Source organism: Labeo rohita, chromosome 6 (genome assembly GCF_022985175.1).
Source record: "Labeo rohita strain BAU-BD-2019 chromosome 6, IGBB_LRoh.1.0, whole genome shotgun sequence".
In the NCBI taxonomy this organism is placed as follows: Eukaryota; Metazoa; Chordata; class Actinopteri; order Cypriniformes; family Cyprinidae; genus Labeo; species Labeo rohita.
The window spans coordinates 7634343-7737035 of NC_066874.1; the positions used below are offsets into that span (position 1 = coordinate 7634343).

Consider the following 102693-nt stretch of genomic DNA (forward strand, 5'->3'; position numbering starts at 1 on the left):
GATCTTTATCTATATATTATAAAGTAGGCTACAGTGATGTTGTGCCCATTCGCAGAACCTGATTTTACCAAGTACAACATGTTCCTGGATCAACATCTTTGTTGACCCTGGAACAACATTGTGATTAACCAATCAGATTTGAAAAATCAGTTTATAGTTTTTGTGAAGTTTAGGCTTACAATGAGTGTTTGGTGCTTGTACATTAGTGTCATTCATCTATTATTTCCTCTGATTTTAGGGGTTACTCATGGGTAAGGTTAGGTTTAGGTGTAGGCATAGGCGGATTGACCATATGGGCAATTGGGCAAGTGCCCAGGGGCACCACGTCCAGGGGGGGGCACCACAAAAATAAATATTCTCTGGTAAGACAAGCGATGTATTTTCAAACCATGACCTATATATACCTGTTCATCAGAAAAGTCCCCTGAATATTTTGTTGACAGTTTTTTTTCTCCTGTGTGAACCCGTGCGCTTTTGTTTCGACGCCTATATATTACTCAACCTGATTCATATAGGAGCATGCTGTGCGGTGCGTTGCGCAACTCTAGTCTACAACTGAAATTAAAATGCCTCATTTATATATGTGTGAATTCGCTACAGAGCGTCAGCCTTGCGCTTTCACGTTGTACTTTGCAGCCGTTGGCAATCAAGATAGGGGCAGAGTGTAAACAAGTGAGTTTGTGAGTTTTATTTTCGGTTCAAATCCTGATAAAACTATGTAGCTATATACAGTGTAGCTTATCAAACTTATTAGACCACCCGTCAAAAACCTGTTTAGAACTAAACATTGTATTGTCATTTATTGGGCAAATAACAAACGACTAAATTGTCTTTGTTCACACATAATAACCAAAAACTAATAATCCAAATATATACATATTTTATTTTTATTTTGTATGCCTCCTTTGGCCGTGATAAAAGCTTGCATTCTTGCTGACATTGTTTTAATGCACTGACATCCAAATAGTTTCTACACTGTAAAAAATAAAAAAAAACAATTTGTTGAGTTAGCTTAAAATAATGTGTTACCCTGCTGTCTTAAAATTTTAAGTTCAGTCAACTAAAATAAGTTTAGTCAACTTGACATGTTAAGTTGTGTTTGCTAAACTTAACAGATGGGTAAGTACCCTAGCTGCCTTCAAATTTTAAGTTGATTCAACTCAAATATCTAAGTTGTCACTTAGTATAATTTAACATTTCAAGTTGAATAAACTTTTTTTCCAGTTGACTGAACTTAAAATTTTAAGGCAGCCATGTTACAAATTATTTTAAGTTGACTCAACAATTTGTTTTTTACAGTGTAGTTGCTCCCAAATACTTGCTTTTGATTAACCTTTTGTGCAGTCTATCTCTGAATCCATTCAATCCCAACAATAATTCTATTTTAGCATTAGAAAAACTACCCTGACTAAAGATCTTACACATACTGGTGGATTAACCATTACAGAAACATTAAAAATTATTTTGGTAATCACCAGTACTTAGTTTAGGGCAGCTGTGGCACAAACCGTACACTGGGTGGTGGGCCAATAAATTTGTTAAGCGCAGTCAGGGATGGGCAGTATTTCAAAAACATTTATTTGAAATACAAAATACTGTTTTGTATGTTGTTATTAAATGCATTTAATCTTAGTATTTTTGTATTTTCAATTTTTGTATTTTGCTGATTTCCTGTATCAACAAGTGTACTAAATAAATACAAAAATACTAAATATATTTAAATCCAAAATACATTTGTCTTTTTCCAAAGGTGTTTAAATATAAAGATTCAAAATAGTATTTTAAATACATGTATTTGAAATACTGCCCATCTGCAACAAGACTACGCACTCATTGTCACATTCTGAAAACACCCATTTTACACCTTTCTGAAGTGAGTAAAACACTTGAAAATTATTTTGTAAATTAAATATAAATTAATGAAAAATGGGGCACTTTAGGTGTCGTTGCCCAGGGGCACCAAAGAGTCTTAATCCGCCACTGGGTGTAGGGATGTGGTCAAGATTCAATTTTTGGATTAAAATGTTGTTCCAGGGTCAACAAAATATGTTGACCCAGGAACACATCTAAAATTGTGTGCCATGTTGTTCATTCACTGCCCCTTTAAAAACCATTCTGACTAATTCTACGTTAGCAACTGGTGCAGCCCGACATTTTTTCAGACAGGCTTTCGCTGGCTACTTTTCTAATGTAACCGTGAATACAAGTTGACACTTTTTCTTCTAAAGAAGTAAATGCTGTGGATTAAACTATATATATGTCTCCACATATTCCCATATGACCACAGTGTAGATCAAGGTAAATATCTCATTTATGTACAGTGTTTTCATGACGCATCATCAATCAGCCATATTGGCGGCACAGGATGTAAACAATGGCACTGAACTGAACTGAACTCGCAAATTTAGCTGATTATTGTTGCTGAAAATGGCCAATTATTATCATGTTTTTGGCTGTACTAATTGGTCGGACCGGGAAAAACATTTAGAGTACTATAGACTGCCAAATTTATAACAAAACTGAAGGAGAGTAGTCTGAGGAAAGAAGGTGTTTGTGGTTTGCCAAACTGAACCAGGATTTCCAGGGCAAGAATCTTGACAACATTCTTGTTGTTCTTATCATTTCTGGTCAGGTAGGTGAAATATTAGGCTAGTATCTTAATTAATACTGCTTGTACGTATCTTTAACTTCTATTAACTTTAGATTGTCAAAATATTGCGCCCTTTCCCGCTTACTAAGTCCTTCTCTATATGATTTAACAGCTTCCACACATTTTTACTGTGGTTTAGACAGCATAAAATAGCAGAACTACATACTGTATTCAGTAGTACATTAACCATGCAATCCATGCTGTTGTTTACATCCGAGTATCCCCAGTATGGCGACAAATCCAAGTAACTGACCAAATCGTGATGGAACTTTAAACCCTCTATCCACCTTACTTTTGCTGTAAGAGTAAATTATATGGGTCTGGCTTTTGGTCTCATCTGCGTCCAGCTATTTTTAGCTGTACAAAACGGCTTGTTTTGATCCTTGATACTGCAAATTGGTGTGTCTTACCATATTATTTTAAAGGGGTCATCGAATGCTAAGTTCACTTTTTCATGTTGTTTGAACATTAATGTGTGTTGGCAGTGTATGTACAAATCTACCCTATAATGATAAAAATCCATGCAGTGGTTTTTAATTAATCTGTAAAAATAATATCCCCTTTTTCAAATCAAGCCATTCTCAGATGCCTGTCGGTGTGCCGTCACACCCACAGAGGCCACTCCCACGATAGTTGATTGACATGAGCGTTTTACCTCAGATCAGCTGTAACAGTCCGCCCTCGTTGTTTCGATGCCGGAGCAGGGATGTGAGTTAGACAAGAATATCTCAGATTGAGCGATTGAAGTATTGTGTTGCTGGATGTAATAATGAACATAGTGGTCGTCATTTACTCCCGACATCTGAGCCGCTGAAGATGCAGTAGATTAGTTTGTTAGTGAAGGGAATGCACCTCCCGATCTACATATATCCGTATATGTTCGCGCGAATCATTCATGATCCAGCTTCACTTACAGCAGAAGTGAGTATAAGGTTTTTTTTTATGAATCTTTGCGATCGCTTTTCCTAATAATGTGCTAGTTAGCAAGTTTAGCGGCTAAAGTAAACAGACTCGTCTCTCCACAGACAGAAGAAAGGGGCGGGGCGAGCAGAGCTCATTAACATTTAAAGCAGCCTCGACCAGAATAAGATTATTTTTGCAGAGCTGATTTTGGCAAGGTTAAAAGGGTGTTGTTTTACACAACCATTGAGAATTTTTAACCCAAGTATATTATAGACCTTTCATTAAGACCCTAAAGAATCATATCAACTTGTGGAAAATGGGCATCCGGTGACCCCTTTAATGTATTATCTTCATTATGAGCAAACGCTTTTGTTGTGCAAACAGTTTTACTGTTTACTGCACGTTGTCATTTCCTTATAGTGGCTAATGAACAGAAGGTTTACTTACGCATTTAAGAATAAGGTGGATTGATTGAGGTCAGCGTAGTCGTGTTGATAGTAACTAAAGAGTTCACAATAACACAGTGGCTTTATTGCTGTAAGTTTTTTGATCAACTTATGAGACATTTGTCTTCATTCTGATTTGCATTCTCTGCCATTTTTAAAACATAAGTAGGACGAGTAATTGTTACTAATCACAAATGTATTGGAGTAAAGAGTACATAGTAGTCAAGTAGAGAGTAAATCTTTTGTATCTTTCGTAGCCAAAAAGCTACTTAAATTTAATAACTAATTACATTTATTCAAATACTTTAAACCACTGAAAGCTTGCATTGGTAACCAATGAGGGTTGATTATAAAGTGTTATCTTAAAAATTAGCTTCAGCATTTAATTTTATTGACTACTTAATTATGGGTAGGTTTTCAACTCATTACTCATTTACAAATGAACTTCTGATAATGTTTTTGGCAATAAATGGATTATATATTATGAAAAATATAGAACATGACTCTGATGAAACACAAAAGATGGTATTGATAATTCCAGAAACATGTTTTTATTAATTGTCAATGCAGTAGCAGTATAACAGAAACAATTATTTCTAACCACCTTAAGACAGACAACCTGTCGAGAATTCTATCAAACAAAAGCAGAAATCATAACCCCCTACGAATGTTCTATAAAGAAAGTAAAAGAATATCTGCAAACTTGCAGGCATGGAAAACAGACACAGGTATAGATATGTGAATTCTGATTTAAATGTTTACAGCAAAAAACAAAACACTATTATCATATTTCCCCAATTTATCTTTGCACACCAGGTGCTTTAAATAAAGCTTTTTAAAAGAAGGTTCAGACTGTGGTTAAATGTGCTGTCTGCTGCGAGCTGAGTATAAAATACAATACGAGCATGCTAACATTCATCTCTCCATGAACAGAGCTTTGATACTGTTCTAAAGGATGTTAACAGAAGCTTTGATTGTGTATAAATGAGCGTATGGCAGATTAAACAGTGTTAATTGTTACTTTTTCATCAGTCATCATCATAATATCGGTTCTGTTTAATTTGATCCTCTACGGACAAGAAGTCATTTTCGTCCTGCCAGGGACTGCTGGCTTCACTCAGCAGCCCAGCATCTTTGGTGTCATTTTTATCGAACGGATTCTTCCTCATTTCCGCCTCCGTGTGTTGGCCCGTCTCCCCTTTTGAATCTATTCCAAAATCCAGAAGGTCATCCAGCTGAGATGAAGCTGATTCCTTGCTACAAATGTCATCCTTAAAGTCAGGAAGCAAACTAGAACTGTCATCAAAACCTGCAAATATGTCATCTAGAAAACTTGAGGCACTAAACTTTGGGTTGTCATCTGTCTCAGTGCAAACCAATGTATTGGTTTTGGGCTGTTCTTGTTCTGCCTTCATGTCATGTGAGTATTTGGCACAGGATGAGAAAAAGCTGTCCTCTTCAAATTGCTGGAAAATGTCAGAAGCCCTCATCTCACTGTTGACCTCTTCTTTAAATGATTCCTGAGCAGGAAGTGGCCCTGAGGAGGAAAAGTCCAGCAGCTCTGGTTCTTCTTTAATTTCATCTATTCCTGCCCAACTGGCCTCGTTGTCCAATATTAGGTTACTGTTGTTATTATTATTGTTGTTTGCATTGCCATTGGCTGTTTGGCCATTTGCTACTTCACCATCTATCACTGTCACTCTTACCTCTTCTCCCTCATTTACTTCACTTTGCACTTTCTTTTCACTTTCTTCAGTACCATTTTCATCCGTGTTATTTGCATTGTCACTTTCTCCATCATTCTTAGATCCTTCTACATCTCCATTCTCTAACTTCTCAACTTTCTGACCATTCATCTCACTTTCTTGTTTTGTCTCAGTTGCTTGAGTTGTCTCATTATTTCTCTGCTCTGTGGTCTGCTCACTTTCGTTGGAGGGCTTAATGGCTTTGCCTGTTTCACTGGCATCCTCTCCCCCCTCAGCAGTTTCAGGTTTTGGTGTTGGCTGCTCTGTCTCTTGAGTTATTTTAGCATCTGTAGTTTTTTCTGGCATGTTTATGGGTGACATAAGCCCTCCCCCATTTTCTTTAGGGACATTTTCTGCTGAGTTTCTACTAGTAATTGCAGTTTGCCTCTTATTTACTGCTGGTTCATTATTCTCTTTACCCGAGAGTTCTGATTCAACTTGAGGGGGCCAGACAGGTTTGACTACCTTTATGTCATCCTCCAAATTAAAGGACTTTTTTGGGGAATCGCTGAGGGGTGGCCACACAACTGCCATTTTATTTGCAGGCTTCTTAATGTCATCATTCATCTTTTCTTGAGTCATTCTCTCTGCGGTGTTGGGGTAAATTTCTTGTGGGCTGTGAGTTACTTTGACATTTAAATTGACGGGAGGGTTGTTTTTCGTGTCAGTCGTCTCTGATGAGATGCTCTGATTCTTTGTACTCCAAAGTTCTTTGTGGGGCCTTTCTCCAAACCCTTCATCATAGTTGCCTTTAGACTTGAAAAGTTGTTTGTAGTGTGGCTTACAGTACATTCGTCCATGGAGAGAAGCATAATTTCCAAGACTGAATTAGAGGGATAAACACAAATATCAGTCATACACAAATATCATATTTGAATTTGGTATAAACAAGATGGCTGTATATTCCGTCATTACAACAAGAACAGCTCACATATTATAACTCTCCACTCAAATAAACTTCTGAACCTGCATGGGATCATGGTGCATATAAACTTTTCAGCTGTTTCAGCTTCCTATTCCACACTGTAACACATTAAAATGTTGAAAACATCTAGGATTAGTGTAAAAAGAATCTTCTACCTTAGCTGGCTGCTGCAGTGGGCACATCTAAAACAGCTTTTATGGAAGTTTTGCTTGTCTGCTATGAGGGACTCCATGGGATACACCCTCTTCCGACATACCCGACACAGTTCGGACTCTGGCACCCGTATTTTCTGTCAGAGAGAGAGAGAGACTAGCATCAGAAAATGCTTTTAAAACAGTCAGCACACATACACAGACTTGCATGGACAGACAGTTTTATTACACTTTCAAGAGCAGAGGTTGGTGAATTATAAAATGTTAAAAAGAAACAAGAAGCTGTTAGTATAGTTGTTAGAAAGAAAATATTTAAGCACTACATGCATTCAGGGTGGTGCAATATAAATGCAAACATCACATTAATGGGCAGTACTTCAAATAGTCAGCCAATAATCAAAAAATAATAATCTTATTCACTTCGACTATGATATCCAGTTTAGCAACACTCCATTATGAACACGAACTAGGAGTACAGACAAAAGGAATGCCTAAAGCATCACTATTTGTCAAATGCAAACACACCATCGCTGTTTTAGTCATCACTCTGCACTCTCGTTAACCTTTCCATGCTCGCCACGTAGGTTTACCGGTGACGACAGTCTGGTGCTGGTGGGAAACAGTCTGTGATCTGTGCTGCTCAGACACAGTGAAGCCCAGATTTTTGAAGACATTTTCACTCTCAGCCCATGTCTGCTGGAAGCTCTTTAGTAATTCTTCTGCAGAGGCCTCTGGTGGAACATCCAGGACAGGAACATTCCCTCTTACAACATCTGCATAAGTTGGGGGATCACCACGGGTTGTCACACTGCGAGAGTGGGAGCTTGTTTCAGACTTTGAGCCTGTTACAGTGTTTCCAAACTCATCTACCGTGGAGAAGTGCTCAGTCACAGATTTAGTTTGAGAGAATCCTTCAGGCGCTTCCTCTTGTTTCTCAAGATTCTTTCTCTCCTCCCTTAAATACTGGTGGGCTTGGTCACCCATTTCAAAGACGTTCTTGAGGGCTTTAATATCAAAGCTTGGTATGTCCTCCACCAAAGATGACTTCTTCTCAGATTCAAAATCCTCTGTGTCACTTCCAAGTCTCTCAGTTATCACAATGGGCTCCTTCCGAACATAAACCTTAGGCTGGGGAGACTCAAATTTGTTAACAAGCTTGGACAGGTCAACCTTGGGCAAGTCCTCTAACATTCTCTCATGGGTGTCGATCGATTTCGGCATCTCTGGCTCATTATCTTCTGTATCTGCTCCAAGACGCTCTGGGATGTCAATAGGATCTTTGCGTACATATGTACGACAGACCTCTGCTTTCTGAGCCTCTTCGAAGAACTCACGCTTGTCTTTTACGGTCATCATAGAGTCTCCATGGATATCTGTGGCGTCTGTCAGGGATGATTCCATCATGTGAGTCTCGAGGGTAATCTCTGAACAGCTGGATGAGCGAGACCCTTCCAAATCTGTTTGGGCCTTTATCATGTACTCTGGTAAGGGCATGGGTGGTGGAGTCATGCCTTGTGAGAGTTTGGCTGTGGTATCTCTCAGTTTAGCTAGCTTCTCAGAGCGACTCATTGTAGGGGAAGGTGTAGATTGGTTCAGACGTGTCGGTGTTTCAGACCAGCGAGGGGGAGGTGTTGGTGTGGCACCTGATCGGTAAGAGAGAGGAGGTGATGGAGTCACTCTTAAGGGAGAGTCTGTCCTCTTGGCAGACTCAATGCAGATGAATGTAGGTGACGGTGTCCGCATTCTTAGCTCAGATGCCATTTTGAGCTCTGCTATCCTTGAGTCACTCTGGCACTCTGTCTTTTTCTCCTCCACTACTTTCTTCTGAGTCTCTATTTTCGCTGAGCCAATAGTAATCTTAGATATTTTCTGTGTGGCTCCACCTACTATTTTTTTCTCCTGTGATGACTCACTTTTTGCCATCTCTGACAAATTTCCCTCTAAAAAATGTAGTTTAGCAAGGGCAAGGTTCTGCACATAGATTATGATCTCTCTCATTTTTTGCTTGTTGTACTGAGTCCGGCTTAAATCAGCCTTCTCTTCGGAACCAACTAGCCAATCAGGAATGAAACTCAGCATTGTCTGTAATGACTTTGGATTCAGCTTTGCAGGAGCTCCTTCAAACTCCTTGATATAACTCAACAGTTTTTGAATCTCTTCACATTTTTGTGCATAAGAGCTTTCGGTTGTCATTGATGCACTCATTTCAGCTTCTGCTGTTTTTGTAATCTCTGTTTTGTTTTGCTCGTCTTTCTGCATTGACTGTTTTATAGCCTCCTCTCTGCTTGGAGGCTGCAGTGGAGGCTTTACCTGCTTCTTGATCTGGAATTTACTTTTTTGTTGAGTGCTCTGTTGTTGAACTGTGCTCTGAGTGACCATCCTTTCTTCATGAATCTGGACATGTTCCTCTCTCACCGCTTGATGGGACTGAATGACAGATATCTGTCCTTGTCCTTGATGTATCTCTGTTGATATTGCTGGTTGAATTTGATGTATCTCAACTGATGGTCTTGGTGCCACAGGTGGTGGCTGCTTAACTGATGTTTGTTTTTGCTTCTTCAACTGGACCTCCATTTTGATATCTTGCTTGGTTTGTCGCATTTCCTCCTTTTTCTCAGCTTTTACTTCAGCACTGGTGGATTTTTGGAGACCCTCCTGACCCATGCATACTTGGGAGACATCACTTTTTCCTGTTTCTGTGACTGTTTGCTTAGTGCTGATTGTCTGAACTGTGTCTTTTCTCTCTTCTTGTTTCTCTGGCTTTTCTACCTTAGGCACCTTAAATGTTTTCACCTTAAAGCTAGGGGTCACCTTAGGGATCTTTGTAATCTGGGAAGGAGCCTTCTTGACTTCTTGAGCCACAGAAGTCTCTATGCTCTTGATCTCTTCTGCTTGAGCAGAAGTAGTGATCTGACTTTGAATGTTTTTTGTGGCCTGAATGCTCTCTTGTTTTACAGAGTGAGTTTTTGTACTGTCAACTTGCTCTGCAACAGAGACTGGATGAACTGTAGGGGCTGGATGGCTTTTAATTTCTAAGGCAGCTGTAGTAGATGCCTGTTTTTTATCTAATACAGTGCTAGAGGATTCTGTGGTTGTTTTCTTACCAACCTTTGGAAATGAAGGCTTGCTTATCTGAAAACTTGCAGGTGGCTTTTGCTTTGGTGGAGTCTGTGGACTTTTTGGAGGAGCAGGTTTTTCTGTTGTGTCTTTGGGAAGCAATGGTGGCTTCTCTTTAGCCTCTGGTTCTTTAGATGTTTCCTGCTGTGTCTGAAAAGTAATTTGAGGCTGTTCAGCTTTCTGTGCACTTGACTCTGCTTCAGCCTTCATTTCACTGAAATTAAATGGTTTAGGTGAGGTGGGAGTAGTTTCTTCTTTGTTCTTTTCAGCTTCCTCTCTTTGTTTGCGATACCTCTCCTCCGCAAGCATGAGTGGTGTTTTGAATTTACTTGCAGGTCTTGATTTTTGAGCAGAAGGGTCGGGAGAAGGTGGGAGTTTCACTGGTGGAACAAACACCTTTTTAGGGCGTGGTGGCTCCTCAGCTGCTGGTTGTAGCACAGGTATTGCTGATGAAACTTTAGTAATTTGTGGGGCCGGAGGTTCAATTGGTTTAACCAGTCCTCTTTGCTTGGTGATGTTCTCTGTAGTTTCAGTAACTGTGGTTATGTTTGATGCAACTGTTTCACTCTGCTCTGCCACTGATGGAGGAGGAGGAGGTGGAGGTGGGGGTGGTGGAGCAGGTGCAGGTTGTTTTTTCTGCCATTTAAATGTTTTGGGCTGTGGTTGCTTGGGAGGCTCAGGTTTGGGCACCTTGAATAAAGTTCGGCCTTTTGGCTTTTCAGGTTGGGCAACAGAGCTGAGTTCCTGTTGAGATGGAGGAGGAGGGAGGAGGTCTTGGGGTGGAGGAGGTGGTGGAAAGAATTCGGTGTCTGACTCCATTACAGGGGGTGGAGGTGGTGGAGGAGGAAGGTCACTGTCCTGTCTCATGACCAGAGGAGGGCGTGGTAAGAGGGATGGCTGGACATCACTTTCTGCCACTGGTGAGGGAGGAGGAGGCAAAGAGAGCTCAGATTCAGAGGGGGGTGGAGGAGAACTCGGAGGTGGTGGAAAGTGAATCTCTGGCTGTGGTTTCACTTTTTTTATCATTCCTTTGGGACTGAGATTGCGGTTCAGGCTCTTAACATTCTTTTCTGATTTTAAATTCTTGATGTTCTGCTTCTGGGTTACGGTGGTTTGTTCTGTTGTCACATTTGTTTGAACCTGTGTGACTGTCTTTGTCTCCTGAGTTTGTTTCATGCTAATATTAGTTTGTGATGCCTCCGTTGATGCACTCGTTGCTGAAGACACAGCTGCAGTTTCAGATTTCTTCTCACTCATTTGACCTCCGATATTCTTCTTCTTTATTAGCACCGGACTAGGAGTGTTCTGTTTTTGTTTGATATGTTGCTCCTTGACATTTATCTTTTGAGAGCTTTGAGAAGACTCTTGTGAATGAACAGCTGTAGTCATTTGTTTAGTAGTAGAGCGTTGCTCCTCGGAAGAAGTCTGACTTTCTGAAGATTTGATCTCGGATGTCTTTTGTGTGCTGCTCGGCTGCATATTTCTCACTGGAGGTGGATTTGTTGGTTTTTCCTCAGTTTTAGGTCCGGTTGGGCATTCACGGGCTGCTTGTTGAGGGGGAACTGGATTCTTTATGAGAACTCTAGGTTTCTTGTGAGGATTCATTTTTGATTTGTGGCTTGATTGCTCTTTCTTCTTCATCAGGGACTGAATGGTGCCCTGAACATCTCCCTTAATCACCTCTTCTTTCTCAATTTGCACTTGCTCCTGCTCATAAAGTGATTTGATGGAGGATTTTATGTCACCCTCTGTGCTTGGCCTCCTCTGCATACGTGGGGATGAGGTTGGCTCCAGTAAGAGTTGAATTGTACCTTTCACATCACCCTGTTCACTTACTTGGTGCTGGAAGACCTTCTTTTCAGTTGAAGCCTCTTGGAGATTAAGGAGCGCAGTCTGAATGTCACCTTTAACAATCTCCTCCTTCTCAACCTCTTTGACCGCCTGCTTTGCCTCCTCCAGGGATTTCAAGGTACCTCTAATATCCCCTGGGACCATGTCTTCAATAATTACCTCAGTCTTTACAGATGATGATTTTTCAAGAGATTCTAATGCACCCCTGATGTCACCAGGGACAATTTCAGGCTTTTCTATTTCTTTCAGTTGGTTTTGAGCCTCCTCCAGAGACCTAAGTGTTGTGCAGATATCTCCTTTGACTATCTCTTCTTTTTCTATGACAACACTTTGGTTTACAGCTTGTGTGAGAGAGTCAAGAGCTGCTCTCAAGTCTCCCTTTACTATCTCCACTTTCTGCAGGTTATGCAGGGATACTACGGGTTCCATCATAAACACCTGTACTGTGTTAACTACATCACCAGGTACAATATCATCTTCAGTAACAGTTCGTCCTATTGTTTGCTGGCTCTTTCTTAAAATCTGTTTCGTTTGTTCTACGTCACCTCCAATAATCGTTTCTTTCACTGTTTCCTCAACAGTTTCATCAGTCCCCATCTGAAGTTGCCTAAGGTAGTCCAGAGCCCCAGACTCAATACACGTAGAATAAAAACTGACATTTCCTCTCTCGGCTTCTCCCACAGTTATCTTAGAGGACGGGTCCTTTGCATCAGCACTACCCAGCAGCCTATGCATTGTTCCACGAATATTTCCTCTAACAATATCCTCTTTCTCAACACTGCTCTCACTTTCTTTATTGAGGAGCGAGTATATGGTCATTTTCACATCTCCTTTCTCATCTTCTTGAATCAGAATGCCACGTTTGGAAGATCCTTCTTGTTTGAGCAAGTTATTAATAGCCTCTTGGATATCTCCTCTAATAATTTGCTCTTTCTCAACATTATCACTCTTGTTCTGATGAAAGAGCTGTTGGACAGTTGAGTTGATATTTCCTCTTTCCTCCTTGTCTATGGTGATTGCCCTCTCTGTTGTCTCACGTCTGTTGAGCAGGTTCATCATAATACTATTCAGGTCTCCATGAATGACCTCTTCTCTCTGAATCTCTGGAGTGTCCTGGTTTAGAAGTTTGTATTTAGCCATTCTGACATCTCCAATCTCGTCTGCCTCAATTAGGATACCTTGTGATTCAACCATTTTCTGAGTATACAGCTCCTCTAGGGTTGTCTTGATGCTCTTGCCAACAATCTCTTTCCTCTCCACACTGCTCTCATTGAAGTCGGTTAGAGGAGTGGTTTCAAACAACCACGTTGTTGTCTTCACATCGGCTTTTGGGATTTCTTCACGAGAAATTACAGTGTCTGTTTCATCAACTTCCTTGATGCGATCAAGTGGTTCCTTTTCAAAGAGCCACACAGACTGCTTAACATCACCTTTTACCACCTCTTCGCGCATCACCTTCTCCATCTCGTCATACTCCGAGCCTTCACCGCGGATCTTGTCAATAGTACGTGTTTCAAACATCCATGTGGAGCTTCTCACATTACCTCTCTGAATCTCACTGACACTAACAGTTCTCACATATTTCTTGGACAGGTCATCCATTTCAAAACGCTGTTTGTTTGTTTTCACATCTCCCCCTTGGATGTCTGCTACTGTTTTAACAGCAACTTTCATATCCTCTGCAATCTCATCTAGAGGCTGAGTTTCAAACCTCCACCTGGCTGTGCTGACATCTCCTTTTTGGATGTCTTCTTCAGTAACAGCTTTGATGATGTACACCTCATCTGTGTCTCTTATTGAGTCAAGGGGCTTTGTCTCAAACAACCATCTTGCCCCAACCACATCTCCTCGCAGAATCTCTTCTTTTGTGACGGTAGTAACCTCATGATAGTGTCCTTCTTTGTCCCTGATAGCATACAGTGGTTGAGTCTCAAACATCATGGTGTAGTTTTTAACGTCCCCTTTCTCAATCTCTTTGTGTATGATGCTTTGGAGTTTGCTGATCTCAGTATCAGATGTCTCTTCCTGAATCTTATCTAATGAGTATGTCTCAAAAATGAAACGACCTTTATCAACATTACCTCCCTGAATATCTGTCACCGTGCGTGATTCCTTTAATTCTTCAGAATTTGCCCTGATGGAATCAATTGGTTGGTTTTCAAACATCCAGGTACAGTTCACCACATTTCCTTTCTGAATGTCCTCTGCTTGTCGGCATTTGAGTTTCTGCATAGTCTCCTCAGATGTAGAAGTCATGATATCAGATGATTGATTCTCAAAGATGTACTTCATTCTTGATACATCTCCGGAGTTAATGTCAATCTCAGTGATTCGCTTAAAGCCACTGTGATCCTCGTCGTCAGTGATGTTTTCTAGGTTTTCAGTCTCAAAGAGGAAACGCACTAGACGTACATCCTTACCTTTTACATCATCTTGCTTTACCGTGCACGTTTTCAGGATTGTCTCAGACTCATCCTTGATGCTGTCAAGAGTCTGAGTCTCAAAAAGCCATGTGCAGGTCTTAACATCTCCTTTCTGGACATCTGTGGTGTCCTCAGTCTTCGTCTCTACTTTCTCATACAAGACATCCATTGGCTGAGTTTCAAACAACCATCTGCATGTTTTAACGTCACCTCTTTGGATCTCAATGCTTTCATTTTTCCTGTTGTCCTCTTCCTCTAAGTTGAAGTATTTAATGCCGTCAAGTGGCTGAGTCTCGAAAAGCCATTTGGCAGTTTTGACATCACCTGATTGGATTTCTTCTTTAGATATACCTTTGATTATCTGGAACTTAGTGATGCTCTCATCAAACTGATCAATAGGACGAGTTTCAAACATCCACTTGCAGCTTCGCACATCTCCTTTAACAACTTCCTCCCTGCGAACGGTTTTAACTTCATGGTAGTGTCCAGAGCTGTCCTGCACAGCATACAAGGGCGTTGACTCAAATAATACTTTATTTGATTTCACTGAGCCACTGGTGACACCCTCCACTTGTATTTTTTGTGTGTCTGTACACTTGCTCAGGTCCATGGTCTCAAATATTTCCTTGTAATTTGTGACATCACCCTTTTCAAGCTCCTCTAGATTAATAGTCCGTGTGATCTCTTTCTTCTCCTCTCTGATCTGCTCAAGAGGTTTGCTTTCAAACAACCACCTCTGGTGTCTCACATCGCCTTTCTCTTCTTCTGAAGCTACCACCTTTTGCAGCTTGCCAACTTCTGCTAACTCTTTCAGATTCTCCATTGGCACTGTTTCAAACAAATGCCTAGCAGATGTCACATCACCACCTATAATGTCTTCTGCCTCCATTGGTCTTTCATTGGTGTTATCTTTAAGTTTATCCATCGGCTGAGTTTCAAAGATCATGCAGTGTCTCCTCACATCTGCACCTACGATCTCCTCCTTCTGAATCTTTGTGCTTTCCCATTCTTCATCTTTGATTTGATCAAGTGTCTTTGTCTCAAACAGCCATCTTCCTCTGTTCACCCCACCCTGATAATTATCCTCCATGGAGACCCCACAGATTAATTTTACTTTGCTTGGATCTTTACTGATCAAGTCCAGAGGTTGAGTTTCAAAGAGCCAGCGTGATGTCCTGACATCACCTTTCTCGGTTTCTTCACGCCGCACCTTGGTAATCTCCAGCATTTCGCCAGAGTCGCCGCGGATGACACACATGGGTTGTGTCTCGAACATCTTGGTTGTTTTCTTTACCTCACCCTTGACTTCTTCAAGTTCTGATTTCAGCTCCAGAAAGTGACTTTCGTCGATAGTCTCAGTGTGTCCAAGTGTGTCCAGGTGCTGTGTTTCAAACAAGTACCTAGCAGTTTTCACATCACCCCCAGCAATGTCTTTAGTATATATCACCTGTGTCTCTTGCTCATCCTCTTGGTAAATTCTGTTGAGCGAGTCCAGTGGTTGTGTCTCAAATAGCCATGTTGCAGTCTGGACATCTCCCCTTGCTAGATCTAGCTTTCCAATGTGCTCTGCTGAATCTGTTTTTTCTGTACCTAGAGCATCGATGGGCTGTGTTTCAAACATCCACGTAGTATACTTCACATCTTTCCCAGCAATGATTTCTTGTTGGGCAATATTTTTGCCCACATCCTCATCTGGTGTGACATCTTTAATGGAATCTAGGGGCTTGTTCTCAAACATCCAACGCATTGACTGCACCTCACCTTTCAGGATCTCATCCCACTCCAAATACTCTCTCTCTGGACTTATGCACTTGCCAGGACTGGTACTGCCGCTGTTTTCAAAAACATAGCGTGCTTGCTGAATGTCTCTGCTCACCTCCTCATCGCTGTCCACGTAGGTTTGCTCTGTGTCTGTCACTTCAGTGAAGAAGTCGCGCTCCAGGTTTTTACGCACTTCTGGATGAATGTGCTTGTAGAGACGCTTAAGTTCATAGAGGTTCCTCTGCTTAGAGTACTGCTCTTTACTGACAGCATATTTGGCTGAAGTAGATGCATCTGCTGGCTTAGGGGAAGGACAGCGTTCTGGGACTTGGGAAGCCACTTGAAACTGATGAGTGGCAGATACTGGTTGAGAAAACTGCTCCACGGCCTCATGTTGTGAGGAAGCCACAGAGGAGGTAGAGGCCTCTTGCATTGTTTTACTGACAGACATGGTCTCATAGCTACCTGTGGCAGTGGACTTTGAAGAAACATTTACTGGGGCCCAAGGAAACTGGTTGTAATCGAGATCAATCTTTTTTGGTGTAGAAGGAAAAGACAAGCATAATCTTTCATCAATGCATAATCTTGTGCATAAAATATATTCTACTTTTATTCTTATGCATAAGCAGAGAAAAGGGGCGATAGAAAGAAATATTCTTAAAAAGAATAGTCAATGTAGACAAAGTAGATTTTTGTACATTTAACAGGCAATTACAGGCATTTCTTCAAATATGTGCTCTTTTGGCCCTGTGTTCCTAAAACACATTTTTACACTCTTATTAGCATTTTTATTGATTTATCAACAGTGGAGATATGCATTGCAGAAGACACCAAAACTAAAGTGTAATTTCCACAACATCTTAAATTATTTATTGTAAATGACATTTTAAACATTTTTTTGGAAAAAATGGTTCTGCTAAAGCTAATTTCATTTTTTGCATTATGTCTTGTGCATTTTCTTTTTTACGTTATTTTAGCTTAGTTTTCTACATTATGATTGATATGAAATGTATTCTCAGGTTCTAGACATGGATAAACCAGTAATATCTATGCTAAAAGACAGTTGTGTGACGTATGAAAGAAATGGGGAAATCTGTTTGAATAAAAATCAACCCCTAGAACAAAAAAAGTGCCTAAATTTAAAGAAACACCCATATATTTTAAGTGGTTATTTATTTGTTTAATTTAACCACTGCAGGTAAAACATTTTACTGTCATTTTTACCTTGATATGTTTGGGTGGAGTGGCCTCCTCAATATTTTTTTCATGCTGCTGTTTCAGGGCTTGAGTAGAAATTTTTGGCAAATTCTCTCCTCCAATTACCATCACTTTACCAGGTTAAAAAATGGAATGAGAAAGGTAAAATTAGAAAGAGGTAACACACCCTCTTGTGATTTGTTATTAAAAAAACTTCATATGAACACTACCTTTCTCATCATAATGATCCCCAAAGCTTGAGGCCACACTCTGATGAACACTCTGGTCCTGGGAAACCTAACATGGAAACAGTGAGCACACGCCTAAATAATACCTCATAAAAGAATGTCTAGCAACAAAATATAGGTTTTCCAGTAAACTGTGAGTTAATGATAACAGAATTTTGTATGGGGCATTGCACCTATTATATAAATGTGTTTTTATCTTGTGTGGGTATACCTGAGCATTTGAGGTACTGCTTTCTTTAACACTGCTTCGTACCGTCACCTCTGATGAGCTCACCACCTGCTATTAAGACATAACAAACATACGCAATATGCAACTCACTGCTGTTAACTTGATATAGTCTGTATGAAAATTATTCATGTTTATTGCATGAACAATACAGGGGATTTATTAGAAAAATAGTGGATTCAATAGCACTGCAAACGGTCTTGTTTTAGTCTATTTTTGTGGAATGGAGTTTTGTGGATCCCTTGTGAATTCTTCTGAAGTACCTGTCTCTGCTGATAGTGGTATTGTGTAACAGTGCTTTGGGATGCAGAAGAGGAACTGAATTCTTGGCTTTCAAACTGTTTCTTGACGCTGGCCAGTCCACCTGGCAGAGAGCACGGCTCAGAGCTGTCCATGACCTTAAAACACAAAATGAAATGGTAAGACACATTAATAAATATACATGCAGTACACATGAGCTTACATACAGTATATAGGTTTGAGACATATGATTGTCCTCTAGGGGGCACTACAAGGTTGAAAACAAAGTTTTTAATTTCCTCATTTACTTAGAACTAAACAAATATTATCTTAAGTTGCATCAGTATCAGTTAATCGTTCAGTATTAAATTATTCTTTATTGTACAGATCTTAAAGACTAGTTTGGCAATAGCGGTAACCAGAATTCTAGTGACAAGAAATGTTTGTCTCCACACAGGCAGTAAAAATGTTGCAGAATGCGACACAATAACAAACAACCAGAACATGCCTGACATTTAATATACAGGTATGAGGACCAGGATTTTGAACTAATGGGATTTCACAATGGGCAGGACTACATGGCACAGCACAGCGGAAATAAACATAGTTCTAAACATAACGTATTCTAAATTTCCCATTAGAAAATATGCAAGACTGTACTTCCAGAACCTTGCAGTCGTAATAACTATAACCAAAATATAAAACAAAATTTCTGTTACTTGAAGTAAAATAAAATATAAAAAACTTAAAACTTATTTTATTTCAATTGCCAAGGCAATATTTCTATTTTTGTTTAGTTTAAATTTAAGTACTTAAATAATAAAGCTAAACAAAACTAAAACTTATTAAAACGTATATAGATATTAAAAAAATAATAAAAATGTCAAAAACATACAATAAAATTTCTAAAACTCCAAATTAAAATAAAAACAAAATATGAAAATAACAAAAACAGTAATAGTACACTACAAGTCAAAAGTTTTTGCACAGTAAGATTTTTTGTTTTTTTAAAGAAGTCTCTTCTGCTTATCAATCCTGCATTTATTTGATCCAAAATACAGCAAAAGCAGTAATATTGTGAAATATTTGTATTATTTAAATAACTGCTTTCTATTTGAATATATTTTAAAATGTAATTTATTCCTGTGATTAAAGCTACATTTTCAGCATCATTACTCCAGTCTTCATTGTCACATGATCATTCAGAAATCATCGAATTGATTTCCAGTTTAAAAAAACATTTATTATTATGATTAATATTAAAACAGTTGAGTACGTTTTTCAGGATTCTTTAATGAATAGAAAGATCCAAAGATCAGCATTTATCTGAAATAAAAAGTAACATTATACACTAATATTCAAAAGCTTGGAGTCAGTATCTATTTGTGTGTGTGTGTGTGTGTGTGTTTGTCATGAAAAATTCAGCTTTGAAATCACAGGAATAAATTACATTTTAAAATATATGCAAACAGAATGCAGTTATTTTAAATAGTAAAAATATTTCAGAATTTTACTGTTTTTGCTGTACTTTGGATCAAATAAATGCAGGCTTGGTGAGCAGAAGAGACTTTAAAAAACATTACAAATCTTCCTGTCCAAAAACTTTTGACTGGTAGTATATATCAATGAAAAGACATAAAAACCAAGCAACTGACAAAATGTATTTCCGTTGTTTTAGGTTAGGAAACAAGCACAAATTGTTTAAGACACTGTGTAACACTCCACCTCATCCAGTAACTGCCATCTCACTTTATTTAATGCAACCCAAATTCCCACATGGGATCAATAAAGTGCAAATCGATTTAATGTGGATTTTATGCATCAATTATTTATTACACAGCCATTAAGTACTACATGCTTATATGGACTGAACAGATTTTTTCCTGAACTGTAAATATTAAATAGGAAGTAGAAGGCCTTAGACAAGAAGTAGGAAATCTGTGCCTATTTTTCCGTCACTACAGGTAATTTGATATGAGTGTGTGCCCCAGCATATGCTCATGTGTGTTTGTGGGTATGTGTGCATGTTCATGCTGGTAAATACCACAGATGGGCTTCTCTCCTCCTTGGTAGCGGCAGCTTGGTACAAGGCCAGTCTCTGCTTGAGAGGCACAGTCTCAGCCTCACTGTCACCGTGTCCCTCTCTAGATGGTGAATCACCTGTACTACCCGCAGCTGAAATACACACACAGTCAGGTTGCAGGGTGTGCATCATTCGCTATTAAACTTGAAACTGTAACATAAATAAATGCATTTCTTCTCACTGACTCAGATCTCATGAGTGGTTTGCGGGAAACTAATGTTAGATTAGAGATCACATCATCTGTCATATTTTCAAGAGTAAATTTAGCAAGACAAAGTCAAACTGACAACAGGGATGTATTGTGACAGCTAATGCTGACTCTATCTCTCTGTCTCCCAGTCTATAGATGGCTCTAATGACAAGATGAGGAATGATGTCATAAAGCATGCACGTCGTCCTCATCAATCATGGTTTTCAAAGTTGGATCACCCAAGACATCAACACTACAATCTGGTAAGGGTTGTACACATATAAGGTATTTTACAGATATTACATGGGAGGTTATGAGGATGCGAAATATAATTTTCTGTCAGTCTGTCAGTAACAATATAGGAGTTTCATTTTTAATATATTGGTATTATCAATAATGATACATTTATCTGTCATCTAGTACTTTTTTATAACACCATAAATGTAATAACACTGTTAAATATAATAATTAGCAGAAATTAAAATTTTAAATGAAAATAATTTTTGGCTCACCAGTATTAGCATGTATTTCTGTATCTGTGGTTGATGTACAAAATTCTTTATAATGGAAATATAATTATTTTGTTCTGATTTATACTATAGTAATTATCCAGGTAATACTATAATATGGAAGCTTGTTTCCATTATGGAATAAAAAAGTACATTTTAATTTTTTGCAACTTTTTTTTTATCTCACAGTTCTGGCTTTTTCTAGCAGTTCTTGAGTTTAAATCTCAGAATTGTGAGATGTAAACTTAAAATTCTTAAAAGAAGAAAAAAATCTCAAGAAAAAAATGAATTGTGAGTATAAACTCATAATTGAGAGAAAAAGTCTGAACTGTAAGATATAAACTTTTTTTTATTCAGTGGTGGAAGCAAAAACAGAAATGTAAACTCAGAATTTTGAGGGAAAAAAAAGATTTCAAGATGTAAATTTAAAATAAAAAAAAAAATTACATAGTAGGTATAAACTCATCATTGAGAGAAAAAGTCAGAATTGTGAGATGCTTTTTTAAAAAAAAAATTTATTCAGTGGTGGAAACAAAAAATAGAATTGTAAACTCAGACTTCTGAGAAAAAAAATAAAGATTGCAAGATGTAAATGTAAAATAAAAAACTGAATTGTGGGTATAAATTCATAATTGAGAGAAAAGGTCAGAATTGTAAGATACAAACTTTTTTTGTTTATTCAGTGGTGGAAACAAAAAAACTGAATTGTAAACTTAGAATTCTTAGAAAAAAAAAACAAACATTGCAAAAATGTAAATTTAAAATTCTCAAGAAAAAATCTAAAAAAACCCCTGAATTGTAGATATAAACTCATAATTGAGAAAAAATTCTGAATTTGTGAGATTGTGAGAAAGTTGCAATTTTTTTATTCCGTGACTGAAACAAACAATTTAAAAAATGTAAAAAATTATTTCAATCTTAAGTTGTATCAAGATGATTTACAAATGAAACGTTATTGGCAGATGCATGCTAGCTGCACATTTTAAATTCTTCACTGACTAAATATTTGAATTCTATCCATCACTGCTGAAGATAAGAGCTCATGGGGGATATACTGCAATGCTATCCGCTGATGATTTCAAGCCAGATCTTTGTACTGTGTCATACACCCACACTGCTTTTCTTGCATCAGTAAAGCATGACCGTATCACCATGTGACCAAGATATGTTCCCCGAACCGTTAATTTTAGCAGAGCAGTTATTCAGAGCATGCCAGTGTAAAACTAGCCCAGCAGAGGGCTAGAGATGATTCAGATCCAGAATAAGCAGGCTTTAGTAGCTGTTGAACAGAAACTCTACACCTGAGGGTATCTGACACTTTTCAAACACAGAGGGATCACACACTCGTTTGTCACGATGGGAAAAGAAAGAAGACATCAGCGGGGAAGATGGACAACAAACATTCCAAAAAACCTCCAAGTATCTAGAACCGCAGGGGTTGGCGACTTTCTAGACTATTGCGCATTACCATGACGTGAAGTAACCACAATACCGAGAGCAATTAAAGAACAGTTATTTTAAACCAAGGACCGTTAGTATCATATTTCAGAGAGGGAGAGAGAGAGAGAGTGTGAGACAGCCAGGAAGAGTAACTTCCTAAAATGCAAAGCCCCGGCAATCTTTATATCGGTCACTTGTCTATCATTCAGATTTCTACTTCTCTATCATCATCTGCCACAGTTCTTACTTTTTGTCTCCAATGACTAACAGAAATAGGAAGTAGTGTAGATTAACTGCTTTTTTGTCATTTTGATTAATTACCGCTCTGGTTTTGGTTCACTTTGTCAGCATCAGCAGTATTAGACATCTGCTAAATGCATGATTGAACAGTGTAAGCATTATATCAGCAGGCCTGTAATATTCTAGACTCAAGTCTATGGAATGCAGCAGTAGCTTACGGGCTAAATTCAGAAAGCCCGGTCTTTGGGACTCTATTCTAAGACATTCATGGAGTGAGCTGACATATATGACACTCACAGCCGCACAGAAACTATGATGCACATTAAAAAAAAGACAATTTATACAGTTCACGTGTATCACTCATCTCATTTTTCATTTTCTTCACATTGCCCGTACAATTGTTGATATAACTTTTCAATCTTAAGCCAGCTACCATCACTTCAAATGTACTGAACAGGTATTGTTAAATGGAAAGCATAATAATTTTTTGAATTGCTAAACGCCAAAACTTAGAGTTCTTGTCTCGCTGAAATAGCCAAGTAAACAAGTATAATAGCTATCGGAAAATCTGAAAGTCTTTGGTTAGCAAAAGAACCCTTTTGTTACTTTATGTTTATATAAGTAATACTCATCAATATTCATTTTGCTCAACTCCATTAGGATGTAACAATATGCCATGTGTCCACTTCATGCAATCTTAATGAGCGCTCTTGAACACGTGCCAGTGCGCCGTTGGCTTTAAGTGCTTTAAACCTGGAAAAGTGTTGTTATTAGTTTCAGCTCAACCTAATTCTCCCTTTTAATTTAAAAAGCCTCAAAATCAGTACTTGTAACGCTAATTAATTCTTCATCAAATTGGTTAAATTATAAACCATGCATCTTCCAAAGTGATGTACTACACATGACATCTACATCAGAAGCCACTTCTGCTGAAGTGCACTCACCTAAATAGGTCTGTCGTTTCCTCTGTGTTCCTCAATGTTATTATAGTATCACCTGGACAATCCAGATCCCACCTGGAGATCCCTATAGACACCCAGCGTCTTAGTATAAAAGTGTGAGTGTATGTTTGGAGACCAGCTCCAGTCTACTGTCCGGTTCACCTCAGAGTGATGGAGGGCAGGGACAGCTGGTTGTATTTCAGAGGCCCCTACCATTACCCTCCTCCTCTTTAAAAGATTGCCAGTCTGCTAGGCCTTTTTTTAGATAAGCTACTCAACATGCCCTTAACCTGAAGTCACAGAGAGACAGACAGACAGACACGCTGAGGGGGAGAGGCACCCTACTGTCTGAGAGATTTTAGGGTCATTCATCCTTGGCTTTATTGAAATGCACAGCCTATTTCACGTTTAAATATATACCATGATTAAAGGAACAGTTTACCAAACACGTTTGGTTTAGTCCATACTACTCGTTTAGATGAGGTGTGAGGGACAGCACTACAAATTTACTGATATTCTCAATACATAACAAATGATTTATAAATAAATAACATAATGATTCAAATTTCAGTCTGTTCCTTTAGAAAGCTATGGTATGGCTTTAGAAGATTTGTAGCGCACAAGTCATATGGTTTGCCTTTGTGGGGCGATGTTTTTGGAGTTTAACAGACATGGAAACAAGTCTGGAAAATTCTTCAAAATTTTTTCTTTTGTGTTTCATGGAAAAAACAACATACAAACCTGGAACAATATGAGGGTGAATAAATAAGGATAAACACAGCTTTCAACAGAACTTTCTCCATTTAAAGCAGCTTGGAGTAGGTGACAGCTTCTACAAAGCTCTTTTGATTAATATAAAGCACTTCCAGAGAGGTCTTACATTTGTTTGTATGTGTTGGCGTCAGAGTCAGAAATAAGTCAGGACTTGGGTCACTCAAAGTGACAGGTTGATTTATTAGTTTTAGTTATTTAGTACATCAAGTTAAACTAAATTAAAATGAGAAATGTTGCTTTGGCAACTAGTTGATTTTTTGATATGTATATGTTTATTTTATTATAAGTAACCAGTGTTGGGGAAAATTAGTTTTAAAAGTAATGCATTACAATATTGTGTTATTCCCTAAAAAAGTAACTATTTACATTACTTAGTTACTTTTTATGGAAAATAATGCGTTACTTTTGCACTACTTTTTAAATCTGTGCATGGTTTATAAAAAGATATATTTTTGGAAAACATAAAAGCCCTTTCAAACCAAAAGTCAAATGAATACACCTCAGGCTGAGGGAAAAGTAAATTCACATTTGTACAGTAGAACAGAAAGTTCAACACTCTTCAGCAATAAAATGAAGCACAAATGTTGGTTTATCTAAAGTAAATTTTGCTTATTAGTATGGTTGAATTGGATCAACAAAGATCAGCAGCAAAGACATTAGTTATTAAAATGGGATTAACTTCATAAAGAATATTTGTGTTATTTAACGTATTTAATTATTGCATGTTTGCGTTATATTCTGAGGTTGCATTTCACTGTTTTTATTAATTTTGAGGAATACTGAATCTGTTTTTGTGCAACAAATTAATCTAGTCTAGAACTACAGTAACATGTTTACACAGCGCACACAACGTCTCTTACTCATGATTTCTCTCAACATGGCAACAGGAGAGCGTGCAGTCAGTACATGGGAAAACAAAGTAACTGCTAATACTTCTTTGAAAAAGTAACTCTGACTTGTGAATTAAAAAGTAATGCGTTACTTTACTAGTTACTTGAAAAAAGTAATCTGATCATCCAAAAGATTGTTAAAGAGGGTTATTGTTTATTCTTATTTATTTATTTTTGTTTATGGTTTAGGTTGTAGTAAACTATCATAACCCTGATTTGATGTCACTTTTGATGACACAATTTTATCAGCCATAGTTTAGAAGAAATTAAATGAATGGACATTTATGGATGCTGTGTGCTTTTTACGTAAGGGAAAAATCATTCTTTTACAAAATTGAAAAATTTAGAATGCCAGCTTTGGCCCTTAAAAAACGCTGAGATAGAAAGGTAAGAGACAGAAAGTGGAAGACAGGAGAAAATATACAATTATAACAAATATAAAATTTCCTCAGACTCTCCTGGCCAGCTTTAAAGGGACAGTTCACAGAAAAATGAAAACTCTGTCAATAATTACTCACCCTCATGTCGTTCCAAACCTGTGAGACCTTCGTTCTTCTTCAGAACATAAATTAAAATATTTTTTATGAAATCTGAGAGCTTTCTGACTTTGCATAGACAGCAACGCAACTGAAATGTGAATGTGCAGCGACGACTGTCATGGAAGAGACGAAATTGTTGAATAAAGTTGTTTTTTGTTTTCTTTGTGCACAAAAAGTATTTTCATAGCTTCATAAAATTAAGGTTGAACCACTGATGTCACATGGACTATTTTAATGATGTCCTTACTACTTTTCTAAACATTTATAAACATTACCTTTTATAAACATTTCAGTTATGTTTCTGTCTATGCCGGGTCAAAAAGTTCTTAGATTTCATCAGAACATCTCAATTTGTGTTTTAAAGATGAACGAAGGTCTACAGGTTTGGAACGACATGACGGTGAGTAATTAATGACAGAATTTAAATTTTTGGATAAACTAACCCTTTAAAGCCCTGTGTGGCATGATGTCAGACACCAACACTCAAGAGAATGCAACACACTTGAGTGATGAACATCAGCATATCCAGTGTAGGAGGATATGCATGTGTGAATGCATGCGTACGTGTGTGGACTGGTCGTAAACAAGGTTGTCTATTTAAAAGACGAGTTGATAGCCCGATTTAAAGAATGAAAGAGGGATAACCAAAGACAGACAAACGCAGACACTGACCGTACACAAATCAACTCCCCTGTCAAACAAACCTATTAAATTACACAGGCCTCCCACTAACATACCATTGTCACTGAATATATTTAAAACATGTACACTCAAGCATTATAAATTAAAGTTTGGGTATGATAGGGGTACTTTTAAGACTAGATCTTGTGTCTGAAAACTCAAAGTAACAGAAATAAGTGCTTTTGAACAAGATTGCAGCAGAAATCCAAACATGTGTACGTATATACATATACATACATGCATGTGCACTACAGCTGAAGTCTGTCATCACAGTTGTCATCATGCTAGACAGCAATGTGTGAAGTCTTTAATCATGTCACCTTTACACACACACGCACACACACTGAATTTCCACAAACATGTAAATCACATAAAAAAATGAAGAGATTGCAAACAGAACAGTTTCAAATTTCCTGAATAAGAATTTAAATAGCTGAACATTAACATCTTTAGGGTGAATTATAAAATTCTGGTGTTTCATTTAAACTAAATTACTATAGAAAAAAAGCCAAAAGATACTCACATCCTTCCAAGTTTGAGTCCTGATTCGACATTTTTTCTCCTACACCTCTATATTTGTCTGCAACTCTCCCACTAGATGAATATGAACCACTCACTTCCTAGAGAGAGAGAGAAAAAGAGAGAGTGAGGCAGGTGTGGTTACAAACACTTTCTAGTCTGTGGTTCATTTGCATTCGGCAGTTCCACAAGACCTCGAACTAAAGTTCGGAACAGAGACCGTGTTACGCGAAGCACACGTGTGTGTTTGTTTTGTCTATTTATCATTAACAGTATATCAACAAGACTCAGTTTTGTGTTATATAAGCTAGAGTTCACCTGCAGCTTGAAAGCTGTCACCAAGTCAATAGTTAATGCCCTTGAAACAGGAACATAAATGGGGAACGAGCCTGAGAACACTAGAATAAACTGCCAACTGTGAAACATATTTACATACAAACAAAACGAAATGTATTTATAACATTTGTTTAAATGCATTTTCAGTCTCTATGTATTTTAAATATTGCTATTGACATGCAACAAAAGCAAACATATAGGCTATTCTGCCATAACGCAGGTCTAAATTAATAACTGACACTTTACAATGAGTTTTAGTCACATAGCATTAAAAATACAGTCAACATCAGTGGATAAGCTTAAGCTTTAGTATTTCAAATAAAAAGTTACACTGTAAGAGAAAAATCCATAGAAAAACAGATAATGTCCGGGCAGAAAATTACTAGGACATTTTCCAGTAAGTTTATGGACATTTCCTTCAAACTGAAAACAATTCAAGCGTAATTTAATAAATGGGTAAAAACACCTGTTAAAAATCAATACAGAAAATTCCTTCATATTAACGGGGTACATTGGGCTGTATTTATATGAACGTTTTCTTAGAGTGTAATCTTTGAAATAGCAGTTTATTTTACTTTAGTTTAATGTTTGTTTATTTATTATACTTTTTTTTTAAGTAACAGTCCAAAGCTGCTAAATTTGCCTAGTTTGGGCATGCAGTAAAAAGAGCTCACCATGTCTAATCATCATTATGAGAAAATCAGGGAAAATTAAAAAAACAAACAGGTGTCCAACTTTGAAATCAAATAAAAAGGTTTTAGCTGGTTTATATGAAAGCGTATTTATGCCATGGAATAAAAAAGGTAATTATGTCTCAGAATTCTGATTTTGACAAAAAAAAAAAAAAACCTCAGACCTGCAAGATTTAAACAGTGAAGAAAAGTCAGAATTGTTAGATATAAACCCAGAACTACAAGAAAAATGATCAGAATACTTTTTTATATCTCATAATTCTGACTTTTTCATCAGAATTCTGAGCTTACATCTCACAGTACCGACTTTTTTGTCAGAATTGTCAGGAAAAAAAATCTGTATTGTGAGATAAAAAGTCACAGTCGCCGTTTTTATTTTGTGGCAGAAAGTGGCCTCCATAGATTCAGGATGAGCTCACTTTTTGAGTTAATGTTGCTGCGTCAGGTACTGTTTTGATATTGGAAGAGTTCTTAAACTGTTTAAGAAAATAAGATTGCAATATTTTAAAGTGCTGGTTCATCACAAAATAAACATTCTGTAATTATTTACTAATGCCTGTGTTGTTTCAGACCGGTTTGATTGTCTTTCTTTCACAAAAGGAGAAATTTAGCAGAACGTCTAAAGTGCTTTTATTCATACACTGAAAATGGATAGGGACCAGGAACTATTTAAGTCCAAAAAGCAATTAAGCATTATAAATGTAGTCCATAGGACTAGTGCACTATATTTCAAGTCCTGAAATATGAAAGCTTTGTGTGGTCACCATTCATGTTCATTGTATGGAAAAATACTCCTTTTTTGTTCCACAGAAAAAAACTTTAAAACAACATGAGGCTGAGTAAATGATTTTCATTTTCATTTGGGATGAACTATTCCGTTAACTTACAAAAAATACACACATTAATTATATATATTAAAGGGAAAGTTCACCCAAAAATAAAAATTCTGTCATTAATTACTCACCCTTGTGTCGTTACAAACCCATAAGACCTTTGTTCATCTTCAGAACGCAAATGAAGATATTTTTGATGAAATTTGAGAGCTTTTTAACCCTGCATAGACATCAACACATCTGACACGTTCAAGGCCCAGAAATGCGCATCGAAGACTGACATGGAAGGGAAGAAGAAAGATTTTTTTTTTTTTGCGCGGAAAGTATTCTCATGGCTTCATAAAATTACAGTTGAACCACTGATGTCACATGGACGATTTTAATGATGTCCTTACTACCTTTCTCGGCCTTAAATGTGGTATGTCTAGGAGGGTCAGAAAGCTCTCGGTTTCATCAAAAATATCTTAATTTGTGTACTGAAAATGAACTAACATCTTACAGGTTTGGAACAACATGACCCATTAAAAACATCAGGAATTACGCAGAAAAAGTGAATGAAACACTAATTTTGTTTTCTAGTATTCTCTTTCCCTTAGAACTCCTCTCTGTCAGTTTTGCTTCACAAAACAATTTGCAAATCAAATCTTCTCCTATCAGATGTTCCATAAAACTCATGCTGCTGTGAAAGACAGTTCAAAGCATCAGGAAGTGAAAATCAACACTGTTCCACACATGCTAATGCACACGCAGACACACACACATTGATTGTGTCCTGTGGAGTCATATTTCACTATTCAGCTCATCTGGCGTAAGACGCACACGCAGAGTCTGTGCAATACTGAGCCAGGAGGTCAAAGTTCACCCTGCCCAGCAGAGAACAGGTGGTTTCATTTACACACACTGAAAGGCCGAGTTTCACTTTATCAGTTACACTGCAAGTAAATTAAAGGCTAACTACTGTAAATGAATTCTAATAAACAGCCGTGTCGGTTTCTCATGTTGTCATTACTGTCAAAGCGCTGTCAAACACTGCTGATGCTTTCAAATGCACTGATATTTTGACAGAACCTAGTTGTCAAGAACTTTAGTTAAAAGCTGATCCTGGTAAATCTGTTAAGCAGTTAAAATTTTACCTGGATAAAGATTAAAAATGCTGTGAGTTAATTCACCTGAACAAACTTAAGATAATGAAGAGATAAAGAGATATGATCTTTTTCTAGCCATTTATTTCCTAAAATAGTATGAGTATTGTTCATACTCCCGCTCGTAAATGAAGCATCAATCAAAGGTTTCAAAAACCAAACTGATTTACAAATCAAAGTATGCCAATATTGTGTTTATATGTTTGTCCATACAAAAAGTACTGTGACACGGTATCAGATGACAATACAATGGTACTTAGATACATATAATGGTACTAAATAATATCAAATTCACATACCATGGCATTTCAAAGTATTTCAGAGAATACCATCATGGTAGTGTTCAAAAAATCTGATACCTGTGTTTAAAACGGCAACAGCAATTTTTTTCTCAGTATTGCATGATATACACTAACAATTATAACAATTGTTATAAATTCAGAATTGCAAGATATAAACTCAGTATTGCAAGAAATAAAGTCAGAATTGCGAAATAAAAATCCTTTTTTCACAAATGCGAGTTTGTGTCTTGCAATTCTGACTTTTTTCTCTGAATTGTGAGATATTAACTCAATTGCATATTATTAAGTCAAAATTGCAAGATATAGACTCGCAATTGTGGGAAATTTAGTCAGAATTGCGAGATAAATTATTTTTTGTAAATATGAGTTTGTATCTCACAATTCTGACTTTTGTCTCGCAAATGCAAGTTTGTATCTTGCAATTCTGACTTTTTTCTCAGAATTATGAAATATAAACTCACAATTCCTGTTATAATGTCAGAATTGACAGATTGAAACTTTTTTCTCGCAAATGCGAGTTTGTATCTCGCAATTGTGATTTTTTTCTTGCAAATGCAAGTTTGTATCTCGCAATTTTGACTTTTTTTCTTAGAATTGTGGAATATAAACTTGCAATTGCGGAATATAAAGTCAGAATTGTAAGAAACAAGCTTTCTCACAAATGTGAGTTTCTGTCTCGGAATTCTGACTTTTTTTTCTCAGAATTGTGAAATATAAACAATTTCCAGTGAGATATAAACTTGCAATTCAGAGAAAAAAAGTCACAATTGCGAGAGTCGCAATTACCTTTTTTATTTTTATTTTTTTTGTGATTCAGTGGCAGAAACGGGCTCCATAAGAACTAAAACTACTAACTGAAAATAATTAAAAAAACCCCCCGAATAATTCAATTGTAAATATAAAAATACCTTTTAAAAAAAACTATAATAAATAATAATAAAATAAAACTGGTCGTAAGTTACTATGAACAGTGAATAACAATCTTTAAGTGTATGCTGATGACTAAATGTTATTTTTAGTAGTATGACAGGATACTATAGCTCATCACGGTACAACATGACGGTGCAACATAAGAATTCAATATGCTGAACTGCTAAACTAGAAATGTCCTTGGTTTTCATTTCAGAAATCTGGTCACCTTCGTGTGTTTGTGTGTGTAAGGGGATTTCCTGTTTTTGTAAGCACCACTGAGAGTCTCCCATTACTCTCCTGTCTCTGTGATAAGTGGACATATTTAAACATGAGTCACTGACCTGGAGTTAGAAAAACAAGACAGCAGGGCAACTCTCTCCCTCTCTTACACACATACACAATTGGATGTATAGCCATCTTCTTGCTAACACAAACAGTATTCCCACCAACAATTTTAAAACAAACTGAAAGGCTTTTTAGGATGAAATAATTAATGATGGAAGGTGACAGGGTTTGTAGTCTGAACAAGGCCGCAGGTTAATCTACATGAAGTGAAGACAAGGTATGATTACCATGCACACATGAGACGACACAAAAACACATACCGAACACCCTGTGACAGTGCGTGAACATCCAAACGTCTAAATATGTGAGTTATTGTCCCCAGGCCTTGACCGGCAGTTCTGTTTTCTTTTTTGTAAAGGCAGCCAGAAACAGTCACAAGGAGCTGCTTTTAGCCTGAGTGCTACACATAGCACAGGGATAACTATAAAAGAGTGAGATGACAGCACCTAATACTTTCTACACTTTTAGCAGTATAGTTACTGTGTTTGTAGGGTATATTTAGCAGTAGCAGGGCAGTGATTCACTGTCAGCTAGCTTTAGCCTATAGCATGAGTTCATGTCTATTCAAAGCTAAATGTAAAAAAATGTTGCGGGTTTAAAAGCTGTTTTGAGGTTTGACAATGCTGTCGTTTACCACAGAAAATAATTTAGACTCTGAGCTTGGTTTATCAAAACAACCAAAACTGCTTTTACAGTAATACAGTACATTTACTATTGAACGTAGTATAAGTAGTCATTCTTTCAGCTGTGAGACTGCTATTTTAAGCAGATGAATGTGTAATTACGTTTTTCCAATTCCTGTGGGTGGATTTTTTCTCATTGTCACTCCCTGTGATAGTTACAAGTACCAGATTTACATGGCCATGACAGGAAAAATTGGATATATCTTTGCATAGACAAGGTCAGTAAGCAGTATCACAATAATGTTAACATCTATAATGTTTAAATGGATATACCTTTGTGAAAAGGAAGTACACTTTAGCATACGTTTAAAAAGAGTCCTTATTAATACTTAATACTTACTAAGAATATACTTAAGTACTGCACGTTAATTTTAATTAAATGAAACTTTATAATATTACAGTTTGAAATTAGGGCTGTTAAATGATTAATCACGATTAATCGCATACAAAATAAAAGTTTGAGTTTGCCTAATATATCTGTGCGTACTGTGTGTAATTATTATGTACATATAAATACACACAAATTAATGTATATATTTAAGAGAAATATGTTATGTGCAAAATAATTGTATTTATATATCATATAAATTATATAAAAAGTATTATAAATATTATTATTATAATAAAAATTGTAAATATTTCATAAATATGTACATGAATGAGTTTGTATTTATATATACTTGTAATAATTACACACAGTACACACACATATATTATTCAAACTCAAACTTTTATTTTGTATGTGATTAATCGCGAATAATCGTTTAACAGCCCTATTTGAAATTTCTATTTAGGCCGTTTTTTTTTTGTTTGTTTGTTTGTTTGTTTGTTTTTTAACTTACGGTTAAAATGTACTGCTTAATGATTATTAATATGTCATGTATTTAAATATATAGATTAAATATAAGTTTGTGTCAAACACTTTACATGAACTTTAGTATGTGAATCATTATCATCTTTTAATGCACTTTTATGCACTTTAAAACATAAAAGCTTAATTGTGTTTAAAAAAAAGTCATGAAAGTGTGGTGTCTTTAAATACACTGTGACCTTTTATTTCAGTATTATGTAATATATTAACAGAAGGAGCACAGACACAAACACATACTTTTAAATGCATGTTCAATACAATTAAGTGCACTTCTTTTTCTCAAGGGTATACTTGTGAAACGTGTGTATATTTTAACAATTATCCCGCTGAAATGGCCATAGACCCAAAAATTTTTTTTTTTTTTTTCTTTTTCTTTTCTTGTACTCATGCCAGCATAACCCAGCCTGAACCATTGTGGGAATTCATGCTGGACTGTTGTGGTATTTTCAACAGGGTGTATGAAGACTTTTACACTATTCTTTGAATACTCAACTTACATATTTGCTTGACAGAAACAAACTGTGAAATATTATTTCAAACACTATGAAGATATTTGTTTATATGGTGACCACACATCCAAACTCAGTCTGACAATGATTTCCTCTACTCTACTGTGTAAGACGCATTATTGCCTCACTGAAGTTTTATCCAGAATTATGAAGCTTCACTGAATAAATATACTGTGGGAAAATATTGATTAGGTATCACTTCAATATGACGAGATATTTACAGCCTTACATTTGCTTATAGTGACATCTCCTGGACAGAATGCACAACAATAGTTTTTGACCTGCTGAAGAGTTTAAAAGTCCTTGTTATGTAAACCTTGGATGAACCCACATTAAAATCCAACTAGACTTTAAACAGGATGTGAGGATTTGTATTTCTTTCTGTTATAAAGTGGTTGATGAATAACAGGAGGATTTCATGTCTGAAATGAAAGTTTCTCAGTCTCTTTCTGACAGGCTTTAATCATGGCAGTTTCTCTGTATACCCTAACTGAGTAATAATGAATGAGAGAGACAGAGAGAAAGAGAGTGTGTGTGTCTGTGTGTGTCTTTGCAAAGGGATCATGAAATATTAATAACCCCCGTGGGGTGGAGAGGTCATGTTTCAGATAGAAACGATAGATGGATCTCTAGTAATCTCTCTCCTCTTCCTGTGTTTATCTAGCCAACAATTAGCTACTCAATCAGGAACACCAGTCACTCATTCTGCTCTGCTCCTGTCCCAAAAAACCCTCAGAATCAAGCATCTGATCAGCAGAGCTGGGTAGATTACTTACAAATTGTAATCCGTTACTGATTCCAAATTACGTGGTGAAAAAAGTAGTTAGTAACATACATTACACTACACATTTTAGGTAATATAGTCAGACTACTTTTAGATTACTTTTGGATTACTTTTGACCTATCTTTATAGTATTGATTTAAATAGGATCATTGTGTACCATACTGATATAAAAATACTAAGATTAAGAAAATATATTCTATTCATTGTTATTAACAACATGAAGTGCAATAAACATTATATTATGTTAAGGTTTCCCAAACTGGGGTTTGTGAAGGAGCTGCAAGGGGTGTATTAGTTTAATGAAAAGCTAATAATTAATTGAATCATAAAAATGATAAATTAAAATAAGTCATGATCCACAAAACTGGAAGACTTTCTGAATGTATAAAATGTAACTGTAGTCTGATTACAAGTATTTTAAAATGTAATTTAATCTAATTACAAGTACTGATTTTTGGAATCTGATTACGTAAACCAGAATCTAATACTACAGTTACTACACAACTCTGCTGATCAGGCGACCAGGCCTGTGTTTCACAACTAGGATGAAGAAATCAACTTTTTCACATACCAAGTATTCTAGATTATTTCCGTTTTCTGTCAAGCACATGCTTTATGCAGGGACTACCATGAAAACCCTTACAAAATGTATGACATCAAAATATCATAGTTACTAGTTCTTGGTACCTTAAAATGACTTGTGTCTTTTATTTCACTTCTTTATTGAGGTAACCATGATGGCTAACAACCAGGTTAACAAGTTTAATTTAGATATACTATTATATATTTTTTAACAATATGTTACATTAATTTTTATTTAGGTTAAAAAATGTTTGTAATTTTGTATTCAGTTTTTTTTAATGTTACTATTTAAGTTTGATTCATTTTTGTTTCTGTTTCAGTTTTTATTTATATCAAGTTTGTCATTTTTGTGCTTTTGTTTCAACTTATTTCAGTTAGAATCATGCAGCATTTGTAATTTGGGTTCATCCAGTAGTTATATGTAATTTTATTTCAGCTTTATTTTAATTAGGAAAAATGTTTTTGATCATTTTAATTTTAGTTAATGAGAACCACCCTGTTGACAACTGACCTATGACATTTTCAGTGCAAGAAAAGTTGAATTGCAAGACCAATACAATATAGATTAGGGATGCACGATATTATCGGACTGATATCGGAATCGGCCGATAATGACTTCAAATGTAAATATCGGCATCGGCCCGATATGAAAAATTATGCCGATATGTTTTGCCGATAAGATGAATATGTTAACTCACATGTGCTAAGGGTGTGCTAGGGATTAGATCATGTCAGCAGTGTGGCTCATTCTTGAAGCAAAGTTTTGACTGAATGAGGAGTAGATTCACTGTTTTGGATCGATGCATTTAAACTGAGAATACACATACAGAATGATGCATAGCAATAGCAAGTGCAGTGGCAGCAGCGGCTATAGGAGAAAACGCGCCGTTGTTCCATTTGGGATAATTTACTGTTGCCTGTTTCATATCCAGTCACTAGATCGCTAAATGCACATTTTAAATGGTTTTATGGTGCTCTTTGTTGTATTTTGAAACCCAATGGCTGTGTTTGCACATGATATGATCTGCATTTAAAATAAAAAGTAAAATTCTCTTTCTTCGGCGGCGCAACGGCAAAACACACTGTTGCTCATATGAAACATTTTTCGTGAATATGACACAAGTGAGGTATAAAGCATTCTTTATAAGTTAAATAATTGGTTAGCAGGCAAATGTTAGTAGCGACCATACTTTTGGATTCATGCCGTTCGAGCCAATACATTTAAAGCCATAAGCGGCTGTGTGTCCTGTTTTCCCGGTTGGTCACGAATTGCCACAAACTTAATAATATTTATAGTTTCTTTTCACAAATCATCACCGTCTCACCCTTTAATTTCGCAGGTTTGTTTTCTTGTCATTTACTTTTAATCCATGTTGTCGTATCATTTATGCGGGTAAACTGCGTGTGGGAAATAAAAGATTTCGTGGCAATAAATTAAGAATTCGTTAATAAGACTTTTTAATTCGTTCCCTTATTTTACAAATTAATAAATTAATAAAACGTAGGAAGGAATTAACAAGTTGTAGGAAATAATTATGTTCGTGTCCCGCAGCCCTGTCAGAGCACAGTGCACCATATAAAATAATTAGAAATTATAATTAAACATGACTTAGTGACTACATTTCTATTACTTTCTTTCCATGTTGAATGCCTTTGTATTGCAGGGCTCTAGACTGATCAAAACTGTCACATGTTTTTTTTTTTTTTTAAATGTGCAAGTTAAAATTTGACGCGGTCGCACTGCTCCATACAGCGCGGGTTACAGAGTTACAAAGCCGTGGCATATTCAGGATTTCACTGATCACGCGAAGAGTAGTTTTCGTTGTGAGCGCTTCGGGTGTAGAGCCTGGTTTGTATTTGTAGTGTCAGCACGAGCCAGGCGGTGACGGCAAAAAGAACGCGACTATTCTGGAAACGATGGCGGACGGAGGATTTGGTTTTCGAGTAGGGTAAAAGACCGCTTGTTAAACCAGAGAAGGTAAACATGTTGGTATTCTTGTGCAAAAAAAAGTGTACTGTTTTGCCAGTTGGTCACGAATTGCGACATAACTTAATATTTTTATTTTCCCAAATCCTCACCGTCTCACCCTTTAATTTCTTAGGTTTATTTTCTTGTCATTCACTTTTAATCCATGTTTTCGTATCTCTTACTGTGATAAATTGCGGGTGGGAAATAAAATATTTCGTGGAAATAAATTAACAATTCGTTAATACTACATATTAATTCGTTCCCTCATTTTACAAATTAATAAATTAATAAATCATAGGAACAAATTAAGAAATTGTAGCAATGAATTATGTCCTGTTCATGTCCCGCAAAGCACCCTCACAGTCACCCAGTTTAGTTCTACTTTTCTGTTTTCGTTTTGAAATGTCATATTCAGATTGCGAATTCGAAAGTGAAAGCATCCGAAGTTCGGCTTATAACATAGCAAAAGTGAACTTAATTTACAAAATTCAGATCATAAATAATGCTAGTCTACTGATGAAAAAGAAGGGATTGAATGTAAACCGTTCATTACTATTTATTTAATCCTAACGAATAAGTTATTGTTAAAAACTAACTTTAATAAAATGATATATATCGGTATCGGTATCGGTATCGGCCAAAATGAGATGAAAAAATATCGGCATATCGGATATCGGCAAAAATCCAATATCGTGCATCTCTAATATAGATATATCTATATTTGGTTACAATATAGATAGATACTGTAGATACTGTAAATAATTAACAAGTGCATGTGTTTCATTTTCTAGCAAAATCTTACAAATGCATCCAGATCTACCTCCATCCAAATCAGCAACCTACGCAAATGACCATGTCCCCGTCTTACACTTCTTTTATTTTGATAACCCATTTCACTCTGATGTCACAATACTGAAGAAAATGGGTTGCACTTTATTTTACAGTACATGTACTTACATGTACTTACAGTGTACCTGCCTATGAATGTTTTGGTAATATGTGACCCTGGACCACAAAACCAGTCATAAGGGTCAGTTTTTTGAAATTGAGATTTATATATCAACTGAAAGCTGAATAAATAAGTTTTTCATTAATGTATGGTTTATTAGGATAGGACAATATTTGGCAGAGATACAACTATTTGAAAATCTGGAATCTGAGAGTGCAAAAAAAATTCAATATTGAGAAAATCGCATTTAAAGTTGTCCAAATGAAGTTCTTAGAAATGCATAATACTAATCTAAAATTAAATTTTGATATATTCACAAAATATCTTTATGGAACATGATCTTTACTGCTAATTATTTTTGGCATAAAAGAAAAATCAATAACTTTGAACCATACAATGTATTTTGGCTATTGCTACAAATATACCCATGTTACTTAAGACTGGTTTTGTGGTCCAGGGTCACATATAAGGTAACTACATGGGGTAGAGTAAGGTTTAGGGTTTAGTTTTTGGGGTTAGTACCTAGTTATTACCTAGTTTTTGTAATTACTATAATAAGTACATAGTATGTACATGAGGAACAGGACCGTAAAATAAAGTGCTACTAGAAAACGTATATTGCTACTGACATCGCACTGTGATGTATTTTGGCATTATGAAATCATTTACTAACTAACAGGAGAGTAATTAATCATTCCTGGACTGATATTTATCAATACTAAAGAGCATTTTCATGGGAATCTGTGGAATTTTGCAGAATTGCTTTAAAAAAATAAGGTTCTTTTCTGGCATTTATGGTTCCATGGAGAACCTTTAACATCCATGGAGCCTTTCCATTGCCCAGAAGGTTCTTTAGGCTATTATTATTATTATTATTTTTTTTTTTTTTTTACATTAAGAAAAAAAAAGGTTCTTTTAAAAACTGTTCACTGAGAGGGAACCAGTAGTTCCTCTATGACACCACTCTGAAAACCTCAACAGTTTGGATCTACACTGGGTAAAATGTGTTTGAGCTTGGAATACTACACTTGGTAGCTGATATAAAACTAGCATGTTAAGTTAACATGCAAGGGGAAGGGGAAGGTTAGACCTTTGTGAATGATGGGCATTGCTACTACGATGGGTAATGCTACTGCATATTCCATGTGACTCTGGTCATCCCAAAAACAACAGTGCGACTTTACAACAATATTTCCAAAGTAGCAACCAAAAGAATATGATGGCTATCGCCACAACTTCAATACTATTCAGCCTCTTCTTTTCAACTCACAGCTTTTGTTTGTTTATGTGTGTGTGTCCTTGCAAGTATGAGTAAAACCAAACCATGCTAAACTAATTAGTTCATTCTTTCTCTCTTTATATGTCTATCTCTATACATCTCTCTCACTTTGTTCTGTTGGCTTTACTCTGCCCCCACACACACATTACCCACATGCAAATTATAGGGTTATTTATACGAAAGCCAGTGTTGCGGAAAGAACCCCAAAAATAAGTTTTAAATAACATAGTGAAACATTTGTGTGTGTGTGTGCGTGTGTGGGAGCAAGTCAGTGCACAGTTGCTCTGCTTCCCACAAGTTTATTGCCAGTAGCTGCTTCTGTTGTGGGTGTCTGTAGCTTTGGTGTGTGTTTGTGTGTGTGTGCTGATGCACGTTCTCTGCATTTCCAGATTGTGACCTTTCTTTCTGTCTCTTTTTCTCTGTGAGCTCACAACTATTTAATTTAATGGATTAAATGTTCCTATGCAAAAGGACAGGAAAACAAGAGCTTTCCAGCACAGAGAAGTTTGCCAAACTATGAAACGCATAACTGAAACTGATCTTCTCTCTTAATCATATTGTACTCCTTTCATGTCTGCTCTTTCAGTTCTCATTCTTGTATCACTTATTTCTCATCCCTGGATCATTAATTTTTCATTCTCAGCCCTCGCATCAGTGTCACTTCACTGAACCGTGACTGTTGAACACTAAACTCTCAAACCTGTTCTTTGAAGTATGATAACTTAACAGTAGCACAAACCTGGCATCCCGCTGAACAGTTTACCCTCCTGAAAAGACCGACAGAAGTTTTTAATGCTAGTCACCATTATTGGATGCAGATGTGCTGGTGTTTTCCTAGTATCACTATTAAGATTATGCTGGTTGAAGAATTTCACAGCTATGTTGTGCTGGCAAACAGTTTGGCTAAGTTCCAAACTAAACCAGACCAGCATGGAAGCTTAAGCAGATATCCTGCCAATGATCAGGTTTGGGAAACTGGATATGCTGCTCTGATAACATAGCTGACTAATGTGTAAGTATGCTTTTAAAAACAAAATCCCAAGTTTATTGTAAGCTTAACCAAAACTTCTACATCTAAAAGAGATCTGGATCACTTTACTACCCCGTTGAAAAAACCAGCATATGGTTAGGTATGTTTTGAAGCATGGTAGTTGGTTTGAGCTGGTTTAAAATGGTCCTTAGTCCTTAGGACCAGCTTAAATCAGCTCATGACCAACTAAGGATGAGCTTAAACCAGCTACCATGCTTCAAAACATACTTAACCAGCATATGCTGTTTTTTTCAACAGCGTATTCCAGCACTTCACATTCAAAGAGGACCTCACATATGTGACCTGGACCACAAAACCAGTCTTAAGTAGCACGGGTATATTTGTAGCAATGGCCAAAAATACATTGTGTGGGTCAAAATTATTGATTTTTTTTAAATGCCAAAAATTATTAGGATGTTAAAGGAAAACTCCCATTTCATGTTCTCCCTCAACTTTGAAATCGCCCTATATCGCTGTTTTACCTTTTTTGTTAAGGGTGTTTGATCTTCTTTGCATGTTCACATTGCAAAGACTGGGTAGGAACTTCTGCAGCGATGTAGGATGATTTTTTAAGTTAAGGGAGAAAATACGATTGGAGTTTTTCGCCATACGCTAACTGTCTTGAGCCAGAATACACAGAGTTCATGGAGAGAAAGGCAAGACGAGCGTTTGAGATTAAAAAGTATTTAAATTTATGTTTTAAATGAAAATAACCAATCGTTTCGCTAGATAAGAACATTTTCCTCGGCTGGGATCGATTACAACCGTATTTGGGATTGTTTGAAGCCGCATTTAAACTGCCTTTTGGAAGTTCAAAATCGGGGCACCATATCAGTTCATTATATGGAGAAAAATGCAGAAATGTTTTTCTCAAAAAACATAATTTCTTTACGACTGAAGAAAGAAAGACATGAACATCTTGGATGACAAGGGGGTGAGTACATTATATGTAAATATTTGTTTTGGAAGTGGACTTCTCCTTTAAGTAAAGATCATGTTCCATTAAGATATTTTGTAAATGTCCTAGGGTAAATATATCAAAACTTAATTTTTGATTAGTAATATGCATTGCTAAGAAGGTAATTTGGACAACTATAAAGGTAATTTACTCAATATTTTGATTTTTTACTCACCCTCAGATTTTTAAATAGTTGTATCTTGGCCAAATATTGTCTTATCCTAACAAACCATACATCAATGGAAAGCTTATTTATTCAAATGGTGTATTTTGTTAATGAATTGACCCTTACGGCTGGTTTTGTGGTTCAGGGACACATATACTGTATATCCAAAAAAACTACAAAGCTGCAATGCTTTAAAAATAGATACCAAAGAATGATGAGGGAAACTAACTGAAGTTTACAAAAGTCATTGATATGATCTCCAGATATCATCTGCAGCCATTTGTCAGACTGGACAGGATGCCAGATTGTTGGAAATTCATGGATTTATACTACCGTTTATAAGCGTATCACAGTTTCCACAAAGATATTAAGCAGAACGGCTGTTTTTAACATTAAAAAATATCTTATTACAGCAGCAAATCGGCGTATTAGAATGGTTTCTGAAGGACCATGTGACACTGGAGACTGGAGTAATTGCTGCTGAAAATTCAGTGTTACCATCACAGGAATGCATTTTAAAATAGGCCTATATTACATAATTTTTTCACAGTATTACTGTTTTCACTTCATTTTTGATCAAATGCATGCAGCCTTGGTGAAAAAGACTTCTTTCAAAAGTGTAAATAAATAAATTCCTAAGTAATCCCTAAGTGATCTGGCTAAACAATTTGAATCTTTCAATTCATTATCTGTTACTGCGTATGAAATAAAAAGTAACAAATAGTAAAAAATAACAAAAGAATGAGACTCTCAACAAATATCAGTGATATGAATCTTGAAATTATATTTGGAATGCTTAGAAAATCAGATGTGAAAATCTTGGGAATAGTTGACAGGCTCATTTTAAACATCCAGCAACAGCTGGTTTTATTGGGTTTTTTTCTCTTCCTCTTTCGCTCTCCCTCACCCTCTCTCTCTCTCCTCTCTCCATCTGCTGTCTTTCTTTAGTCATGTTGCAGCCATCAGCAAAATATCAGAAAAATGACATCTTAATGCACACATTAGCTCACTTTGTCTTTTTTCCATTCTCATTCTCTCATTCCATCTCTTTCGCTCTAAGACTCACCACATGTTGCGCCGGCGGATTCTCAAACATTTGCTTCAGGCTGCTGAGTGGGATGTCAAACTTCTCAATGCGCCTGTTCTCCTCCAGGTCCTCTTTAGCGTCCACAGGCCGCAGGGCGAGAGGAGACGAGTGAGCGTACTCTCCTTCTTTCGACACCTCGGGTCCATTTCCTGATTGAATTTCCATTGTTCACGAAACCAGATATTCCAGCCTCCCCCACGAGAGCAGAGAGGACCACTACTGAGAGACTGGACAGAGGAAGAGAGACACGGTAAGAGAGAGAGAAAGAGAGGAAAAGATGTGGAGGAAGAAGTGCGTGGCACAGTTGTGGTGTCTAGGAGGCCGAACCAGACGGACAAACCGAGGACAGCCTTGAAGGAGGAGAAAAAGAAAGAAAAGAAAAAAAGGGCCTCTGTGAACTCATGCTATGAATTTCCTTCCAGTAAACACAATCATGACACGCACACTCAAAATGCCAAAGTTAAGGATTTCAAAAGCACTGCCGTCGAGTAAAACATAATCACATGCACTCCTGCCAACAGGAAATGAACATCACTCCTGAACAAATCATGGAAACTTGACCACGGCCCTCCTCACGGCTTTGACATCAACACCCTTTCCTTTCAACACACACATTTCCTAAAAAGAGAACCCACCCTGAGACTGTATCCTGCACACAGCCATAAATTTACAAAAAACTCCAAAAAAGCCATAGATTTAAACAAGGACAGATTAAGGTTCTATGATGCCACAGGGAATTTGGGGGAAACACATGTTTTTTGCCAGTGAGTTAAAAGAATAAAAAAATATCATGACTGACACATAACATTTCACAATTGAAATTTTTTATTAACTTTATATCTCTAATTGACACATTTTGCTAATACTTCAAACATTCTATTATGCAACTTGGTGTCATTTACCAGCTTATAAAACTGAAATGTAGTTCTGATTAGATATTAGATCTTGTCTGCATGATGAGAAATTAAATCACAAGCATAGTGACAAGAACATTTATACCAAACTCCATTTGCAGTGCCTCATTTCCATACTGTAATCCATCCTTGCATGTTTAGGAATATTTTAGGTTACATACACTACCAGCTAAAAGTTTTTGAGAACAGTAATATTTTTAATGTTTTTTAAAGAAGTCTCTGCTGCTCACCAAGCCTGTATTTATTTATACAGCAAAAACAGTACAATTTTTAAATATTTTTACAATTTAAAATAACTGCTTTCTATCTGAATATATTTAAAAAATGTAATTTATTCCCGTGATGAAAGCTAAACTTTCAGCATCATTACTTCAGTCTTCAGTGTCACATAATCCTTCAGGAATCATTCTAATATGCTGATTTGCTTTACAAGAAACATTTATTATTATTATGATTATTATTATCAATATTTAAAATAGTTAGTACATTTTTTCAGGATTCTTTAATGAATAGAAGGATCCAAAGATTAGCATTTATCTTAAATGAAAACCTTTTGTAACATTAAACACTACCATTTAAATTTTTTTTTTTCTTTTCTTTTTTTGGAAGGAAGGATCATAGAATTAACACTTTTATTTAGCAAGGATGTTTTAAATTGATCAAGTGATAAGGCCATTTAGAATGTTACAAAAGATTCCTATTTTTGACTAATGCTGTTCTCCTGAATTTTCTATTCATCAAACAAACCTGAAAAAAAAAAAAAAAAAAAAAAAAAAAAAAACTACATTACATTTAATATATTCAAAAAGAAAACAGTTATTTTAAATAGTAAAAATATTTTACAATTTTACTAAACAATATATTACAATTTTACTAAAATGCAGGCTTGGTGAACTTTAAAAACATTAAAAATCTTACTGTTCAAAAACTTTTGACTGGTACTGTACAAGCTCTGTTAACAGCATATGTTCACAATAACCAAAATATTTTTAACAAAACAATGAATGTTATAAAATATTAATATTCAAAGCTGCATTCTGTAACTTTGATCCAAAAAATAATTACATAACCATTCCGTGTTCCTACCTCTTTACCTTAGCCTTAAGTACATATTAATACAAATATATACATCTCACAACAGTAATAGAAGAAATAGAAAAAGGGTATACAGAGAGAATGAAAAAAACAAAAAGGAACATGTGCATGTACATAAGTAAAACAGATTTATGCCAGGGATAAAAGAAATTAAAACATTAAATTAACCAAATTAAAGTGACACAGTGCTTCTGTTACGTAGTAGCTGCGTGCTGGACGGAACGAGAGACGCGAGAAGCAACAATATTTAATATAATCTTCAGGTAGCACAAGCAGGAACAGGCAGGAATATCCACACACGTAGAAACATGAAACATCAACAAAGACCGACAGTGTAATGAACTCAAGGACAGACTTATAAAGGGTAACTAATAATGACAGACAGGTGAACCAGATAACGTTAACAAGGACTAAACCAAAGTAGACAGATCAATGGGGGGAGACAATGGGAGAAACCAAGTATACAAACAGACAGAACTGTGACATTACGCCCCCCTCCGAATAGGCGCGTCCTCGCGCCGTAGAAAAAAAAAAAACAAAAACAAAACAGAAACAAGCAGAAAAAAAAAAAAAAAAAAAAAAAAAAAAAGCCTCCTTCCTCAAGGATTCTTCGGTGGAGAACAGGACCCCGGAAGGGGGACAAAAACCAGAGTCAACAGAGTCCAAGGGGGCGACGAAGGTGGGAGGAGCCAGGGAGGAAACAGGAGGGACCCGGAGCAGGAGGAGCCAGTAGAGACCCAGACCGCAGCCATGATGTAAGCCCACGGTGGAGCCGACGGAGGGAGGAGCCATGGTGGAGGAAGGGCTGACGACTCCAGGGGGCCGACCGACGGCGGCGGAGCAGGTGGAGGTGGAGCCCGAGGCGGAGACGGAGAGCCAAAGATCCAGGGCGACACCGAGGATCCGGAGGGCCAAGGCGGAGCCCAAGGCTCTGGCGACTGAGGCGGAGGCGGAGGCGGAGCTCCGGAGGTCCACAGTGGAGCCAGAGCGATGGAGGACTGAGGGGGAGCCAGAGGGAGGGAGGAGCCCAACGGAGCCGGTGGGATGGAGCGACGAGGCAAAGCCGGAGGAGTGGAGTCCCGAGGCGATGGCGGGACGGCGACCGACCAAGGCGGAGCCGGAGGGACGAGGGAGCCCGGTGGAGCTGGTGGGCCGACGGTGGAGACGAGGGAGCTGAGAGCCGTGGTGGAGCCGCAGGGTCGGAGGGCCGAGGCGGAGTTCTGGACTCTGAGGCTGGAGGCGGAGCTGAGGGATCCTCCAGCCATGACGCCGATGGAAGCTGGCAGACCCGCGGCGAGCCCACTTCACAGGTGGTGGGCTGAGGGTGAGCAGAGGGGCTGTCAGGGGACAGCGGTGGCCAGACAGACATGGATGTAGACAGAAGAGGGTGGGTGGGTGGGAATTCCAGGCAGACAGGATGATCATAACAGGTAGATAATTCAGTAAAGAAGTCTATTAAATCCCCAGAGTCTTGCTCAAGCTCACCCCCAGCAGTGGTGCAGTGGGCAGGGCTCTCCATAGCCCTCTCTTGCTCCACGCAGCACTCCACCTTCGCGGATGTAGTGTCCGGCTCTCGCACCTGGTCAGACGTGTCAGGCTCTGGCTCTGTCGCTCTTGGCTCTGGCTCTTCATCTGCGGTGGGCTCGGGCTCCAACTCCGCTTGTCGGGGTGATGGTTGGCTGGGTTCTGGGTCTAGAGTGGGGCTGACGTCCTCCTTGACAAAGTCAATAGTCCATGACGATCCACAGGACGCCAGCACCCACTCGATGTAGTCCGGTAGGCTCTTTCGAGGACCCTCCCCCGGATAGCAGCCCCTTAGTGGTGGTGTTCAGTCCTGCACGGTAGAAAGTGCAAAGGCTGCTATCCGGAAAGTGGGAGTGTTCTGCGAGGAAGATGTAAGCACGGGTGTGGTCCTCAAGAGATCGTTCCCCTTGCTTCAGGAGGCTGAGGAGAACGGTAGGATCCATGATAATAAATCAAAAAAGAAAACACTGAGAAACAAGACGAAAAATAAACGCAAGGGAATACCACCGGTTAAACTGTTGTAGGTCGGTCTTTCTGTTACATAGTAGCTGCGTGCTGGACGGAACGAGACGAGAGACGAGATAACAAGCAACAATATTTAATATAATCTTCAGGTAGCACAGGCAGGAATATCCACACACGTAGAAACATGAAACATCAACAAAGACCGACAGTGTAATGAACTCAAGGACAGACTTATAAAGGGTAACTAATAATGACAGACAGGTGAACCAGATAACGTTAACAAGGACTAAACCAAAGTAGACAATGGGAGAAACCAAGTATACAAACAGACAGAACTGTGACAGCTTCATAGGTCTTTTTAGCTTTTCTGTTTCTAATATTTTGCAAAGTAGTACCATATTGTTTAATCTCTCTAATAACATGTTCACAATTTGGCTTAGCTTTAGCCCATTTCTTTACATGAATGTGATATTTTCCAAGTAAAAAAATTAGTTGCGTAAGAAAGGAAATTGTACTTTTAGAATCAATAGTATCTTGTACAAAAAAGAATACAACATCATACATTTCTATTTGTATTAATGTACCAAACATTCTAGAAACGTTAGAGACATCTACCCAAAATAATTTTGAGTACACACATTGAAAGAAAAGATGAGTCACAAATTCTTTAACAACACCACAAAACTCACAAGAGTTTTCCAGATCCAGTTTGAACCATTCAAATAATTCTTTAACAGGGTAAATTCTATGTAATATCTTAAAAGATACCTCTTTTACTTTATTACTTATGGAAAACTTATTTGTTATTGACCATACTTTGTTCCACTCAATGTTTTCATATTTAGATAACCAAAAGACTGTTGAGCATGGCACATCATTTTTCTTTAACAGATTTCTAATATATCTATTACTGCATTTATCTTTAACAATATTAATATCGCCAATAAATATATCATAAGTCAATGGTTGTTGGTGAGTATCTATTTTGAGTGGTTCGATATGTTCGTCTTTACGTCATGACGTCATGTCTGTATACATAAAGAAGGAGTCCCGGCTAGTAGGCTATATTGTGTTGCTGAAGATGCTGAAGCTGGCGGTTTATTTGTTGCTTCTTCTTACAGCAGCTGGAATAATTAAACTTATCATAAATGATGCATGATGGTAATGAAGCACATGTAACTGAAAATAGAATATATCCCAGTTTTAAATGTGCATCTGATTACAGATACGTCTGTTTACATTACGCTGTATTTACAAAAGATTTGTATTTCGAAAAGAAGAAGTTCTAAGGAACATTAAACTTCTTTTTGAGATTAAAATAACAATTTCTGGTATGACAAATAGAGATTAGACAACCGAAATTGAAATCTACAAATAAAGCTAATAATAAATCTGAGCTAACTTTGCTATAGTTTGGCAGTGCGATTTTTTTTTCAGTTGGTCAGAGCCAAAGACTATAGAATACCATAAACTGTAAAAAATATGGACGTAGTGTCTGTGACGTCACTCGTAGGTTTCTGAAGAGCATTTTTGAAGCTCTTAGTGGGCGGGAGTCGGTCGTCGCCATCTTGGAATCGCGTCACTGCACGTCATTCCTGGATAATCGAAAATGGGCAAATAGGCGGGATGTGGGTGGAGCTGGTTGCTGAAACCACGCCCACCTAGCGTGACGGTGGTGACAGCAGCGGCAATCCACCTGTCACTCAAGTGGCCACGCCCTAAATTATGCAGAACTTTAACGTTTAATATAAATTAAACGGATTAAAAAAAAAAAAATAATTCATCCCCCTCACGATTGACATGAAGGGCAAAATTGGCTATATAGACCAAAACCACTTTTTGAACCAGGCTGTAAACATATTTTTTTCTGCTATGAAGTTGGGACTCCCTTTTGCAGACAGTCTCTAGCGGCTAGTCGATGAATTGCAGTTTTAGTCACTTCTGTGTTGGCTTCAAGAGGGACACCGGGAGGTTGCCGCTTACCCAAGACTTGTCACTCCTATAGTTTTGAATGGGGAAAGATGCAACGCTCATTATGGCCGCGAAGCCTTCTTAATGAAAGAGCCAATCATTGACTAGTAAAGTCAGCGTGTCACTGCAGTTAGAAGTCCTGGTTGCTATAGAAACAGTCAGCGTCCTGAGACGTGCGCTTAGTACTGCGCATGCGCACTGGCTGGTCTTGTCTGAAAAGTAAGCTTCTTTTAACGCTATTGGAGCATAAGGAACGATATTTGTGTGCCAGTTTGTTGTCAGATTTCATTGGTGCTTTCAAATATGAAATTTAATTGTAGTCTTGGTGGACAGTTTTGGAGAATTTGATGTTTCCCCATTCAAATAGATAGGAGCTGCACTTGCCTGCCCGAGGGGCGTTTCAAAGATGGCCGCCGAGTGAAATGACTTGCCTTAAAGGGACTTCGTCAGAGCAAAAGTGGCAGACATGTTACCTGCTTGTTCAGATGACATTTTCGAGTGAAGCTTCTTTTTTTGGACATCCGAGACGTAGTATCTGTAATTCCGAAGTACAGTGAATATCCACACTGGTGCATTGACTGACAGCCCACACACAACACTTAAAAACATTAGATTAATCCGCTCTGAGGAGCCATATGGACGCACAACCCGCGTAAAGAAAATAATTCCGCAAATAACTGCAATTGCAGGTTTCAAACTGAGATGGCGACAAAGAGGCAAAATTTAGGAAGTGCAGGCATAAAATAAACTTAAACTTTCTATTTACCAAAGAATTCTGGAAAATAAAAAACTATTTTCACAAAAATATTAAGCAGCACAACTGTTTTAACACAAATTCGTTTTAAATAAATTACATAACGGACAAAGGACAAAGTGTCCTTTCACGGTTGCAGCTAGATCTAACAAAAACTAAGTTTTTACATGGATAAAAGAGCTTTTATCTCTTGACATTATATCATGTTGCGCCTGGTTAGAACATTGTGTTACTGTCATGCATATTTCAGTTTGTTTTCACAAACAGCTGAAATAATTTCCTGTGGCAATCAGCAGCATACCATAGATGCTGCTGATAGACTTTAACTTGGAAGCAGCCAAAATAGCCTGATGCTGTACTAAACTCATTTTTATTTGTGCATGACTGTATTATCTGACAGGAAATGGCCGTAGACAGACGGGTGACTGGAGGAAATCGTTATATATATAAACTGGTGGGAGGATTCTGTGACCAGCATTACTTAAGTAAATGAATTCCAGGCAGGACACATTCAGACGGCTGAGTCATGGATCAGAGACAGGTGAAAACATATGACCCAGATTCACACGCTCATACCTTCTGCTACAGTGGATGCTTGTAGTTCACAGTGGAGACTGTAGAAATGGCTGGTGAGGAAAAAGGAAGGAGATTGGAGAGATAATGGAAGAGAGGGAATGATGGGGTCAAGTTAATGCAAACTAATGATAAGAGAACTAAGACACGGCTGTAAGGAGAGAGAGGATGAGAACGTCACAGAAATGCATTATTCAACCCACAGAAACACAGCTCGCTTACAGGCCCATCCACTCATCTTACATACTACACACACACACACACACACATACCACAACACAGAGACAGAAACATCCAGCTAAAGGTTACTCATTCATGCTTTAATGCCACACAAACATTACATTGCTGATGAATCTACACTGTTTAGTGAAACAGTCATATAAATACATTTACTTAAATGGATAGTTCACCCAAAATAAAAATTCTATCATTTACTCTTAATGTAATTCCAAAAGAAGATATTTTGAGAAATGTGTGTTTTTTGGTCCATACATTTCTCAAAATGTCTTCTTTTGTATTTCAAAGAATAAAGAAGGCAAATAAATGACAGAAAAATTAGATTTTTTTTAAAGAGACAGAATATCTTTAATTCTAACAGTCCTATGCAAAGTCTCAAAAATATTTAAAAAGTTAATTAAAAGAAATTGAACTAGTTTTAAACAACGGCAACTACATTTGCTTTGGCATTAACTGATATTCATTTAACTTTATACTTTGCCAATTTAGCAAAATTAAGCATATTTAAATAAATATAGTTTAGACCATATGTTTAAATATGACTTATTTTTCAGTGAAGCAGCTAATAAAACTGAAACAACAGTGGGCCTTACACAGAATCTTGAGGTACACCATGAATTATCATTGCTAATTACAATTTTATTGAATAAATTTGACGAATTGTCATCAACATGTGGCAACTAACAAGAGTGTGAATAAATTCTCAAAGTAGTCTTCTCATGGCTTACAGGGCCCTGTTTAAGATGGGGTAAACACTCAAAACAGAGGAATTTATGTTCTTGTAATGTGCATTCTTTAGCCGTGTGGTCCAAGACTCTTTAAACTCCCACTAGTACTGTAACTTGTACTGAAATTGAAATATCTATGGGTGGTCAGACACTGTTATGCAATACATAGAATTTTTCCTATTAAAAGCATTTATTAAAGGGATAGTTCACCCAAAAATGAAAATTCTGTAATAAATTACTCACCCTCATGTTGCTCCAAACCCATAAGACTTTCATTCATCTTCAGAACAGAACACAAATTAAGATATTTTTGATGAAATTCAAAAGCTTTCTGACTGGCATAGAGCAACGGTACTACTACGTTCAAGGCCCAGAAAGCTTGTGAAGGACATTGTTAAAATAATCCATGTGACATCAGTGGATCAACCTTAATTTAATGAAGCTATGAGAATACTTTATGTGCGCAAAAAAAACAAAAAACAATAACTTTATTCTTGAATGTGTTAGTTGAGTCACTGTTTATGCAGGGTCAGAATGCTCTCGGATTTCATCAAAAATATCCTAAAGGGGTCATCAGATGCCCATTTTGCACAAGTTGATATGAATCTTTAGGGTCTTAATGAAAAGTCTATAATATACTTCGGTTAAAAATGTGTAAAACAACACCCTTTTTACTTTGCCAAAAAGAGTTCTGCAAAAATCAACCCATTCTGATGGATTGTTCCTTTAAATGCAAATAAGCTGAGCGTTGTTTAGCTGTATTTAGCCGCGAAACTTGCTAACTAGCACGTTATTAGGAAAGGTAATTGCAGAGATTTACAAAAAAAAAACGTTATACTCACTTCTACTGTAAGTGAAGCTGGACCACAAATGATTTGAGAGAACAGAGATGCATTTATGTAGATCAGGAGGCGCATTCCCTTAACAAACAAACGTAATCCACTGCATCTTCAGCAGCTCAGATGTTGGGAATAACAACCACTATGTTCATTATTACATCCCATATTACGCTCAGACAGAGATATTCTTGTCTAACTTAAATCCCTGCTCCGGCATCGAAACAATGGAGGTTGGACTGTTACAGCTGATTTAGAGTGGGTCTGAGATAAGATGCTCATGTCAATCAACTATTGTGGGAGCGGCATCTGAGAATGGCTCGAATTTGAAAAAGGGGATATTATTTTTACAGATTAATTAAAAACCACTGCATGGATTTTTATCATTATAGGGTAGATTTGTACATAGACTGCCAACACACATTAATGTTCAAACAATATGTAAAAGTGAACTTTGCATCTGATGACCCCTTTAATTTGTGTCCTGAACATGAACAAAGGTCTTACATGTTTGGAACAACATGCAGATGAGTAATTAACGACAGATTTTTAGGTGAACTATCCCTTTAATACAGTAGTGTAAAATATATTTGACAATGTGTTGAATACGTGTCATCCTGCTTCTTCACAGTCACGGCATTTCCAGAGCATAGATGAGATTGCTCCTAACGGGTAAAGAGCAGTGTTTGTGGAATTAGGTTGTCTTTCTCTGTTTCTCTTTCTCTCATTCACTCTCTCTCCTTACTTGACCTACTTAGCCTCTTCTTCTGGCAATGTGAGATTCACAGCACAGAGAGTTAAATGCATGGTTGTTTTAAAAGCAAGACTATGTCACGCATGTATTTCTCTCTCTCAAGAGGCTTGCTAAACAGTGGGCTTGAACTTTTAAGAGCACATTTATCTATGTGTTACAAAGAGGAAAATTTCTACACTCTGTTGCAATTTGTTGCGTTTGGTAACATGCCCGTGCTTTCCTTTTAACACAAATGCAGATGGTGAGATGGTTTTTCCCACTGTTTTTTTTTTTAACATCATCGTGGTTTTTCTTTTATTTTCCCACATTTTACTTGTGGAAAAAGTGAGCTGGTCACATTCAGAAGCAGTTACTCACAGTATTTAAAGCGCCACACACACTCAAAAATACATGTACACACAAACACACAGTAAAGACTGGGAACACTTCAGATTATTGTACTCTGTTAACAAGCAATTGCTAGCACATTGGCTGTTCATTAATATTTATAAAGCACATATTAATTCCTTGTACTGCATCACCATATTCTAAATCCCTTAAAGGGATAGACCTACGTTCATCTTCAGAACACAAATTAAGATATTTTTGTTGAAATCCGAGAGCTTTCTGACCCTGCAGAAACAGCAACGCAACTGACGTGTTCAAGGCCCAGAAAGGTAGTAAGGACATTGATAAAATAGTCCATGTGACATCAGTGGTTCAACCTGAATTTTATTAAGCTTTGAGAATACAAAGAAACCAAAAATAACAACTTTATTCAACAATTTGTTCTTCTCTGTGTCAGTTTTTGACATGCGTTCAGGAGATTTTCTAGCAGCACTACACACATGCGTTGTGGTACTGTCATAAACACACAATGAAGACTGAAATTGCTGAATAAAGTCGTATTATATGTAGTATTCTTGTAGTTTCATAAAGTTAAGGCTGAACCACTGATGTCAATAAAAAAATCCAATTCACTGTAGTAAATAAGTAATCTTTATGACAATGTGAATTACCAAAAACAATGCTTATCAGTGTCCTATATTTTATTTGCAACCCATGTTTTCCCCATTACAAAAATGTAAAAATGTGACACTGAACCACAAAACCAGTCTTAAGTAGCATGGGAATATTTGTAGCGATAGCCAAAAATACATTATATGGGTCAAAAATCATTCAATTCCATGAAGATATTTTGTAAATTTCCTACCATAAATATATCAAAACTTCATTTCTGATTAGTAAAATGCATTGCTGTAATGCTAGTAATATGCATTAAAAACTTAATTTGGATGACTTTAATAGGCCATTTTTTCATTATTTAGATTTCTATTGCAATCTGCAGATTCCAGATTTTAAAATAGTTGTATCTCGGCCAAATATTGTCCTATGCTAACAAACCATACATCAGTGGAAAGATTATTTATTCATTTATCAACTTTAGTTCAATTCAATTGACCCTTATTGCTGGTTTGATATTATTGTTAAAATGGTAAAACTCAGATATTCCAACTCATTTGAGGTTGACCGTCAACATTTTCTGAAGCACCTTCCTTCACTGAATATTTGCTGAAAAAGAAAGGAAACATTTTTATTAGCAACTTTAGTAAACACAACATGTTAAAAGTATGGGCTATGGTCCCTTTAAGAAGAAATAATTAAAATCTCTGTTCCTGGTCATGTGGTGCAACGCCCGCTGCTGGTGAAGGGCAAACGTCCATCATATAACACATGCGTACCCCTCGTTCAACCACAAGAGTGCGCCTTGGACTATTTAGAATGAGACTTTATTGAAATGGCTCTGGTACCAATATCACTCACCAACCCCACCCTGTATTTTTTCTCAGTTTGAATTGGTCGAGATTTTAATCTGTGCATCTGTCAATGGTATAATTTTTTTATTTTCTTGTTTTTCCTGAATAAATTAAACAAATATGATGCTGACGCCTTTTTCTTAACCTTATCAGTTCATACATAAACACACACACTTATCTCCAGCACCAGACGTCGCCATAAAAGACAATAAAGCAAACGGCTGCTCTCAAAGGGAATCCCACGGGGACAAACGCGAGCCTGTCTTTCTCTGTGACTGAACAGAAAACATGAATGAATGAGTGTGGGAGAGAGGGGATGAGAGACGCGGAGAATGAGGGGTGTTGGTTGGGGAAAGCCTGCTGAAAACCCCAGAGCACTATGGGTAGACGCCGTGTGATCAATCACTGAAGGGTGTACCGTGATGTCAGGTTGCCAGGCAACAGGAAGAAAAGCACTCCAGCAGGGTCACTCCTGATTACAGAGTGTTTCTCATGCGCGCACACACACACACGCGCGCGCGCACGCAGTCTTGGGTCTGTTGAAACGAGAGTCTAGCAAGTACTAGAAGGATGATTGCAGCAGTTAATCTCACCTAACAGACTAAATTTAGACCTTCTCCTGGGCGGCTCTTACCTCTCTTTCAGTTTCTCTACTCCTTTTTCCAGTAGGGATCTGTTTGTGATGTCCAGGGGCGTAAATGTTCAAAAGGTAATAGTTATATGGACTGATAGCTATTTGTTATATTTGTATTTAATTTATTAATTATCGAATGGCACAGAGATACCAATACAGACCGAAGACAATGCTGCATATTTGACAAAGAAACATTTCCAAAATAAACGTCTTAGGCTTCTCAGTTACTGGCTTCCCAAAATGTGCTTTATTTTGGAAAACTACAGTGAATGTCTGCAAACTCTGCTCCGCTTCAGAGGAAATCAATTCATATTGCACATTCAAAACAAAAGGTAGTACACGTTTGCAAATCATATAAACATTTTCAAGTAACCCACCAAAAACGTATGCATTTCTCTGCGGTGATCCTCTCTCGAAATTATATTTGCGATGTACTTTGCGAGTGCGTAATAACGAATTGAATAGGTTTAACTTTGGTACAAAAAATATGATCTTTATTCTTTTGGCTTTTAAAATAACGTCACCATGTAGTTGGTTAATATAGTGCATGCAGTTTACTACCACACTACGAATGAAATATGACGACCACTGATTGCTTCATAAATTTTTATGTACATTTAAAACCAGGACCTGGCCTTCACATGTAGCACTGTGCAAAAAAATAAATGTAAACAAAATAAGTTAATTAAAAAATAAAAAAACTAAACAAAACCAATAACATGAGCTTGAAACTACTATTTACAATATAAACAATAAAGAGAATAAAGCACATCGATGGTGGCCCCAGTACATACAGACTCAAAACACATGTATAGATCTCTCTCACATAAATAAGCTCTCATATTCTTTTTCTCTTTCACACTCGCACCTTTCGATCACATGCATCCAAATGACAGTTTAAGTGGCGTGTAAAAGTGCTCCTCTACAGAGTTGAGTACAGAGGTGAGATACAGCGTGCCATTATATACATACAAAATCACCACCACTAGTTCAACAGAAGAGCTCATGTCATAATCGCGTTATTCAGCCGAACTCAGGGTGTTGCCATTACTCGGCGACAGACACTTAACTTCAAAACGAGGAAAATTGTTTTTCCGTGCACCTATGCACGGAATGGTTTTAGATTTGGAAGATATATATATATATATATATATACGCATATATATTTTTTTCTTCTTTCTTTCTTTTTGTTCAAAATAAAACAAGGAGGTGAGACGTGTGGCTGTCTGGTACAGAGACATTCAGTAGGGTTACATTGCCGTTTCCTATCACGTTCACCAGTGAGTGTACATTCAGGCTTCCCGAAGTCTGTTAACATTGCGGTAGTTTCACGGAGGGGTCTCGTATACGCCTTCATATGTGGTGTACAACCTAACAGAACGTTTAGGGTTCAACGAACAGCACTTGTTGCATAATATTACCGCTGGAAATAATTGCAACTTGCACCTTAAATAAGCTTAAGGTTCGAGTAAGGCACTTACAAAAGAAGTAAACTGTGCCAGCAGTTGGTATACAGGCCAGGATGTACATCTTATATTTTTGATAAAACACTTATGCACTGTGGATGTAGCCATTTCAGAACCGTGTTATCCAACTGGATTCGGGTAAAGACATACACAGCAACTTCTGATTAGATCGTGCATGTCTGTTTTTGGTCATCGGAAATAATGAACATAATCAGAAGTTTATGTTCAGTTAAAGACGACGGTCTGGCAATCTATCAGTTTTATCAACCCTAATATTTTTCCCGTAAGAGCAGGCAGGGCCATTTGTAAATGTAATATGTCAGGCTTTCGGCGTCATCCGCTTCCAGCTATTTTTAGCTCGATATTGCAAATCGGTGTGTCTTGTCATGTTATTTTAATGTTTTATTTTAATAATGAACACACTGGCTGGTGGTGTAGTTTATCACTTTATTCATAAACGCCGAAGTATTGGGCGAGACTTCCGGTTCATTAGCCGCTGTAAGGAAATGAGAAGAATAACAATGTGCAGTAAACAATAAAACTGTTTGCACTACAAACCAACGTGTTTATAATTAAGATAATACATTAAAATAATAAAATCAGACACCAATTTGCAATATCAAGCAGAAAAACAAGCTGTTTTTACAGCTAAAAGTAGCTGGACGCGAATGAGACCGGAAGCCACACCCATAAAATGTACAAATGGCCACGCCCACTCTTGTGGCAAAAATGAAGAGAAAATGTCACACATTCAGAGAAAAAAGCTTACTTCCAAGTTAAAAAACAAATAGTAAGGTAGATATGTCGATTTGGCATGAACAAAAAAAACATTCAAAAAATATGATGTGGAACAACACCCGAGGAAATCGCATCACCTCTCTTCTTGGTGTTTTTGTGCAGATATTTTGAGAAAGTTATTGCGTTTACAGGCTTTAACAGGCGTTGTCATGACAACAGAATTGAAATACAACAGACTAGATAAGTGATTATATCACACTATTCTCATGTTAACACATGTATAAGCTATAATATATCATATGTGGTTCTGCTAAACATGACTGTAAATTTATTTGCTTGGCCTATTTTACTTCCATTATAAGTGCCTTATAGTAACACAAAAATGTTTTCGATTGAGGTTAACATACATTGAACCCAGAACATTCATCAACGGGTTTGAATCAAATACATTATGACAAATTCACAAATATGAGTTTGGCTCATTCTGCTATCAACAGTGGAAGATTGTGTTCAATTAATCCATTTTCATGTTTGTGTTCAGTAAGGCAGTGCAGACATGGTCTACATCTTCATCCATAAATAAAAAAAAACATTCTATGTGTGAAAGTCCTGATTAGTACAGTAGCATTCTGCTCTCAGCTTACTGAGCGATTGATTTTGAAGCACTTGGAACCTACCAGTGTGTATGCACGTGTGTATGTGTGTGTGTGGTTTGTTCGGTATACGCTAACGCTAAAGTAAATGAGGTCCCGTTCGGATAATTCACTACCAGATATGGTCGACATTCCCCAGCCCCTTCCACAGACGTGCCCTTAAATGAAGTAGTTCAGACAATCAAACCCATGAGTAGAAAAGTTCAACATGATTTAAAAAAATGAGCTAACAAAAATGTGCAGGTATATAATACGCCATTCAATAAGAAAGACACCAGCGGTAGTGTTAGCACTAGCTACTGATGACTATAACAGTTTCTTTCAGTTCTCGGGATTGTGTAACAACACTCAAAACTAAAAGACAAACTCACACACCACTCTATACATGCCATTTCGTTTCACACCAACATCCCTAGGGATTCAACAGTCATACTCGAGCGTGTGTGTGTGCGCGTGTGTTGTTCGTCGTGTCGACACTGGCACTGTCCTTAAATCAACGCTTTCCGTCAACACCATAAATGCACCCTAAGGCTAGCTCGGTGCGCACGCACACACTAGTCTAGACACACGCACATACACACACTCCGCCTCACACACACTCAGTTTGGCATTAGTTCCAAAACCGCTTGAGGTGAATTGCACCCCGGTGCTCGCGCTCCGCTCTGTAAACAGTGTCTCAGTTGAAAAGAACAGTCTCTGTTTCAGTCCCTCGTTCATTTTTTTCTGTCTCTTGCGTCTTTTGCTTTGTCCTCCTTCTCTCTCCTCTCTTTTTCATATTTGTCTTTCTCTGACTTGGCCACACTGTTATATGACGGCGGAGAGGCCGAGGAGGGAGTCATATCCGTTTTGTCCGACGCAGAGTTCTCTTGAAGCTTTCCAATGACGAGCACCTCTTTCTCCGAGATACGCACTCCGTCCTGCAGCTGTTTTCGGTAGGCTTCGGAGGCCTTTTTTACCGTTTGCCTCATACGGTACCGTCGGAAGGCCCTCTGGATGACCACGGCCGACATCTCCTCCTGTTTCCTGCGGAGGGTCGTCGTGATGGGCTCGTAGGAGACTTTGGAGGGATTGGAGGCCATGAAACGATCCTCCATCTGTCCCCTCAGGGCATCCATCTCGCCCTCTTCTCCCAGTACCCGCAGTGTGAAGGCGAATAGGATGTCCAGGCAGTGAATCCGGTCGCCACTGACCATGGGCAGGTCCATGGCTATGAGCTGGATCTTGTTTGGCTTGGGGATGCGTAACGGAGGATCCAGAGCATCCGCAAAGTCGGAGAGCTTGTCATACTCCACGAACTGTGTGGCATTGGGGTCGAATCGCTCCCAGACTTCGTAGAACATTTCAAAGTCATCCTCGCTCAGCGGTTCGGCGCTCTCCTCTGTGGCTACGCTAAAGTTCTCCAAGATCACAGCGATGTACATGTTCACCACAATCAGGAAGCAGATGATGATGTAGCTCACGAAGAAAAAGATGCCGACCGAGGGGTTTCCGCAGTCGCCACGGTACATGCTGCCCGGGTGCTCCAATTCACTGTCGCAATCTGGATCTTGCTTGTTCAGGATGGGAGCCAGGAGGCCGTCCCATCCTGCAGAAGTGGTAATCTGGAACAAGCAAAGCATCGAGTTCCCGAATGTCTCGAAGTTAAACATGTCATCGATCCCCGCCTCCCGCTTCACGTAGGCAAAGTTGGACATTCCGAAGATGGCATAGATAAACATGACCAGGAACAGGAGGAGGCCAATGTTGAACAAGGCAGGAAGTGACATCATCAAGGCAAACAGGAGTGTACGAATGCCTTTGGCTCCTTTGATGAGACGAAGAATGCGACCGATTCTGGCAAGTCGGATGACTCGGAATAATGTTGGCGATACGAAATATTTCTCGATCAACTCAGAGAGGAACATGCCTGACAAAAAAACAAAACACAAGTCCAATAAGTGATCTCAAGAATCCATTAATCACACAATACTGTTTGAGCTTAAAGGGATAGTTCACCTGAAAATAAAAACTACTCCATTATTTACTCACCCTCAAGTCATCCTAGGTGTACATGACTTTCTTCTTTCAGACAAATACAATCAGAGTTATATTAAGAAATGTTTTGGCTCTTCCAAGCTTTATAATGGCAGTGAATGGCTGTTGAGTGCATCCATCATAAAAAGTACTCCACACAGCTCTGAGGAGTTAATAAAGGCCTCCTGAAGCAAATCGATGCATTTTTGTAAGAAAAATATCCATATTTAAAACTTTATGAACTGTAATCTCTAGCTTCCGCTAACTGTTGTACACGCATTCACAAGAGTGTGTGTTCCAGCAGCCATGCGGTTGCATCAACCAAAAATTGTCCATCATTGACAGAATTTTTTTTTTATCAGTGATGGAAAAAACTGAAGGCTGTCCGTCATTTTGACAGATTACATTGAGGGTGATCTATTGTAAATTGTAGCTGTAATTCCCACCCCTGTCCAGTTGGTGCCGAGTACGCTCCAGTCTGGCAGCAGAGCAGGGGATCCAGAACAAAAATGAAACTGTCATGAATGTTTTCCCATGCATTTGATTACGCACAGATGAGTACACAGAAGCTACGATCCATCACGCCACATTAAAGAGCACCAAAACAGTATTTATTGCTTGAATTTCCTAATGAAATAGACAGAATTTGAAGTCTGAGAATTTGTTTCAAATCAAACGCAAAGCCTACCCTATTGCTATTTATTGGAAGGAAGACGCACTATGTAGGCTACTGTTTATTCATCAACTGAAAACAACAAAAGATCAATTGATCAAAATGACAGACAATGTTAAAGTCTAACGCAACCTCTTCATAGGACATAGGCATAGTGTAAGATCTGGTGAGAAGTGACAAACACGGAAGCGCAGGGGAGAGAGCAAAACAAAACACCAGTCAAGAATTAGAATTACAAAATTAGGTTGTTAAAGAAAAATGTTGGAGGATTTCGATATAAGCCAGGAGTAGACCTTTTTCTTTGCTGTAAACAAAACTTAGGTATCGCAAGACTAGCATATTCTCATTCGAGCTTACAGTACATCTACATCCAACGTCATCCGCTGGAACGCCACTCTCTTGTGAACAAGCATACGGCAGTTAAGCTAGGGAATATAGGTTTATAAAGTTTTAAATATGGATATTTTTCTCACAAAAAAAAATGCATCGATTCACTTCAGGCAGCCTTTATTAACCCTCCGGACTCAAGTGGAGCACTTTTATGATGGAAGGATCCACTTTATTGGACTTTTAAAATTGTATTCGTCTGAAAGAAGAAAGTCGTATACACCTAGGATAGCTAGAGGGTGAGTAAATCATGGGGTCATTTTCATTTTTGGGTTAACTATCCCTTTAAGGGTGACTTATACGTGTCAAAGCATACTCTATTTCAATATAGTATTGCATTCCCAGCATTACAGCAAAGGATCACTATAGCTGGCATTAGCCTACACTGTCTTCTATGGCCACTTTTGTCTTTCAGATCAATTAAGGTGCGGTCACATTGGTGAAAGTTTGTGGGCAAAAATATCCTTTATTTTTGGCAATAGTGTAGCAAACCATGCAGCTTTCTGTTGGTCAAGACAGCAAATCCGTGTGACCAAATAGGATCCATTTTGAAATTTATGGAGAAATCGTTTACTCTAATGTGAAATTCCAGTTTGCATTTCTGACTGGATTTTGTCAGTGAAAATTCACAGAAGAACAGTAGATGTGATCGCACCTTTTCTGTCAAGAAGGAACAACATGTACAGAATGTTTATAAAGTATGTTTCTAACCTAAATCTTTAACATGTTATTATAGTTTTATGATGGTAATAGTCTGTAGAACCTCCAAGACTTCCTTACCAACAATTGAGAGAATCACCACTACAAAGTCAAACACATTCCAGCCAATGGTGAAGAAGTAGTGCCGCAGGGAGATCATCTTGAGCACACATTCTCCAGTGAAGAGGATGATGAAAACCAGGTTTATCCAGTACAGAATATTATCCATCTCCTCTGTCTGGTCGTCGGTTTCCACCATCATGGTCACCATGTTCAAGCAGATCAGGATCATAATCACAATGTCGAAGGCTTGTTTGGTGATAAAGTCAAAGATGAGGCCTTGAAACTTGTTCTAGAGTGAAGTACACAGACGTTGGTATTACAGTACTGTATATATGCTAAAAATACAATTTATACTGAAAAATGTGATGCAGATTGGGGAGCGAGCTGTTTGTCATACCGTAGGCCTGGGAATTGGCTTCTGAGGCTTCTTAGATCCCAGTTTCTTCATGGCATTGTAATATTTCTTCTGTTCTTCTGTCATGAAGATATCCTGACCTCCTAAGTAAAGAGCAAATGCAGAAGGCTGGTTACAACCACGGTTTCATTATATGTCACAACGTAAACATAATGCAACCAGGCCTCTGTTTTTCACCTCTGAACCTCAGGAAATGTCAAAGAGGCAGTTCAGTTCAGTTCAGCTCCTAAACCAGATCCTATCTATCTCTCAGTAGATTACCATTGTGTGCGCTTTATAAACAAAACCAGTTCAATAAGTTACCATTGTGTGCTCACTAAACAAAGCCACAGACTGTGTACATATCACATTACAGCTCTTTGAAAGTAAACTGAATGAACATACAGTGGTTGATTTGAAACTGCACACTTTAATATGCACAATATTACTGATCAGTTATTAATTACGTCTTACATTTTATTAAGGTGCTTTAATTCCCCTCTCAAAATTCTCAGTTTAGATACTTATCTTTTTCTTCTGCTGATTGAAGTTATCAATGATCACACCAATGAAGAGGTTAAGGGTAAAGAAGGAGCCGAAGATAATGAAGATGACGAAGTACAGGTACATGTAAAGGTTTGACTCATAGTCAGGCTGTTGCTCCAACTGCAAGTACAAGAAAATGTATGTTATTATAAATTCACATTACTAATGTGCATCACAACTTAATCTTCATAAGCACGCTCCTGCTTAAACATTCAAAAGCTGTCACTGATGGTTGAGTTTTATGTTTCTCATGTTCAGTCAAGTGTTTGTTTATTCTGTATGGTATTATGTTGTGTAAATAAAGCTGTATTTGGGTTCAGTCAGCTTGCCTCAATGGATCCGTTACAGTTTATTTCAAAACATGAATATGATCATTTTCCTTAATTTGTATCTAGAATTATAATTACTGATAAATATGATATGAACAAATATACCTTTTGTATGGTAAGTTTTCAGTTGGCAAAAACAAGAAATACAGTAATAAAACCTGAATAGAAGTATTCCTTGATTTAAATATAACCAATCGAGAGGTTAAAGGAACACTTTATAAATAGGCTCATTTTCCAACTCCCCTAGAGCTAAACAGTTGAGTTTTACCGTTTTTGAATCCATTCAGCCGATCTCCGGGTCTGGTAGTAGCACTTTTAGCAAAGCTTAGCATAGATCATTGAATCCAATAAGACTGTTAGCATCTCGCCCAAAAATGACCCAAGAGTTTTGATATTTTTCCTATTTAAAACTTGACTCTTCTGTAGTTACATCATGTACAAAAACAGAGGAAAAATGAAAAATTGCAATTTTCTAGGCTGATATGCCTAGGAACTATACTGTCATTCCAGCATAACAATCAAGGAACTTTGCTGCTGTACCATGGGCGTCAACTCTGCTGGCCAAGTATATAAAACTGGAGACCGGAGATCTCCAAAATGGGGCGGGAACTCCAAAAGTGGGCAGAACCTCCAAAATGGGGCGGGGTCTCGCCGTGCAAATACTTTCCCCATTGGCTCTGGCTTCAGCCTATTGTTATTGACTTACATTTCAAAATTAAACTTTATAAAATAAACAGTTGTTCTCAGATAAAATAAACTATGACATATAAATAAATATGCTCAGTGAAAGCAGAGCCCCAAAGCTCGTGGCCAGTGGTTAATGATATAAACGGGAATCACCCACAAGCTCTCCCGCAAGCCGTCCCAGTGAAGCGCAAGGGAAAGGTTTTACTCTATCGCTTTGTTTTAAGCAACGGGGGCGTTCTGGTTCTTGAAATTCACAGGGTAGGAGGGGGTAGTGATGCTGAATGTAACTAAAAAGGTCCAATTTTCCGGTGAGGTCTGGTTGGAAAGTTACAGAACGGCCCGACGATCTCATATCTTATTAACTATTCATCTGCCATTCAGCGCCAAACCCGCCGTGCAGTCAATTTTACTGGTTAAGGTTAGGATAAGGTGTGGGATAGGTTTAAGTGTTAGTGTTTGTGTAGGTAATCAACACTGCAATTGACACAACCAATAAAATCTTTAGAATTAACTGTGGGGCGGAGTTTGCGCTGAAGTGGATTGGGCAGAAAATTGCGCATGCGTGTCATGTGCCTATCTGTCGAAGGGAGGAAGCCACGCCCTATTTTGGAGCGCACACCCTGTTTTGGAGTTCCCGCCCCTATTTGGAGATCTCCAGGCTGCAGTTATATATACCCCTCCTGCCGGCTGCAACTCTGCATCTACACAAACTTAGTGCCGGTCACTTTTAGGCGCTGCGTAATATCATTGCGCCTGCTGCACTCATGGTACAGCAGCGAAATTCCTTGATTATTACGCCGGAATGAGAGCACAGTTCCTAGCCATATCAGCCTAGAAAATCGCAACTTTTCATTTTCCATCAGTCTTGGTACACGATGTAACTACAGAAGAGTCAAATTTTAAGTAGGAGAAATATCGTCATTATATATGGTTATATAATTATACTATATTATAATATATTTTTAAGCGAGATGCTATCGGCCTAATCAGATTCTTCGTATTTTATTTTCGATCCGATACCGATATTTTCAAGCCAAGTATCGTCAATATCAATACTGATACTGATACCTCTAAACTAAACTGATCTTTTAAATTACTGAAAGAATAAAATCAGTAATTATACTTACTTAACATTCTATTTGAAAGTTTTTGAAAGTTTTTTTTTTTTGATAACACTGTCAGAAATAAAATGTACTAAAATTTTGTATGTTAGCTCTTTACTGGGCAGTAACCTCAAAGGTGCACCTTTCTTTACCCCTAAAAGCCAGGGAGCATACTAGTACCATACAAGTACACATGCATTAAGTGTAGATAAGGTACAAAGGTGTACCTTGGAGGGTACCTGATGAAAAACAACCATGGTGTTACATAAGTACTAAAATGTATAATAATAATAATAATAATAATTAATAGTAGTAGTATTATTAGTATTAGTATTATTAATTATTATTACCATGGTTTTTGTTACAAATATTATGGTTGAAATAATGTTCCTGTAGTGTTAACCATGGTAAAAGGAAGCAAGCCAAAAGAGAGAGTGTTAACCATGGTAAATTTGTTGTTACTGCAGTTTTACTACAAATACTGTGGTTACTGTAGCAAAACTGTTTTGTTTTGTTTTGTTTTTGTGTGTGTGCGTGTAAAAAGCTGCCAGGCTGTTGTACCCCTAAAGGTCAAACTTTAGCACAAATTGTTTCTTACAGACAGCAATTACAGGATATAACAACCAATTTGAACTTTTAACAACCAGTTTAAATAAATGTACTTACACAAACTAGCCTAATTAAAATAAATATTTAATGTACACTATACTGTTGAGGTCTATAAAGTCTGAGGTCAGTACGATTTTGAAATGTGTCTTTAACCGTGCTAACCAAGGCCGCGCTTATTTGAACAAAAAAACAGTAAAAACAGCAAGATCGGGAAAATGAACAATTAAAATAACTATTTTCTATTTTAATATATTTTGAAAAATGTAATTTAAAAAGCATCTGTGATCAAAGCTGAATTTTCAACATCATTACTCCAGTCTTCATACTTTGCTACTCAAGAAACATCTTTTTTTTAAAAATAATGCTTTATTATTTCAATGCCATGAGTACAAGAGGAAGAAACATCATTTCTGATTATTATCAATGTTGAATATAGCGCCAGCAGCGAACGCTATCTGTGATTGATTGGTTCTGTCTTTCAGCATCTGTGTGTGTTTCGATGAGCAGGAGAAATAGTTCTGTCCTACACAATAATTCGATAAAAGTTTATTGTTTCTCTTAGAGACTTATTTTATGCACCAAACTTCTTGTGAAATAAATAAAATTAATGGTTAAAAATGCACTTTAGAGTCGATATTTTCATGTGAGGATCAATCCTTTCGATACAACGTCAGTATCAAAAGTATCGATATTTCAGGATCGATAAGCCCATCCCTACTATGCTAAACTATGCTAAAAGTGCTACCGCCAGACCTGGAGATTATCTGAATGGATTCGAAAACGGTAAAACTCAACTGTTTAACTGTAGGGGAGTTGAAAATTAGCCTATTTTCAAAAAAAAGTGGAGTTTTCCTTCAATCGTCTTTTATCTCAAATACTATTTTTAATTTATGTAGTCATAAAAAAATACAATAACATATTAATCGAATGTAACATAGCAGCCCGAATGGTTAAAAAAAAAATAAGAGAAACACTTACATCACGAGAATCCACAGCTGCGTACATGATGTCCATCCATCCTTTAAAAGTTGCCTTGAGGAAAAGAGCAAAATCAATATTCAATAAACGTGAATATACTACAAACTGAAAACCTCATACTAATCACAGTCGGGTTATGCGTTCAGCACGCTTACCACTTGCAGTAGCGCCAGGTATCCGGCTCCCACGTTATCGAAATTAATCTTCACGTTTCTCCAGCGTGCCAATTTATTGTTTTCAATCAGTTCTAAGCAATCACTTTTATTATTGACCACACTGATGGGAAACACCTCATCGTTGGTGATATTAATACAATGGTAGTATTTCCCAGCGAAAAGGTTCACACCCATGATGCTGAAGATCAGCCAGAAGATCAAACACACCAGCAGCACATTCATGATGGAAGGTATGGCTCCCAGCAGGGCATTCACTACAACCTAGAAGAAAAGAAATACATCATGTCACACACAAATACCTTCATATATATTCACTCTTGCTATGGATACAAGAGCTGCGAAACTGCAATGAACTTCCTGAACTTCTACAGTGGATGGCTTACTTGCTGTTAAAAACTAAATCCTTTCCATAGATTAAGATAATAGAGTTCTGAGAAATAACAAGATGACTTTTAGAAGGTTAACAGGGTTTTAAGAATAGCTAAGTCTATTATATCCTACATTAAAGCTAAAAACGGAGTAGGCTTATTCAAAGAATGGCTAAAGTGTCATTCTGCCTTATTCACTCTATAATAATAACTAATATCTCTACTTATTAACCAGCTGCAATTTTTTTCACGGAACATAGGATTTTAACATATCTTGCAGGGGCGCATCACACATATCTTTGAGCTACCAAAATGTGGAAAAAACAAAAAATGAAAACAGAAAAAAACCTTGTGGAGACACGATGACGTCACAACATTTGTTTACTGCAAATGAAAAGAGACACATAACAGAGAAAGAAATGTAAGGTCAAGTCACAAACACCACAAAAACCACCACAGAATCATCAGAATAGATCAGAGAGCTCTCACCACGGCACATGCAGAGAGGCATGCACACTAAAGAGAAAGGTCTAAAAATACTACAGTCTACATACAATATTCATTTATTCATGTGACTAGGATGTTCTCATTAATATTCACCAGCAACATGCAAGAGGACTACAGCTTCCCGACAACATTTAAAAAATTAAACAGTATTTTTATGTGAGAGTTTGCTGTTTTTCTCAAGTAGGACATGTTCCAGGATCACCTTCATTGGTCCTGGGACAGCACTGGGTATGAACCGATCAGATTTTAGGGCTAGGTCTGATGTAGATGCGTTTGTTTTTTCACCTGATCAGATTTGGAGAAATGTTGCATTACATCACTTGCTCACTAATGGCTCCTCTGCAGTGAATGGGTGTGCTCAGAATGAGAGTAATCCACCAATCCAGTCCATCAGTTAACATGGCAGCACCCATTCGCTGCTTGGATCCTAGGATGATAAATTTCTCCAAATCTGTTCAGATGAAGAAACAAACTCATCTACATCTTGGATGGCCTAAAAGTAAATGAATCTTTCGCAAATGTTCATTTAGTACCAATTTTATGCAGAACTGTAACCACTGAAACATAGATGTATTGTGAATTGTTGCAGCACAAATGTTATCAGCAAATCGTTAACTCTGTAACGCTTTGTTTAGAAATAAAGTTAGGCATCCAGGAACATGTCCTACTTGGTTAAATCACGCCACATGATGCATGTGTGTGTTTGTGTGCATCTTACCCTCATCCCCTCAAAGCGTGACAATGCTCTCAAAGGTCTAAGAGCACGCAGTGTTCTCAGGGACTTAATGGCACTTAGTTCAGAGTAACCAAGAGCATTTGCTACCAGACTCACCAACGAGACCTGTGAAATAAACACATGCAGCCAATCATGAAGGGAACTTGTGAGTACACCAAGAAAATATGCACTATCCCCTCGTGATCTCACGATGAAAACGTACCTGTGGGAACTTTTTCGCAAGACGCGAAATACATACCAATAAGTACACTGCTGTTTCCAAAAGAAATTAACTCTAGAGGTGGTAAAAGCGCAAGCACTTTGAATAATTTTCATTACACAGTTATGATTACAACTTCATATGTTTTGCTTTCTGAACAGAACAAGCTTACTCGGTAGCTCAGCCGGCACAGACCTGGACTAAGGATGTGGAATCCTTGGGTACGAATCCCGAGAAAAACACAACTCACAATGAAAAAGCTGTGAAAACAAGCTAAAGTGGCATGTGATTGGCTGTTTACGCCACATTCACTTTTGTTAATACATTTTAAAGGAGAAGTCCACTTCCAGAACAAAAATTTACAGATAATTTACTCACCCCTTGTCATCCAAGATGCTCATGTCTTTCGTTCTTCAGTTGATAAGGAATTATGTTTCTTGAGGAAAACATTCCAGAATTTTTCTCCATATAGTGGACTTCAATGGTGCTCCCAAGTTTGAACTTCCAAAATGCAGTTTAAATGCAGCTTCAAATGGCTCTAAATGATCCCAGCTGAAGAAGAAGGGTCTTATCTAGCGAAACGATCTGTCATTTTTTAAACAAATTGATAATTTATTTATTTTTTAACCTCAAACGCTCGTCTAGTCTCCTCTCTGCAGTGTGCATGCGTAGTCTCTGTAATCAGGGTCAATGCTATTAGGGTATGTCGAAAAACTCCGGTCTCGTTCTCTTCTTCAACGTCAAAATCGTCCTACATCACTGTTTTACCTTTTTTTTGTAAAGGACGTTTGATCTTCTCTGCATGTTCACTTTGTAAACACTGGTTTGATACTTCTGCAGCGATGTAGGAACGATTTTGAAGTTGGGGAAGAAAACGAGTTTGCGCAGACTCAGACAAGACGAGCGCTTAAGGTTAAAAAGTATAAAAATTGTCAATTTGTTTTGAAAATGACAGAACGTTTTGCTAGATAAGACCATTCTTCCTCAGCTGGGATCGTTTAGAGTCATTTGAAGCTGCATTTAAACTGCATTTTGGAAGTTCAAACTTGGGGGACACCACTGAAGTCCACTATATGGAGAAAAATTTAGGAATGTTTTCCGCAAGAAATGTAATTTCTTATTGACTGAAGAAAGAAAGACATGAACATCTTGGATGACAAGGGGGTGAGTAAATTATCTTTAAATTTTTGTTCTGGAAGTGGACTTCTCCTTTAAAAACACACGGAGCATTAGAGTTGTAGCACCACTCAATGGACATTTCAAGTCAGAACTGTGGTGACACATACAAAACCAGTGTCACATTAAACATACCATATGTACATTCATCTGTTTCGGGGGAAAAAACAAAAAAAAATTTTAGCACCACTCAGTGGACATTTCACACTGAATATGTCGCGAAGCGTACATGGCGGTACTTATTTCGCGTCTTGCGAAAAACGTCCCACAGGTAAGTTTTCATCATGAGATCAGGTTGCACTATCCACTTACAAACACACACAGTGTACATCTGGAAAGCACAATGGAAGGTTCATACATACATCAACAATCAGGAAGTCAAGCCAACACCAGGCGTTGGTGAAGTATTTGACAAAGCCGTACGCAACCCACTTCAGAAGCATCTCCAAAATAAAGACGTATGTGAAGACTTTATCTGCATATTCCAGCACCGTCTTTACTGTCTTACGTTGCTCGATGTAAATGTCCTCAAAAGCCTGAACACACATACACATCAACAAATTCACTGGATGTTGAATGTTTTTCTAATAAAAAAAGAACTGGGCTGGTTGTGAGTGGGTTAGTATATTGTGTGTGTGTGTGTGTGCGTGCTCACCAATGCTCCACTGCTGAGTAATATCATAAAGATGATAAAGGACTCAAACCAGTTGTGCTCTACAATGATGAAGCACGTTTTCCTGAGAATCCACCAACTCTTCCCTTTTCCCTTCTCCACATCGACCTGACAACACTGAAACCTCATCACACAGCCTGAGAAAAAGACATAGAGAAAAGTCACTTAATGTGAGTGGACAGCAGAATAACTGAGCTCAGTGAAAAAAGCCAAGTCTCCCAAAATGTCCCAAACAGTCAATACTAAAAGTCTTGCTTTGGTACTATACTGTATATGACATAAAGAGGTCAAACTGTACATTTTTGTAGCTATTTTTATGCTTTCATTCAGATTCAGTCTTCTCTCAAACCCTTGAACAGGCTGTTTTGTTTTTTGTGCACTGAATGTACTCTTTAAGACCTTGAAATTGTTGAATACTAAAAAGGAGATTTGTGAATTTGTTAAAAAGTTTGAGGTCAGTCATTTTTGATTGCTTCTTATGCTCACTAAAGCTGCATTTATTTGATTAACAATACAGTAAAAACTTGTGAAATATTAACAATTTAAAATATTGTTTTTTAGTATATGTGTAGCACATATATTTAGTATATTAAGTAGCACGGGTCTATTTGCAGCAATAGTTAACAATACATTGTATGGGTCAATATCTTTCTTTTATGCCAAAAATTATTAGGATATTAAGTAAAGATCATGTTCCATAAAGATATTTTGTAAATTTCCTACCATAAATATATCAATGTTTTTGATTAGTAATATGCATTGCTAAGAACTTTATTTGGACAACTTTAAAGGCGATTTTCTCAATATTTAGATTTTTTAACATATAATGTGGGGTTTGGGTTTTGTTTCATGTTTTCATGCCTTTTATTTTGTATTTGATTCATGCTGTTTGTGTCTTGCTTCCCTTGCCCTCTTGCATTTCTGCTACTGGTTCCCTTGTTCAATGTGTCATGTTCTGATTGGTTGTCCAAGTCATGTGTCTTGTTTCTCATTGGTTTGTTTTTGTCACATTACCCTCATTGTTTGGTATAAGTAGCCCTCATTTTCCCATTGTTCCTTGTTGTGTATTAATGTTGTAACCTGCTGTTGGTGAGTTGTTTATATTAAGCATGTTTATGTCAAGTCAAGCCTGTTTCATGCCAAACCAAGTCTGTGTCAAGTCAAGTCTTTGTTTGGTTTTTGTTTTATGTTTTAGATTTCACTGTGGATTTAATAAACTCCACTTGGGTTCATCAACATCTCACCTTCAGCTGGACTGATCATTATACAAATATTGTCATATCCTAACAAACCATACATCAATGGAAAGCTTATTTATTCAACTTTCAGATATTATAAATCTCATGTCATGCTCATGTCATGCAGCATAATATTGCTGTGGAATCCATAATGTATTTTTTCAGAATTCTTAAATAGAATGGACAAAAGAACAGCATTTTTTTATCTGAAACAAATATTTTTTTTGTAACAATTTAACCATCTTTACTGTCACTTTTTTTTTTTTTTTTTTTTTTTTTTTTAAATCAATTCAATGCAACTTTGGTAAATGAAACGATCAAACAGACTAGAGAAGGAGCTTTGGTGTTTGAGTATATTAGTCTTTACTTTACATAGTATATTTCAGGGGTGGTGAACTCTGGTCCTGGAGAGCCGCAGCCCTGCAGAGTTCAGCTCCAACCCTAATTAAAACTCACCTGCCTGTTGCTTTCTAGTAACCCTTCAGACCTTGACTAGCTTGTTCAGGTGCGTTTGATTAGGGTTGAAGCAAAACTACGCAGGGCTGCGGCTCTCCAGGACCGACGTTCACCACCCCTGGTATATTTAAATCTTTTTAGAAGAATCAAATAAAAAAACAACTAAATCTAGTTTCCCAAGCTGTGCTTCCCTTAAAGTTCAAAGCATTATTCACAACTCATTTTGCTTCTGTAAGACTGTATTTGAGGGTGAAACGGTACATTCAAAGAGAAAAAAATTGAACTGCGACTAATTAGAAATTGATCCTAATAACGGCCATTCCATACCCACAATGGAGTCAAGAAGAGTTTTCAGTTGATTGTGGAGCATTAGTGCCCTCTTGACCTCAATTCACCCACAAGACCATCTTGACATCTGACAACAGTAATGCTCAAATCTACTGCTATAATCGCCATTTTCTCTAATTACCATTAACTGGCATGAAATGAGTGCGTTAACTATGGGCAATAATTTCGAAAGGCTGTATTACCTACAACAATAGCCTACAATAAAGCCTAAATAGCTTTTAGGCTAATGATTAACATTAACCAATACTGGTTGTAGATGAACATTAACCAGTATCAGTAGCTGGAGGAAAATAATTTCAAAGGCGGAGCCAGAAATCTGTAGTAACATCCATTTCCTATTTGTACACAAATGCCCAAACACTGGTTTCCATGTTTTATGAGGAAACTCCATAGATGTATTATTTTTTTATATTGTACAAACTATGTTTTCTGTCTTTTCACCTTAATACTACCACTAAACTACCCCTCACAGAAAACATTTTCCTCATGGGGACCAAAAAAATATGTCCCCACAGTTTAGAAAATACCAGGTATACACACACCTTCCGTGAAGCAGGCTTCTGGGTCCAGGGACTCTTCCGGCTCCAGCTCCACAGACTCCGCCCCCTCTCCAGGGGGTCGGATATCCACTGTGCTCCCTTCTGAGGAACTGAGAACCGCATCAACAGGCAGCTTCTACCCAGGCATCCATGCAGCCACACAACCAGACACGAGAAAGCAAACACACACATATACACGCACAAGATTAGCCTCGACTGAAGCACAACATCTCGTCCAGATTGCTTTTGCAGTTATTCTCAGTCTCATGCAGTTTCAGATCATTCAAAAGTACCTACAAGCCCGTGGATTTAGAGATTGATTTGATTCATTGAATTGATTTTCTAATTAGCAGCCAGGCGTGAAGACAAGCGTCTCTGGCTTCGCCGTGTAATCTCACAGTCAGCTGTGGGTACATTTGATGTGCCTTCATTCCTTCCTCATGCATGTTTTTTTGTTTCTCAAGGTGCATTTTTTTTCTCATCCAAGCTTGTGAACTTGTCATCAGATGTTGAGTGCTTTGAGTATTTTCATGTCCAGTGCAAATGTCAACCCCTTACCTTTCCCCACCCCTTCCAAAAACAAATGGTTTCTATTGGATAATCCCAATACATTTGGATTGGCATGATTCAGATTATCACATGACCCCACCCCATTGAGTGCAATCCCTTGATTGACATGAAAACACAGGCTGGAAGTCCATTCCGTTAAGCAGTGGTCAAGCTTCGGTCCGCCAGTCAGTTTGAAGAGGAGGGGAGCCGCATTAGCGTTAACTAACACCAGAGCCACACGCCAAGTCTGAGACAGCATTTCATTAGCTTTGATTGGGGAAAACGACTTTAACTGGATCTTAACACGGAAATAGCAGGCTTTTAGGAAAACATATGAACTCAGAGATCATTTTCTGATGATAGTAACCCTTGAGATGCTAGTTCATCAGCGGTTAAAGACTATTGTGCAGCTAACAATAGCATATATAGCTTGATTTAGGACTTGAAGTATATTGTCTGATGCTATTGTAGATCTAAAGTACTGGGTAAGAACTCATAATAATGAAGTATTCCTGACCACAGCGTATTATCCTGACGGGTTTGCTGCCGCTGAATTGATATAACGGTCAGTCAGAGAAACACAGAAGCTAAAAAATACATAGAGGAGGATGCTGTCTAAAACTGAGCTGGAGCGCTGGTTGCCGTGGCACCCAGCTAATGCGGCGCGGGGGAATGATGTAAGCATGCTGTGTGCAATTTCAGAATCTTCCAGAATGTCTCTAACATTTTAATCACAGTAGGAATATAAGAGGCTGAGCAAACCTGAACAAGCTGCCCTGACCCAGACTGAATGGATTCACTGTAGAGTTTCTAAGCTTTAAATAAGCCTCTCATTAATCTGAAATATGTTTTGAGGTTGGATCTAAAGTAAGTCTAATTGATGGATTAAAGTATAAAGGTTGAAATGTTCTGATTTGCTTCCTAATCCGCTGTTACTCTCTGGTACTCCCTAACTTTCAGTTCATGCCTTTGAATCTGATTAGGAACAGATCTCATTGGCAGAGAAATAGGAGGTGGCACGAGACACATGAGTCGTAAAGTCGAGTTATCATGAAATTAAATGTTGGCTTGATTCCAACCAGAGCACAACCTCCTGATTGTATATGCACAAACAAGTGACATAAATGCAATTACTGTAGCAATTACACACCTCAGCAGATTGAGAAATGCCTTCTAATGGCCAACTGCTAAGAAGAGAGTCCCACTATTGCAGCAGTTTACAGTGCAATATATGAGTGAATACTTGCATATTTGTAAATAACAACATGATAATCAGCCTTCTGATATGAATATAATATTCAAAAGAATTATTCGCAACTCAAGCTTGTAGCTGAATCGACTAGCTTTCTTCATTCTGATATGGATCATTTTGAGATGCACTAATTCTGCATTGACTGCAATAATTAAAGTTTCCTGTTTTTCAAAGCTCACCTCTCCTCACACACATACACACACATGCACACTCAACCGCCTCCTGTTTTCAGGTAATTTAGCTCTGAATGCTCACTGATAGCTTGTACAAAGAAACGAAACATACAAGCTAATGTAACAGAAAGATGTTCGATGGGCTATTGATGTAAAATGATGATCTTGCTCATTCCATATGACTGAAGGTACTGCAAAGAAGCCCAGTGCTACAACAGAAACACAAAGTCATGTGGAAAACAACAAACCAAAACAAAAAGGCTGACAGCTGTCTCTCTTCGGTGCAAAATAGGGTTGTTTAAGAGGGAGGGAAGGGCACAGGCATTGAGAAACGAAAAACAAAAGGGCAATCCGATCCAAAAAGAGAGATAAAATGAGATAGAGACGAGAGTTTGGTCTGATTTAGATGACAAAGGCAGTCTCCATGGTTAGTGTGGGTGAGGAGGAAGGTGAGTCTCTTACAGGGCTCTCTCAGAGAAAACCTGGGGTTCGTCTGTCATAACGCTGCAATAACAGGTCACACACAGAGAGGAGATACACACTTCACATAACATGGATAATAACGTCTGCAACTTCAACACTGAACCACTTAAATTAGATATAGAAATAGTTAGAAGAGGGGAGAGAGAAAAGATTAAGCACAGTGACAGTACTGCTGGAAAAGCATGGAAATGTGCTGGAATACACACACAGCCAGAATATAACACATATAAACACACACACACACACACACAGTTAAGCATACTCAATTTCACCCTGGGCAAGGATGCTGAATTTAGCAATTTCCTCAACAGCCTCATTCATAGTCTGGGATGCATGATGCCATGCCTGCTCAGTTGGTCGTAAGTAATACACATTAGAGTGTGTGAGAGGTTGTGTGTGTGCAAGGCTGTGCATGTTTATGAGAATGTTGATATAATGAGTATACTCAGTAAGTCTACCTGCTACACTGCCCAGAGGTTTGTATTAACTAGCTGCAGATGAACAGGGTCAAACTGCCCTGAAGCCCATGGAACAGTAAAAACACTTTCATACACACACACACAATGGGCTGCAGCTCTGAGCAGAGAATGATGTAATGGTAATATGACTCAACACAACTGTTTGTCCCCTAAAGGGAAAGAGACATTGACTCCTGATGAATTACAAACAAACCTAAAACAATAAATTCATTTTTTTTTACAACATGTTACATAGCAACTCTCTCCGACACTGAAACACAAAATTTAGAACTGTGTTTCATGCATATTAAAACTGAAACTTTAGCCATAGAAATCTGGGCTTACCTCTTTACTTCCCTCGACGTCAGACGAGTCGCTACTGAAATCTTCCGTGTTCAGATTTTCAAAGTCCGACTCTCCCACCGCAATGGGTACTGTAACAGTGAGGCTGGGATTGTGTATGAACGACATGTAGTCGCCTTCCTCAATTCCATACTTTACGTGACCTTCCACCCCATTACCAGGGGAGACGCAGCCCTCCTTCAGATAGTCTTTAGTGAGGTCGACGGCCACCGGAGCGTGATTGGACAAACAGTTTTCCTTGCCGTCGCTGTGGAGGTCATCGAGGGGTTTCTCTTCATCTAGAGTGCGAGGTTTGCTGGCCAGGCAGAGGCTTTGGAGGAACTGGCGTAAAGCTGACTTGACCAGAGCGATACCTTTTTGTATTCTGCCCACTGCGATCTGCAGGTTGTTCATTTCGCTGTCGTCATCTGTGGCGGCCAGGTTATCGGCACTGAAAGAGCTCAGCAGCAAGGCCAGGAACAGGTTCAACACCTGCCACACAACAACACACTTTCAAAATCAGCAAGATCAAACAGAGATAAGATGAATGGATTCTACTCATAAATGATCACATACTTTTTAAATGTATTAAATTGATCAACAGTGACAGTAAAAACATTTACATACATCAATATATATTTCAAATAAATGCTGATATTTTAACTATTTTCAACATTGATAATAATAATAAATGTGACTTGTGAAACCAAATCTGCATATTAGAATGATTTCTGAAGGATCATGTGACTGGAATAGTGGCTGCTGAAAATTCAGCTTTGCATTAATGTAAAAACTTACATTTTGATTTTTTTTTTAACAGATAAAAGTTAATAATAATAATAGTATAGTAGTATAGTATAGTAGTAATAATATTTTTATCAAATAAATGCAGCGTTGGTGAGCATATGTAACTTCAAAAAAAATTCATATTAATATATATTAATATTTGAGGTAATATTAATATTAATATTACCTCAAAATAAAATAAAATTACAAAAAATGAAAGGAAAACAAATGTGATAAGATGAATTATGAGTTACATGAAATATCCAACATGACATGTAAAAATACTGTAATACAAATATTGATACACCATTAGAAATAGTAATTAAAAAACAAACAAAACAATTACAATGACCAAATTAACAAAAACAAAAAAACACTAAACTAAAATTAAAATAAATAAAAATTAAAATAATCATAATGGTTCTAAAATAGACTCCATTTACTTGTGCAAATTATAATTTTTAATTTTTTTTCTTCGTTGTAATTGAGTTGAGATTGACTCTCACAACAAGATCATGATCGGTTCTGTTTTGTTTTGACTAAACAATTAAATATTGCCTTGGTGACTCTAATTCATGCTCCAACAGTGGTTTTGGCTTTATGCTGAGGAGCATGCATGCAGCATCATGCAAAAGCAAATATTTTTGCTTAACGATGCCACTGTAGAACACCACATTCACATGTCCACTAATGACAACGATTAATTTATTCCATAAGTGTCTAAAATATCTAAAGTGTCTAATCTATCTTAACAAGTATATCAAATGACTGAATGATCGACATCCTGTAAAACATAGCCCTAATCCTAAACCTTAACCATTAAAGATGTAAAATCAGGTGGACAGGAAGCCGCTGAATTCAAATCCCTAAGATTTACTCTTAATTTAAACTCAAAATCTACTTTAGTTCATGTGAATGTTGTTGCAGAACCAACAATCCACCAATCTATTAATATTAAATGTACATGAGAGGAATAAAAAGGAAGACAGGAAGAAGAAAATTAGAGGGAAAGCCTATCTTCCAGGTGTCTCCGTGTGACATGATTGATCTTACCACAAGATTCCCAATGACCATGACCATCATGAAGACGATGAGACACATTGTCTGTCCAGCCACTTCCATGCAGTCCCACATGGTTTCAATCCATTCACCGCAAAGCACTCGGAACACAATCAGGAAGGAGTGGAAGAAATCGTCCATGTGCCACCGCGGCAACTCACAGTCTTTTGAGATCTTGCAGACACACTCACGGTAGCTCCTTCCAAACAACTGCATTCCCACCACAGCGAAGATGAAGACAATGATGGCCAGGACGAGGGTTAGATTTCCCAACGCACCAACTGAGTTACCAATGATCTTTATCAGCATGTTCAGGGTGGGCCAAGACTTTGCCAGCTTAAAGACTCTTAACTAAGAGAGAAAATGAGACAAAGAATGTTAAAAAATAGATGTTTTCGTGATCAAGCCATTACCCTGAATTCATGGAGTCTTGGAAGTATGAAAAAGCCAAAATTGGGTTTCTGAAATGGTATCAGACATACAGTCCAAACCTTTTGCAAGCATGTAGAGTTCATTAAGCTCAAGTATTCTTGTCATGAATTTTACTCAAAATGTAATATGCATGACAATTTATAATGAAAACAACAGTATTACATTAGAAAAAGCAAGATAGCAGCAGCTTCAAACACCAATGACTAGAGTAATTTGCTCACCAATCTAAAGGACCGCAACACAGAAAGTCCCTCAACATTGGCCAGGCCCAGTTCCATGAGACTCAGGCTCACGATGATGCCATCAAAGATATTCCAGCCTTCTTGGAAGTAGTAATATGGGTCTAGAGCAATTACCTTCAGACACATCTCCGCTGTGAAGATTCCTGTGAATACCTGCACAGAGCCGACAGCAACAAATCAGCGCCTAAACAATCCTAACAACTACCAACGGAACTAAAAATCTCAATACAAAGCCAACAATAAGAACTTTTACACAGTGCACTAAAACATGTCAAACTACCAGCATTTTCAATGTTTAAAATTTGTGCAATATTAAATATGTTAAGAGTTTGTCACACCACAGAAAAATGTGTTAACTACCCAGCCAAATTTGAATGATTAAAAAAAACAAGTAAATAAAATAAGTTATCCAAATCTTTAAAAAATAAGCAGTATTCTCTGCTCTCAAATGCTGGGGGCGTCCGCTGACGGCACTGAAACCACACCCACTTGCGGGAAAGCCATCGCCTCTCTCAACTGTGAAATAACGATACAACCTGAATGGATGCTCCCTCCAGCAGCTTAACTGGATTTACACAGCCATGCATGCATTTACAGTTGAGGTCAAAAGTTTACATACACCTTGCAGAATCTGCAAAATGTTAATTATTTAACCAAAATAAGAGGGATCATACAAAATGCATGTTATTTTTTATTTACTACTGACCTCAATAAGATATTTCACATAAAAGACGTTTACATATCATCCACAAGAGAAAAAAATAGTTGAATTTGAAGTTGAAATGACCCTGTTCAAATGTTTACATACACTTGATGCTTAATACTGTGTTGTTTCCTGAATGATCCACAGCTGTTTTTTTTTTGTTTAGTAGTAGCTGTTCATGAGTATCTTGTTTGTCCTGAACAGTTAAACTGTCTGCTGTACTTCAGAAAAATCCTTCAGGTCCCACAAATTCTTTGGTTTTTCACCATTTTTGTGTATTTGAACCCTTTCCAACAATGAATGTATAATTCTGAAATCCATTTTTCCACATTGAGGACCACTAAGGGACTCATATGCAACTATTACAGAAGGTTCAAATGCTTCAGAAGTAAACGCAGTGCATTAAGAGCCAGGGGGTGAAAACTTTTGAACAGAATGAAGATGTGTACTTTTTTTTTTTTTTCCTTTGCCTAAATATCATATTTTTTCATTTAGAACTGCCTTTCAGAAGCTACAGTAGATACTGACATGTTTCCCAGAAGATAAAAGAAGTTACATTTACCCTGATCTTCAAATTCAAAGAGTTTTCACCCCTTGGCTCTTAAGAGTTGGCACCCCTTGCATCGTTTTCCTTCTGAAGCATCAGTGGGCATTTGAACCTTCTGTAATAGCTGCATATGAATCCCTAAGTTGTCCTCAGGGTGAAAAGATGGATCTCAAAATCTAGGCATAGCTAGCTAGCGAACTGTAGGCTGTAGTAACTAATGGTAATGACAGTAACTTGCGATTTAGTGAGCGAACCACTGATGCTAATGCACTCTAGTTATTCAGTATTAGGGGAGGGGCCATGATTTTAGGCCCGGCCAAAAAATCCTAAGCACAAAAACCGTGAAAAAAACGCTTAACGGTCTAACTCCACAATTCAGTACTACATGGCTCACAGTCTTTGTAGTGTGTTTTCAGCAATACAGTTCTAACATTTATAATGTGTTTAGAAAAAATTCCTTGAAATGCCTTTACACAGACTTTAAACGATTTTAATGCACTATAACAGTTTGCTTGAACTTAGTGGTATAATTACTTGTTTGTACTGGTATAATTATTTGTTGTACTGTTTTTATGCTGATGTAAATCAAGCAAATCATTTAAAAAATGAGAATCTGGAGAGCTCACCAGGTTTCCAACAGAGAGGACATTGGTGAACCCATCTGTCATAGGGTAGTGTTCCATAGCCATGAAGAGGGTGTTGAGAACAATGCAGATGGTTATGGCCAGGTCTACAAACGGATCCATCACCACCATGTTCACAATCTCCTTCACCTTCAGCCAGGCTGGACAGCAGTCCCAGATCAGGAAGCAGTTGGCAAACTTGTACCAACATGGAGGGCACTTCTGCCGTGATTCCTCAAGTTCTGTGAACAGAAACATTTTCTGTTTAAATCTAAAAAAAGTTAAAAAATGATTGCTTTTAAATAGCTTTCAAATAAGAAGATTGTGTTTTTTTGTGAGAAAGCCACATTTGAATAAAAAATCCAAATAGGGCTAAAAATGAAAGAATATTGCTTTATTTTCTTTATTCTCTTTACAAATCACAGAGAATGGAATGAAACCATTATGTCAAATTGTCAAAGTGTTATTATATTTGAACACATTTGTGTGTATGTGTAAGGTCAGTGTGTTTCAGACCTTCCATAGTATTTGTCAGAATGCTGGCCACACTCAGAGCTCTTTTTCTGGCTACTGTCTCATCCAGATAATCTGACGGCTGGTGTGATCCTGAACGTTTTTTACGTGCCTCAGACTCAGTGGTCGTGCCCTAGAAAGAAAAAAAACACATCATGAGATGAAGCATATTATTGTTAACATAATAAGGTGTAGCATCCTTAGGCATTTCAATTGCTCTACCTCAGGTAATAAACGTCCAATTGGTGATGTTGGCACAGATGTCCCACCCACCAGGGAGACCACTCCGTTGCAATCGACCGTGCAGTGCATTTTCCCATTGGCTGGGAGCATAATTCTAGGAGCATGGCTGCAGTGACTGACAGTGGAACTTCGTCTCTCAATACAACGTGGTACGAAGAGTGATCCTCGGCGACTGTCGCTATCCTCAAACGTGCTGTGCTCATCGTCCGCAAAATCATTCTCTGAGCCGAAGTCTCGCGCTCTACCACGAAAACTGAACAGACTGGCGCGACTGTTCCTCCTTGGGGAGAAGAGAGATCCACGAATGCTGAGAAGAGACTGTAAAAGAGATTGAAAAAAATACAAGAGAATGTAAAGTACATACATTGTACTTTTTTAAAATGAAGATTAGGGATTGATTGGTACAGTATTTTTAACACTGATACTAACTGACTGTTTATGTAACCAGTACACAAATTAAATTTGTATTTAGTCTAGTCCTAATATTACTGGAATAATAATTAAATAATTCATTACTAAAGTTCACTCACCAAGCCTGTATTTATTTGATCCAAAATACAGCAAAAGCAGTAATATCCTGAGATATTCTTACTTTTTAAAATAACTGTTTTCTATTTGAATATATTTTAAAATGTAATTTATTCTTGTGATCAAAGCTTAATTTTCAGCATCATTTCTCCAGTCTTTAGTGTCACATGATCCTTCACAAAACATTCTAATATGCTGATTTGCTGGTCAAGAAACATTTTATTATTATTATTATTATTATTAATATTATTAATATTTAAAACAATTTATTACATATATTCTTTGATGAATAGAAAGATCCAAAGATCAGCATTTATCTGAAATAAAAAAGCTTTTGTAACATTATACACTATACCATTCAAAAGCTTGGAGTCATTTTTTTTTAATTATAAAAATTAATACTTTTATTTAGCAAGGATGCTTTAAATTTATCAAAAGTGATGATTAAGGCATTTATAATGTTACAAAAGATTTCTATCTGATAAATGTATTCTTCTGAACTTTCTATTCATCAAAGAAACCTGAAAAAAGTATACTCTGTTTTCAACATAATAATAATAGTTACAATAATAAATGTTTTTTTGAGAAGCAAATCAGAATATTAGAATGATTTCTGAAGGATCATGTGACTGAAATAATGATGCTAAAAATTCACCTTTGAAATCACAGGAATAAATGACATTTTAAAATGTATTCAAATAGAAAACAGTTATTTTACAGTAAAAATATTTTAAAATTTTACTGTTTTTGCTGTACTTTTTAGGCTTGGTGAGCAGAAGAGACTTCTTTTAAAAACACTCTAAAAAGACTAGCTCTGACTAGCAAAAGTAGCAAATTATGGTTCATAGCTATGATCTAGACTAGAGGCACAAGCCCTTTGATGTGTCTTCCAAAATACACGAACACATAAACACATAACTTTATCTAAGTTTATCTAAGAACTACTATCTGTACTAATTTCCCTGTAGATTTGGTTGTGTTTGTCATCATCAAAATGCCTACCCTTAGTTTTGAATTCTGCATGCTGAAAGCATTTCCACCAAGTTGGTGCAAAAATGTGTAAACATTGATTCGTTCCATGTGCTCATATTACTCATATTTCAAAACTGTATATCTGATTTGTCTTATGCTAGATTAATATTTATATTAATGTTGTTGCAGATTAATTTGCATGCATATGCCAATGGTAGCATGTTTTATGTTTTATAATAGATTTCTGGTGGATTCAGATTTGTTCAAATGAAATGAAACCACATTTCAGCAACATTTACATTTGGATTACTTCTGAAGCATCTTAGTAATGCCTCTGTGCCACCGCACGTCCTGATTTTGCTGAGTTAGATGTGTTCCTGGGTCAACATATTTTGCTGACCCTGGAACAACATTTTAATCCAAAAATTTAATCTTGACCACATCCCTACACCTAAACCTTACCTTACCCATGAGTAATGCCTAAAATCAGAGGAAATGATAGATGAATGATACTGATGTACAAGCACCAAACACTGATTGTAAGCCTAAACTTCACAAAAACTATAAAGTGATTTTTGAAATCTGATTGGTTAATCACAATGTTGTTCCAAGGTCAACATAGATGTTGATGCAGGAACATGTCGTACTTGGTAAAATCAGGTTCTGCCTGTGCCACCTTTAGCCCTGTAGTCCTCTGTGTATAAGTGCATACTTATCGCACTTCTCCCTATCGCACTTCTCGAGTCGATAAGCACTCCGCCCACCTCAGTAACAATATAGTTGAAAAGCTAAGAATGATCTGAGGAACACAGAAACGTGTATCAAACTACATTTCCCATAATTCCACACAAGTCACCTGATTTGGAGTGGAGCACTTCTTCTCATACGAGAGTCGGTTGGCATCGATGGAGAATCGAAATCCAGGCCGTCTGATGCTGTCCTCTGAGGCGGACTTATGGAACTTCTCCTGATCGGCTTTCTCTTCTTCTTCCCTTTGTTTTCTTTTCTTCCTCCTGTTCCTTCGCTCTTTAGCGCTCTTGGAGCTGAGTCTGGACCCCCCCGGAGGAGCTTTCCTCTGACAAGCCCCCCCTCCCGCTGTACTCCCCACTCTCTGTTGCTGCTGCCGCGGCAACCTGCCAACCAATCACAGCACAAGCACCGTTGTCAGGGGCAACCAGAGGTAGACTTAGTTCAAGCTCACATACCGAAAGCAGAGACAAGAGACAGATAAACAGTGAGCATTAAAGAAGGAGGGAGGATCGCTTTATGTGATCAGACTAAATTACAGGTATTAGTCGCATTGTTGACCTTTGCCACTTTCCGTACTCACTAATCCTTACAACTGCATTATGTTTTTTTTCTTTATTATGGATTTCTGTCTAACTTTTGGCGTCACACGTATGGTAATAAGCCTAATTATTAGTACATAGTAAAAGTAATTCTGACCTCTCGCTCTATCTATTTATCTGTCTATCTGTCTGCCACCATACATAATGCATAGTCGCCATTTTGGAATTATTCTACATCTTGCTCTTTTTGTCTCTTTCCCTATTTCTCTTGATTCCCTCTTTTTCATGTTTACTAGGAGAAAAGACACTCCCTCACTCTCTCTCATTATCTGTCGGTTTCCATGGCGACAGGGCAGTGTTAGCCGCAGCAAGTGTGGTGCTGAGAAACTTCAGAGATGACGAAAGCAGAGGAAGAGATCAAAGATCAGGAAATGAGAACAAAATAATGATCAAAACAAAAATAACTGTAAATCAATGTGACAAATGGTCAAAACTGTCTGGGCAAGTGAATGCATGTCTGTGTATTCTGACACGCTAGGGTGAGTGTGTGTGTGCGTGCTACCTGTGCCTCTTCCTGTTGTCTCTTTAGCTGTTCCAGCATGGCTTGAAACTCTTCCTCTTTCTGTTGAGCCTCTTCTATGGTGGCCTGGTTTTGCTCATCATATGCCATGGCCACCACAGCCAGGATGAGATTCACCAGATAGAAGGAGCCCAGGAAGATCACAAGAACAAAGAAGACCATATAGGGCTTTCCAGCTGCACGCAGGGTCTGTGAGAAACAGAGCACACATATACATGAACAAAATGTTGCAATGCTTTTTTGGCAGAAAGACGATGGGAAAACAAGTGAAAGGATATTGATTAATTAATGGAGAGATGTTGATGTGGTCTAATGCCTACGGGGAAATGGGCTAAACTTGTACATAACATTTTCTTTATTATTAAAGCTTTAGTTCACACAAACATGAAAATTCTGTCATTAATTATTTACCCTAATGTTGTTTCAAACCCATAAGACCTTTGCTCATCTTTGAAACACAAAATGTACAGATAATGGAACAAAAATGTACAGATAATGTACTCTCCCCCTTGTCATCCAGGATGTTCATGTCTTTTTTTCCTCAGTCGTAAAGAAATTATGTTTTCTGAGGAAAATATTTCAGCATTTTTCTCTATATAGTGGACTTCTATGGTGCCCCAAGTTTGAACTTTCGAAATACAGTTTAAAAACGGTTGTAAACAATCCCAGCCGAGGAAGAAGGGACTTATCTAGTGAAACAATTGGTTATTTTCATAAAAATAATAAAATTTATATACTTAATAATGTCAAATGCTCATCTTGTCTCACTCTGCCTGAAACTCCCATCTCATGTTCTCCCTGAACTTCGAAATCGCCCTATATCGCTGTTTTACCTTTTTTGTTAAAGGTGTTTGATGATCTTTGGATGCTCACTTTGCAAATCCTGGGTTGGTACTTCTGCAGTGATGTAGGATGATTTTGAAATTATTTTTGAAGTTGAGGAGAAAATATTATGGGAGTTTTAAACTGTATTTTTGTAAATGACAAAATATCCTAACTGTCTTGAACCAGAATACTCTAAGTTCAGGCAGGGGAAGACGAGCATTTGAGATTAAAAAGTATTTAAACATAATTTCTTTACGACTGAGGAAAAAAAGACATGAACATCTTGGTTGACAAGGGGGTGAGTACATTATCTGTAAATTTTTGTTCTGAAAAGTGGACTTCTCCTTTAAGATATTTTTGATGAAATCCGAGAACTTTCTGCAACTACCACGTTCAAGGTCCAGAAAGGTAGTAAGGACATCATTAAAATAGTCCATTTGACATCAATAGTTCAGCTTTAATGTTCTAAAGCTACAAGAATACTTTTTGTGTGCAAAGAAATCAAACATAACTTTATTCAACTATTTTTTCTCTTCCGTATCAGTCTTCGATGCACATTCATGAGAGTACCACAACACATGCGTGTGGTGCTGCTGACGCTGGAGTTGGCACCTTGCTGTCTATGCAGGGTCAAAAAGCTTTTAGATTTTATAAAAATATCCTAATTTGAGTTCTGAAGATGAATGAAGGTCTTACGGGTTTGGAACGACATGAGGATGAGTAATTAATGACAGAATTTTCATTTTTGGCTAAACTATCCCTTTAAAATATCACCTACAACAGAATATGTATCAGAATGTATGTATGCTTAGTTCCCCAGTATATAATAGGCAAAAACAGTATGTGATAACAGTATGTCTAAATTCAAAGTATTCATAAATCAGTAGGTGAAAAGTATCCGGTTAACTTGTGAGATAAACACTTTATTATCCCGTAAGGCCATGGGACAGGAGTTGTGAATTGCTGTGAGGCAATGCACCTTGCAATGCAATTCAAATGACACCGCCAACATGGAGAATTGTGGTCTGTCTCAATGTCATTCAAACTACACACATTTCAATTACATATAGAACATACATTTTTCATGGTCAAAAACATTTTGTACCTACTCTAACAGTACTGTAAATGTGCAAGTTGTTTTGAACAAAATTTGAACGAAAGGTAACTCCTGGTATTAAGATTTATAAGGCTTAATATAACATAAATGATGTCTCTTACTGAAATATGTAGTAGAAGACACATGAAAGATTTACTTTATTTTAAAAATCTACATTGTTTGTACATATTTTGGACCATGGGGGTGTCATTATTTTGATGATGTAAAATGGTTGCACTTGGTGAGCTGCTGGCACTACCTGTTGCTATTTTTACTGCGACACAACTTTTTCAAATGGCTTTTGGTTGTAATTTTCAGTCAAAGGGCAACAAGAGATGCAATGTAAGTCTTCACTACTTTCCTAGCAATAAGAAGAGGAGAAAATAATAGGAAAATGAATGTGCACGAAAAAACAATTCCTAAAGACCTACTTCTTTGTTCTCTCCACTTCAGCACTGATGCCTTTGGGGCTTTTAGTAGACCACATCTTATGAAAGAGCTTACAAATGGCAGATACAGGAAACACTTGATGACATCCTGGTAGAATGTAAACATGTCAACGCTTGTCATGATGCTGCAGCCACTGAAGAAGTTTCTCAGTGTGGATTTCACTCGATATATGGGGGTGTTTAGACTACTTGTGGGGAAAAATCAATGGTACGGCATTTGGTTTAAGTCTACGCTTATATCCATTGCCACAAGTAAGCTCTTTCAGTAGCTGTGCTCATCGTAAAAATATTTTGTTTTCTGAGTTGTGTAATAGTAAAAACAGCAACAGGTAGTGCCAGTAGCTCAAAGAGTGCTACGGCGCCCCCCATAACGTAAATCTTTCATGGGTTTTCTACTGCATATTTCAATAACAGACTTTTCATTTATGTTATTTAAGCTATACAAGTCTTAATACCCGAGGATCCCTCTAAAACAAACGGACAAGTTTGTTTGTGTATGACATGAAACCTTTTAACCATATCATCATGCTTTTATTTCTCTGTACAGCACTTGTGGATTTATCTTACCATTATTATGTTTCAAACTGGCTTTTATCTCATTGCATTTAATTAGCTCACAACTTGGACCAAATTAAATTGTTTTGTTGTGGCACTGGAAATTCAAGAAACAATGGTGTGGTATAATGTTTACAGGAAATAAATCACCATGGCCTAGACATTGTAGATGGATGTAGGGTATCTTTTCATGTTTACAGGAGGATACTGAGCTGATGTCAAGACTGTACCTGCTGGTAGAGGTTTTCCCAGAAGTCTTGTGTCATGAGCCGGAAGAGTGAAAGGAAGGCCCAGCTGAATGTGTCAAAGCTTGTGTAGCCATAGTCAGGATTACGACCTACTTTTATACACGTGAAGCCCTCTGGACACTGCCTGTAAACCCATGAAGGAGAAAAACGTTTTCAGTATATTCAGTAAATAAGCGTAAGCAATTTAGCCTAACACGAGACATCGGTGGTTCGCAAACAGAAACCAGGGGGTCCCAAAAAGTCTTAAAATTGAGTTATAGTTACATACATCTTAGTTAAAATGCGAGTACCAGAAGTACACATTAGCTTAGAGCCAAAAAGGTTGAGAACACTCAACCAATTAAAAATTAAGATGTTAGATTGTTAAGAAAACCCACAGTATTTCAATTGAAAAAAAACAAAAAACAAACAAAAAAACCCCCCACAAAACCAGTCTTAAGTAGCACGGGTATGTTTGTAGCAATACCTTTTATGGGTCAAAATTATCGATTTATCATTTACGCCAAAAATCATTAGGATATTAGGTAAAGATCATATTCCATGAAGATATTTTGTAAATTTCCTACCTTAAATATATCAAAACTTAATTTTCGATTAGTAATACGCTTTGCTAAGAACTTCATTTGGAAAACTTTAAAGGCGATTTTCTTAATATTTTGATTTTTTTGCACCCTCAGATTCCAGATTTTCAAATAGTTGTATCTCAGCCAAATATCCTATCAAAGAATACAGCTTACAGATGATGTATAAATCTCAGTTTCAAAAAATTTACTCTTATGACTGGTTTTGTCAAGGTTCACATTTTACAACATCTATATATTTTTGTTTACATTTCACTAGCATGTGAAATCTAAAAGAACATATTCACCCTGCATCGCTTGAATTTCCACACAGCAAAGGATCTCTGCGGCCTGGGAGGACATAATAATTGCCTAAAAAGGCGAAAGGCACAAGATAAATGTCAAGAAGCATAATAAAAACCTAAAAAGCTGAACATATACACACAAAGACATACAGTATGTTTCTAGCCATGACTCTTGTAGCTCGAAGGAAGTGTATTTGTCTAAATTCTAAATATCTTAAAAAGGCTAGCCTTTAAATCACACTCACTGTGAGTCAACACACAACCATAAGAGTGCTCTGAGCACTAGATGACTCATTTTTCTTGGGCCAGTGGAGCATTCCTCACATCCTCAAGGACATGCAGTGTCAACGAGCATCTCATAACACACACATAGAGAAAGAAGCACACACATTCTTCACTTACTCTCATCACTAATGTACTCTGTCCAGTTAAAGGTGCTGTTCAGCTCTAAACCAGTGCTATAGTTCAGCGTGGCCATCAAGTTTTCAGTAACATTGACCTCCGGCATCTTCACACACTTCTGCCGCAGGTTTCCCATAAAGAGCTGGAGTCCGATCAGAGCAAATACACTCAGACAGAACACAGTCAGGATCATCACGTCTGACAGCTTCTTCACCGACTGGATCAGAGCGCCAACGATAGTCTTCAGCCCTGAGGAACAGGCAACGGTGGTCACCAACACTCCCGATGCACACAACAACTCACACACAACGTGAGAATGTATGTTACAGCTACACAGATATGGAAAGGCTTGTATAGTAACACTTTAGAATAAGGTCTAATATGTTAACATTACATAGAATGATAGCTATATTAACGTTTACAACATTTATTAATGTAGGTTAGAATTTTTTTACTGTAAATTGACATTATCACAAACATGAACAACAATTAAAAATAGTGTATGTATAAATTACCATGAACCTAAATGCTGTAAAATATTGTTTATTGTTAGTTCATAATACCTAATGCTAACAAATTGCACCTTATTATTAAAGTGTTACTGTTTCTGTCATCCTAATGATTTTTTTGTTTTTATTGCAGGGATGGTTCACCTACAAACTCATTATTTATTCACCCTCACGTCATTCTAAACCTGTATGTTTGTTTTTTTTTTTTGTAAAACAAAACGGAAATTTACACAGCTCTATTCTATACAGTGACAGTTCACAGCAAGCACAGCTGTCAAGCTCTAAAAAAGACGTAGTGAAAGCACCATAAAAGTGTCCTATACAATTGGTGAACTACACTACAAGCCTTCTCAGATGATAGCTTTGTGTGACGACAAGCAAGAAAATTAAATCAGGTTTGGTGTCATCTTTAAAAGGATCATGAACTGCCTTTTTTATTATTTTGTACTGTTCTCTGAGCTCCACTTATAATATGTTATCATGATTTGTACATCAAAAAACACCATAATTTAGAAGTAATAGGCTAATTTCTGTCCTGTTTTAACCCCCCTCATCAGAACGCTCTGTTTGAATAGGCATGGCGGATTGTACACTCAGAAGTAAACGCCCACTGCTATGATTGGCTAACATTGTATATATTTGGCAGTCTATATCCTTCATAGATGGACGCTGATCTGATCGACTGAAACGATCTGTAATAACAGACAAAGCAGTAGTGACCATATAATAAAAACTGTTATTAACACTTGTATTAGTGCTAAAAGTACCGACTTTTAACACTAATACGACTAATACGACTTTTAATGTTAAAAATGTGGTGATACCAGCATTGTATTCATGTGCTCAACAGATATGTCTGTGATTGGCTACAATGATCATCTCTTCACACTCTTCACTGATCACTTACACAGATACACATGGGAGAGTTTACAAGCCGTGTGTATTAGATGATCTGTCTATGAGCAGACATATTAGGGATCCACTGACGGTGATGGATCCTCTGATAGACGTGGCTTTCAAACACTCCCGTGTGTATCTGTGTAAGCGCTCAGTGATCATTGTAGCCAATCACAGACATTGCGTGAACACAATGGCCAATCGGAGTTGTTTAAGAATCCACTCAACAGCGCTCAGAATGCTTGCAGGAAATGCTGGTATTGTCACATTTTTCAAAATTCAGTACCGAATGGTACCAAAGTCAGTACTTTTGACAGCACTTGTGTGGTGTGACATTACTGTCAGATCCAATATATTCAGCACAGCATCATCTTTTAGTTTCAGTCTTTTTGAAATCCTGTGTTGAATTGTGCCTTGTTTGTAAATCCCAGTAACAATCAAAGTAATCAAAGGACCTTAATCAAAGTTCTTACTGATGCAGTCTGGGACTTCATTAAAAATAAAGTTTATCCACTCTTTCCTAATGTTGCGATCAGATGGAAGGCAGTGCAAAGACTGTGATTTTTCACAACTTGGCACTGCAAGCATCTTGTTGTTCTCGAAGCCATCTTTATCGTTTGATTTCTGCATAGACGCACGGCAACAGTGTTAAAGTAGCCCAATTCTGTGGGAAAACCACAACAGTGCTTCCAGAACAAATATTTACAGATAGTGTACTCACCCCGTAGCCTCCAAGATGTTCATATCTTGCTTTCTGCTTAAGAAATTATGTTTTTTGAGGAAAACATTTCAGGAATTATCTCCATATAGTGGACTTCAGTGGTGCCCTAGAGTTTGAACGTCCAAAATGCAGTTTCAATGCAGCTTCAAAGGGCTCTAAACGATCCCAGCTGAGGAACAAGGGTCTTATCTAGTGAACGATCAGTCATTTTCTAAAAAAAAACAAAAATAATGTTAAAAAAATAATGTTACATACATTTCTGTGTAATCCGGGTCAATACAGTTAGGGTATGTCGGAAAAACTCCCATCTCAATTTCTCCTCCAACTTTAAAATCATCCTACATCGCTGCTTTACCTTTTTTGTAAAGGGCTTTTGACCTTCTTTGCATGTTCACTTTGTAAACACTGTGTCGGTACATCTGCAGCGATGTTGGACAATTTTGACGTTGGAGGAGAAAATGAGATAGGAGTTTTTCGACATACCCTAATTGTATTGACTCGGATTACAGAGTAGGTCACAGAGTTAGAAAATATGAGCATTTAGGGTTAAAAAATATATACATTTTATTTTTTTTTGACAGATCATTTCGCTAGATAAGACCCTTATTCCTCGGCCGGGACCATTTAAAATTCTTTTGAAGCTCCATTTAAACAGCATTTTGGACGTTAAAACTCACGGGCACCACTGAAGTCCACTATATGGATATAATTCCTGAAATGTTTTCCTCAAAAAACATAATTTCTTCACGACTAAAGAAAGATATGAACATCTTGGGTGACAATGGGGTTAGTACATTATTTTTGTTCTGGAAGTGAACTTCTCCTTTAAGCTGTTTTTAGAGTAAGGAGAAAGTTTTGAGTTCTAAAACTTACAGAATGTTTTTATAGTATAATAATCTCTTATATGTAAACACATCAAGGGAATTTAGATTTCTCAGTTCATGACCTCTTTAAATTAAGACTGAAATTCTGACCTGTTCTTTACACAAAGCTATCTTAGAAAAACAGCATACAGGTTTAGTTCGGAATAACGAGGATGAATAAGGAGTAGCAGAATGTTTGTTTTTGGCTGAATTATTCCATAAAATATGGCACATTACCTTAATTATAATTTAGGCAATAACACTAGAAGTCTAGAAAACATTCTGCTGTAGATATAATTAGTAAAAAAGAAAGCAGTCAGAAGCCTTTGGTGATTAAAACATGGTTTTAAATATTAGTGTGCATGTTAGTTAAATAAATGTTTGTGACATTGCATATAACCAACATTAAAGCATGCAGTGTAAGACAGTGAGTGCAAGTGTTGCATGTGCATGTGTGTGTGTATGCGTGTGTGCGCTTCACACACGCACACACACGCAGCACGGCATACAACGGGCACGGCCGACGGTGCGCATGCACATAGAACTCAAACAGCAGACAGAGGAGAAGAGAAGAGTAGAGGGTCTCAAGTTCTCTATCTCAGGCTATAGGCTTCAGCAATGTCTCATGCAAAAAAAACAACACAACTCAAAAATGCCCAGTTGTCTATTTCCCAAGGCATGATGGGAGACCTTTCCCAAGGCGTGATGGTCTTTGGGAAATAACAGAGCAGAGCCCGGCAGAAGGGATATAAGGAAAACTACAGAATGTGTTTTTAAAAGCCTGGAATCCCGTTTTTTTTTACGCCCGAGCGGATTCCTGCTTTCTCTGACCGCTGGGAGCGACAGAATGAGAGAGAGAGGCCAGCGGAGGAGAGGATGGAGTGAGCGAGAGCTCAGATGGAGAGAGAGGCAGCCTGTGAGCTAGCCCTCACCTGGAATCACTGATATAGTTTTGAGTGCTCGTAAAACCCTGAAGGTTCTCAGTGCTGAGACATTGCCCAGATCCACAAATTCTGTTACATATCTGTAGGGAGGGGGAAGGGGGGAGGGGTCACACGCACACACACGCACACGCACGCACAAACACACACACGCACGCATGTTAGGACAGGACAGGGTAGCAGAGGGAAACGTCACACAGAGACACACACCTGACTGACACCTGTGTTTACGCGCACACGCATGCGCACGTCTATACACACACACGCACGCGCACACACATCCCTTACCTGGGATGACTGAGATAGTTTTCAAAGCTCTGAGCACTCTGAAAGTGCGGAGAGCTGACACATTGCCTAGGTTTACAAACTCAGTTACATACCTGCAGAATCAAATAGAGAGTTACCACACGCACGCCAACACACTCGCTCAAACTCACACAACTGCAACCGACATGGATTCACCAGCTTTCCTTCATCAATGTGTCCAAAACTATCTGAGCAAATTCTCATTAACAGTTCAGGAAAAACAGTCTTATGTTTTTAATACAAAATAATATGTGTGAGGAGCATTTGTCCTCAGAGATACTCACGCCATCAGAATGACACTGAAATCCAGCCAGTTCCAAGGGTCTCGCAGGAAAGTGAACTTCCCCATGCAGAAGCCCCGTGCCAGGATCTTAATCAGGGACTCAAAGGTGTAGATCCCTGTGAACGTGTACCTAAATGCACACAAACAAAACGTCACTAAGAACAGTTTAGTTGAATGAAACTGAAACAATCAAGTGTTAAATACCCCATGCTATTTTATTTGCTACTTTAAATACCAGCCTCAGCCCAATCAGAAGTACCGGTACTTACATAGAAACCTATACATCTGAGCCTGATAAAAATGCATTTTTTTAAAGAAAGACGTCAGATGGATTTAGCTGGTTTCGCATCTGAACTCTTCCTATATATTAAAGGGGAGGGGACAATCTAGAGATTACTTTTTGAACAAAATCATTAATATGTTTAATTCATGCCCCAGAAGAGAAAGTCTGATAATTTTGTCAAAAGGTTAAACTGTAAAGTTTCTATGCACAACTGTGTTAATAATGTGACTTACTCCACATTCTTGGCCCAGTCCGGGGGATTGCTGAGGGTCATGAAGGCGCAGTTGGTCAAGATTGTGCACATGATCACAAAACTGAACATTGTGAGCAGCAGTCAAGGAATATACACAAAGAAAACACGGACACACACAAATCACAGCCTTGGAATTATAAGGTTCTCTCTCCATTCTGAGCGGTTTTAAGATTCCATAGTTTTTGGGTTCCACAGACTTCCATATCTGTGGATAGAACTCTTTTTGTTTTCTAAAAACAAGGCCCAAAATGTACACAGCTTACAAAAGAAACATCACATAATGTAAATAGGTTCTCACAGGATAAGAATATCTGAATAACAAAATTTTGATAAAAACGCCAGATAGAACCTTATAATTCCAAGGCGATGAAATACTGAAACTATACACACCCAACTTCACACTTAATCTCAGGTGCAGCTTCAGACAGCACACCTAGAGGAACTGTCTTGATATTTTCAATGCTTATGAGGAAGAAATAATTATTGGATTTACCAAATGTTTGCCAGGTTTGTAGCTTCAAATATTTGAAAGATATTAAAAGTTAGTTTTGAAGCACTTGGTAGCAAACAATTAAACTTACAGAAGTGGAACCAATGTTTAAAAGTTTGGGGGTCAATAAGAAATTTTTTTCTTTCTTTAAATTAAGCTTTAATTAACAAGTAACAGTAAAATGACAGTTTATACAAATGCTGTTTATTTGAACTTCCTATTCATCAAATACTCCTGAAAAAAATGTATCAAAAAATGCATTTTTAAAAAATCTTTTGAACATTATACAATATGTATGTTGGTCAGTTTGTCAGATGTTGGTTCCTGTCTGTGTTCTATAAATAAGTATAAGATGAATGTGGTCCAGAATGTATGTTGCAAGTAAAAAGACTGACTATGTAAGACTAATCTATACCTTGTTTAGATGCTTACATACATCCATTCAGCTGATAAAGGATATGAATGCACCAGGACCCTGATGGAGATTCTCCTCAGTGGATTGAAAGGGCTCAAAATATACAAAGCCGGCGTAGCATTAAAGCGGAATATAGCCTTCCCACGATTCAATACTATAAAGGTCTGAAGGAGAGAAAAATGGATTGTGGTTACAGAGCACACAATCTGTGACAATCACTTTTCAAATCTGTTTCACAAGGTGTTATATAACTACACAGAATGATACACGTTATAACAGCAGACTGAAGTCCTGCTGGCAGTCTAAATGCAAATAACAAGCTTCCATCTTCTCACACTTACTTTTTGGTTGCTGTAGTAGGTGTCCAGGTCCTCCAGCGGGACGGACACCATATTGGGTGGAATGTCTCCGTAGATGAAGGGCAGGGATTTTCCGGCCTCCAAATCGCTGTTGGGTTTGGGCCCGTTTTCATCATCATCGTCAGGCCGTCTCTCGCCTTTGGGCCGTTGGGCCGCCTCCTCTGCGATGCGGCGCTCGATAGCAGCGAGAGACTCGGGCAAGAAGGGCCGGAAGCTGTCAGGTCCGGGTGGAACGAGCAGCTGAGCAGCCATATTGACATCCTGCTCTGGTAGCTGCACCAGCTAATCTCCGGTCACTCTGGGAGCTGAAGGAAGGAAATCACACATTCAATACACCGTGGCTGTGAGAGGAGATTGATCATTACTGTGGAAGTCTTTCATTTTTATGAACTGAGTTAATCTGTGGTCATTTAAAACAAGAAATAACCATTGCCAATTTATTTACACAATGATCAGCGTCACGCTGGAGACTCAGGAGATGATATCATATTCAAATCGTAATTATTACCAATATAGAGGCTGTAAAAAATGCATGAAGGGCCATTAGATGCAGTATGTGTGTGTGTGTTTACAGAACCGGATGGCTGTACCAGCTCTGTATGTTACAGTAGAGCAGCATTGCCTGCGGGTCACCAGGCATAAATAGCCAGTCTGGCGTGCTGCCCTGAGTGCTGTGGCCAGAGCTATGAGCACTAAACTGGGTGTGTACTCAGATCATCCTCCATCTCCTTCAAGATTCACTTTCTTAAAGGGGGGGAAAGAAAAATATAGAGATATAGAGATGGAGAAAGCGTAAGGGGGAGAAAGAGACGACTGTGAATACTGAAATGCATATACTTCATAGTTTGGGGTCAGTAATTTTTTTTATCTTTTATTTTTTTGAAAGAAATCAATTTTATTCAGCAAGAAAGACAGTAATAACTTTTAAATTGTTCCAAAAAATCAATTCGAATAAAACAGTATCAGTTTCTATAAAAATATTGAGCAGCACAACTGTTTTCAACTGCGAAAATAATGTTAGATGATAAAAATGTTTCTTTTAAAAACCAAATCAGCATAATTACAATCATTTCTGAAGGATCATGTTGTACTGAAGACTGGAGTAATGACGCTAAAAATTCAGCTTTGTCATTAAAGGAATAAATTACATTTTAAAATATATTAATAAAAGATTTTAAATTGTCATAATATTGGTAACGCTTTACAATAAGGTTCATTAGTTAACAACTACTTTAGTTAACGTGAGCTAAGAATGAACAATACTTCTACAGCATTTATTAATCTTAAAGTTAATTTCAACATTTAGTGCATTATTAAAATCAAAAGTTGTGCTTGTTAACATACACTAATGCACTGTGAATAAAAATGAACTAACAATGAACGACTGTATTTTCATTAACATAAACAAAAATTTGTAAATACTGTAATAAAGGTATTGTTCATTGTTTGTTCATGTTCTAACATTAACTAATGGAACCTTGTAAAGTGTTACCATAATATTTCATAATATTACTTTTTTCTTTCAAACACATTAAAAAATCTTTCCAACCCAAACTTCTTTATTTTATTACATGGTGATTTGTACTTGATACTCTGACTGGTCAGTTACAGAATTCCTCAGTTAAACTGTATAACTGACTAATTTCCTACACTGCTTTTTTTTCACATTACAATTTCAAGGCAAATCAATATTTTATGTTTTATTTATTTGTTGTGTAACACACACTCTGTGTCACTTACAGTAACTCACACTGGAATCCAAAACCCAGTTTTGGTAGATGATTACATTCATGATTACATACATAAGTGGCACCTGAGCATGCATTTTGCTGAAATGGATTCTGAAATTTAATGCCCCCATCCATCCAAAACATGCAGATTTATACATCTTTAACAATTCGAATCTTGCAATTCGAATTGATAGAATTTGTTCTTTTTAAATTTTCTAAGCCATGTTAAAGATGCTATAACCACAACCCATCTTCAGCTACTGTATGCATTTCTAAATCCAAATACTCAGGTTCATTCTTCCCTTTTTTTAGACTATTATTTTTTAAAAGTTCAAAAATAAAACTAATCTGAATCAAACTGAATCAATACGGTTGACAGCTGTGAATAAAAAGCATTTATAAAAAAACAGGTGTTGTTTTAGTTTTTAGAATTTTCTAGAACTAGGATTTCTTTTTACACAAACAACATTTGACACTGCTCCAAACCACCCACGATGCAAAACCTTAGTCCTCATCCAACTGGAAAGGCATAGTAGTAGTTGCAATAATCATTTCACCAAGCAAACTGAAAAATCTCTCTTTTTAATTCACTGTAATAAGTAGTATCTTTTTAACTCACTGGATCCTGCATAGATCATGTCTTCAGTAATGAATGAAGATGAAAGCATTTGCATTGTGACCAAATAAAATCTGCTATTCACTCTTTCCTTTTTCACAAATAACTACCACACAGAAAGGCAGAGGTGAAATAACTGTTGCAGATTTTGAAAAGCTTGTTTAATTACCATCCTTATGCAAATTTGCAAGAAAATTACATGCCCAGAGTATAAATCATACCTTAGACAAATCAATACTTATGAAGATATATTGATATAATAATTGAAACATATTTTAAAGAAGCAATTCACTCAAAAACTTTCTGAAAATTTACTTACCCTCAGGCCATCCAAAAATATAGATGAATTTGTTTCTTTATCTGATTTGGATTTGGAGAAATTTAGCATTATATCACTTGCTCACCAATGGATCCTCTGCGATAAATGGGTGCCATCAGAATGGGAGTCCAAACAGCTAATAAAAGCATCACAATCCACAAGCAATCCACACAACTCCAGTCCTTCAAGTAACATCTTATAAAGTGAAAAGTTCCATAGATAATAGCGCTTCCTCCAGTGAAAAAGTCCATTCTCTGTTGTCTTCCTACATCAAAATCCACTGACATACTTCTTTAGAACTCTTTTGAACTGTTTTTGCTTCTTGATCTGTGTATATTTCTCTCCCAATTCAGACAAAACGACTTTTTCACTCAAGAAAGCAATATTCCGTCTACAGGACTCGTATTTCAGCCAAAGCCAACTATTTGAAATTAAAAAACATGCTAATGACAGATTTTTTTTTAATTACAAACTTACAGCTTTTTGAGTCACAAGAAGTTAACTAATAGACTGGAGTCGTGTGGATTACTTGTGGATTATTGTGATGTTTTTTATCAGCTTTTTGAACAGTCATTCTGACGGCACCCATTCACTGCAGAGGATCCATTGGTGAACAAGCGATGCAATGCTACATTTCACTACAACTATTCTGATGAAGAAACAAACTCATCAACATTCTTGGATGGCCTGGGGGTGACTACATTTTTGGGTAAACTACAGTATCGCATTAAGACTCAGTTTCTTGTTGCAATGACCAAGTCTGAGTTGCATTAAACTGAAAAGTGCAGTTTTTCTATGCAGAACTCTTCCTAACAATGTCTTCCAGACAAAGTCTTCCTGGTTGCCTGGTCAGCTCTGGGCTAGATTTTAGTGTGCAACTGTGACTAATATTCGGCAAGCAATTGTTTGCGTGCGTGTGGCTCTGTGAGTGAGCACTGTGAGCTGTCTCTCTCTCCCAACCACCACCCAGCCAGTTCAGTCTGTTCTCTCTGAGGACAGAGGTAAAAAACAACTCCCTCATCCATGCATCCATGTATCCACCCATCCACGCACTCATCCAATGATCCACTTATTCAACCCCCCCCCAAAAAATGAGCCAACCCTCTGGGGTACCATTACACCCAGCCCTGCCCTAATGCACACCTGTCTCCAGAGTCAAACCAAACCTCAGGGAAGAGGTGGGGGACATTGGCGCAATTTAAATATACAGTAGATACTCCAGGGTAAAATCAAGGGTGCTACTACCCATTATTTTGATGAGCTGTCAAAAAACAAACACTGGGAAATTCTGCAAGCTCCTTTGGTATCACAATAAAGCTTGTAAAGTTCAGGTTATACTGCCATTACTATGAAAAAAAAATGTGTATAATTCAGACTTGAGCAAAAACTAGTATAGACCATCAGTATAAAACATGTCACCTTAATAGATCCTGCATGCTACTTCATGTTACTGAAAGATCTTGACAGTATGTCACTGAGAAGTTGGATTAAAATATCCCAGGCCAACTCCAGGCATCTGAAATGTGTCAGAATTTACCATCAAACCTTTCCCTCAAATGTCAAACAGCCATGAATACATATTCAGACACTGCATGTGTTTAAAAAACTGCAAATATATGTGACCCTGGACCACAAAACCAGTCATAATGCTCTTTTTTTTTTAAATTGATATACATCATCTGAAAGCTGAATAAATAAGCTTTTCTTTGATTTATGGTTTGTTTGATGTATGGTTCATGTATGGTGATGATTGTTAGGATAGGTCTATATTTGGCTGAGATACAACAATTTGAAAATCTGAAATCTGAGGGTGCAAAAAAATCAAAATATTGAGAAAATCACCTTTAAAGTTTTTCAAATGAAGTTCTTTGAAATGCATATTACTCATCAAAAATTAAATTTTGATATATTTACGGAAGGAAATTTACTAAATATGTTCATGGAACATGATCTATACTTACTATCCCAATATTAAAGATAATTTTGACCCATACAATGTATTTTTGGCTTTTGCTACAAATATACCCACGCTACTTTAGACTGGTTTTGTGGTCCAGCGTCAAATATATGATTTCTGACAGAGGTGGAGGAAGTGACCCTTCACACTCACACAGCATCTAAACTGAAACGAAACACCAACACTTGACATTTCCTAACGAGGCTGTTGTTGCACAGACATCGCTGCTTTCTAATCAAGAATTTACACATTTTCCTCAACTGAATCGTTCTGCTTCGTCGTGGATAATAGGGATTCGCAACAGCTGCTCTCCATGGTGCTGAAACACAGGTGTGTGCGCTTCCGCCTGGGCTCAGCTCAGGTCATCCGCCACGTTTTTCCTCCACCGCCGTCACATTCGCGCGTTATTCTTGAGACCAGTTTTTCAGAAGCATTGACACTTACGTGTATAACTAACACGACTGATTCAGTGAATTAAATAATAGCACGTTTTAGATTAATTTTAAAGGCTAAATACAGACATTCATAATTCATAGTTTTCAATCAGTACAGGCTGTTCCTTAGGATTTCAGTTATTGATTTATATTATTATTTATACAAACAACAACATTTCTGAAGAGTGCCAACTGTAAACAACAGCCCAAGACAACGTTAATGTTAATTTTGGTGTTTTCTTATAAGTGTTTCAACAAGTCAAACATCTGAGGACCTCTTAAGATCCACATTCAGCAAACACAAGGTTCCAGTCGACGGATGATGTTTATCACGACTGTCATTTTTGGCTTTGAGTGGCGACAGAAGCTCAAGGTGAGCTTGAAGGCCCTACCTTTATAGATGAGAATTCATCTAGAACGCAGGGGCGAAGCAGCTGTCGCCATGTTGACGTCTCCGTTTATTTCCATTCCGCAGGCTCGAGGTCCACCCAAACCACAACGAACTCCGAACATGACACCATTTACACGGCCATTTCTAGAGCTTCATGTCAAAAAACCACCGCCCGCGGCTACAACAGCTCTACATTTCCAGCCCTGACGACACCGACTGAAGAACCGAGATTGATGTAATTCCACGTAACGAGAAACCCACCCAAAGGGTTAAACGGTGTCTAGGCGACAGCGAAAACGTCTCTGGGCGTGCCTTTTTTTTCACTGACCAAAAATGTCTCCAACCTAAACGAGTTTTAAAGGCATTGTTTGCATTAACACCGCAAAACTGGCACGTATTGGTGTCCTCTGATTGTGTTTTTCACCTCCTTCTCGTGTACTGGCAGTGTGCGACGGTGGGTGGGTGTGGAAATGTGAGGGAAGGAGGGGGTCGCGTTTGCTCCTCTTTTCAATGACATTCATTATCAATATAATTAATGTGCTATGTGGAAATCCTAACGTCTTGTGACGTTCTCAAAACAAGAGTTGTCATTCTATTAACCTTAAAGCAGTCGACTGTAGACCTTCGTTCAAACAGCATCTCTCTAATTTTGATAGATCAGCCAAATTCAGCACCACCATCATCATCTCCATAGGCAACCAGCGGACAGAAACCCAAACATCTGTCCAGTTTTCCTACATTCACAAATCCTTCGTAAAACCCCTGAAATGACTAAAAGCGATAATGCCAGCGATCCAAATCCCGTTTAAACTCCTTATAAGTGCCTGGATGATCCGAATTGCTGCGCAAACATATGCCCCAGCCTCCGTGATCTTTATATGATAAGAGTAATTATTTTATTTTACGTCATTTGATCATAATCCCATTCTGTTTGATGTAGAGCACTCTGAGGATGACCTTTAAATGTATGCATCATCATATTCTTCATTTGCCGAAAGGACACTAAGTCCTAATCACCAAACAAATACCTAATTTGAGACAAATATTTGTGCGTATTTATAACACTTCCACAACAATATTTTCAGTCTCGGCGCTCGTAATTGTATCTGATGGGTTAAAGACAAAAACGTGATTATCTTTTACCAGGCCTTTCTAGACGTTTCTGAATTGATCTTTTACTCACCATTGCAATGCCTGTCAGGCTCGAACCTGGATGACGGTGGTTTCCAATACCTTCGTTTTTACCGTTAGTTCCGTCTATTGTGTATTTCTTCCAATAAAACGCGGTTGTTGTCAAACAGATTGAGAGGACGCGGCGATGTTTTTATCCACTGAAAGGCGCTCACAGCTGTCGTTCGTCTCCCCAAATATCACGGATGATAGTCGCTTCCGGTTATCGGTGGCTTGGGTGGTGGGAGTGACGCGTGCGCGAGCCTCACGACTCGACTCTGGAGTCAACGCACAGCTTCAGCATGAACCCGCAACTGAGGCCCCGGCCGACCACTGTTACGAAAACACGGAGGTTAGACGCGGTTGCACAGAGAAGAAAATATCTACCTATGCGAAGCTTTTTTTCAAATTGGTTACGTCATTGGCATATCACAGGTAGTATGTGTTGCATCAACAGTTAATTCACATTTTTAATGAGAAGATGTCATTCTAATTAGAGGAAATTATTTCTGTAACAATAATCACTAAACAGTTCAAAATTTTGAATAATAGTTTTTGCTCCAAACTAAAACGTGTTTCAAACGTTAGAAATGTAGCTGTAGCATTTTTGTATATTACATTTTACATTATTGTTGTTCCAGGAGTCACTTTATGTTTCACATTTGTTTTACTGTTTAAAAAGAGTATAACAGTACATTTAAATTGCATGTTGGGGCATGGTGTCACAAAAAATCAAGGTGTGTTGAGTGGAAATACTCAATAGCTGTTTGTAGCTTTTAATGTGCAAATATAGATTTTTTTTTTTATTGATTTAAAAATTGATGAATATTCCTTGGGAAATAATCTCAGCATTAAAAGATCAGGTATGATCTATTTCTATTTCTTAGCTTGCAATATCTTGCAATAAGGTCAGCAGCAATATCCTATACTTTAATTTACATCTATTAAAAAATATAACGTTTTTCAGATGTTATTTTTCTTAGACATTTAGTTTTAAGTGCTTAAGTTAAAATGCTGTTGTTGACTTTGAAGATTGACACAATGATAACTACAAAATAGATTTTATATGTAGATATTGCAGCAGCTTTATTATTAAAGGATTAGTTTACCTCCAGAATGAATAAGGGTCTCATCTACACTGTAAAAAACAATTTGTTGAGTCAACTTAAAATAATTTGTTACCTGGCTACCTTAAAATTTTAAGTTCAGTCAACTCAAAAAATGTTTATTCAATTTGAAATGTTAAGTTATACTAAGTGACAACTGGGTTACTTACCTTGCTATTAAGTTTAACAAACACAAATATCTAAGTTGTCACTTAGTACAACTTAACATTTCAAGTTGACTAAACTTATTTGAGTTGACTGCACTTAAAATTTTAAGGCAGC

General features: G+C 37.5%; 2 protein-coding genes and 1 long non-coding RNA gene across 7 annotated transcripts; 1 reads left to right on the forward strand and 2 right to left on the reverse strand.

Moving 5' to 3' along the window:
- Window positions 1-6418: 6418 nt before the first annotated feature.
- On the reverse strand, window positions 6419-42602 carry xirp2a (xin actin binding repeat containing 2a). Of its 5 annotated transcripts, none has more exons than XM_051111710.1 (10): window positions 42099-42602; window positions 26695-26791; window positions 19929-20059; window positions 17908-18042; window positions 17630-17698; window positions 17401-17467; window positions 17198-17301; window positions 7412-16505; window positions 6825-6958; window positions 6419-6567 (listed from the first exon to the last, which is right to left on the reverse strand). In XM_051111710.1, exons 1-9 carry the CDS (start codon window positions 42282-42284, stop codon window positions 6864-6866), a joined length of 9978 nt encoding a protein of 3325 aa, XP_050967667.1. In that variant the 5' UTR covers window positions 42285-42602; the 3' UTR covers window positions 6419-6567; window positions 6825-6863. The 5 variants fall into 5 exon arrangements, with proteins under 5 accessions (XP_050967667.1, XP_050967670.1, XP_050967669.1 ...); XM_051111713.1 differs by lacking the exon at window positions 42099-42602 and adding an exon at window positions 26409-26455 and having other exon boundaries at window positions 26695-26890; XM_051111712.1 differs by lacking the exon at window positions 42099-42602 and adding an exon at window positions 26409-26491 and having other exon boundaries at window positions 26695-26890.
- LOC127166444 (uncharacterized) lies at window positions 17938-21015 on the forward strand. The gene is made up of 2 exons (XR_007827907.1): window positions 17938-18063; window positions 20307-21015. It is a non-coding gene; the product is annotated as an uncharacterized LOC127166444 (long non-coding RNA).
- Window positions 42603-57217: 14615 nt separating the features above from the next.
- scn1lab (sodium channel, voltage-gated, type I like, alpha b) lies at window positions 57218-100618 on the reverse strand. Its single transcript, XM_051112353.1, is given in 28 exon segments — window positions 57218-59163; window positions 61111-61381; window positions 61490-61590; window positions 62011-62152; window positions 65739-65792; window positions 65894-66175; window positions 67508-67630; window positions 69263-69436; window positions 69556-69710; window positions 72158-72290; window positions 75415-75903; window positions 77251-77607; window positions 77910-78083; window positions 79807-80045; window positions 80320-80449; window positions 80539-80877; window positions 82916-83119; window positions 83121-83192; window positions 83911-84117; window positions 87084-87225; window positions 87970-88033; window positions 88369-88617; window positions 92588-92679; window positions 92890-93018; window positions 93405-93493; window positions 94374-94493; window positions 94671-94993; window positions 100137-100618. Coding segments are annotated over 27 exon segments (5994 nt in total). The 5' UTR covers window positions 94941-94993; window positions 100137-100618; the 3' UTR covers window positions 57218-57970.
- Window positions 100619-102693: the final 2075 nt, after the last annotated feature.

Coding starts and splice junctions, on each gene's coding strand:
- xirp2a (XM_051111710.1), bottom strand. CDS start 42,284: ATGGAAATTCAATCAGGAAATGGACCCGAGGTGTCGAAAGAAGGAGAG. Junction 17,699..17,907: donor ACCACTATCAGCAGAGACAG/GTACTTCAGAAG, acceptor ATGTCTTAATAG/CAGGTGGTGAGCTCATCAGA. Junction 16,506..17,197: donor CTCCACCCAAACATATCAAG/GTAAAAATGACA, acceptor ACACCAAAAAAG/ATTGATCTCGATTACAACCA.